The sequence below is a fragment of the Coloeus monedula genome, assembly GCF_965178545.1.
Source record: "Coloeus monedula genome assembly, chromosome: 6".
NCBI classification, from domain to species: Eukaryota; Metazoa; Chordata; class Aves; order Passeriformes; family Corvidae; genus Coloeus; species Coloeus monedula.
In genome coordinates, this window is record NC_138786.1 from 37,195,331 (window position 1) to 37,339,509 (window position 144,179).

A 144,179-nucleotide genomic window follows, 5' to 3' on the forward strand; every position below is an offset into this window, starting at 1 on the left:
TAACTACTAGGTTTTTCTCTTTGCAGTCTAACCAACATAAGTTTAGTCATGCCAGAGAAGGTATAATGCTATAATTGCCTGTATGAATCTTGGTAGACAATGTGCTGCAGAAGTGAAGGTGCACAGTACATACCCCTGCAGATCTGCTGCTGTGATTAACCTGAGAAATTTTTTATGAAAAAGAAAGTAACTAAGAGAAATGTGTTTTCTTCAGATAATTATCAACTTCTTTTGATGCTGACATCAACAGAACTGACAAGATCTCTTTGAACATCAAGATTACCTTTCTGTGCATTCTTTCTTATCAAAAGAAAAAAAATACCTACATTGACATGTTAAGCTTTTCCCAATTTTCCTCTTAAAGAAGCAAAGGAGTTGATGGAAGATCTTTTCTAGACCAAAGGGAATGATTCTTTTACAAGAGCCAGTCTAATTTTTTCCACAAAATACCTTTTTTTCTCTCAGTTATGAAAACAGCTAGCCTTTTCACTGAATAGTAGTTCCATGTGTGAACTACGCATATCCATTCTCCCCACTGTGTATTTAAGTTGTAAAAGACTTCTGGACTGGTACAAGACCAGTCAGGTTTTCCATTCAGAAAACAATCTGTGTGTTCACAGCCAATGTGATTATCTCCTTGAGAAGTCAGCACATGGGAACTGTCATTTGAAGACCTGCATTTTGCCACCATCTGGCCAAACAACATTGAATAAGTCACTTGCAGTCTTTGTTCTTTGAATTTCTCATTTATAAAGCTATTATCAACCAATATTTGCACAAATTCTTTTGTGCTTCTGTTGTACATTTAAAGTCATTTTTGTCTTTAAAGTCATTAAATGCCTTAAAACCATTTTCTGGCCTTGTTTTCTCCAAATTTACATATCTAACCCTCAGTCTAGCCCGAACTGCATCCCTTGTTTTGCAATGCGAACAGTGCAGGCATAGTACAAAAGAGAAGAGACTCCAAACAGTGAATCTGAATGCACTTTTAAACATCCTTTTCCATTGCAGATATTTACAAATGAAACCCTGTAATGCAGCATTTAATTCCCACAAGAAGTGTTATACTCATTATATCTTCTGTCCGTATACAAGCTTCTGCTGTGTTAGTTGTATTGCCATTTTCAGCAGGGACTCAGAAGAGAGAAAGGATAGGAACTCAGACAGAATTACTAAACTGAAACACAAAGATAATGAACTCTAATGCAACAGGACAGCAAATTAAAAGACTGGGAAGTTGTTAGCCCTTGCAAAAATAGGAAGAAAAAGAGCTTTATTCCATACTTTTGAAGCATTCTTCAAAGCTCAGAGAGCCTACTAAACGAAGCAGTCCAGTTAATCTGCCTAGAGCTCCTCAGTTTGGCTCTCTTTACAAAAGAAATTCAAGCAGACATTTTTAAGAGCAATTATTTTTTTATGAAAAGGAAATAACTAAGACCTAGAAAGGCACATTAGGGGCTACAAGACACACCAATCAGGAAATGGTTTAAGATGCCCATTCAGCTCAATTTGTTTTAAAGTATTTCAAACCCCCTGAATACAGCAAATTCTACAAATAACCAAGTGGCTGGGAGACATAGTGCATACTGCCAAGCAGATTTAAATGCAAAACCAAGACTCCTGTTTCCCAAAGCTGTGGAGGGTGATTATAACATTGTCTAGTCTTAAGGCAAAATTAGTCTCTCTGTTTCTCTGTATTTCCCTACCAGAGTCCTAATGTTCCCCTTCTGTGCAAATATATCTACAAAAGAACAAACTTATATAGAAAATTGGTAGTTCCAAAAATGGCATGGATTTGGCAAAATTGTGCCCTGGTTCACAACATTATCAGATAGAAATAGTCAAGCATTATAAAACAACTCCTGTCCTTTCCTTTGGGATCAAAATTAAAAATACTTAAAATTATGCGTTTAATAACATTTTCCAATTTTATTTACTTTTCATTTTGAAAACCTTATGAAAATCTTTATAACACCTTAATTTTTTTTTTTAGAAAAATGGAGTCTATGAATCTGTCTTTTATTTTAAAAAATCCTCAGATTCCCTCTCTATCCAAATAATTTTAGCAGCTGAAATATACAGAAATGCATCATGTATCACAAGGCTGTGAAAAAAAATGGAAGATGACAATATTGGATCCATTCCCTGCACTTTAGTTCCATTGTTCCAGAAGTTTATGGTACTGTAATATGAAAGGGTACAAACCTATTATAATACTGACTTTTCAAGTAACTAGTGTTCTGAAAATGTTCTGACACTTACCTGGGACTGGGGGAATTTTCTTTTTATTCTGGAAAAAATAAATTCTCTAAATCTCTTAGTCTGGATAGGAACTTAAGAACTAAAAGAAATTAAGGCAATGTTTCCAGAATTTTGTAGGGGGAAAAAAAAAGAACTATCACTCAGGAAATCAGATACTCAGCTGTGTCTGCAGGTTATGGAAAGCTACAACATAATCTTTCTGCAGAATGAGAGTCCTTTGCAAGGCTTGCAAGACAGAATAATTCAGAATATTTCTAAGAGTATTGATTTTCTTTCCTATTACCTACATTTCTGATTTTAAAAGCCTACACAAAAATGGTGAAATATATGAGGCTTAAAACCCAGTAAAAGCTGCATAAGGAATCCCTGATTTCTGATCAAAGGCAAGCTATTTGAGAAATGCCATGAGCAACTGCAACTATTTGAAAGATAAACTAAAACCGTCTATTGAGAGATAACATGTGAAATAACATCTTTTAAATAAAAAATACTAAATGGGCTTTAAAGCAGAATATGAATATAGTTAAATGACAAATATCAGATTTGTTTCTAAGACATAGGGAAACAATTCCAGCGATTTTCAGCGAAGAAGCACAGAGTGACACATAATAAAAGCAGTCAGCTTCCACATTTCAGCACAAGTTTCACCGCATAATGCAAATAGAAGGAATGTATTAATAAGCATGTAACTACAAGACAAAGCTGTTGTGATGACTGCAGTTGTGCAGAAAAAGATTCTTTATTGGATTTCATAAAAATCAAAAATAAAAAGTTGTTCTTCAGATCACATATGTGTGATATAGGAAGCAAATTAATATCAAAGATGGGTCAGGAAATATGCTGGTCTGGTGGAAAAAGGTAGAATTGTGCCTCTTTTATATGTCAGTGCATGTTGCAAATTCACAGTGGCACTTTTCTAGAATACTGTCCATCCTTTTGATTGTGAGACAAAAGTTTCTGAGGGGAAAACCCAAAGTGCGTTCTCATTATCTGAAGAAAAATGTGGGGAAGAAAAACACCTTAACTATCTTAATGACATCCAAAATTACGGTATGTAGAATATGTATAATACTGAAAACCTTGTGAAACACCTGTATTACGTGTAAGATTTCATAACCATTCACAGTGCGTAAAAGCTCACCATGACTGAATTCTCAATCATGTGACTGGAATATCAGTGTTTACCACAATAAAGTGAACTATTCAAGAAGAGCTGTAAGTGAACACTTTTCCTTACACAGAATAGCTGCTACCAAGGATAAGGGACTAAACTTTCCACGCCAACAGGTAGAACACAGTTACCAGACATGGGTGTGAAAACAGAACTACAGCAAGAATTATAATTGCGTGCAGAAGATAAGTTGTGACTTTAACCTTTCAAAGTAATGGTGAAGTGATTCATTCCATGGTCATGATAGCTATTCTTGCAGAACAGTATGGTCACACTCATTCCTGAGGATCAGTCCTGCAGAAAACACCAAAGCTAAAGAAAACTAAAGCTTACAATGTTTACAGATAAGTCAGGATATTCAAAATACTACAGCCCAAGTTCCTTCACTGAGAAATTGTTCCTTTATCACTAATAGCAAAAGTCATGGCACACACAGCAAAGAAATGCTATGATAGAAGCCTAGATGGTTTGGATTCAATATTTAAACCCTGTGAACAAATGTACAGTGGAACATAGAATCACTTTGGCTACAATTATGCCTGTCTCCCGGATAGTTATATCGAGGTGATTTTATTGGGTATTTGTTGCTATTTCTATCTGGCATTATGTTTAGGTTTCACTTGCAGTAAATGGTAAGCAGAATGAAGCCTCAACTTAAATGTTCAATTAGTTTTATTTAAGCATTAAAAGAATTTCCTGATTCATGGAATCTAGTTTCATTTGAGCCAGATTTTATATATATTTGCCATTATCTTTTCCTATCCTTCAAATAATGTTTCAAGAAAAATGTTAATAAAACCTCATTTTGTTCTGCTAACCCTGCAAACTAAATATGTTTCATTTATTTTTAAATTAAGTGAAAATTAGCCAGGTGTGATAGATAAGTTTTCTATACACAGGTCTAAATATTGACAAAAGGAGACGTGTCACTGGAAAAATCATCAGTCTAGCAATTATCACGTTATCATGTTAAGTGGAAAAAGATGTGAAACTTCCAAATGTGTCAATACAGATTATTTCATTTCTACCAGCTATCAGCTATACTGTGAACATCAGTGCCTTAGCATCTACTCAGAAGCAAGTCGGTTTCTGCAAGTAAATATCTTAACGTGACATCAGGAATTGTCAAATCTCTGGCAAAACCATGCATATGCTCTTCAGAAATGGTCTGCCAAGCAAATATTAGACATTTCTAGAAGGTCAGAGAGTACAGAGGTAGAGCCAGAGGCCCAGAACTGGAACAACCAGACTGCAAGAGCTGTCTTTCTCATGGACATGGCAATGATTTTCAGCTCCAAATGTGAGTAGAGAGGGAACAGAGGAGAAGGAGCTGTTCACCATGTCCCCATAGAGGAAGTAGCAGCAAAAATGTGCTACAACTTCTTTTAATAGCAAGTCCAAAAGCCAGTTGTGATTTTGACAGCTGGTTCTTCCAAATTAAATTACATCTCCTTCAGCACAGTTTTATATTTCCTTCCCTAAAACCTCAAATTTTGGCAGCCACAAAAGAAAGCCTTTCCTCACCTTCTTCCGATCTCTGCTCCACATTTCAGATTCCCTACACATTAATAATTTCTCCTATGAGGAATGTATTTGTCATTTTCATAATCTAGTCGAAATCACATTATTTGCAAGTCAGTTTAACCTTTTCTACCACTGCTGTCCATCAAAAAATGTTTCAAGAAGTTAAATTAAGGTGCATTGATTAAAGAGCAGCTGACAAAGCAAGGAAGGTAGAATGACGATCCTTGCAGCTGAACAGGGTGCATTTAAAACACATATTTTTCTTTACAATGTAAATAATTAATTTCAAGAGCCCTGAGTAGACTAGTGTCTAAACTAGTGTTCAAGTTTCAACTCTTTCTCTTATCAATAATAGCACTGATAATTTCATAGCAGCTTATGAGAGCCACAGCTCACAGAATTCATTATTTTGGAGGGAGGTCTTAGAGAAAGTTCTCAACCCAGTGAGAAAAAACAGCATGATAACAGGACACTTGAGACGAATAACACTTTCTTGCAAGGATCTTGCAATGTTGCAAAATGTTGGATCTTGAAAAAAACCTCTCTCAATGATTTTTGAGTGGTCTTGGAGAGGTCCCAGCTGACTGGAAGCTGGCAAATGTTACTCCCATTTTCAAGAAGGGCAAGAAGGAGGAACCTAGAAAATACAGGCCTGTCAGTCTCATTTCAGAACCTGGTAAAGTTAAGGAAACATTATTCTGGAGCCATTGAAAAACACTTGAAAGACAACACAGTCACTGGTCACAGCCAGCAGAGCTTCATGAGAAGAAGGACCTGTTTATCAAGCCTGATTTCCTTTTATGACAAGGTAACCCACCCAGTGGATCGGGGGAAGCCAGTTGATGTAATCCTTTTGGATTTCAGTAAAGCTTTCAATACTGTCTGTCACAGAATCCTTCTGGACAAAATGTCCAGCACACAGCTGGATAAACATATCCTGGGATGGGTGAGCAGCTGGCTCATGGGTTGGGCACGAAGGGTTACAGTGAATGAGGTGACATCAGACTGTCACTAGTGGGGTTCCACAGGGCTCCATCCTCAGCCCTGTGCTCTTCAACATCTTCTTAAGTGATTTGGAAACAGGACTAGAAGGGATATTGAGCAAGTCTGCACAAAGTACAACACTGGGAGGGGGTGTTGACGCCCTCAAGGAGAGGCCCTGCAGAGTGACTTTGACAAGTTAGAGGGCCCATATGAAGATCAGCAAGGGAAAGTGCTGGATTCTGCACCTGAGACGGGGTAATCCTGGATGTACAGACAGGCTGGGGAATGAGATGCTGGAGAGCAGTGCCATGGAAAGGGACCTGGGGGTCCTGGTCAATGGCAAGTTGAACATGAGTCAGCAGTGCCCTGGCAGCCAGGAGGGCCAAGCGTGTCCTGGGGGGCATCAGGCACAGCATCACCAGCCGGGCAAGGGAGGGGATTGTCCCACTCTGCTCTGCACTGGGGCAGCCTCACCTCCAGTGCTGGGGACAGTTTTGGGTCCCACAATAAAAAAAAGGCATTAAGCTATTAGAGAGCATTCAAAGAAGGGCAACAAAGGTGGTGAAGGGCCTGGAGGGGAAGCTGTATGGGGAGAGGCTGAGGTCACTTGTTCTGTTCAGCCTGGAGAAGAGGAGGCTGAGGGGAGACCTCACTGCAGTTACAGCTTCCTTGTGAGGGGAAGAGGAGGGGCAGGCACTGATCTCTTCTCTGTGGTGACCAGTGACAGGACCCAAGGGAATGGCCTGAAGCTGTGAATGGGGAAGGTTTAGGTTTGTTATTAGAAAAATGTTTTTCACCCAGAGGGTGGCTGGGCACTGGAAGAGGCTCCCCAGGGCAGTGGTCACAGCACCAGCCTAACAGAATTCAAGAATCATTTGAACAGTATTCTCAGGCACAGGGTGTGACTGTTAAGGTGTCCTGTGCAGGGATAAGAGTTGGATTTGACTATCTTTGTGGGACCCTTCCAACTCAGCATATTCTGTGATTCTGTAATCTCATATAATCTAAGAATTTTTAATACAACTTTTAAAAATTACTTTTAGAAATCCAGCGTTGCATTGATGTGTGCTGAAAACATCAGATATTCTCGGTAATAATTAATCCAATAAGTATTAATATAAAGTAAGCAGAATGGGCAGTGCTTCAAACAAAGTCTGGGGACATCTATAGAGAGAACACCACCCATTTCAGTGACACTGGGCCAGACCATTACTGCATGACTCCAAGCCACAAGTTCAATTTGTATGGGTAGTTTTGTAAAGAGCTACAGTACACCAGTATTATTTTCTGGCTGAATTATGTCCCACCTTTGCAAACTCCTTGAGGAGGCCTTCTAGAATGCATGTGGGCAAGACAGAATTTGTGACATAGTTTGATCACAGAAATCCAGTTACTGAAGTGCTGATCTTGCTTATAACAGCATTCATTATACCACGGTGTAATAGACCTTTTTAGGTGAAGAACAACAGTATCTTCTTAATTTTATTTGCACTGCTTTTTCCTTAGAAGCATCCTTATTTGATATTTAAAGCGTCTTTTGCATTAGAAGTGCATTATGCAGGCTGCTGGTGTGATAGTGCAAGCATTATTCAAAGTTTTAAACTATTTGTCCAAGGAAATAAATCTGCATTTGCTAAGTTCTAATAAGCACTAACATTTTATTAAGCTCTACTGCCTTCCCATTTATTTCCTTCAAAATTTACTATTCTTTGACTTCTAAGGAAGAATTCTCAAACACATAAAACAGTGACAGATTACTTTCATACAAATATCATAATTTTTATGTAAAATGCCTCAATGAACAAATAGGTTTTTCTTATTTTTAATGGCAAACAGTTTGCATGGTATTAAATTTAAGATATTGCAATCATCCCATTCTTCTCTTTTTCAATGTTCTCAGGAGTCCACGACTTGAAATCTCCTTTAGTATTGAATTTAAGATAAAATTTCAGTAGCCAACAAGAAAGATATTTTAGTATTTCATTTATATCATTTTTACTCTCCCTTGGTGCTCAGCATCAAGCAAGATTTGGCCCCAAGTTGTGGAGATTTTAGGCAATAGCTTCCCCATGCTTAAATTTTAAAAGTAGTTGCCATAGCAACTGCCAGACACGGCATATGGTGTGTCTGTTACCTCCAAGATAACAGAGCAAGTTCTAAAGAATTTTCTTTACAATATGTTATGAACCTTTGTACTTTTTACAATTTTTCAGAGTGCAGTATAAGGTACTGTTGTTCCCTGACATTCTCTTCAAGTTGAATGCTCATTTTGTAATTCTCTCTTTCATATTAGGGAAATATTTCCCCCTCTCACTTGTATTTTTATTCAGCAAAACAAGAAAGAATAAGGTGAGGAAATGGAGACATTTATTAAGTTTTATCTAAAGATTCTACTTAGTTTTGCTACTGTGTTCCCTTTCCTTCACAGTGACAATCCAAAAGACAAAAATACAGAAAAAGACAGAAATCTTGTTAAAAATTCTCTATTATATAGTTGCTGGGCATGCAAGCATTTTGCAGAACTCTATACAGCCTTTCAACCCTTTGACTCCCATACCCGTTCAGCTTCTCATCTCAAATGAAGAATTAATATCTGTGCAAAGTGGCCTCAAACAAGAGGAACTCAGAAACACACCTGTCACGTCCTGTTTGGTAGTAGTACATATCCCTTGTATAGCAAAGATTTATGTCCACATCCCTTTCCAAAATGTTTTTTCACTGCTGTGTGTAGCTCCTAAAAAGAAAAACCCCTAGAACAGCTTGTGGGTGGGATGACACCACCTACCTTCCCCCACACACCAAGATGCCTCTGTCCATCAGGGCTCCCAGAAGTTCAGCCTTTCAATGCTTGCCTTGCTTTGCAGAATCACATCTAGATTTGAGAAATAAGGGTAATAGGCCTTTATTCCTCCTTCTGCACCTCTGTGGTTGTATAGGCTGAAACAGGATTAAAAGAATAGTTACTAGGATACATAATAACGTTCTGCTCTATAATTTTCTGTCCCCCGAGTCCTTCATTCTGACAACTTTCTGCAATTCAGGCACCTTCTGCAAAAATCTTCTAAAAAATTAAAAAATAAAACTCCACCAAAACAGATGTAAGAGTGAACATTTAATTCTCCCCCTGAGGAGAAGCTAAGGAAGGGAATGAACTATTCATTATACACTTAGTTTAATGCACAACTACAAGATGGTGACACTACTCTGATGAAGACACAAGATAGTGTAAGAACAGAGTAAAATATTTTAAAGGGAACTTTGCATGTTTGTGCGTAGTTTTTTTCCTTTATTTACTCTTCTTTTACCATGGTTACTTCTCAAGGAAGGGGTAGTCATTCAGTAATTGGAACTGCGTGTTGTTACCTTCAAGAAATACTTGGTCAAATGTCTTGTAAATAAATGCTTGTATTTATTTAACAAGTTGCAAGGTTCATTACAGCAATTATTGGTGTAGATGTATTTTTTTTAATTCCTCTTTGCTGCCTGATCAAGGGGAGAAAGAGACTAAAGAGCATAGCAGCAGGTACTATTTCTGGACACTATCTTTCAGTGTAGCTTTCAGTAAAGGCTGAATGATTCTACTGTGGGAAAAAAAAAGAAGACATTTTTGCTGCTAAAAAGAGACTAGTGGAAGCATTTTTTTTCCTAGTAATAGCAGTTGAAATTAACTAATAACCACAGTTACAGGAAAAGCAATGGTAGAAACTTCAGGTTTTAGCTACTAAATGGCATGTAACAGAGAAGAAATATCATGCGAGTTTCACCTCATCTTGGTCATGCATTAACAGTTTATTAGTCTGGAGCATTTAGGAGAAGAAAATTACTCCTGATGTCCCAATGATAGAAGAATGGTGAGAAAATATGATAAATATGTTAATTTTTGAAAATATTGTATTTATTATATATAATATAAAAATATTATAAAAGTTACAATAGATTTTATTAAAATTATATTAAATATATAAATTATATCTTTAAAATTATATAATATAAAAATCTTTATTACATGAATATTCTATCATGTAGGAAGACATAGCTGTCACCCACCATGCCCCACTTTTATTTGAATATCAGTTTAAATCACTTCAATACCCATGAATACCATGTTTCTCCTAAATTTCAATTTCATAGATTCATATGGCTTAGTTTTCCTTGCCAGCTCATGGACAGCATTATTTTTTGCATTGGACATAAACTTGATATTAAGGTCTTCACAAGCTCCTAAGGGAAAAGCTGATGTCTCATACTTATTCACTTCCTTCTTCTGAAACCACTTTCTTCCACTTAATCCTGAATTTTTCTAGTTCTGCTCTTAGCAACCAACCATTTCCATGGGCACTGGCAGTGTGTACCAGCCAGCCACCAGGCTACACAGTGTACAAGAAGGGGCTGAAAGAGGTGGATTTGTTCCATCCTATGAAGAATAACCAAAGGGGAGATCTTAGTGATCTTCTTGCTGTTTACTGCTTACTAGGAGGGTCTGGAAGAACAGAGCCAAACTCCTTATAGGGAGCACAATTACAGCATGAGAGTTGGTGAGCACAGATTGCAACATGGGAAATTCCAGCTAGATCCTAGGAAAAATGCTTTCATCATAGTCAAACAGTGGAACAGGTTTCCCACTCAAAACTCAATCAGGCAAGGTATCGAGTAACCCAGTGAAGTTGATCCTGCTTTGAGTGAAGCCAGATGACCTCAAAAGTTCTCTTCCAACCTAAATTATGTGGTGATTCTGTGATTGTATTCAGTTCAGGAAAGCTCAGCAGGCAGTGTTTACTGCTGAAAAAACTACTTTAATTGAAAACCTGAGTATCCCTGAGAGTTTTAAGTGAAAGGGTGTGATTTATCCAAAGTAGTTTGTGCCACACAGGGAGAGGTTGTTATTGTTCTCTTTTGGATGGCTTTTTTCTTTATTACCATAGAGTATGTTGAATTTAGTAAAGTTATTCCTGGTGAAAACACAAATAGCGAGAATCTACTCCTAAATACGAATGCACCAAAAATAAAATAACTGATAAGTTTCCTTTCAGCATGGCTTATTCTATTTCAGGAAACATAGAACCCAATAAAATATATGCAAAGCCCCTCTGTAATTAAGTGTCACTGAAGTATATTGCTACAGTGTATTAGTGACTCCATATAAACATATTTCCTCCTGAATGGTTATAAACAGGCACACCATAACCTCGTTTTTAGCTTTTTTTCCACATTATAAATTCATTTTTCTCTTTGCAAAATGTCACTTTCTTTCCAGCAGGTTAATCCCAGGAGGTCTGGTAACTACAATTACTCCATTTAAATATTCCACAGATCTGTCAAGACTCAAAAGAATTCTGTAGTGTCAGTTTAAATATAAATATATATAATTCTAGTTAATAATCATCACTTCAAGTCTGTTATGAAGACTGTATTACTCATTCAGTGTGTGTGATGTTGTGTAGGTATGCAGCATTTGTTGCAGCATTGTCATTGATTTAATTGTTAAAAAACCAACCATACTAATGGCAACACATCAGTGACCTCATGCAGATAACAACATTGCTTTTAACGAGGTTAACTGGTCTATGAGCGTTTTTTTCTAATTACTTAAGGAAAAAGCACGAGAAATTTTCTAGCTTTTCATATAGAGTATGTACTATTGTAAAAGCAAATACCAGCAAAACATATTCTATGCTTTTAATTTCTATAATATTTCCATCTGAAGAAAATACTTTCATTTACCAGTTACCAGAACTCTTTTTTTTTTCTTGATGGTGGGCAGAGAGGTTTGGAGAAGTCAACAATTTTCTGCTACCTTATAAATAGCCCAGAACACTACAGTTAGAAGAAAACCTTCTTAATGGCTTCAAAACAAAAACTGTTATGTTGATCAAAAATAGAAAACAGTTTATTTTTTTTAAGTCTAATGTGCCCATTGGATCTTTATTTACTTGTCCAGCTAGAATAGCTCTTGCAATACAGGTAGAAATGTAGCTCTTTACAACAAAAGTTTCAGGGTAGCAGAACGAATATGCCCTTATGCCCAGCAAACTAATACCAACAAATAGCATTTTGAAGCTTTTAATCTCCATGACAACCCACCTCAGATTCTTCAATAAAATGTCACAAACATACTGATTTATGCACACCTACCATGTGTTCATAAATATCACCAGTGTTGTGCATCTTACAAACATATATAATGCCATTGATCTCTTACTCTTGGAAAACTCATCAATCAGCACTCCAGCTAAAACTTCATTTGTATCCTTCTATTTATATTGTGTTGAGTAAACAGTTCAGTTAAATAAAAAGACAAAGAGATACATACAAAATATGTCTCAAGCATATAAGGACATTCCTTGAGTTTGACAATCATCAGGAAAAATACCTGATATATAAATAAAGTGGAGGAATTACTTCAAATATCTACAAAACAGAATCAGAATTCATACAGCAGTGTTGGGGTCTCCTCCCCTGCCATGGAGCCCTGGGAGAGGGGCCCTGGGGGGGAGACACGGGGTTTCCCTGCCCCTGGTCAGCCTCATTCCCCATAGGTTGGTTTGTGTTCCCTGGTGTGGCCAAGGACCCTGGGGTCCCGTGACTGCGGAGTTCCTGAGCTGAGCCCCGGCCATGCGGCTGGAGAAATAAACATCTCGAAACATCTACCACAAATCTGTCCATATATACTTCGCTTTCCATGGGAGTCCTGGTTTGAAATATACTTGTTGCAGTAATCCCTGCTGCAACAATAAATAAAGTGGAGGAATTACTTCAAATATCTACAAAACAGAATCAGAATTCATACAGCAGAACTTTTCAAAGTACTCCTTCTGCCTCAAAAAGGAAATAGTTGACTTAAATATTATAAGCAGAGTATTCACTAAGCTGTGTGAGTAAGGATCTAATTATTGATATTAGTCACATTCTGATGTAAATGCTGCTTATGCTAATGCTGGAAAAATCACGACAAATGTTCAAAGAAACTGTCCCAAGACCAAAGTTCAATTCAAGCCACTCTGGGAAATGGGATATTACAGACATCTACCTATGTAAAGAAAACAGATACTCGCTGCAATTTACTCAGCACTCACAAAATTCACCAATTACAGTCCATTATCCTCCATGTTTTCAGGACTGGTTCCCTGGACCAGCCGTGCTGCCCCAGCTGTAACATACCTGCCGGGGCCATGCACGGCATCGATGCAGAATTCAGTACTGTCGCTAACCAAAGAGCAATGTATGCTCAGGCCTGCACTAAGCCTGCCACACTTGGCTATGCATGGCCTGAATGGCTCACCATAGCTGCCACCATACCTCCCTCCCAAAGCCTCTGCCCCCTGCCCCAATCCTCTGGAGCCTCTGCTCCAGCACATTTTGACAGCATTTCCACATAACCAGTTTTAACAATCTCTCATATCTAACACCTGACCCAACCACATAGACTTTATTATTCATGGTGAATTGAACATATTTCAAGTACAATTTATATCTGTTTAGTCATTCTGCAAGGTAATAACTGACAAACTGGGCAGATTTCTTTTTCCTCACTTCTCCAGGGACTGTCAAAGGGTAGCCTACCATCAGTATCAATTTTGGGAAAAGCACTTTTCTCCACACACACCAAAAAAAAAATAAAAGAACCAATAGAAAAAGTCAGACATCAGCCTTCTCTGTGGCACCCCAGGCCATCCTTCACTTTGTCATGAGTCTGCTTATCACAAGGCCTTTTATCCCAATTGGAAGCACAGCTGATAAACTCAGGTGAGAGATCTCTGAAACACCATCAGGTATCTTTTGGGATAGACATGAACAAAAATTCTCAGCATTCTCCCCTTCTCCGATCCTTTCCACCATCCCTGCACTGAGCTCTACTACAGAACAATACCATACATCCATTTATAGAGGAGCAAAGGCCACTTCAGCATACGTGTATTTCCATGGTATTTCACAAGCCCTGAAGGGCTTAGGATGGACTCAGGACATGTTGAAGACCTTCAGCATACCTGTGCATGTCTTGATCCCAAAAAGAGTCTCAGAAAGCATCATGGATGCAGGCCAGTTGGTTCCTATTTCACTAGACACATAACAGCAATGTGCTTCAGAAAACGTGAGGGGGCAGAGCAGGAGGGCTTCTTTGCAGTCTTGGAGTAACCCATTCAGCACTGTCTGGCTATTCTGCAGACATCCTCCAGCAGTAACCTATCAGATAGGTAGACTCTACCTTATTCACTTAAGATTAGCTGTGAACTCTAATAAAAGTGCCAGTTTTAATATCAGCAGAGAATTCTGCTTTTGCTCTACATGTCCATCCAAAAACAAAAGCTTCCTGCAGCCAAGTACATCCTATAATGTATCAATACTAACAACGCTGTCTGTCCCAAAAACCTCCAGTTTTGCCACCCCCCTTTGTATGACTCTATCAATAGTGAAGACATATTGTGCATTCTGAAATGGCATTGCATTATACTATAAAATAAAGGTAACTTTCTTAAGTTTCATGGATAAGTGCCAAATTATGTTTATTTTCAGATTTCAGCACAGGAAGTCTGCAGTCCATTTCACTGCAAGCCAACAAAATGAGTCTGTCAAGATGTATTCCTCAAAATTTGTTGCTCTGCTCTGTAACTGCTTCATATAATACTTTCCCTGCTTGAGAAACTGCAAAACAAGACAGAAACTCATCTGCCTTTTAATTAGCCATTTATGCTCAGCCTAAACCTGGAAAAGGGACAGAATGTCTAAAAAGCCAAAACCTAATATTTTCCCTAAGAAGACTTTAATATTTTCCCTAAAGAAGACTTCCAGTATTTTCTCATACTAAAAAGGTTCCAGGGTGACAGGGTTATATATAAGAGCATACAAGGCAAAACGAAATGTTACTACAAAAAAAGTATCTTGAAATTCTTCCTCTTCTAGCCTTTCCTCGCTTACGGCCAGTTGCATCACTTCCAAGTTTTCATTATCTCCCTGCATTAAAATGACAATGTAAGTTACCAAAAGACAATGTATAACATACATAATCAGCTTTCATGTAAGTTGAATGCCACATGCAGCATCAAAATACTAATGCTTAATTGTCTAGATTTGTCTACCTGTCTAGATTGACCATCTAAATTTCATACTTAAGAGTTCCCTTGAAATGCTTTATTTCATAAACTAGTGCTGATGGTGCCAAAAGGGCTCAACAACATTATTTAGGTACTCATTACTTAAACACAACAAAAGGTAGGAGTTATCTTTTACCTGTAGACAGCCCAAGGTTGGAGAGCTAGAGCCACCGCTAGAGCATGAATCTTTGTAGAACATAAACCCATAGAGATTAGCCTTACTATTTTCTCACTATTTCTTTAAGGCATTGTTAAATTAAAAGACAGTGAGCTGGACTTCTCATGGCACCTGAATATAGCTGAGAGTAGATTGAGAAAGTCACAAGTTCAGAGACACTAACTCTTATTAATCATAGTTATTTTTTACTTTACAACAACCTCCTGGGTAACAACTTCATTTTAGATAAAAAACTTCCACTGCTCCATGTGTTTCTAAAGGAAATCTAATACAGGGAACACAGGTTTTGTATGGCTTTAGCAGAGCTTTTGAGCTCTCAAGACTCCATGCAGGCTATTAGAAGATTTAGCCAGGCAACTCATAGAAAAAATAAGCACCTTCTTCCAACTGAATAAGTTTAAGTTTTAAACCAATACTTCACTTTTTTAAAAAATGTTTTATCTGTTCATTTTATAACTACTGCACCACACAGTTAATTCTCAAGTCCAAAATACCACTTGTCTAGAATCCTAATGACATTTACAGGGTCTACAATTAAATAAACAAAAGATATGTTACCATCTCTCAGTGTTTTGTCCCTGTAAAAATTACATACTGCACTTCTACAGAAATGTATCATTTCTTCTATTTAGTTTATTAGCTACAGAGAAGAAGTTTTAGGTATTTTTATGTCTTGTAGCAGTAGTCTCTAAACTATATGCAAGTACTTTCAATGAAAAGAGAAAAAACTATAGTGGGAATAGCTTTATTGTCGTATTTTTACTAGTGGGTGTGAAAAGTGATTTAACTTACAGGTACTGATTATTTAATTGTATTGATATAGAGCATAGAGCCTACCATGACTAGTGAATCATTCAGACTGACAAGAGGAGGTGTAAAAACTCTTCTTACTTCTATTCTGCCACATCCTTCCAGCTTTACAAAAGAAAAAGCTTTATTCACAGGTGGGGGTTAGTAAGCCATTAAAGTTCTTGATAACAGCTATGAATACATAAAACAAACAGGTCAAATCCACACAGTATAATTCTCTAATTCATTGGATAATGAAACAAATTATTCCAAGAGATGACTATAACATCAGATGCACAATATAACTGACTCTGAGCCTACATATGGTTTAAAAATAATCTTTGTAAACTTTACAAAATTAAGCTTATATAGTGTGTTCCATTTCATTTGTTAGTGTGTGACCTTTATTCAACACAGTTTTATAAACCCATATACTTGTTTAGATGTGAAAAGATACCACAAACTATTAAAGTCTTAGCTACATTGTATGAAAGTAATTGTCCTTTGTATTTTTAAGCCTATAGGCCTGCAGCAGTAGTTGATTAAAAGAACATGAATTTAGTCTGTAAATAATTGTGCTTTCAACAATAGTTAACCAAAAATTAATCTGAGTCAGCAGTGCCCTGGCAGCCAGGAAAGCCACCTGTGTCCCGGGGGCATCAGGCACAGCATCACCAGGTGGGCAAGGGAGGGGATTGTCCCACTCTGCTCTGCACTGGGGCAGCCTCACCTCCAGTGCTGGGGACAGTTTTGGGTGCTGCAAAATAAGAAGGATGCAAAGCTGTTAGAGAGCATCCAAAGAAGGGCAACAGAGATGGCGAAGGGCCTGGAGGGGAAGCAATAGGAGGAGCAGCTGAGGTCACTTGTTCTGTTCAGCCTGGAGAAGAGGAGGCTGAGGGGAGACCTCACTGCAGTTACAGCTTTAGGGGAAGAGGAGGAGCAGGGACTGATCTCTTCACTCTGGTGACCAGTGACAGGACCCAAGGGAATGGCCTGCAGCTGTGTCAGGGGAGGTTTAGGTTGGATAATAGAAAAATGTTCTTCAGTCAGAGAAGTGGTTGGGCACTGAAAGAGGTTCCCCAGGGCAGCGATAACAGCACCAGCCTAACAGAGTTCAAGAAGCATTTCAACAATGCACTCAGGAACATGGTCTTGGGGCTGTTCTGTGCAGGGCCAGGAGCTGGACTCAATGATCCTTGTAGGTCCATTTCCAACTCAGGGTATTCTATGATTCTATGCAAAATAATTAGCAGAATTTAGATGAATTCTCAGTCTGGCTTTCAGCACCATGAATAGAAAAAGCTACCTATAGATAGGTTTGAATATGACTATTTGTGTCAGATTTTAGAAGTATAACAAAGCACAGGTTTGGAATCAAAAAGTCTGTTTTTCTTTTCTTCCTCATCAGTTCTATGTTTTTCACTAAACTCAGGATGCTGAAAAGCAAGCAAGTAAGGGATTCAGATAAATCTCTTCATTTCTTCCCAATATCACTTTATGATGAGGATAATTTAAAAAAAAAAAAATGCAAGCTATCTGCTTTTCCTTAAATACTTATAATTTTAATTTTTTTTTTTTTTACAGCCAGCAGTAGATTTTAAAATTATACTTTTCTCATTGTTTTTCCTATAGTATTTAAATAACACATACCTTTCTGTTTGTGTGGGTTTTTCACTATGTCTTATACATATCCAAAATTTTTATCTTCTATTTTTGGTATCATTAATATTTCCTTTATTAGTATAAATGAATATTCTTGGAAGATGGGTAAAAGTAATACACTGAAGGCATTAACTAATTTGCCTAGTAACAGAAACATTAACTGTAAGTTGAGGTTTTTATTACTTTTTTCCTTGCTATTATCAGAAGAAACAAAATAAGGTAAGAGCTGTATTAGATAAGATTCAGTGCTAGTAAAAGAGTTCTGAATTAGTGATCATATTCACTAAAAGGTGGAAGAGTTCCTTTTAAGTACTGTCATGTATTTGTTTTGCAAGAAATTAAGTTGTTTCTTCAACAAAATACTAAAAATCTGCCTGTTACTAGTAGTGCAATACTGAAGGGAAATCTTATCTCCATTTTTCATTTTGTACAAAAGACAACTGCAATGAGTCTGAATGCAAGACAAAATCATACAAAAATGAAGTTGAGAATGGTTGTGTATCCTGCAAAATTTCAGAGACAACACATTAATAATGGCCTATTGGAAGAAAGCTGGAACATCTGGACAACTCTTTAGTGAAAACAAGTTTTATTTTACAGAATAAAAGTTAATGACATTTCTGACTGGCTAGCTATCTTCAGATAAGGAAGACAGACTTTACTAAGTAATGCAGCATGAAAAAAATATTACAGTAATCCTGGTCTGAGGTGAAGTTTGCAGGTCCTAACAGAATAATCTTTGTGCTTGTAAATTTAGCACAGCTTACTCTGAACAACTGGCATCTCATGATTGTTGATGACATCCAAGCTGCTTTTCAGAACAATGCATAACAGTATTTTTATTTAAGCATGAACTAAAAATTATGTCTGGCAATTCACCCTACTTGTCAATTTCTAATTAATAAAAAGGATGAAACCACTAGAATTGAACTTACCCTGCGAAATGACAGGATTGAAGAGAATCATAAGAACAACTTAGAGACATGAATAGCAAAAGTGAGCACTGATACAGGATGTTGTAAGTCTGATAAAGAATTCTATTAAGATATTGTTATTCAGCACCAAATTGTAAAAAATCTTTTTAGATTAACTGAAAAATCATAGAATTGTAAAGTTCAAAGAACAGATAATGCAATTATAACAGGATACAGGTGAGCTACTTAAATTATCATATTCCACTTATCTCAGTGATCATAATCATTTTGCAACTCTATTATATTGAGCTATGTAGAATAATTTAGAAAATCATTGACTCCATCTAGTGGTAATTTTCTGCAATTTTTTACTTGCAACTGCATCAATAGAGAAATCAATTCCAAATTTTCATTTTAATTTGTTACAAGTCAAGAAACATCAACAGATGACAACAATCAAGAAGATCGGCCTACACCTCTTGAAAGAACAGTGCTCAAAATATTCTGCAAAGAAAGTCAACATCATTTTTCATACATTATAATTTAGGAAGCTGAGACAGAGGGAAATGAGACAATTTTGGCCAGTGGCAGAATATGGACAAGAACCTCAGCTTCCCCAGCCACAAGGTTGTCCCCCAGGGAACCAGGATGAGGGAGGCAATCTTTGTCCTTAGATATCTTTGCCTCAGATTACCAGTAGACTACTGGTGGCTGGTATTCGGAATGGAATGGAATGGAATGGAATGGAATGGAATGGTATTTTTCCTTTTCATAACTTAGAAGAGGGAGGCATATCACTGCAGCCAGCACCTTAGCCATGACAAGCAACCACGTTTGCAGCCCGCTGAGACAAAATAAAGACTCAGACCTCAGAACATGCTCTGCTTACTCAGCACCCACAATGTACAGTTTAATCAAAGTGGCAGCATGGTATGAAGAAATTTACACTGCAACTCCCTAATGATCTAGTTTATTCCATAAAATTAAAAAACAACAACAACAACAAAAAAACCTACAACAGGTCAAGTCTCCAGGTCAATAGCTGTAATTTTTTTTTTTTTTAGTGTTTTTTTTAGTTTTTCAAAAATTTTTCAAAAGCATTTAGTCTAGATGAAGTAAATTTGGATCATCTTGTTTATGTAACCACTAAAATGTAAGTCTGCTGGAGAAGCCTGAGACATGGAAAGCCACATGTTTATTCAGGGTCATTGAAAGAAAAATTAAGTTCAAAGTGATCAGAATAAAAGGAACTATAGAGAAAAGTGATTTTAACATTGTGAAGCATTGGGGTTTTGGGGGAATGCGGATATCAAAAAAGGTCAATTTTTATTCCTGTTTTTACAAAAGTACTTCTAAATTCAAGCAATATAGTGGACCCCAGGAGGGAAACACAGTGTTCATCTCCAGAGTTTCCATGACAGGGCAACAAAAATGTCACTGTTCCAGTCTATGTAAAGTCAAACACATTACACTTCCCAATTAATAATTTGGAAAACTATCAATAAATTCTGAACTGATCGACAGATATGAGGAAAATATCAACTACTGATAGGAAAAAACATCATTCCATAAGCAGGATGAACGGAGTTCAACTCTAGCTTGAGCTGATTGACACTACCTTGTCAGCCACAGTCTGCACAGCCAAAAGAGCTATGACACTGAGTGACGGATTAACACTATAGTGACCTGGGCTTTCAGAGCTAAAATTTGAATGTTGAAAGCATTCACTGGTGAAATTATCCAAAGATTATTTTGAGGAAGTAAACTTGGCAAACACAGTGCTCTCCTAAAAGCAGTATAATTGTGCATGTCAATGAAGAAGCTTACTTCCACTCCGCTGGTTTTAATCAACCACAGTTGATTCACAGAATTTCTACCACTAAGCCCCATCCCACTCAAACCTATCTTCTCTTTGACAAGAGTACTAGTGAAAGTTCACTGGATTGAAGAAATTCTTAGCTACTAACACTTGTTCTCCCAAGCCATTATGTTCAGTGTTCAGTACAATTCTTCCAGGACAAAGTAGAAGTATTCTATATGCTGTCCTTATCAACACCTATGGACGAACAGAGCATTGTTAAATAATTCTCTAGAAAATCGAGAGTGATTCCATAGCTAGTCAGTTTAAAAATGCTGTAATTTCATAGAATAGTTATCTCTCAGACATGATTACCAAAACAAAACATGTGAGGAAAAGTTCTTTTCAAATTTTCAAGTAATGGAGATAGAAGGTGACTTCAGATCTTCATATGAGCTAATTGCAGCCTTGTAAGAGATCTGTCAGCTAGGATATATTACACCCTCCACAGCATCTGATTAATATTTTGGTATTCATAAATAAGATGTAGATCAACAAAATAAATGCAGTACTTGAAACAAATACAGTAACTGTATTTTTCGTTGTAAGCGATGCAGCGAACAGAGTTTTAACTAACACAATAATGTATTAAAAATAACAATCTCAGGTACTGGCAGTTTTCTATTTCCCTTTAAAATTATACCATAGAGATGATCCCCAGTGCATAGTTCTAATACTGTGGTCTTATAGCTGCATATTAGAACTTTCTTCTCCTATTACAATCATACCTTAGAGAAAAGAAAAATGTCTGAACAGACTTTTTAATAGGAATAATTTTCTATGCTTCTAGTTTAAAAACCATCCATTTTATAATAAAATTCTTTATTTGTAACTATTTGTACTTTTGAAAAAATAAAGGCTGTTTTCCCTTGATAGTCATTCAAGTATTCCAGGAATTAAGTTATCACCTGCTATTTTTAATCTTTTGTCTAGCCAATTTTCAGATCCTGGGCAATTTGCAAAATGTGAGAAGTCTGGATAATCACAGATTGTGGTAGTGAATTTCAGCTCTAAATTTCTGCAATGAGATAACACTTAAGAGACAACATCTCAATCTAAATTGTTTCTGTTCTCCAAAGCAGGTCTTCCTCAAGAGGAAGAATTTGTAGAGGATAGTAGTATAAACACAGAATGCCTATGTAAGCATACCACAGATAAAGTCAGGTGCAGAATATATCATAATCATTAAAACAGTCAAGATTTCAGGTTGTCTAGCCATTTTAGAGCTGAGAATTTAACCTCATCTCAGCACTTGAGAAGAAATAATAGAGACGTTTATGATAAAATTTCCTTTCTCTGTAAATACAAAAGAAATCACTGATAACAAATACAAAAAACAGGACTCAGACTCATTTGTCACCAGGAAATGATGCTTCCTTGGCTGTTTTTAGCTCATCTGGTATTTTCCTTACATCGATCTGTGAACTTTTTAAGAGCAGTGCATAAGTCTTTCCCCCCCAGACTCTTAATTGTGGCAAACAAAGTGTAGGTATTGTGACCACCCTGATACCTTCCTGCTTTTTACTTGTTGCTGGTCGGCCCTGGCTGCATGCCAGGTACTCATCTGGCTCTATCACTCTAGTCCCCTTTTCAACAGGACAGGGGAGGGAAAAAGTATAATAAAACGTGCGTGAGTTGTGATAAGGGTAGGGGAAATCACTCACCAAACACTGTCACAGGCAAAACAGACTCGACTTGGGGATATTAATTGAATTTATTACCAATCAAAAGCAGAGAAGGATAATGAGAATAAAACAAATCTTAAAAGCACCTTCCCACCACCCTCCCTCCTTCCTCAGGGTTCTATCTCCTTCCCCCCTCATACTCCCTGACATGACCCAGGGAGAGAGGGAATTGGGGTTATGGTCAGTTCCTGCCACTGCTCAGGGAGAGGAGTCCTTCCCCTGCTCCAGTATGGGGTTCCTCCCACAGGAAACAGCTCTCCACAAATTTCTCCAGTGTGAGTCCTTCCCAAAGGCTACGGTTCTTCACAAACTGCTCCAATGTGGGTACTTTCCCACGGGGTGCAGTCCTTCAAGAACAGCCTGCTCCAGTGTGGATCCTCCGAAGGGTCACAAGTCCTAACAGGAGACCTGCTCCAGCATGGGCCCCTCTTGATGCTGACATCTTCAAAAGTCACCAAAAAGGTTAACAATTTGCCCAGAGAGTTAAAGGGAATGAGAAGCGTTTATGAAAGAGAGTCCTGCCTTATTCTTGCAAAATGTGGAATATGTAAAAATTTTCTTAAGAAAGGGTGTTCGTTGATGTTTGATCTTTGTATACTTTCAAGCCTAACCAACAACAAAGATTTAATCTGTGAAACAGATAGCAGCCAACAATCAAGCTCTAAGTGATGTCCAGGTGTTAGAAAAGCAAATTACTTGTTCGCCTTGTTACAGTTTAGGGCTTGACATGCTCTAATGATCTCAGACCCTAAAGGGAGGTTAAACAAAGCTTGGGAAGAAGGGAAGACTACAAAGAATGCATAATTTATGGGCCACAAGAACATTTGGCAGAACATCCAAGATAAGGAAGAAACTAATAAAACCAACCCAGCAACTGTGCTGAATCCGCTCCAACTGTGTAAAAGGTAATTCCGGCAGAGGGAACTCTGCAGCCACCAACGCACAGACCACCAACCCAGGAAACCCACTGATTCTAAAGAAGAGATAGACTGAGCATGCAGACTAATTAGCATGAGAAGCAAAAGAATCATTAACCAATAGAAGATAGGCTATTAATTAATAAGAGAATTATGTAATTAATAGCCAATAAACATTATTGCCTTTGTTTGATGAAATATATAAATATTAAAAATTTTTGATAGTTGGTGTGCTTGATTTATGGAAACCTTGCACCCTCCACAGAATAAACAATTTCTCCTTTCTAAACTAGACTCTGTGTCTGTGTTTGGAGAGCTCCCAAAATTGGCAACACTCCCTCCACAGGTCTGCAGGTCCCTGCCAGCCCGCTGAAGTGCAGGCTTCCCAAGGATTCACAGTCCTCTCTTGGGCATCCACCTGCTCCAGTGTGGGTCTCCTCCATGGGCTGCAGGTGGATTTCTGCATTCCGGTGGTCCTCCATGGGCTGCAGGAGCACAGCCTGACTCACCATAGTCTTCACCATGGGCTACAGGGGAATCTCAGCTGTGGCAGCTGAAACATCTCCCGTCCTGCCTTCTCCATTGACCTTGGTGTCTACAGAGTTGTTCCTCTCACATTTTCTCACTCCACTCTTCTCTGGCCGCAGAGATGTGTTACATCCGCACAATAACATTTTCTTCTTAAATATGTTATCACAGAGGCACTACTGCCATCACTGATGGACTTTGCCTTGGCCAGCAGTGGGTCCATCCTGGAGTCAGCTGGCATTGGCTCTGCCAGACATGGAGAAATTTCTGGCAGCTTCTCACAACCCTGTAGCCACCCCCAGCCCCAAAATCTGGCCACACAAACCCCATAAATACTTAAGTAAAATACATCAGCAGAGCAATCACTGAGACCATCACCATTTTTCTTCTGCTTTTGTCAGACTCCAGAACTAAGCTTTTGTGGCAAAATTCCTATATTGGTATCTAAATCTTTTTAAAGAGATTAACTGTTACAAATCAACAAAGTTGCCAACAGACATTCTGGATCTTGGAGCTGAGATCTTCATTCATATGTAATTCAAAGGTATTTGTGCTGCAAAGGACAATTACACCCTCAGGGTGCACCAGTGGTTTCATGTGGGAGTGGACCTGTATTTCTGTCTTGTCTGGGTCTGATGGAAAAAAAATGTTTGCATAGTGCACTGAAGGATGATTCACCATTGCCCAAGAAGGCAAAATTAGCATCTTGATTGTCACAGTTATACACAAAAGTCTTAAAATATATATATTTTTTAAAACCCTACCACTCATTTTTGTAAGGGCAGATTCCTTTTCAGATTTGTCCTTGTATCTGTAAAAATTTGTGAATGATATTCAGGGCATTATTATGAAAGGAAAAGAAAATATGATTGACTGGATATTAGATGAAAGGAATTTAGAGTCAACTCTGAATGACGGTCAGCCCTCAATGACAATTCCGGGGTATGTTTCTAAATGCTTCCATGCTTTCCAAACCCTGGGTCTCTTTCTGACATTTTCACTGAAGAGCAGCATAAGTCCTAGACTATTAAGAAAGAAAAATTAGTACTAATCACCTCTTCAGTAGGGGGTCTCCATAAGATTTTGGCAGAAGTAACATGCTAAGGGGAGAACAGACAGAAACCTTCAAATTTAAGAAAAAAAAAATCATCATCTAACACGCACTTTTGATTGATTTCAAGGTTTGAATTTTGACTGATTTCTGTGTCCACTGACTGCTCCCCCATCTGAGTCTTCTTGGATTGCTTAAGGTAAGCTCTTTCGCTCTGCTCTTGTTTAGTTACTACTGGATGAATAAGCTGGCTACAGTCTATCCAACTGAAAAGCTTTGGTTCAGCAGATTTCAGCTAAGTTGGCTCACTTCTGCTTATTTATTAAACCTATAAGATTTCCACAATAAATTAAACAGAAAATACCAGCCCTTAAAGGAACAACCCCTGTCCACTTTTAAAATAAATATTTATTTAAATGCTCAAAGAAAATGTGTTATATTCTACTTTACCTTTATAAGATTCTTGCCTGAGGTGGATTAGGAATTTCATAAACAAGCCTACTTATCTCCCAAATTATGTTAAATATCTGTATGCTCAAACAAACATCTCAAGAAACATTAACCTATTTTAAAGGTTTAAGAAATACTGGAAGGCTTCAACATTCAGAGAACTAAGTGGCAATAGAATATCAAAACATTTTCCCAACTAACTATTTTCCCTAAAGCTACTTACCATGCAAAAATAGATATTATTTTCTTTTGGAATATTTTATAAGTGTCTGAATCAAAAGTATTTCATCAGCATCACCCACAATCGACTCTACAAAATGCTTTCTACAAGGCAAGTATTAGCTGATACTTAAATATAACTTTCAAACATAAAACAAAACATGAACTATTGAAGTAAAACAGCACATTCGCATCTACAGACTAGAGTCTGTTCATTTGGATTCGGAGAAGTGGAAGTTTTTCTGACTCTTACTTACAGGAAGAAAAAGGAAAAACTTTTAAAGTTTTTTTACTGAATCTAAAAATATCCACAAACTATCATGTAAAAAATCAGATATATATAAACTATAGCTGGTCATCACATGTAGAAGGATCATTTTAAAGTGCTTTGTCAGCTTCAGGAAGGGTAACTGATATGGTGTGTGCAATCACTTTCATTCAGTAAATGCAGTTGTTTTCCCCCACCCCGGTTCTTATAAGTGTCCAGATCGACAAAAAAAAGACCCATTTATAGTTTTAGCTTGGGGAGGGAAAATTGTAAGCAATTTTTCTTAGGTCCCATCTGAAAAGCCAAGGAGTGGAACAGTGCTGTTGCATTTGTACAGGCCCATCAGGCTGCTGACCCGGAATGAACACAGCAATGAAGGCCGCAGATGATCTCTGCGGGGTGAAGCCCCGCTGTCTCACAGCAGGAGAAATATCACCCCAACCACTGCTGTTCACACACCTGCCTGTTACCAGAGCAACCCAGGACCAGGAGATCTGAAACTGCTGTTTGTGAGGAAATTTCTGCTGCCAAGAGGTTGTATGCTTGAGTTTAACAGACCCCAAGAACAGTGAGAAGTGATTTCAGATCAAACATTCAAACAAGAATGAGAAAATATAATGGGGAGAACTAGGAAAACAAAACACTTGTGTTTTGTGGTAAATAGTAAGCTAGTACTTTTTAAAGGGTTATGTGAGAACAAAAGAATAAGACAGTCCATGATTTAAAAACACATATATATATAAATTTTACGGTAACCTGGCCACCTTTCTTTTAAAAACAATTAAAGAATAAGGACTTTGTTAGTTATTATGCTAATTTTATTATTATATAACCAGGTAAATTGATTATAACATGCTGTCATCATGATTAGGTCCTGAATACCTTTTAAGCTATGACATGACTACTGAGTGTCTCCATATGTGATTTGGAGTTTTAGACAGCTTACCGTACTTCAGTACATTTAGAGGATGTACTGCTTGTCAGAGTTTTACATAAATATAGAAATACGTTTGAGGCTGTCTCATTAAATAAAAAAAAATAATAATTTATAAAACCCAACAAAACACACAGATATATTCAAATGTTAATTCTTCCTTTAGAGCTCTTTCTCCCTTATGGGTAGGACTACCTGAGTGATTGATAAAGACTGAACAAAAACAAAAATGTTCAGGTTTTTTTCTGACTGAGAATAATAACAATAATAATAATAATTTTCATAACTAACAGAACTTAACAGCTGAACCAAAATGAAATATTCTGTATTTGGAATCATATAGCATACATAACTTTATACTGTATAGGTATACACATACTGTATTATGTAATATAGACCAGAAATAGTGCTATCTATTACAAAAGATGGAGGTAGTATAATAATAACATCCTTTATTCAGCAGACCATTACTTGGGACACATATTTCAACAATGTGGCAGACTGGGATCAGCCTCTCCAAAGACAACATTAAGGCTTATCATTTCCATTGGCAGTGTGACAATTCCTTTTATATATTTGAATAGTCAGCAAGCCGGACAGGGTACGGACAAGAATGATACTGTACACTTCTTGAAAATGTGCATTTGAATCCATGTAGGAGAATGGAAGCTCTTCTGGGTACCAGGTAGGTCATCAGTTATCGGATAAATGGGATACCCCCCATACTGAGGTACATTTAGGAAAATCAACATAATTTGTCAAAAATAATTTAACATGCAAGACTTGGGCAACACACAGAAGTAGTAGGTAAGCCCCAGATACACAAACCCAGGAGATAACAGACTAAGACAAAGACCAGGCCTCTGATAGGAGCCATTGAAGGAACCATTCCATCCTCTGGAGATTAAACTGGAACTTTCTAACTGATGAGGGGGAAAGATGATCACAAATTTGTCAGGAAAGAACGCACTCATTATGGGGTATTTTAGGTTATTTATATGATTGCGCAAAATGCGTTACGCGATGTTTAGGGGAACGGGCGTGATGAAGGTAAATGACAAGCAAACAAGCACAGGAAAATAGAGAGGTAGTAGGACAATGGGGCCAGTTGTGTGGAAACAAGCTGCCGGTCAGCACACCTGCCTAACCAACTCCAGATCCCAGATAACCTCTCTGTTCCGTCTCTGTGTGCCGCTAGAGAACTTCCAGCCAGGGCCAGTGACCGGGGATGTAGCTTGGCTCTGGGAGTTCTTCAGAGACTCCGGGCTCAACAGCAAAGTTACCAGGGGGAATAAAGGTCTGGACCAGGTGTTGGAGAGACCAGCCTGGGTAGCGCGGGGATGAGCGGCTCTGCAGTGGGTGGGTGTTGACCTGATACCCGCTCAGCATTCCCACCGCATGGACCTCGGGACTGCGGCATTCCAGCGCTACTGGACAGGGATCGAGCACTCGCCTGCATCCTAAAGCCGCTGGAATGAGCTCTCTTGTGACACAGTGCACCACCAGTGGCGTTCCAATGGAAAAACATCAGCACAAACATCAAATACAGAGCTTTATTGAGAAACTCCATTTTATTGCAGCTATGGGGGGGAAAGGGTCAGCACTACTGCCTTACACTGTGACACCTTAGGCCCCTTGAGAACAAGCTGCAGAAGATAGAAATTTAAAAAAAAAAAAAAAAAAAGTGGTTTTCCTACAAAAGCCTCAACTTCTTGTTTCCTCAGGTAAATCCCCCCAAAGGGGCTTGTAGGGAGGCTGCCCGCTGTTCCGGGGCCGCGGGGCCGCAGGGCCGCTGGGCGGGGCGGGCCGGGCCGCGCTTCCGTCAGGGGGCGGATGTTGGGGTTTGAATCGGCCGTCGGTTGGCGCGCGGCGCGGCCTGAGCGGTGAGTGCCGCCCCCGGGCTCCGCGGCGTGGGGAGGTGAGTGCCGCCCGGCCAGGGGCCGCGAGGGGCGGTGGGGCGCTCCGGGGGCTGTGTGGGCTGCCGGGGCAGGGAGGCGGGAGCCCCTTTCTGCGCCGTACCGGGAGCGACGTGCGGCAGCCTCCCAGCCCGTGCTTTGGGGAGCCGCCGCTGCTTTGCTCCCGCCGCTCGGACGGGCAGGAGCTACGGGAGTCGCTGACCAAAGCGAACGTGCTCCCTTTCACCTCCACGCGAGCGGGGGACGGGCGGCATGCCGGGGAGACGGGCGGCATGCCGGGGAGACGGGCGGCATGCCGGGGAGACGCGGCAGTGCGGCCGCGGGAGGGGAGCGGGCGGCGTCGCGCACAGGACTTGCCGTGGCCCCTTGTGCCGGGCGGGGGTGGCGGCTGAGCCCTGCGGGGCGCGGGGGGGCGCGGCCGCCTGAGCCCCATCACGGGGCTCCTCGGGACGTGCCGGGGGCTGGATGCCGAGGGACGGGTCTTTTCTCGGGACACGGAGCCGGGCAGTAACCGCGGGGTGACCTGGAGGCCCCGCCGTGTGGAAATTCAGGACACACAGCGTGCACAAATGAATCCGGGAGGGTTCCTTTGTTCCTGTGCTGGGGGAGCGTGTGCCTGATACCGTGCCTCTTGGGGCTGGCTTCGTTTTTTCTTTTTTCAAGCTGTAGTTAAAACAATCTTGAAATGCCTTACGTTCTGGAGCAGTAAAAAATTACAGAATTTTGCAAAATCTAAACACCCATTCTGAGGACTTTTCTAGCCTGTTTAGGCAAAGTAGGTACATTTTATTTACACCAGTTTTCTAGACACTGGGCGATGATGTGTTCGTTCCTGTCTTGCAAACAGACTGATGGGAATTGCTTTGTTCTGTGAAAAGCCCTATAGGACTTATGCAGGGGGCCTCAATGGTTGATCCGTATATCTTTTAACTTGTAAATTTGAACTTTGGATTCACTTCCCTGAAAGAATTTGAGAAAAGTAGAAGGAATTAGGGGTGGGGGTGGTGTAGCTGTTTGTTTTTTCCTTTCTATTTTACTAGAGCCAAGGAAAGGTGGGAAGGTGGTTTTCTTGTTTCCAGCTACATATGGGCTTTGTCGACCTGTAGGGCTTTCTACCAAAACGGCTTGTGTGGCCGTGTATAGGCAGCTTCTTTGTTGTAGTACCGCAACAGCTTGAGAATGGTGAAACTGACAGTGACCATCCTGGGGAAATCCTCAAGAAAGGGAATGTGTGTGAGCTCTGTGCTTGTCTTTTGCTCCCTTTGAATATTTATTCCTTTAGGAAAAGGGAAGTGTGTTTCTGGGAAAACAGTAATCACTTATTTCATCTGACTTTTTGGTTTGTTTTCCTTTTAGATTGTTTTCTGGCCAAGGTCTTTCATGCAGCTACTCAGGTTCTTAGTGGTATAGGCAATTGCCTTGTGCCTGAGACTTCTGCCTCTCTTTCCTTTCCTTTCTCAATACAATTCTCCTTCCCTAAATCTCCAGTAAAATTGCTACAGTGCTTTATTTGCAATAGTTTGGATTAGCCTCAAGTTTGTTCCTGAAGCTGATATCTGGCAGTCATCAAAACTGTAAATACCAGACCGCATAGCTCGCAGTCTGACAGGCATCTGGTATGGACCTTGGATTTGTTACTGGTTGCTTCCCTGTTTGTTTCAGCATGTGAGAGGGAGTTGTTTGCCTACCTGAGATATAGCCTGGAGATTCAGGCAATCACCCATGATTCTTGGCTTGCAGAACTTAGGTAATGCCTTCTTCAGCTTCCTAAGGGAAGGCAAGTCAGAGATCTACGGATGTGTTCCTAGAAGGGTTTTGAGAAAGAATAATCGTCTTGGTGCTGTGGTGAAGAAACTAGGGATTATTTGGTTTGGGTTGGGTTTTTTTTGTCCAAGGTGGGATAGGGTGCATGGCATGGCACACAGTGGAGGACAGTTAGATGATGTTTGAAAGAAATGCAAGTTAGATCAGTGTTTCTAAATAAATTACTTTGCATTTCAGAATTTAAAATACATAGTCCTACGTGGTGTAAATTCCCTTGTATGCATGTCCCAGTTTTGGATTCCTCACCCTTTTTGGGGTGGGGTTTTTTCTGTCTGGCTTTTTTGTGGATCGGGATTTCTCTGATTAGGCCAGGATCCTGCATTTTCTCCAAAGAGTGGAGACTATATTCATAGTTACATCACTGCTCTACACAGCTAGTTTTTGTTTCCAACTTCTTTGTATTAGTATAACCTTTATTTGAGAACAAGTCACAGCTACTCCATAGATTGTCTGTGGGCCGTTATTTCTGATACTTAAAATAAGTAAGAACTCTTCTGTACAGTTAAGTTTGTACATAACTAGGTGTTTCATTGGACTTTATTTTCTCTTCTGAAAATAAAATATATTGTTTGTTAGTTTGGGGAGATAGGTAAAAGTTGCTGTATCTTTCATTGGTCTAGGAATTTTTTTTCTGGACATTTGCATCCTGCTTTCTGAACCCCTATCTCTCACAATAACAGTTGAATTATAATTGAATTATAATTCAATTATAATTATAATTCAAGTCCTAATCCTGCTTTTAGTTTATTGAGTTTATGCACTTTTTTTTTTTCAGGTTTAAATAAAACATAAAAGAGGTATATAATGTTCATTAATGTACTGGATGTATTTAATACCTCATTTCTTTTGCATGACAGCCAGAAGAACTCAGGATGAGTAAACCAAATAATTTTGATGTTCAAAGTACATGTGAGTAAAGTTTTTATTAAATCATTTCAGAAATACTTAATCTGCATATATAATGCTAGTTATAACTTGTTTTATTTAGGCTCAAAGAGCAGGTGAGTTTCCAAGAATCAAATTACTGTGTCCATTTTGAGGCTCTTCAGTACAAAAAAGACAAAGACCTCCTGAGAGGGTTCAGCAGAGGCCACAGAGATGATTTGGGGTCTGAAGCATCTCAGTCTGAAGGAGAGACTGAGGGGGATTGGCCTGTTTAGTCTGGAGAGGAGAAGACTGAGAGGGAATCTCATTAACACATATAAATATCTCAGAGGCAGGTGCCAAGAGCATGGTGCCAGACTCTTCAGTGGTGCCCAGCAACAGGATGAGGAGCAATGGTCATGAACTAAAACACAAGAAGTTCCCCCTCAACATGAGGAAGAGCTTCTTTACGTTGAGGGTGGCAGAGCACTGGAAGAGGCTGCCCAGGGAGGTTGTGGACTCACCCTCTTTGGAGACATTCAAAACCCACTTGCACAAGTTCCTGTGTCACCTGCTCTAGGTGACCCTGCATTGGCAGGGGGTTGGACCAGATGATCTCCAGAGGTCCCTACCAACCCTAACCATTCTGTGAAATTGTGTTGGAACCACCACTTGTCTCAGGAAATGAAAAAGAAATAACTTACAAACTTCCTTGCATTTGTTTGCTGTGATTAGAATATTTTAAAATAGTATTTTCTGCAGATGTTTTAAGAAAGTAACCCTGTGACTTTAGCAGCGAAATAACACAGCTGTGTTTGAGAAGTACCACTAAGGACTTTCTTAGGCTGAAGCAGTTAACCCTCTTCTTGTCATTACTGTGACTGTTCTTGATCTTAGAATATTTTAAATGTATTTTATACATCTGGGAATTGAAGGGAAGCTGTTAAATGTCCATGGAACTATGTTAGTGGGCTAGAAACTTCAGTAAGTGGTAAATCCTCAAGGTTTTAGTTGAATGCAGTGTTGTCTCAAATTGTTAAGTGTTTTTGAAAACTGTGGTAGCATATGGCTTGGCACTATTCACATGCTTTTCACCAATGTTATCCCATAGGTAGACAAAGAAATGGTTAATTCATGGATTCTAATATGGGGATAACTTTATGTATTGTACTAAAAATAACTAGGTGACATTTCACATGCACCTGGACATTGTTGGCCATTTGACAATTCTCTTTGGGTGTTTTGGGAAGAATATTTCAATTGGGAGCACAGTCTGCTTTGTGAATTCAGCTTGGCTGATAGACCTCTCGTGAATCAGCAGGCTGGTTAAGTATTTTCTTTCTAGTAACTAGAAGAGGAACAAATAGTACATTTTTCTGTATCTGCTATAAAATTCAACATTAAGGAAAGGGATATCTACTGTCCTTTATCCAGTAATCTACTTGAAGATTCCATGTGATTAAAAGAGGTGAAAGCTACTGCTCTATAGCTGATCCATAGTAATTCCAGTACACTCACTGTGGTTATAAACATGATTCTGCATTTTAGTCTGTGTTCTCTGTGGACGGACAGATGACTGCCCTGAAAAGTATGGAGAAAAAAGGATCTATGTGGAATACAATCTCACTGTTCATTATTACTGTTTGGTAAGTGTGTGGTGTTGATCTTGGAGTTTTCTGTTTTACCTGGAAAAAAAAAAATGTGCAGTAAGTATTTAATAGTGATAACCTGTCCAGTTGTTGTAACGATTTTGTTGTTGTAAAGCTTGAACTGTGAGCTTTAACTCATAGCCTTGAAGGCTTGTACTTGTCAGGTGCAGCAGATAAAATAAGTAAATCCCAACAAGCCTTTATTCAAAGCTGAATTCTGTTTGTGGCCCATTTAAAGGAATTCATTAATTCTCCCAACCTATCATAGCAAATAGCAATGAAGGTACATGTTAAGACAAGGGGAACAGTTTGCACCTACTTCCATAACAACAGTGAAGTTTCAAAATTTGAAATGTGAAAATTCTACCCCTTGTGGAAAAAGTACAGAAATGTTTTCTTTTTTCCTCATTCCTTATTCTTGTTGGCTGTGAGCTGTTCTCTGACATTACATAGGACATTGTAACACTTTTAAGTCCTAATTTTCAGTTAAGTTATATGTACTCTGCTGATCATGTTAGTACAGTATCACTAATTAGTAGAAGCTTATAATTTAAAGCTGTGGATATAACCTGCAGCTTTTGTTACCAACCTTGACATTTCCAAAACTCACATTCTTAAAGGTATACTTAAACTACCTTTCAAGCTCTAAATTTTCACAGGTCTTTAGAATAATATGGCTACTTTACCAAAAAAAGGTTTTTGTTTGTTAATAAATAAAATTTGAATTTTCTCCCCAAATTTTAAACTAAGTGTCTAGTATCAGAAGAAATGTAGGGGGTATGTTTTCTTAACAAGTTCTTCAGAGAGTGTTGATTGCAAATGGTTTAATAGTTTAGATACTAGAATCCTTTAAAAACTAAGGAGAGTGGAGGTTTTCTGAAGTTGCATAAAGATAGAAATATTTGTTTTTAAAGAAATTTTAAGCAGCTGGAAGGAAATATAGGTCATTATACTATTTTAGTGGTAATTTTGTCTCCTATATAAGGCCATATCAAATTATAGGAAAAAGTCCTATCCTGATGAAAAGCTAGGAAAAGGCATGCATGCAACACTGAGCCTTATGACTTATAAGATATTTTAACTGCAGGAAGCTCATCACAATATCTTTTACATCTTGTTGTCTCTACTTTGAAAAATGAGCAAAGCCCTGTGATTTTACTTAAATATAGTATATGTTATATAAGAAGAGTTCTACAACGAAACCCATTAGTGATAGTTTAATTATCTTTGCCAAATGTCTCACAGTTGGAAAAATATATTTAATATGTTTGAGTATATAATCTTACATTTATTTGACTAAAATATTGATAAAGCTAGTTAAAATGGTGCTATGTTGAAATTAGAGATTGTAAAGAACATAGATGGCATCAAGTTGTGAAACTCTTCAGTTATTTGAAGATTGTAATGTAGCTGCCTAACTTTAAATTATCATCAGGCTCTTCTGATTTGCCTAGTTACTTGATTCTGTGTTTATTTAAATCTCCTCTAAAGTGAATTACTTTTCCTCTTAGGTGACACTTCAGTACAGTTACTTCCTACTGTGTTTCATTATCTCCACAGCACAATTGTCATTCATATTAACAAAGCTAATTTAATTTTACTTCCTCTGAAGATTTATATGCTGAAAGTAATTGTTTGACAATTATCTGAATAGTCTGTATACTTCAAAAAGGAAGGCAAAATACACTGTCTCGGACCATACAGTATTATACAATACATTGATGTTATGAAATATTTCTTTTCATGTTACTGGTTATTGTCATGTCAGACAAAAATACCTAGATGTTTTGTATCAGCTTTTTAATCATTAAAATGTTTCCATATGAGCTTTTTTAGACTAAACTTCTCTCTTGACAAGCATAGTGTATGTAACTTTAAATCTTTAGGTAGGTGAATGTTTTAAATTGAATTGTTTTCATAGTTGATGTCAAGTGGCATTTGGCAGAGAGGGGAAGAAGATGAAGGTGTGGATGGATTTTTAATCACAGATATTAGAAAAGAAGTAAACAGAGCTGCAAAACTGGTAAGAATGATGTCTTTGGTATTTACAAGGGGGAAAAAAGTTACTTTTAAGTGCTCTTAGTACTGCCCGTGGGGTTTGTTTTCTTTCTCCAATGGACAATGTGCTGAGCCCATTCTAACATCTAAATTTTATGTTTAAGTAACAAGTATATTGGATTTGTGGAAGCCACAAGGAAAAAGCTCTGCAGAAATTTTAACAATCCACCTTTAAGGGGAAGGAAGCACCTAAGATTCGTAAATGTTCATTGGGCAAAAGGAATAACAAATGTCAGATGGCTGACAAGAGATCAGAAGGTTTTATTAGTAAATTACACACTTGGCATGGAAACTAGCCTGGGGTTTTTTGAGGGGTTCCTTTTTAGGGATAGGTTTTTCCACCCCGAAGGTAGATTTCCTGCCTTCTATGTAAATTAGTTATCATGAGCAGTCTGTTCTTTCAGGCCTTTCTGAAAATGGGTTGGAGGGCTTTGGGGGTCTTAATCCCACCCTGTAGTCCATGCCCACTTCCTGCCACACATTCCTGTGCTTGCACTGTGCTGTGTTGTGGTTCTCTCTCACAAAAAAGTGAATCTCTGCCTGGCCCTCAGTTCCAGTTAAATCTTGTTCTTTCTCACAGTGTGCTAATATCGATAGTCCTTGGTTTATCACCAGCAGTTCTTGTTTGTTACTGCCAGCAGTCCCTGGCTTGCTCCAGAGCCATGTGGTTATCAGTGCTTGAGACATGCACATTAGCCCCTTGTCTTCTGGGAATCGAGAGCTCCTAAGGTCTCACTTTGGACCACTGTTTATAGGGTCACAGAGAGTGGGCTTTAGTTACAGTAATTTTCCATCCTTGTTGCGGTGAACCATGGCCAAAGCCAGGTTCAGCTGAACCACAGCCTAAAATCCCTGAAATTACAGGGAACACCCCAAAAGCTGCAATCCGTGCCTTACCTTTACCTGCAGCTTTCCCTTTCCCATATTTCTCATATCTGGCTGCTTTTCCAGAGAGATCTAGGTTCTTCCGTTGCTAATTGGTCTCTGTTACTTCTCCCCGCCTACCCCTTCCCCATTTGCTGTAATCCCTTCTCCCCGCCTCTGTAACACCCCCTGATTGATGTATCATTGGTTACTGTGCATTTTCCACACCCCTTTGGCAGGGCTACAAAGCGCCCCCGCAAACCGTGTGGCTTCAGCTTGCTCCATGGATTTTTCTCCTCCTCACCAGGAGTCCCTCCGCTTTATCCTACCTCCTTAGGGCACGCTAGACATGGGAGAGCGAGGCGAACCCGTGCAGGCGATTCGCCCACTCCCCCGCGCGCCGGGATCAGTCTCCATCTGCCCCGCTCGGGCAGGCAGAACTTTGCTCGGTGCCAGCACCTCGTGCTAGCCCGGGAAGGCACCATTAGCGCATCCTGGCTGCAGTTCGGGTTGGTAACTTTCTTTGAAGTTTCAGTAACAAAAATACTACTCCACCTGGATTGTTATTCAGGCAAGAAAAATAAGTTTCCAAGGCTGTTTGTTATAAAACAGGAGCTCATGAGATGCGTGTTAGTTCCTGGGAACATACAGTGTTTCTGATGAACCTCAAGAGAGGCTTAGTCCAGTACAGTTTGTCTAGGCTGAAGCCTACTGAGCATTTCTGAGATCACGGTGTGGCCTGTGGGGCAGGGATGCTCCATTACAATCCATCCCAGAACTGAAGTCAGCTTCCCTGGGCCTCTACAGTTTGCAACTATTTTTATTCTCTGGGTATGTTGCAGATAAATAAGAGTGAATTAAACTTTCGTAATACCTCATGACATTGTGCTGAGCTTGAAGCTGACAGTAAATAATTTATAGATGCAACTAAACTATAGGTACTGATAAAATAGCTCATATTTTAGCTTACATGTCACAAGACAATATGCATATAAACCAGTACATAAAGTCTGTGAAATAACTGCATATGTTTGCTCTTGGTAACAGAGCTAAACCACATTAGTCTTGTCACAGTTATAATCTATGAGCTTCTATTCCTTCTTACACACTTTCTGTAATTTTTCTATTGGTTTAATTCCTGTAATTTTACTTGTATTTAAGATGTTAATATTCTGTTCCCAAAAAAATTATTTCTAGAAATGTAATATCTGTAAGAAAAAGGGTGCTTCAATTGGATGTGTAGCTCCTAAATGCAAACGAAGTTACCATTTTCCTTGTGGGTTACAAAGGGAATGCATTTTCCAGTTTATGGAAGACTTCAGGTGAGTTGTTTTTCCATTTTCAATTTACTATATTTATACCGGACATAACTTGGGTTTCTTTCATGGCTTATTATTGGATAGGCTGCTAGTTACAAATGACATCAGATTATCTAGGAACAAAATACCCTAATTGTGGAAGACATGGAAGTCAAACAGTTACGTTGCATACCTAATACTTACAAACTGAATTCTCAACACTTTTAAATATGACTTTATGCTTATACAAGTAGTTGAGTTGTTTATAAAATTGAGCAGTAAATTCTGAGCTGTGGAATAAACTGCATAATGGTTGATTTGGTTTTTTTGTTTGCCTCTCTCCTGTGCCTTTGTTGAAATGGCAGAGGTTTGCCTACCTGTTTATCTCAGCAGTAAAAACACACTGTCTGCCATTTTGTTGTGTTTCCAAGTTTATTAGAGATGGACTGCAGGAGAAATGGGCTTAATATCAAATGTCTAAAAAATGTTTTCTTTTACTGTCATCTCTCTAGCATCTTGGCTGTAGTCAAAATACTCTTGAGTGCATTATCCTTATTATGAGCCGAGTTTTAGGGTGGATGAAGTCCGGCAGGCACTTAATAAAAATGGCTGACATTACCTCAAGTGCATGTAAAGATAAGGCATTTTCAGAAAAGTTTCTTCTCGAGCTGCATTTCTTGGATGTATGGTATGGAATATCCCCTAGGTCAGTTGGGGTTAACCACCCCAGCTGTCTCACCTCCCAATTCCTTGTGCACCCCTAGCCTGCTCACTGGTGGGAAGGAGTGAGAAACAGTAAAGGTCTGGTCTCTGTTCAAGATCTGCTTGGCAATAATTAGAATATCACTGTGTTTTCAACACTGATTTCATCACAAATCCAAAACACAGCACCATACAAGCTATTATTAAGAAGCTTAACTCTAGCCTAGCCAAAACCAGTATGTCTGCATTCTTAGCTTGTTGCATAGCACTTATTCATAAAAAATAGAGTAATGAATTAATTTTACTGTCTCCAAATTTTATGAAGAAGGTTCTTAAAATGTTATTTTGTTAAGGGAACCATAAATTATTATTTTTAGATCTTACTGTTGGGAACATAGACCAGTCCAAAAGTTTACGGATAAAGAACCTAGAGGAGCTTCACAGTGCACAATATGCCTGGATTTGGTTGAACATCTTCCAGTGTATACTGTATTGAAAAGTCCTTGCTGTAAAAATGCTTGGTTTCATCGAGAATGCTTGCAGGTAATACAGGTTCTCGCTTTCATTCTTTTTGCATCCATGGAGATCACATTTCTGTTTAAAAAGTAATGGAACAATTGCTTAGTGTTAAGTGTAGATAGTAGGTATGAAACATACTAGGTTTGAAGAACAGTGCTGAAATTGTGTTATGGACACAAAAGGATTTTGGGGTTTTAATGCTGTTAACTTTTTCTCCCTCAATGGCCCCTCCATGTTTCTGCATGTATGATATATACTGTATGCCTTTACTACTTTTAGGAACTGAAGTTCAGCCTATGTAGTTGCTTTCTTGCAAGTTGTTATGTGCAGAATCTGAGTGCTAAAACTGTATCCATCATCAATTCTCTTTGACTAAATCCAGGACTAGAAAAAGTTACAACATTCTTTTTGTAAACTTTGGATCTGGGGAGGTTGACTGAAAAGGATGGTGCTTTCGTTTATGAACCTTATTCTAGCGTATGAGCCCTTTCCTTTAAAGGAAGAGAAAATCCATTCCATTTGCTTTAATGTCAAATCATATCACAATTTGATACTAGCTTAAACACCCGTGTCATGACAGTATCCGTGAATGTAATGCTTCTCAATATTAAGACATAATTTATTGGCATCTTAAGGATGGTAGTAATTCAATAATTGGTCTGGTTTTTTTTGTTGTGTTTTTTTTTTTCTTGACACAGTATCAAGCTTTGAGTGCTGGGATATTTTTCTTTAGGTGCACAGTGTGTAATAACAAGGACAAATTTCAAAAAGAAATGTTGAGAATGGGCATACACATTCCAGAAAGGTAAGTAATTTTGTTAATAATCACTCTTGTATGAAAACTTTGACAGGCTGTTATAAACATTTTAATTTATTCTACAGAACTTCAGCTATTAATATGTGAAATGTTAGTTCTACCTTCAGTTGTGGGATTGTTCAGTTTGGTAAGGAGTGGCCTGTGTCCTTCTAGATATGCATAAAAATTGGCAAAGGTCAAATTAATTATCTCAAACATAAAGCAGAAAGCTCTGAAAAGTCATTTTTAATGCCATCATTCAACTTAAACTCTAAACCCAATTAAAAGATAAAAGCACTTCTTAAATACAATAATTTTTCCTTAACATAGGGATTGTTGAGAAGTGTATTTTCTGTGCCCAAGTTTAATTATCTGAATTTCTGTCAAGACAGAATTGTAATTGACTGATTACTCAGCCATACAGCTTCTATCTTCTGCCAAGGGATTGCAAAGGTTATGTTTGCTGTAATACCTGCTTCCAAAATTCCGAGCCATTTTTCCTGTTTCTATAACCTGATGAGGCTCAAAATACGATAGAAAGAGATCAGAATGATGCTTCTTTGTTAGAAGTAGTATTCCTTAATAACTATTAGTCCTTTCAGAGAGCACCATTAGTTCCCTCTTGAGGCAGAAGCTTAAGATTCTGGAGAGGAAGAGGAGTCAAAATATTTGATGAACTTTGCTGTACTGGTCTGGAACATTCTGAGTTACCATTCATGAAACCGGTTTTGGCGGTAACTTGAGTAGGCTGCCTAAACAAATATCCTTGTTTTCTGTGAGAGAAAAAAGGGAATAATATGAGACAGAGAAAATGTGCACTGAGGTCATGTGAAAAATAATAAATACTTGAAATCAAAGTAACTATCCAAGAAGAAGTCCATCTGTGTGTTTTATAGTATTATTTTAGTTACTAGACTTTTCTTCCCCCTCTCTGTTGTCTGTTACATAGAACATGACATGATTGAAATATATTCATGTGTTTATTGCATATATATTTTTCAAAATATAGAGTAACCCATTGAAATGATCATAAATCAGTTCTAATATCCAATCTTCTGCCTTGTTTATAGGGATGCGTCTTGGGAACTTGAAGAAAATGCATATCAAGACTTACTGCATTGTTATCAACACTGTGATGTTAAAAGATGTCTCTGTAAGAAAGGAAGAGACTATAATGAACCTGATAGGTATGATACTTTAGCAGGAAAGTATAATTTAGGATGGAATCATTTTTTGATGTGTTTTTCATTGTTGTTATTTATTATTATTTTTAGTTACTTATGCTTTGATGTTTTTTGGCATCAGGTTTTAATATCAAGCCAGCACACTGTCTAGATAATGTTTGTTTTACTCATTACAATCATATTTCAATACTAAATTTCTCTAACTTAATCTGGTTATGAAAGCCATGACAGCCAAAGTTAATGGATTATCAGTTACCTTGTCCTTGTCCTCATTTTATACAGGCTGAAGCAGAATTTGTGCATCAACATAGCATGTGTGTAAATGAATGTTGTATATGTATCATTTGGAGTTTAATTCAGCAATTTCAGAAGTGTTAAAATACTTAGAGCCTTTACAAGAAATTATTGTTAAAGTAGTAGACTTAGGTCAGTAGTTTGAATGTTTCTGTAGAGAGTTCTCCTTTAAAATAATTACCATTTGGAAAAGCTGACTGATGGATACCCATAGAACACAGAGGATTTTGCTGACTAGCAGCATGAGAAGAAAATAGTGACCGCAAACTATTGACTTCAGGGCAGGGGAGTACCCTAATACCCTCATTCAGTGCAAGGTGCTGGAACATAAGTAGCTTTTTTTTCTTGTTGTAGCCAGGTATGAGTACATCTTTGTGAAGAAAGTCTCCCTGATTAGAATCTGTTCTACCAGACTGATAAAGTTATGCTTTGTTGGTTTAGTGTCTGGATTGCGCTTACTTTTGAATATTCTTTGTTTTAATTAGCCTCATTCTTCTGTCTAATTCTAAATACCTAAGTTTTTAATTTTAGTAAATGGGAAATAAAGCGTTGTCAGTATTGCGGTTCTCGTGGGACTCATTTGGCCTGTTCGTCTATGAAGTCATGGGAGCAAAACTGGGAGTGCATGGAATGCAGAAGTATCTTTGCAAAATCAGGTAAAGTTATGGATGTGACAGTGATTTCTTAAATGATAACTTTAAGTTATGTAAGTATACTTTACAATGAGCAAAATCATTAAATAATATAATGTAATCATACAGGAAAGTATAGCAAACGGAAAAAGCGTGCTTTGGCTACCTCTGAAAAGACAAATGGGACGACTTGTTTGCTGGAAGAGCCACCTCCAAAGTCCCCTCGGCAATCATCCGGATCTCCGCGCAATTATCTACTCCAGTGTGTAATTTTCTGTTTTCTCGCAGAAACTGATTACTGCATAAAATAATACTTAAACATGAGGAAATGGTGGCTTATTCCGTAGCAGAAACTTACATTTAATTGCTAATCAAATTAAATTGGAATAAAGTTTAATAATTGAAGTTTTCTGAGTAAGCCATGAGCTCTGGAAATTTGCTGTAGTTATTTGGATTTGGTGGCATGTAAACAACTTTGTAGTTGGTAAGGATAGATCCTTGTTAAAGGAATTTCAACAATTTAGTGGTAACTTAGATTATACAAATGGCAAAGCATTGTTTGCTTATTGGTATTTTTTCCATTTTAAGAGTGTTCTAGAAGTCTGACTTAGAGAAGTTCATATTAATGTTTTCCTCTGCTGTAATAAAAACTTCTCAAGTTTGTAGAAACTAATACTTTTAGTTTTTGCTTACTGTATCAGTCAGGACTTTCATCTAATGTATGAGATGCAACTGAAAACAGATCCTAAGGCCACCAAGGAATAAAATACAGAATTGTTATTTTTAAAATTGTAGTTCAGGCACTGGTGGACTTCATGGAAATGAAGATACAAATGAGATTCGGTGCTGAAGTAGGAGGAACGATACTGCTACCTTGAAATAGGAAGTGTTCATGTATTCTTTAGTTGTATCTCTTCTTAAAATACTGATTTGTCTTACAGATCATCAAAGATAATGTGCCAGAACTTGTCACCTTGCTCACACCTAGAACTTCCAGCATCTGACAGAATGACAACGTCCTTATCTCCAGTGAAGTCAAACAGGAACTGGTCCCTGACACAAAAGTATTTTCTTCTATTTTTCTTATTTTGAAGACTAATCTAGCACATGGCTTTATACTATATTTCCTACAGAACATGCAGGGGGGAGGATCTCTGTGTGTGTGTTTGTGTATCTACAGTATGCATATGCATTTCTCTGTGTGAGTATATATAGTATTCCTATATATTTGTGTGTGTGTATGTTTATAGTCACTGCAAAAATGAGATCAATATACACTTACAACCTGAAGTCATAGCTTGAGAGAGACTTCTGCTGTTTCTAAATGCTAGAGGGGCATGAGGAGAAAAGAATGAAACCTAGTGAGAATTTGTAGGTTAGGTAATGAGGGGATCCAAACCCAGAAATGCATACTTGCCCTTACTGATGCATGGCTAAACGTTCTTTAGAAAATAGGGAATAAAAATAATCCTAATTGCTTTCTTCTAATTAGACATCCTAAATTTTAAATGTGTTTGTATTTGTACTGTATGAATAGTTCATGATTGTACTAAAGTCAGTGCTAAAACAACATGTTTTAATATAAAATACTCAGTTTAAGGACATAAAATTCATTATCCTCTTGTGAATAGTTAATTTATGGATTCTGCCTTATGTGCTAAAAATTCTGATGAGGGAGTAAGTTATTTCTAGTAGATACGGTATTTGAGATAGTTTTGGTTGGAAGTTAGAAAGCAAAGGAAACATCTTGGTTTTTTAAATGAGAACTTTATTCCTACTCAAATATATTTTTTATTATAGTGACAAAGATTATTCTAATTTGGTTGCAAAACATCTTTAATGTAAAATGGTAAACTCTTCAATTTCTCACTTGTTTCATTCAGATTGTTTAAATGTCGAATCATTGTATGAGAATTGTTTGGCACTGTATTAAGAAAATCACTATTTTCTTTATGCCAGGGTAATTATTTCTGCCTCCTTTTTTTGGTTCTTAAGAGATATTTAAACTTAACCACTACAGTGTTAAAATTTTTTAATTCTATACTAAATGTTTTAATAATTAATAATTTAGGCAATACCTGAATGTGCCACAGTGTTTAAAGAAGTGTTCTTATAACAGACTGTTAAAATGTTTTTTGTAGAACTGTTGCTGATTATGAATCATAGATTTCATCTGAAAATACATGCAATTTTCTTATAGGCATTTAAGAGAGCAAAGAAGGGAAGTTTGTAATATACTGAAGGAGTTAAAGGTGCAAGTTAAAACAAAAACAACAAGACTTAACATCAATGCAGAAAGTATTTGGAGTAATGCTTTAAAAGGATTTAGACAGCGCAACTTCAGTCCCACAAACACCATTGAAGTAAATTTCTCAAACTGCAAAAATAGATCAAAGACAAATACTTCTGCTGCATCAAAATACCATTTCTTCCAATTATTAATTCTTCACCTTCAGAATTCATCATTGTTTGAGGGCTCTTCTGGAAAGAACTTGGCCCTTGATTTTCAAGGTAATTGGTTGCTTTGTTGAAAAACATATTGAGAAGTATATAACTTAATTTTTAATCTTCAGCCAGTATGAGTGTCAGTTCACAAGTGTAGTCCTGAAGGATAAAAATTGGGGTTTGATTTTTTTTTTTACTTTTTCAATTCTGAAGGGGGATGGTGTGTGGATTTGTAATTAAAAATTTTGGGTTAGTTGTAGAAGTTGATGACAACCTTGGAAAAAATACAGCATATAACTAGACTTGGAACTTTTTAATTAGGGTATTTGTTCTCCTTAAGTGAATTTCTTTCTTCCGGACTCACTTTCTCTGCTAATTATTTTTCTTTCCTCAAATTTCTAGAACATTATTTCTCATAGCATGCTTCCCAAAGACCCCAAGTTAGCTTCTTTGAGTTCTTATGCTTCAGAATTAAATATGCATTGGGTGTAAAGCAGAAGAGGAAGTTACATCTTCCAAACCTTGATAGTGGGTGAAGAGTTGGTGTAAAAGAATGTGATACTCCTATGTAAAAATGTCACCTTAGAGTTGGAACTATCAGGAGACAGCAAAAGTCATTAAGAAAAAAAAGCACTATGACATTTTCTATTATGAAATGAGGATCAGAAATCATTTCTATGCATATAAAGTAAACATTTTTTTATTTGCAGCTGTAAAAGAAAATCTTTATTTTGAAGCTGGTAAAATGATTGCGGTTTCTCTGGTTCATGGTGGTCCATCTCCTGGTTTCTTTTCCAAAACACTGTTCGATTGCCTTGTCTACGGTCCAGAGAATGTGAAGCCAGCTTTGGAAGATGTTGCTGATGTTGATGTAGCACAAACAATACAAATGGTAACATGCAATAAGTTTCATTTTATTTCTTGCTCAAGACTATATTTGGAGATAAAGAAGAACTTACTGAGTATAAATTTTGTTGAAATTAAAAGGCTTATTTTTCACATATACGTATGCACACATGGTAAACAACGGCCTGACTTATCTTTTTATGCAGATAAAATATGCAAATAGTCTGTCCAGCCTACGGTCTACACTACAGGACTGCTGTGAATTCCTCACTGCTGCTGGATGTTTAAGACCTGTAACAGCTTTGTGTGATAAGAACATGCTGGTGAATGACATATTGATCTATCATGTAATCAAGAGAATTACTTTACCCTTAGAAAGGTTTGTTTTGTTTGAGTTCTCAAACTTCTTGGTTCTTTTCCTCACTGAAATACTAATTAATATGTTGCTAAAACTAACTTTCACATGTTCTCACTTATTCTCAATGAAGTGTACTGTAATTTTCAGTTGATTAAGTAGCAACTGTTAACTAGGTAGTTAAACTGAAAGACTGAAATTATTTCTCTGCATATCTGCTCTGTTCCACTTCTCCTTGGTCACATTCCGTTTTCAACCTTACGAAGAAGGCAGATTCACAGTTTTTAAACTACAGCATCACAAAGACCTTTGCACTATAAAATTTCTCTAGCTTATGTTCATTTCTAATTCAGAATTGCTCAAATTTAGAATCTTTACATTTTAGAAATGTTTAACATATGTTTAGAATTCAAATGAGTTTTCTAGAGTTCTAATTAGGGAGTTTGTCTGTGCCATTAGGAGTGCAATACCGTCAACAAGTGTAAGTTGGCCTGCTTAGAACATAGGCATTGCATTGATGTTTCTGTGAGGTAGTGATGACCTCATTAGCTGGAAAAGTTGCAGCTCTTGACTGTTCTTTGATTGGTCTCTGCCCTTACTTCCAATTCGCATTCTTCATCTGCTTGGTAAAATGTATTGGATGCTAATTCTTCCAGCAAGCATAGCTTGATTTAAACTTCAAATATAGTGTTATCTTTGACAAATTTGAATCAACTCAATCTCCAAGAGCTATGAAAACTAATTGTTAATGTGAGGATTTTTTTTTTAATGAAGGTCAGAGCAATTAGTCTTTCCGCCAAGGTCCTCTGTCATGATTGAACAATCTATATCTTATTTTAAAACTAGTGAGTTAAAAAGTAAAACTTAATAATTAGCCCATTTGTTTATGCGGTAATGTGGTTTTGTGCATTTTGGGAGATGGACATAAAATATGCATAAGTGAGTAGAACAAGAAATCACTTGTCACTATCAAGGACTGAGAGTAACTAGAGTGTTGGTTATTTTAGCTGTTAAATGTTCTAGGCCACTGGGCACCACTGAAAAGAGCTTGTCTCTGACTTCCTTGCACATTCCCTTCAGGTACCTCTACATGTTGAGATTCCACCTGAACCTTCTCCAGGCTGAAGAGTTCCAGCTCTCTCAGCCTCTCCTCTTAGGATTATGCTGTAGTCCCTTAATCATCCTAGTCATCCTTTGCCAGGCTTTCTCCAGTATGTCCATATCTCTCTTGTACTGGGCAGTCTGGCACTGAACACAGCACTCAAGTGTGGCCTTACTGCTGCTAAGCAGAGGAAAAAGATCACCTCCCTTGAACTGCTGGCAACACAATTCCTAGTACAGCCCAGGATGTTGCTTATCTGCATTCGGCACAGGGAGAAATAATAGCATGTAAGCACAAGCAGACTGCAAAAGCCAAGCAAAGGCTATCTTTTAAGACAACTCATTTTGTCTATGGACAAGAAATTTAAACTGTTTTCCAAAGAGCTATTTGTAAGAAAGAGATTTGCTATGTTCCCATATAAAAGTAAACCTTGCACAATCAAGTACCAGGAAATAAGGTTAATTTCTACATATCACTGGTATTTCTTTCATCTCCACAAAAACCTCCACAGAAACATTTAGATTGTTAAAATGAAAGTTAAATGCATTTTCCGAGATAAAATGGGAGTACTGTGTAACTTTACTGAGAAGGTACAGAGACTGCAGATGGGGAAGATTTATTATATCCCATCTTGCAGCTTTATAAAATGCAGAGTTCTGATGCATGGTCTTTTTTTTTCCTCCCCTCCTAGTTTTAGGCAGGGTTTGAAAACTCTTGGCGTTCTAGAGAAAATGCAAATGCACCCAGATGCATTCTCTAGCATATTGTGCCACAAACCCGAAAGACTTTCAGCGGAAACTATTTATGATCTCTTTACAATCCATTCCTCATCAGATGTAAATAAACTCAAAGGTGCTGGTTTTTGGATGGGCTATTTGCGAGATGTGGAAAGTAAGTAATTTTTAATTTTTTTTTTAATTTCAAAATCCTCCCCTTTCATGTGCAGGCTATTTAGTTGCTGGTGTACATACAGAAATTGATTTTTTTTTTTTTAGAGTTCAGTAGGGTAAATAAATCAAGGTTTTGTAGTCACTATCAGTTCCTAATTGTTCCTTCTTCCCCTTCTTTCTTACTAGTTAGAATTTCTGAAACTGTTGCCCAAAACTTTAGAGAGGTAAATACCTGAAAGATTGGATCTAGGACTCCTGTGAATTAAAAAAATAATCCAACACACAACCTAAGTGATACAGAAAAATCCTTTATTAAATAGTTTGTGTAAAGTCTTAAAGACCACTGTTTTCTATCTTTTTCTTGCAGAAGAGGATTTTATATTCACTTAAGATTTTTCAGAATTAACTGAAGTGGGTTTTTCTTGCTAAACTTTTTCTTAGGTGGCCATATAACTGCATATTGATTTGATTTCATGTGGGGTTTTTTTTCTCTTAGCACTTAACATGCAGGCTAATGGTTTATGTGTAATAGACAATCAATGATAAAAACTTATTCCGTTTTTTTAGGTGGTGAGTCTGTAGTGACATTGGAGGATATTCTGCTCTTCGTAACAGGCTCCTGTTACATACCATCCATTGGTTTTGATCCTGAACCTACTATTAAATTTTTGCATATAAGGTATCCCGTTGGAAAGAGACTTCTTAATTGCTTAGAGCTTCCTATAACAAAGACATATCAGCAGTTCAAAAATAAAATGGAGCTCACCATCAGAAACACACTAAGAGTTGAAGGGGAATAAGTATTTTTGCTGTTAAACTGAATGTTGGAAACTTGGGTTTTCTGCAGGAACATCTGCTTTCAGTTCGCTACTGTATTTTTGGACAACATACTTTTAGTATTTTCTGACCCTTCCCCCAGAATTATGCTAAAAGTTGTAATGTTATGAGATAGAATACAATTTCCAAATTAAAAAAACTTTAATTTTTTCAATAATTTTCCTTTTGAAGTCAACTTTAAGAGTCAGCCATCTCTTGCAGAAGTAGTTTAAATGTCAGCTTTTGCTGTAGACAGGTATGAAATGTTACCAAACTCTGTAACAGGTAAGTATATGGATTGTATCAAATACTTAGGTAACTTATTTATCAAAAACAAATCAGGTACATTTTGAAGATAATTGCTACAGAGCATTGTCTTGCATAAAGCTGTGATGCAGTTCTTTAATTCCGTGTATATTTTTTCAGTAATTGTTTTGTATTGATTCATTTACATTCCAATGGTTCATAGAAACCTAGGAAATTCAAAGTACTTGTAGTTTTACAGTCGTTTTGGCTAGTGCTTTAAAGGTCTGGAGAAAACATAGGCAAAATAATGCAGCGCAAGAACACAATCAGATTGAACTTGTCTCTGTTCAACAAAATCTTTGACATTCGCACATTTCTGCATTCTACTTCCATACATTTTTAATTACTCATAGAGTCAAAATAGTAAAAATCAGAATAAAATCTTGAACATGCAACAATAACTGGTCTTTCAAGGCGAAATATAGGAGTTAATGTTGTTGAGTATGAAAAGAAGGTTGTCACTCATTAGAATATGTAAACTCGTCTTCCATTAAAGTCAGTATTTTCCTACGACCATGCTCTAAAGCTCTTAGTTAAACTAAAGGCAGTCTACCATCAATCTTGTCTGGGCCTGATACTTTTCTAGCTTCTGTTCTAAACTCTTCCTGTTCAATCTTAGATGAATTCTGAGCACTGTATAAAATATATGTTAGTGCTGTAGTAATTTGTATAAATGGCCGGGCCATTAAGCTGTAAAAGTTAAGTAGTGAAGTTCCTACGCAGCAACACTTTAATGTTACTAATGCTAAAACTATGAAATTAAAAGGACACTTAAGTATGTTCTTTTTAAATGTATGCTGCTCTCTGTTTTGAAATTACTATTTCCCTCTGTCAGTTTTGACCACCTGTACTATGTGTCCTGAACATCAGTTGTGCTATAGATGTAATATAGATACATATGTATCTATATATATCTGTATGTATCCACATTCTTCAAAATACTGAAAAGTAATCATATACTTTCTTATTTAATATAGCTTGGTTTGAATTGAAAATATAAGCAGGATTGCTTTGTATTTGAATACCTTCGCAAGAAAGTACATCCACAGTAATTACAAATGGATAGGTGCTTCTGAAAAAATAATAGAAAGTCTAAGGAAATGTTTGATTTAATACTTGCAATAATTTCTCACTACTTCTAATGGCTAGAACAATCTAATCTCATCAGTCTTGTCATTAAAAATTTAAGACTATGAGAAATTAAGACAGCATTAGCAGTGGGTTTTGCTTATTGGCCAAAAGCATATTCAAGTCTCCTTTAAAATAAATGCATGATCTCTTGGAGAATGTAATTTGACTGTTTATATACTAAGCATTTTCTCAGTGTCTTCTCTCCAATAATATTCTGTGTTTCTGATCTTTGCATAATTTTTGACTCATTCTGCCAATAAATGCTTTGTATTCTTAGCCTTCAGAATGGTTTATTACCATTATAGGGAGTGGTTTGGCACAAATTTGTTTACATAATAAGGATTTATATTGTATGTTTGTATTTTTAAAATGTAATGAGTTTCCTGCAGATATAATATTATACTTTAAAAATGAGTAGTTTACTCAGTGCAGTATTTGTTTTTCTTGCATAGTTAGAGATAAATGTGTTCTGTAATGTTATTCTTCCATGTGAAAAATACAGAAATTACAAAAGTAGCAAGCAGAATGTGAGTAATTTTAAAGGACAGTTCTTGGACTTTTGCTACCTGCAGTGACAAGAGAAATTGTTCAGAACCTGGAACTAAATAAACTGCATTTTAAGACCTTCAATGGAAAAAGAAATAATAAAATAATGTGAATATAAGCCTTCAAAACATACCTGAGATTACAAAAATCGAGTTCACACCTTTTTTGCTTATTACTTTTGAACTCAACAGTTGAAAGGTTTTTATATAAAGGCAGAATTAACCTATATGTTGGGTGTAAAAAATGTTAACTTTTAAAACTATCTGCTATACAACGCTATATCCAAACACTGAATTTGTAAAATCACATCATGTGTAATATTGCTTGAAAGAGTTTTTCTTCCACAGAATTTGTTCCCATTTTCTAATACTGACATGTACCCATTCAGGACAAGTTGTCTTTCCTTTTCTGTTGTTTGATCAGCTCTATCTAGACACTCCAGTATAATACTTAATATATTCAAGTTGTATTCCTGGAATATGGAAAGGAACTTTCCTCATTTTCAGCATTAATTTATATAGACCAATCATAAATTTATTTGAACTGTTCATTAGAATTCCTCTGAATAAGCTAACTTCCAAATACAGAATGGTCTCCCTTGTCTTGAAATTGTAAGAGCAATTTATGTAGCTATAAGGGCCATAGGTTTTTTTTATAGCAGATCACTGAAGTGCAATATTATGGGGTAGTTTTCATTTTACATAAACATAACCTGAGGCACACCTGGCAACTAGGGAGATTGCTTTCAGTATTTCTGTAACACAGGGAGAATAATTGATATGCATCAGTTGTGTATTAAATATATTCTTACAGAAGGTGCATCTTTTACAAGATTTGTCAGCGCCACTAAAGAACTATTGCAGTCTTTTTTGTGTTTGGCCAAAGAACTTCACCCCACAGTTTGTGCATCAAACCCTTAGCTTCCATCTGGAACTAGCACATCAAATAAGCTATTTATTTTCTAGAGTGATAATTTTCTACTAAACAATAATATATTAGTGGGTTTAGTACGGTCTCTTTAACAATGCACATATAATTAAAAAAACACCCTGAAGTATTTTAGCTCTATGTTTGAAAAGCCAAGGAATAAGAAATTTCTGTGACTTGCTTTTTTACTCATTCAGAGGATGCTTACAGAAAAGCTGTTAGCCTTTTAAACTGGTTTAAGAGTGAAATATATTCCAAAGGAGAAAAACATTTGTTCATAGTAAAAGTCTAAACCATTGCATGCTGCAGCTTTGATTTTTTTTCATTAAGATGTTAAGTCCTGGGATTTGAAAACAGAGGATTTTGAGAGTATTAGTTAATTATTCACACTCACATTCTGCATATGCATTTTGAAAATAGTATCCAAAAAAATCTGATTTTAATTGAAGGAATTGCAACTTTGAAGCCTGCAAAATAAATTTGAAAATTGTATCTTGAATCTGTATTCTATAGTAAAACGTGTTTAAAGCTCAAACTTTACCGTTTCTTACCTAAGGGAATTTCTAGTTGGACAAAAGAAAAATTAGCATGCAAAAACTACTGAAGTATCGAATCATATGTATACAGAAGATCATTTTCAAAATGGTGATATTTGTTAAAAAGCTACAATGTAACCCTCTGATTTTTGTATTACATAAACAATGTTCTTTTTTAAAGTTACGGTATGTAGAATGTTATGCAAGAAAATGTAATTTTGTAAATATTTTTAGCTCTAACTTGAACTGCAGGATCAGTGCCTGAACTGTTGCATCTTCAAGCAACATTTTACATGGCAGGTGTAGCATCAGTGTTCAAATAATTTGTAATTGTGAGAAATACTATGTATATATTCCAAGTGCAATAAAAGGTTAAATATGTAGCTTCGGTGGTTTTATTTTGTTGATTTAATAGGGTTTAGCCCTACAAGTGTTATCACTATTTTCTGCAGTTTAATTTGTGTACCTATAGATTTATATAAAGGTGTATATGGCATGTTTACCCAGGTACCTTTGTATCGAAAGCTGAGTTAGGGCGAGTGGGGCTCTTCCCCGGCAGGATTGCTGTAAGGGCATGAAGGGAAGCGGGCCTGTGTGCTTGTGCGTCCTGAGGCAGAGGAAAGCGAACTCTTGACTATATTCCGTTGTGATAACTCACTAAAATTTCACTACTTTTTTTTGTAGCTAGATGCCTGGTTTTGAAACATCACTCCTTTCAGTTAGTTAGGAGGTGGTCGTATTAAAGGTGTTTCTTGAAACTTCAGTCCAAGAGCATAAACTACCACCAAAAGATGGAAAAGGCTGTCCCCGCCCTGTTCTCAGCCAGGACAAAGCACAGGCCCGTGTTTTCAATCGTAGGCGGGCATTCCCGGCTCGCCGCTGCCGAGGAGCCGGGCCGGGCCCGCCCCCGGCCTCAGGGTCCGCCACGTGTCGCGGCGGCTGCGCAGGCGGCGGGCGGGGCGGCCGGGCCGGCGGCGCGGGAAGATGGCGGCCGGGATCCGGGAGAAGCAGACAGGTGAGCGCCTGCCCGCGGTCCCGCCGCGCGGGAGGCACCGGTCCCTCCCGGCGCTCGGGCGGGGAGCGGAGCCGGCCGAACGCTGCCGCTGCGGCGGCTGCCTCTGTCCCCCGGGGCGGGCTGCGGGCGCCGCCGCGCCTCCGCCGGGGGTTCGCGCCCTCTCACCCGGCTTGGGTCTCCCGGCAACGGGGTGGCGGCCCCTCTACCGCCTTCTCTTCGCCTCTGCAGCGGCGGGCCCGGGACGGCGGGGCTCCGGAGCCTCGGGCCGCAGTTCTCGCACAGGGACCCCGGCCCCGCTTGGGCCCCAGGCCCCGGGGACGTGGCCATAGGTGCCGCCGAGGTGTGGAAGGCGCCCCCGGGGCGGGACTTGGCCGGGCCCGGGCCGTGAGCGGTGCCTTCTCCCGCGGCCGTGGGAGCGCACCCTCCGTTTCGGCTTCCTTCTGCCGGTGGGAAGGATCGACGGAAAACAGCGTTTAATGGTGCAAAAATAAAGCTGCTGTTATTATGCCCTTGTTAAGACAATACAGCAGCATGCGAGCGTGTGCTGACCCTCAAGAAACTGAGAATACGATATTAACAACTAAACTGATTGTGCATTAGGATTTCTGCGAGTAAAGGATTTGTTATTCCATCCCTTCTTACACATGGGTGAGAGTCCTTAATTGATTCTTCTCTACCTTGATGCTGTTTTTGTAAAGCCTTGAACATACTCCTAAAGCACAGGGGATGTCAACTCTGTAGTCCTCTACTTCCCTTGCTTGCAAAAGTTGTAGTCAGTAGTTGAGCTGTAATCATGTCACTTTCTCCTTGACAACTGTCACAGTCTCTGTGGACCTTAAATATTTACTAGTATGCTTCACTTTTTGGTACCAGTCTATTTTGTAATCTCATTCCTGTGCCATCTACCATTGATAGTGCTATTTGATGTTACTCTGGCAGTCCTTTGCTTATCTTCTCTTTGCTGTCTTCTGATAAAGCCCATTTTCTTTGAGCTCATATTCTGTACAGCTTTATTCTTTTCTATTCTCTTTCACCACGTTCATGGAGTGGTTTGGGTTGAAAGGGACCTTGAAGATCATCTCATTCTAATTCACTGCCTGCTATGGGCAGGAACGCCTTTCACTAGATCAGGTCGTGTAAAGCGCCATCCAGCCTGTCCTTGAACACTTCCAGGTATGGGGTATCCACAGGTCTCTGTACAACCAGTTCCAGAGCCTCACCAACCTCATAGGGAAGAATTTTTACCTTGTATCTAACCTAAAGCTACTCTCTTAGCTTAAGGCCATTCCCCCTTGTGCTGTCCCTACATGCTCTTGTGAAAAGTCCCTCTCCAGGATTCTTCTTAACTCCATTTAGGTACTGGCAGATGCTGTAAGGTCTCCCTGGAGCCTTCTCTTCTGCAGGCTGAACAAACCTACCTCTCTCAGCCTTTCCTCACAGAAGAGGTACTCCAGCCCTCTGACCATCTTAGTGGTCCTCATCTGGACTTAATCCAACAAGTTCAAGTTCTTCTTATACTGGGCCCAAATGTGGACACGGCACTCCAAGTAGGATCTCACCAGAGGAAAACAGAGGGGGAGAATCCCCTCCCTCACCCTGCTGGCCACACTGCTTTGGATGCAGCCCAGAGTACAGTTGGCTCTCTGGGCTGTAAGTGCACGTTGCCAGGTCATGTCATGCCTCTCCTCCACCAACACCCCCAAGTCCTCCCCAGGGTTGCTGTAAATCCATTCTCTGCCCAGCCTGTATTTGTGCTTGCGATTGCCCTGCCCTAGCTGCAGGAACTTGGAGTTGGCCTTGCTGAACTTCCTGAGGTTTGCACAGGCCCACTTTTCAAGCCTGTCAGGGTGCCTCTGGATGGCTTCTCTTCTCTCCAGCTTATTGAGGAGGAATTTCTTCATGGAAGGGGTTAAACATTGGAATGGACTGCCCCATGGAGGTGGTAGAGTCACCATCCCTGGAGGTGTTCAGCTGGACATATCACCTGGTGCTGTGATCTGGTTGACAAGGTGGTGATCAGTCAAAGGTTGGACTCACTGATCTTGGAGGTCTTTTCCAACCTAAATGATTCTTTGATTTTGTGACCACACACAGCTTGATGTCATTGGCAAACTTGCTGCAGGGGCACTCAGTCCCACTGTCGATGTCACCAACAGTTGTTACTTGATTATTTCAGTCAGCCTTTACACATGAATCCATGTTGTCTTCTGTTGGGAGCTAGATTCAACAACTAAAAGATACTCAGAAAAATGTTTCTTATCATTTAGTGATGGTATTACCATGCATGTGCACCATCTGTTGTGACCTTTATGCTGGTTCGTAACCAGGATTGGTTTCATAACCAAAGCATATCATTGTGCAAGCACAGTAAAAACCTGATCCTTGCCCCGGAGAACATTTAGCATTAATGTAAATGAAATGGCAGTGTGAATACAAAAAAAGAAACTTGGACACTTGCTGAATGTTAACATGATTGTCACAGCACATTACTAGTCTGATTACTCTTTCTTAGCAGAGAGCTTATGCCAAGTTTTACTTTAGATGATAAACTCTGCAATGTAGCTGCTTCAGCTCCAGTAGTTCCAAAGTACATAACTATACAGCTTTATATAAAATTGTTCATATGACCGAAGATGTCACCAGCAGTGAGGTGCCAAAGAATCCAGGAGCAGCCTATAATCAACTTTCAGGGCTGCTCCATGGTCTTTAAAAAACAAGAAAAAAGTATGAAGCAAGTGGAAGGCTGGAGTGCAGCAAGACTCAGAACTCAGTGCTAGCTTGGATTTTCCTACATTCGTGTTTCCCTGCTAGTAATGTCATTTGAAAGGGCAGTACACAGGAGGAAGCAGGACATCAGAAACACTGCCTGGCCATGGATAGAGGTGGTGTTAGGAAAGCCAAAGTTCTACTGAGGTTGAGCTGTGCAGCATGTATCTAAAGAAAGGAGAAGTGCTTCTGATGTAACATTAGTAGCAGAAATGTGAGTAAGAAAAAATGTTGGATCATTGCTAAATGGAGCTGGTCTTTTAGTGGTGATAGACACAGATAGGGCTGAGGTAACCAGTGCTGCTTTTGCCTCAGTCTTCACCTACAAATGCTTCCAGGCCTTAGTGTCGCTTTGGAGTCAATCATTGAGTGAATCCTATTGGAAAATACTTCTCATCACATGAAGGAAAAGACATGCATGAATTTATGTATGGTAAATCATGCCTGACCAGCCTAATTACCTTCAGTGATAGAATGACTGGATTTGTAGGCAACAGGACAGTAGAGTATGTAATTTACCTTGACTTCAGCGAAGCTTTTGACACTGTGGTGTTACAGCCAAGTTAGGGTATCATGGACTACATGAACGAACAACCAGCTACATTAAAAAAACTGGTTGGATGGTCAGGCTCAGAGAGTTGTAATTAATCAGACATAATTACCTAGAGGCTGGTAACAACTGGAGCACTGCATGAGTGTATTCTGTGACCTCTCCTATTTAAAATGTCTATCAGTCACCTGGAGGACAAGTCAGAGTGTAGTCTGATTAAGTGTCCAGGTGACAGCAAACTAGGGAAATCTCTTCTACTTGAGGGCAGAGCTGCCATTTAGAGGCACCTAGATTGGCAAGAGGAATGGGCAAGCAGAGATCTTACGAAATTTAACAACGACAAATGTAAATTCCTGCACTTGTAAAGGAAGAACCCCTTGCACGTACAGGCAGCAGTGTAGGGGGTTGCCAGACCAGAGAGCATCTCTGTCGAAAAGGCTTGTGAGGGGTCCCAGTGGACCATTAGCTGGAGGGAGTCAGCAGGACTACCAAGATGGTCAGGGTCTCTGGTGAGGCTGTAGCACTAAGGCTTGTTCTGCCTGGAGTTTTGTCCAGGTGGCTTCAGGGTGGACCCTACAGCAGCTCCCCAAGACCTATGGGCAGCACTGAGAAGATGGAACCACGCCCCGTTGTAGTGGTGTATGGCAGTAGGGTGAAGCACAACAGCATAAATGGCATAACATAAACAAGGTGTTCAAACTGGATGTCCGGAAAAGCTTTTTCTCCTCAAGGACAATCAGTGCCACAGATTGCATAGTGTGGCTGTGGCATCTCCATCCCTGGAGACTTGACTGGATAAAGCCCTGAGCAGCCTGGCCTAGCCTCAGAGCTGAGCTTCCTTGGGCAGGAGGTTAGACTGGAGGTCTTCCAAGGTCCTCTCCAGCCTGACATGACCTGTGATGCTGTAGATCCCAGGAACTGCACTGAGTATGTTCGTTCAGCCAGAGCCAAAAGTTAATAGTTTCTGCACTCTCCATTTATGAGCTAAGTGGTATACATCACTCTAATCTCTGCAGGTTTTTCCTCTTTGCAAAACTCTGTGATGATTTTGTTACGAGTTTTAAGAGAATAGCGACTATAGCACATATAGTCTGCTGCTGCTAGTCAAAAGTTGGGAGATCGGCACATACTGCGTTGTTTAATCAGATAAATGAGGAAGGATTCATTATATAATAGATTTATAAATTAGTGGTAGGTGAAGCAATCTGCTTTGGTCTGTATGGTGAATGGAAAGTTTAATTAAAAGTTCGTTCCTGTTTCAAAGAGTTTTCCTGCTGCAAACTAAGGCTATTTTTGTACCCCTTAAACTAGCAATTTCTTCATATGAGTTCTCAAAATCTTTCAAACTGTGTACTGATTTTAGTCAGGCATGAAGGTATTTTTTGTTTGGTGTGTACAGTGTTGTTCCTGTGGGGTAGGAAAAGCAGATCGGGGAATAAAGCAAACTAGTTCCCACTGGACAGAATGCACCTTCAGGAAGATACTGGAATTATTTTCAAGGCAAACCATGTTAGAATGTAGCTTGTATAACTAAGAAGAGTTAGTGTTTTAGAACTTGCTTATTTTCTTTTTGCAGTGTCTTCTGGAGCCCATAAATTCTAGCTGATGTGAGCCACTTGTCAGTCAAAGCTGCATAAAAATAATGAAAATGTGATTTCTTGCATTTGTATTTTGTGATGGTTTTCCTCTCAAATGAAATGTATAATAAAATCCTGCTAAAGTGTTTAATCGCTGTTGGTCAAGTGTAAAGAGATTAAAGCATTATTTGGCTTTATTTTCCAGTGGCTTTGAAACGTATGCTGAACTTCAATGTTCCTCCTGTTAAAAACAGCACAGGAGAACCAGTGTGGAAGGTAAGAACTTTTGGAACCAGAGTAAGAGAATTTTATAGTGTTCAGAAAAGTTCCAATTTGCAGATTTTAGCTAAATCAAGTTCATCTGTCTTACGTTATTAACTTGTGCAAAATTTTTTTTCCTGTATTGTAAATAGACAAAATTGAATATCAGAACTGCTGAAAAAATACCTGAGTCAGAAAGAAGCCCAATGGAAGAACTATTGATAGCTTGAAAAAGCTGAGCTCAAGCTAGCTTTATTACCTTTAAAATTACTTGTAGTTCATGAGGAGTTGACATTCTGTCTCTTCATCTGTTTTCTTTTGTCACTAATTCCTTTTTTCTCTTACCTGATTTTCCTGTTGTTCTCTCCCAAATGCAATCAGAAAAACTGCACATACAATAACAAATTTCTGACAGCAAACTCTTGTTTGACAAGACATTTTTCAGGAGATGGAAGTGATGATTCTTTTTCCCCCTTTATCACTGAGGGTTTTTTTGGGTTTTTTCATATTTTATTTATTTGTAAGCACAAATGGAAGTCCTTGACAAATGAATGATTTATTATAAATTGGTAGATGTTTATTTCTTGAAGCACTTTTCAGGTTAGGATAGTAGTTCCCTAAACCTGAATTCCTGTATCTACTATATTCTACAGCATCCACTTTTTACAGCACTTTATAAGATGATGTGTATCTGTTCAGGTTCTCATTTATGACAGATTTGGCCAAGATATCATCTCACCTTTGCTGTCAGTGAAAGAGTTAAGAGATATGGGGATCACTTTGCATCTGTAAGTACTTTTAAAAAATTGGGAATACTTTTCTAAAAAGAACATTTTTTAATGTTCCCTAAAATAATGAACAAATCAGTAAAAAATCATTTACTAAATAACTGCTAAAATAAAGATTATACTCTGACTTGTTCCTAAAATCAGATGGCATTATTCAGAATCAGGGAGTGAAGATATAATTCCAAACACTGTTCAGTAGGATTTCTTGCTTGGTTCAGGAGGCCCTTGTTCAAAAATAAAAATTATCCAGTAGGTGTTCTTTTGGAATTTGTCTATACAAATCCTTCTCTAATAATACATGTTAAAATTATATTGGCACAAACTGTTTCATGAGACTGTGTATGTTCTTTGTGTATCTTTTTACACATAGATTTTACTTGTCTGCTGTCAAACATATGAAATCTATAAGTATTATTTTAAGAGATTTCTCATTTCTTTTTCACCAGATTACATTTACCTAATCCACTGGCATTCCTTAACTGTGGTAATAGTAGTGAAGAAACTTTGAACATACATTTATTTTTTTACAAGTTTATTAACTTTTGCTAAGTGAAGGCTAGAAATGGAAGCACAGTTTAATATGCTGACACATCAGCAGAAACGCGAGAAAAACATCTAAGCACCTTGCCTTTGAGCAGGAAAGGCAAGTTTAATAGAATGAAATTACAGTGATTTTTTACCATGTCAACAGTTCACATATGAACTTTGTGGATGCAGTATTTTAGCTTCCTCTTGAAGATTTTTAAAGCCTTTTTTCAAGCTTTGAATAAACTTTGAAAACATCTATTAATATATTCAGCCAAAACATATACAAATGTGATTTTCTTTCTTGCTAAAAGTCTGGCTAAATATAGAAAGAAATTGTAGGAAATTATATTTGTCTGTACAAATAAATAGTTACTTTAACTTGTATAATTTTACACATATCAGAGAAACAGCACGTTAGAGATGTCTTTTTTCTTACTGTCAGGCTTTTGCATTCAGATCGGGATGCTATTCCAGATGTTCCAGCTGTTTACTTTGTAATGCCAACAGAAGAAAATATTGACCGAATGTGCCAGGTAACTTGCATGTGTAATGTTTCAAAGGAGTCCACACAACAGGGTGTGTGAAGGAATCATGCACTCACCAGAGTGTGGCTGTTATTAGCACATACTTTTCAGAAAAATATTACCCAAAATATTATGCAAAACTTCAGTTTCCCAGCAAGTAGAAGGGTGAATATATCTTGTGTGTTTCAGAGAGAGTTTTGGGTGTGAAAAGACAGGAGGCAGTGGGTACAAATACTCCATTTAACATTAGAAAAAGTTATTTTAATGAGGGTGGCTGGTGCCTGAACACTGGAACAGATTGCCTGGACAGTTTGTGGAGTCTCTGTCCTTGGAGAGGTTCACAACCTGACTGGACACAATCCTAAATCACCTGCACAGTTTGATACTGCTTTGAGTGGGAAGACCGGATTAGGCTAGTCTCAAATTTTCACGTTCCTGGGAAGGAGATGGAAGGTTGACATCTTTGCCAAAGGAAGGAGAATAGCAAAGGATACTTTTTGGTCAGCAGTAAGGTGTGGAATAGTAATTGCTGTCTTTCAGCTTAAATGTCATTTCCTGTTGTTTTGCAGTTCTGTGTTAGGTGGTTTATATCTGGACATGTAATCAAAACACTGTGTAAAGAGCTGTATGAAGAGACAGCTAAGCACTTCTGAAGATTTAGTTTGACTGTGGATAACTTTAACATCACATAGTAAAAGTATGATTTCTTCTTTTAATTAGTCAGGAATGTATTAGTACTTACTCAGGAAAAGTTTTGATTTTTCTTTCTTTTAGGATCTTCGAAACCAGCTTTATGAATCTTACTATTTAAACTTTATTTCTGCCATTTCGAGAAGTAAACTGGAAGATATTGCAAATGCTGCTATAGGTGCTAATGCGGTAACTCAAGTGGCTAAGGTAAGAAAGTCCCCCAGTCCCTAATGTTAATACCATTACAGGTGTTACTGCATTCTTATCTTCAGGCATGCTGGGGAAAAAACAGAACCTACAGTCATCCCAGTAATGCAGCTTGGTACCATACTTCAGCTGTCATAACTCCAAATGCTGCAGGACTTTTGTGCTGAATGATAAGAGGAGAAATAACAGTGCTTTCAGAGTATTCATGATCTCATCAGCTGAATGAGTGCTTTCAGTGCATATATCTTGGGGTGGGGTTTTATCTCCTAAATACACAAAAAAAGCAGTGTGAGTGCAGTTCTCATTTGAAATAATATTTCATATATACACACTTTTTTACACTCCTATGCCTCTGTGATTTAAAGGCATGTTTTAGGGATTTACTTTTATTTTTGTTGAATGGCTGTACCAAAACCTGTAAATTATTAAGTAATAAATACATTCACTTTTACTCACTCTGATTAGTACTACTGTCACGAGAGAAAGAACCCATTGTGAAATAAAATGAACACTACTAGTTTTGTTTAAGCCTTAGGTCGTCAGCAGCAGGAAATTGCTGTAGCACTGAAAATTAACTTTCCTAAATCTGTTTTTTGGCTGTGATGTCTCATTAATAGTTGGTGCTATAGAGAAGTTTAACTTTTTCCCCAATGTACAGGTGTGTTACAGAAAAGTTAGAAGTCATGAGTTGTAATATCTTATTGTTCAAATATTGCCCTCTTTCCTCTCTCTTGCCTGAGAGCTCAGTGCTGATTATGTTGTAGTGCTTCATATTCATAAAAAGTGAACCTACAATAATGAAATGTCCTCCATATGCGTTTTTTCAGTCATAGTTGGCTACTAGAACTTTGTCCACGGAAACAGTTGGACAGTTCTGGCACTTTTCAATCCTCTTAATATTTTGTGTTAATCATTGAATCCTTACACAGGCTTTTTAATTCATAAATTATATCTTGCATTTATTTCTTTGAATAGGTATTACTGTAAAATGTTCAAAATTAAGTAGCAGTTAATCGCATATTTTTTTGTTATGCTTCACTCTGGACTATTCTGACCATTATTCCTTGATTTCTAGGTGTTTGATCAATATCTTAATTTTATTACTTTAGAAGATGATATGTTTGTATTGTGTAACCAAAACAAAGAACTTGTTTCATATCGTGGTAAGTAAATTTATATAGAAATTATACCAGAATGTCTGAAGTTGAAATTTACTTTTGAATTTGTAGCTAATAACCAGCAATTACTTCATTTTGCTTTGATCTGCTCAGAATTCAGGATAACCTGTTAGATGTATAAAGTCATGAAAGAAGCAGTTCTTAGATACTCATTTCAGCATCTTTATCACATGGTGATTGTGATACTGAAAAATAAATACGTATTTTTAAATAACAAAGGAAAACTGTGGTATAGACATTTATGGATAATAACACTTTTTATACAAGGAATAATGTTGGAAAAATTACATATTGTTTTCACATTAGATAGTCACTATGGATGGGAAAGGGCATTCTAGACAATAAGCAATGCTGGTTGCTTCTGCAAGCATGTGAGCCAAGCATGTCAGCTTCTTCACAAAGTTTCAGAGCTGCAAGTGAAGTCAGCCTCCTGGAACTCTTTTTTCCTTCTCAAGACTTCTGTTCAACTTGATTTGGAACCTAGCGGGAAAAGCAAGTGGCTGCCTTAGGTCAGTTGCTTTGGTGCTATGGCAGCTCAAGTCAACATACATACTAGTTGTCATTATTATCCACATGATCTTCCTCCCTCCATTGTGCTGATTTTATGTACTCCTCTGACCCATTAATTGTGATAAATGTACAGGGAACTACCACTCCACCACTCCTGCCCCTTACTCTGGATGTTACAGGATATGTTGTCTTGCTGCCTCTGCTGTAGTTTTGCTCTTCCTCTCCTCCAGAGAACCAGTAATTTCAGAACTGCAGTGTGTGTTTAATTGACTCTTTCCTTAGAAAATACCAACTCCTTTGTGTGATGTACAAATGCAATGCAACGGAAGAAGCAAAAGTTAAGATAGTCCTATTTTTGCAGCAGCTCCTCATTACTTTAGTATAGTCACAATGTCACACAGCTAATTCTTGGTGCGTGGAATACTCTCTAGTGACCAGGTAGAGATGAGAAGTCTCTGTATGTATAATATTTGGCAGTGAGATTTTTCTCCTCTCTTGCCCAATATCCAAAGTCAGTACCTTTCTTTAAAACCGGATCAATAATACTGAGTTGTGTCTCACACTGGGGATTGATTCCATTGGCAGAGTGAAGGGCATTTTTGTTTGAAAAGCAGACTTTATTTTTTTCACTAAAACCTGATGTTAAGAGTTTTAATAATAATTGTTTTGTGATGCGTTCCTGTGTATATAAAGATACTTAATTGACTGTCATAAGATTGCTTGTGCTAACAAGGAATTTGAATTTAAATGACTGAAAATGTTTTGCACCCTTCAGTTTCTATCTGGCTTGTTTTCCTCTCTGGGGCTGCTGAAATTTGCCACCATGTTTAAACCAATGTAGAAGTGGGCTGTTTCCAAAAACTCATGGAAGAGAAACCTGATCTCCCACAGAGAGTGACGAGTTTTCCATTAGAGCTCAGTAGCTGATCTGTCTTATTGTGTGAGTTCTAGATCTGACACAGACAGTCAGTAGGAGTGCAGAGGTGAGGAAGAAGTGGGCTTTTTTGCCTGTGGAGAGTATAGCAGGAGACTGCCAGTTTCATCATCTACAAAAGTCAGTGTAAATCTGAGGGTACTGAGTGATGGCTGCTGTTCTTGCAGCAGCACTGCCGCGTGCCCGCGAATGTATCTGAATGGGTGAACCAAGAGCAGATATAACAAAACAGGTTAAATTTCAGTTCTGTGATTTCTTGGCTATATGACTGCTTTTACAGAGAGGTAATGTCAGGACAAATAAGCATGATAAAATCCTTCAATTATGTGAAAGACTTTCGTAGACAGAAGGGGCATAATACATGCTCTTTGTTTAGTAAGGGACAAGAAGTGATGAGTTTAAATGCAACGAGAAAGTTTCTGACCAGATATTAGGGGCACTTTCTAATTTTAAAAATAGTGAAATATTAGATTACCTGTAAATGTTATGGTATTTTTATGTCTGGGAAGCTATTTGAATTGGTTTAGATGCAGAAATTAAATGGGTTTAACTCATCTTTGGAAAGGAGGACCAACTAGATAGTCCCTCAGGCTCTCTCTGGTTCTGTTTCTCTAAGACTGTGTAGAAGAAAGAATAAATGAGTAATATTGGTATAAAGTTGATATTTGAGATATGCTGTTTCATGCTATTTGAATGTTTCTTTACCATTCTTTACAATTTGATTGAATTTTGCAGTACAACAGAAAAATGTAGGAGACCTATGCTTTCTTTTCTGTAATAGATGCATTCCCCATAACCTTCTTAGAGTGGAGAGAGAGAAATGTATAGAAAACATGGTAGAACATTTTACCAAAAGATTCTTAATGAAGTTTCTCAAAGGTTGATCTAAGGAGCAGTAATACTGAGTATCTGTGTTGGTTGCTATGGTACAAGAAAAGGAATGTGCTCATAAAATGTGCATGTTAGACAAAATTAGAAGGCACTGACAGTATGCAGATTACAGGAACATCAGAAATGAGTACTTTAAACATAATAACATGATGGGAATTAAATTTTAGAATTGGAAAAGGCAAGAGAGTAAAAGTAAGGTTTTTTCACCCCTATGAACTGGGAGACCATTAGTTGGAGGTAAGTACAGAATTATAGCCCCAGTGAATTTCAAAGCTTTGTCATTACAGAAAAATACAGATTTTGGGAATGGTCTGCCTTTCTTGGTGCTGGTATTTCAGAAACTTGAAACTTCTATTGCTGCTGTCAGCCTAGTCAAAACTTTGGCTTGCTAAGTATAGTTGCTGAAATATAATCCACATCTCTAAAGATCTTAGAGGAGAAAAGATGAGGGGGAAAAAAAAGCACCTTTAAAGTTAGAGAATGGTTATGGCTGGCCATGCATAAATTTAGAATGGAAGGCTTATTAACATTTAGAGCTTTGAAATTAATTTTTGAAGAAAGAGGATATGACAGATAATTATGAGAGAAATTTTTAAAGGTAAAGTAAAACAAACAAGGATAGAATTTATGACATGAATCCTGAGATAGTGCTTGACTTGAGGTCTGTGATAAGATTTGGTTTGATGTTGCCTGTTGGCTCTTATATTCTTGTCAAGGTTAGTTACTTAAGAGAAATGCTGCTGCATGTCTTCTGTTCTGACCTCAATGTGGAAGGGAAATCTCTCTTTCCTGTCAAGTAAAATGTTTTATAACTTGGGAATTACCCCTAATCTAGAGACTGACAGTAAATTTATGAGAAAAAAAAGGAATCTCGACACAAGAGGTGGGATTTAGAAATTCTGAATATAGATAACTACATACTATAATTAAACTACACAGGTAATTTTTGAGGATTTTTTTCCTGAAAAATGTTTGTCAAGTGGATGGCCATTTCTCTTCTAGAACATGTTTCTTAGTAGGTTTTTTGTTAATGCAATACTAACACAATCCAAAAGATAACATATGCAGCCAGAGAGACTTGGAAATGACTGTGTAGTGTTTGACCTTATACAGCAAGCATTAATTAAGTTCTCCCAACTTTTTTCTCAAAAAAAAAAAAAAAGGTGGAAACTAATAGATGTGCTAAGAGGGGCATTTCAGGATGTAATCTCTTCTGCACCAAAATCTGTTGACTACTAACAGCCATCAGATTAGAAGAGGTTTGCCTTCTCAGTATTAAAGTGGCATGAACTTATTTAACCCTATTTTTTTTTCCACGCTGTTTTAGCCATTAACCGACCAGATATAACAGACACAGAAATGGAAACTATAATGGACACTATTGTTGATAGTCTCTTCTGTTTTTTTGTTACACTTGGTAAGTTTCCAAATTCTAGCATATTTTCCATATTCAGTGAGATAACTAGAAGTCTAGTGATTTCATATAGAAAATTAAATGCAGAATTCAATCTGTGACCAAAATCTCAATAATTCACAGGGTGGGATAATGATCTTGCTCAAATTATTGCTTTATATCACTGTAAAGTACAATAAGGACTGTCTTTCATGGGATTTGAGTCTTAGTCTTCAGTATGAATGGGAGAAGAATACTGAAATGCAAAGGTTTGGGTTCACTGTTTTAACAAAATCCTAGTTTGCAGTGAAGATAATAGTGCTTTGAGTTTGGATTTGTCATTCTTAAAAAAAAAAAAAACAAAACCAAAGTTTTTTAAAAAACCCACTGCAGAATTAGAAGAAAAAAACCTCCTCTCACACCTGCAAAGATCTAACTGAAATAACTCCAGGAATAGGAAGATATATTAAGTTTGCTTATTTTATTGTGAGTTTCCTTGATGCTTAGCTGATACATTTTTCATGTGATGGCATTTAACTTAAGCTCTAACGGAAACTGGTCTGTCTGAGATAGCTGGCCTACAAGGGGAGTTGGGGATTGCTGTGGGGCAGTCTGTTCAAGAGAGATTCCCTTGGACCTATTCAGTTCTTTTAAGTGTTCGTTGATACAAATTGAATGTTTTTCCTCAGTCACTTAAACTGTATGGTTTTGGAATTTTCCTATTTGTATAGATAAGTGAGAAACAGTAGCTAAATATTTCAAAACCTGAAAGCCAATGGAAAATGTGCTTTTGAAAATAGCATTACCATGCAGTGAGTTGTAACAGATATATTGTGCTGGTGGTGGTGGCATAATACTTAGTACTGTGTTCAAGGGACTTCTAACCTTTTGAAAAATAACTTTTAATGCATCTGTACAAGATAGTTTGTCCCCTCCACAGTACATTAGCTTTCTTTCTAGTATACACTGTATTTCTCATAAACTGATGTATGGGGTATTCACTTATTTTTGTAAAACTCTATTTAATATTTGTATATAGCATTTTTTGTTTCATAGATAAAGACTGCAAGAGAAAAGTTTGTATTTAATCTCAGAATGTTAGTAAAAATTATTTATAAAAAGTAAAGTAATATAGAATCTGAAAATTACAATGCATGTAGAAGTCAATGTATCTTTTATTAGGCGCTATTCCTATAATCAGATGCTCAAGAGGAACTGCAGCTGAAATGGTGGCAGTGGTAAGAACTGTTTTTCTAAACACCTGTCATTGCTTTAAAACTTTCCAAACATTACTTTGACTTTTCTCAGTACTAGGCAGAGATCTAGTGTCATTGTATCCTTTTCCTTGTAGAGGAAATAAAACTGGAAAAGAGATACATCCATTTTCCTTTCTCGGATTTCAGTTCCATGGAACTTCTGTAGAAACTGTAATGTTAGGGAATCAAATTATGAAAAACTTAAATAATAATTCCTAAGCTAGAGTTTATCAAGATTTTCTGACAGACATTATAATTAAGATGCATCTACACAGTTTAAAAAGTGGCTGTCAAGCCTGTGTTACTCTCTGTGTATCAGTAAGACATTTTTACCTATCTTGCTGGGAAACCCTGTAAGTACAAGAGGTTTTTAGTATATCAAATTAAACTGACATTGAATTTGATCATCAAATAGGGATAAAATGACTAAAAGAAATCACAATTAGCAATCTCTACAGAACTGTCTTCATTAGGAGTCACTGTGGTTCATTTCTTCCATCTTCTTTGCATCTTCTTTGTCAGTGAAATGATAATACTGATTAAACCTAAGCATACAGTGTGCATACACTCATATTGAGGATAATCTCATTTTTATAAAACAATTGTGGGGCAGTGTCTGACAGCCCAATTTACTGCTTCTGCTGTGGTTCCCTCTTGATGCCTCCTACTGGTGTTTTCTACTTGCATGTTTAGGGAAAAGGTGCTAATTGTCTGGCAGGAGATTAGTAGGCATAAAGGAAACATCTTCAATGTAGTCCTGGACATCGATATAAATACTGGAGGGAGAAAAATAGACGTAAGATTTCATTCTTTCCCATGTGCACTGGACCTGATCTTCCTGCAGTGAAGACATTTATAAACTACAAAAACAGCACAATAAATCTTTTAATGTTGATCATGTAGAGAGGTTAGGAAGCCATTGGTTTGTTAAAAGTGGTTCTGTTTTTCCCCTCCTTAGAAATTGGATAAGAAGCTCAGAGAGAATCTAAGAGATGCCAGAAACAGTCTTTTTACAGGTGACACACTTGGAGCTGGCCAGTTCAGGTATTGTGTTAGTAATTTTATTTTTCATATTTCAGTTGTCTTGGTAAGTCACCACTGTATTGAAAACTGTGTTGACATGGATGTGGTTCAAATTCTATATTAAAGGAATTTACATACTTTTAAGGGAGTTCTCCCGTCTCACAGCATAACCCTTTTTAAAACTTTTATAACTAATAAGAGTATGGTCCTAGGACAGTAAGTCAAAAATCATGTTATGAACCAGTTAATTTTGTTCAGCCTCTAAACCCAGCAAGAGCCAAACTTCTGCAAATACACTCTGTTTACAGGACTATGAAATGCCGTTGCGTGCCTGAACATATCTCTTAGCAAAAGAGCATATCTCCTTTGAAAGAAAGAAGGACCCATTTTCTTGCCTGTGAACAGTGTTAACAGTTTAGTTATGTCAAAAGCAAGTGTTTCTCAGCTGATCCCCCTCTTGACCAGAGGAGGACTGCTTGAGGACTACCACTTGGATAATTAAGGTCTGTTAAAGTCATGACCATTTGAATCCTTTAAAGATGCTTGTGTGCATCTGATAATGTGTTCTCAGTAGCATCCCTGTATACTGTTGCCCCCAGATAGCTGAATACTCCACAGGCTGCCTTAGGAAGGTGTATTATAGGAGTTTATACTGTACATGGAAAAGAGGACATGTATTGACAAGACTCTAGCTGAAGGAAGTTTATAATCTCCTAACTGGGTATAAAACAGTCATCATGCTTTTATCTCAGATTAAAATCAGAACTTGGATAAAAGGCACAAAAACATCAAAGCTGGCAAAAGGAATGAGCTTGAAAGGAGAGAGAATAGTTGTGAAATACCAGTTTCTTCATTTTCATGGGAACTGAATTGTAAGCACTGCTTTTCCTTCAGAGGCATGGCTTGTTTTCCTGGTAGTGTAGCATCATTGCCCTCAAAATTAAAATGCAAGGTAAAGGAAGCATAGGAAAGTTTAAGCAGTTGAATGGCTTCAGGTCTCTAGTTTGGTTTTTCAGAATCAGGTGACTAAGGTTCTTGAGATTATATATTTAAGTGAATATACTTTAAGGAAATCCAGAGCATGGAATTTAAATGCTTTTACTCTGTTCAAAGGCACTTTAACTGGCATGTTTGCAGAAATAATGTACTTAAGAGAAATATATGTAATAATGTTCTGTCAGCTCACAGTCTTGCTATCTTCACTATAAATTTTTCATGTAGCTGTAACTCAAGACCTTTAGGCATGAATGCATTCTTTTACCACAAAATTGGGTACTGATGGAATTACCACAGTGCGTCTCAGAAGTTCATAATTTATTTTTTTATGGACTTTATATACAAGCAAAGAGAAAAATTAACTTAAAAACCCTTGGAAGTGAGATTTTATGTTTGAGGATTGTAATGGGAATTAAATATTACCACTGAAATGGTTGTTTGGAACTCAAATGTGTATCCACACAAAGGTGTATTGGTTAATACCTAAAAAGCTAGTTGCTGTTCAGTGTTTTGACTTCTGCTCAGTATTTATATAGTGGTAATTTCACTTATAAAATAAAATAATATTTTTATCATTACTAAGATTTGATTTGTGTAATTTATCATAGTGATCAGACCCAGTGACTTTGGGGCAGGCTCAGCAGTAGGCGGTTTTGCTTTTATCTTGAAATATGATAGAGAAGGTGGCTGATATCACTCAGGATGTTACTGGGATGTTTTAACCATGTTTAAAGAAGTACTAACAAAGTGTCATCTTTTCAGCTTCCAAAGGCCCCTATTAGTCCTTGTTGACAGAAACATAGATTTAGCAACTCCTCTACATCATACTTGGACATACCAAGCTTTAGTGCATGATGTTCTGGTAAGGATAAATCTGATTTTGTTACCAAAACTACTTTTTCACTCAGTTTGTTGTTAAACTTATTACCAGATTCTCTCTTAATCCAAAATCTGTTTTGTCTTTTTTATTTGGAAGTTGTTTTAGTAAAGAACAACTTGGAAGATTTTCTCTAGAAGTTTTATTTAGCAATAATTTCTAAAATATTTAAGAAGTTGAAATCTTGATATCATCTACAGATAGCTTAATCAGCAATCCTGCCTTTTTCTTTAGTAGCTCATGATCTGTATGTTATGTAATATCCAAGCTCCATTAAGTGCAATTCAACTTTGAAAAAGAAGTGCTTTTAATGTGTTTTAAAACCAATTTTGGTTTTAGTTTGAACTTCTAAAAATACTTTTTCCGGTTTTTCTCCACAAGGTGGTGTAGGTGTTCAGTGCAGAGTGGTATATGATCCTACTGTAAGGAGTCTAAAACAGATGTTTTAAAAAACTTTTTTTAAGCATTTAGATAGCCTTAAGTTGCCTTTATTTCCTCAAGTTTATTTTATAAAACCAATACTAGAAATGTACTTGAATGATAGCTCATTCTGTTTACCTCAGATTTGTGCATTTTGTCTATAGGTGTGGAGTAAATGATAATTAAAAAAAAAAGTAAGAGTAATTAGTATCTGGAGGCTTTTTTTGTACTGAGACCTATTTTTGAGAATAATTTCAAAATCTATCTTTGAGAATTATTTTGGATTTATTATTGAGACTGTTAGAGGCATACATGAAATATGCATGTGCATGTATGCGCTCATCTGCAAAGTTGATGGTGAACTGTATAGTCACACACAGAGTGCATTGCTATGATGAAAATATTTCATCACTAATGGAGTGCTTTAGGGCACTTGTAAATTTTATTTTATGTAATTAATTCCTTATCACAAGTCCTTTCCTCTTAAACTTAAGGGTGCTTTATACAAATAAACAATTTTTGGCCTAGTTTCTTCAGGAAAGGCATATCTGAAAAAAACACAGTTTGCACCAAGTTTTCTCCAGTAAGTGTTGAACTGGCTAGAGACTTGCAGGTAGAAGTATTGAATTTCTACAGGTTTCTTTCTGAAGTAGTGTTGGGTGGCCTCAGGCGTGAGTTGGGATAGGACTTCAGTTCATCAGGATGCAGATCAAAGGTACTGGAGGGTGAGGACAACTAGTGCTACAAATAGGGTGGGGTATTAAAACGACACTAGAAGACTTGCTCAAAGATCATTGGATATTTATCTCTACTGCATCAGGTTTCAATAGTTCTCTGGACCAACTTGTTAAATGCTGCATCTTAAAACTGAACAGGATTATGTTTTTTTTAGTGAAATTGTAACCAAGTGGTCTGTGGTTCCATGAAAAGGGCAAAAGTTTAATTTCAAAACCAGTCAAGTTATTCATCTTAAAGGCAAGCCTGCAAAACTCTTCACATGCTGAGCATAATATTTCATGAAATACCTGCAGTAGTCTTTTAAGAAGCCATAAATTGTAACCATGAAAGTGTTACCAAGATGTTGATTATGTCAAGTATACGTTCAAGCAAATTGGTTTTTGTTTAAGGTCTCAGTTACAATAGTCCAGGAATACTGTGCGGTGTTGAACTACCTAGGCACAAAGTTGAGTGCTGCGTCCATTGAGATTATTAACTGTGCTGTTTCTACACTTAAACAGGCTTACATAAAGAGATTCCTATTTCTAAATAAAAAACCTTTCATCAGTGGATGCAGAAAAATGGGAGGCATGGATAGAAAGCCTTAAAAGGACAAAATGAGGAGTTGAAAGGAGGAACACTAATTAATAAGAATTATTTTAGGAAAACTTGTAAATGCCAAAACTAACTTGAAAACCCAGGTCACTGGTGAGTTAAACTGAGCCAAAACATAGATCTCCATTAAAAATTACGGCTAAATTTCCAATCACATTAATTCTTTTGAAGTTTTTATCGAATATGTGTACTTGAAAAATACTATTTTTTTGCTAAAACATTAAACATCTCTTGTAAGATGAGGTTTGTGCTCATCAACTGCATGTGTTTCCTTTGAGTAGCTACTTGGTTTTGTTTGTATTCTGGCCTGGGTCATTTGTAGCGCTTAAGTCCCTGCCAAGGCATAACTAGAAACATTTTAAAACTTTATTTGACAGTTTCACTCACAGTGATCCATTTCTGTATGCTTTAATGAAAATAATAAAGTGAAGTTTTATTTCTGGAAAAAATACCTATTCTAAAAGGTTCTAACAGATTCTGTGTAGTCGAAGATTTGACTCTATCATTATTTGCCAAGCAAAGAGCACCTCTGAAATTTTAAATGTTCTTGAAAAGGGCTAGGACAAAGTCAGCAAGTGGAATACTTGTTAATACTCTGTTGAAAACCAGAGAGGTAAGCTGCAGAAAATACAGAGCAGTCTTTGGCAGTGGGGGAAAGAACTAGAAGACCCACAGGGAGCTGTGTGGTGACATGTGAGCATAACTGTGTCTTCTGGCAAAGTGATGTAGTTTCTATGTTCATACATCTGTGGAAGAAGAAAATCTATATGGAAAAATAGCAGCTTTGTTGCAAAGTTTTGCTTTATCATGCATTCACTATTTTACTAGTGCTTAAAAAATTAGGGAAAGAGCTGTGAAGGTGTAGCTAAATAGTCCTCACAGTGAATAATCCTGTTGCTGATGTCATCAGCTTCTTGGCAGCTTTGACATATATGTTGTAGTTATGTGAGTGAACTTAAGCCTTAGAAACACTTTTTCTGCAATATAGAAGCTTTTCTATTTCAAAGATTTGGAGCGTTTTAGAGCACAGTCTTTGCTAAGCAATTTATCTTCTATGCAGAAAACAGTGTTCAAAGTTCAGTGTAAAAAGACTGCTTGTGTATGAGATAATCAAAAGTCTTTGCTTAACATTTGTTGCCTTGTTTGGTGTTGGACTGGTCACAGTTCAGTAATTGTGAGTTCTTATATTACTGTTTGTATTATCTAGTGAACTAGTAAACTGTTTCCTGCCTACTTATGAAGCTCTAATAAATAGCTGTGTTAATATTTTTTTAGAAAATATTCTCAAAGGTATTTCGTTGAGTATAAAAGACTGAATAAACAAACCGTCAAATATTTACATAAGACTCTTCTTTACTTTAGGATTTCCATTTGAATAGAGTTAACTTGGAAGAATCAACAGGAATGGAAAGTACTCCAGCAGGTGCTAGACCTAAGAAAAAAAATAAGAAGTCCTATGATTTAACTGCATCTGATAAATTTTGGCAAAAGCATAAGGGCAGGTAAGCTGTAAAGATACACAGTTTATATTAATTTAGTCAATATAAATTCTAAGTATTCTTCATATATGGTAGTTCTGCTTTTAATCGTATTTGAAAATATCTTCTAGTTTGGGGGCTTTTTTTTAAGGTGTACTGGGTCTGTCTGAAATGGTGTTCATTTCCCCACAGCAGCCCTCCCAGTGCTGTGCTTTGCATTGGTAGCTAGAAGAGTGTTGATAGCACACCAGTGTTTTGGCTACTGCTGAGCAGTGCTCACACAGCATCAGCGCTGTCTCCCCAACATTCCCCCTCACCAGTGGGCTGAGGGTGGGCAAGATCTTGGGAGGGGGCATTGCCAGGACAGTTCACCCAAACTGACCAAAAATATACTCCATACGACACCAAACCACACCACACCAATAGCATTCCATACCACTGTTCAGCAATAAAATCTTAACAGAAAGGAGGAGGAAGGATGCAGCCTTCAATGGGTTTTTTTAAATGTTTGTCTTCTGGAGCAACCACTCTGCCTACTGAAGCCCTGTTTCCTGAGAAATGGCCAGACATCGTCTGCTGGTGGGAAGTAGAGAATAAAACCTTTTGTTTTCCTTTGCTTTCACACATAAGCTTTCCTTTTTTCAACTGCCTGTGTCTTGACCCATGACTTTGGGAGTTTTTCTACCTTGCTTTCTCCCTGCCCAGTCTTGCTGAGGAGAGAAGTGATAGAGTCACCTGGTGAGCACATAGCATCCAGCCAGGGTCAACCCACCACATAAGGAATAATCATGGCCAGTATTCATTGTCCATTATTTTTGTCTGTTAGCTCTTTGTTACAGAGCTCAAAATTGTTCTTACCAAAATTACATAAAATTATTGAAAGCAGTGAATATATCTTAGAAAGTTTAAGTAAACCTACAGTAAGATGTCATTATTTTCAGTGATTTGATACTGCCGCATGATTTGCGTGTTGTTATTTCCAAAAAAGGTTTTCATTGTCTGGTTCTAGTATTTCAGTTTATTGATTTAACTGAGCCTAACGCAGACTATTGCATTAGTCCTTTTCCAGAGGTGGCTGAGTCTGTTCAGGAAGAACTGGAATCTTACAGAGCCCAAGAAGATGAAGTCAAAAGACTTAAAAGTATCATGGTAAGTTTTATCACCTGTATGTGTTTTATGTAAAGCATAACAGGGCTTGTAGAGATGCTCAGCCCACCCTGTCATCCCACGGACAAAAATTTTCAGTGCATGCTGAATTTTAGGCATAATACGATCTTAAAAGTAGGACTAGAAACACCATATTTCATGAGAAGTTTCAATTTCTTGTTCATTGGTGTTGCAGTTATAGAGCTTCCATACTAACTGAAAAATGAAATACAGATGTTAACACCACTATGAGAAAATAGTTTCTAAATGTATTGACTATCTGCACGTGTGGTATTTGTATTTATTATGACTATTTTTATTCCTCTTTTCAAACCCTTCCTCAAAACCCAGGGTATAGAAGGGGAGGATGAAGGAGCAATAAGTATGCTTTCAGATAATACAGCTAAGCTAACTTCAGCTGTCAGGTAAGTAGTCAGTAATGCATTATAGTTTATTACCTGTGAACCATTTCTAGTTTTTTCTGTCATTGTACTTTCTGTATTCTTTGAAATCAACATCTTTAAATGTAGGCTATTCAGCTTTATAATATAGCTTAAATGCTTTATAATTCTGGTAAAGTTTTATGTGATGTCCTAAACCAGTGCTTGCATATGTGACTTCCACAATGTGTGTGACTTTGGAGTGTTTCCTCAGCAAAGACAAGAGTAATCTAAGTGCATCATAGATTTGCTTGCACTCTTCCACCAAAACCCCCAAACTCTGCAATCTTCCGTAAAAAAAAATAACTGAAATTCCCCTTCTTCAGGTCTCTGCTTGCTTTGCACAGTGTGTAATCAATTACATTTTGATTCATGTATTTTCTGTAACATCTGTTTGCGAGATTATAGTCATTCAGATCTCTGAGAAATTTACCCCCCCACTTTTGAAGACCAAACCACCAGTGACAGTGGTTTCATGACAGTGAAAGTCTTAGATTTAGGCTTCTTTCTCATTGTAAATTTGTTTTTCATTCCACTGATGCCTTCAAGAAGGGAGATACATAGTTTGCTGCCTTAATCACTAAGACCCAGTCAGAAGGAAGAAGAAACATTCATTATCCACAGGATAAATGGGGTGATATGCCCAGTATCCTGTAAAATCCAGCATGCCTGTATTAGTTAGTTATCTCCTAGTGAGTTTGAAAAGTTGCTTTGTATGCTATGCCCTGGTTAGAATTTCATTGGAATTACAAAGGACGTGTGATCAGACAGTTTCCAAAAAGTAAGCAGGTATTTTCAAGCTCACCCTATAAAGTTTTCAAGTTTTGTACTTCTCAAGATGCTGGTTTTCAGGTCAAGGCATTGGTTTTTGGCTTTAATCTGTAGAATTTTGCTGAGAAGTCCTGATACCATTAAGATCGTCCATTTAGGCAGGTTTCTGCTGTAAGAATTGAACTAGGTTCACTTGCTGTTCTGTTGCCCATTTTCTGAAGGTTATCTTTTTCCTGGCTTTACAGCTGCTAGAAAACTTTGAAATATCTTAGAAATTAGAAATCAGAGGTTCTAACATTGAGGATCTCCTGTTGTTTGCTTTTTCTGGGTTTTTTTTGGTTTGTTTCTGGTTTGTTTTTTTTTTTTTAAAACACAGTCCTTTACAAAGGCACTGCTAGTCACCTTCTCACATTCCAGCTGTCATTAATGGTCAATCATCATAGGTAACATTGATTTTATAGTTGCTTAAAGGAGGAAATAAAGTATGGCTACTTAACTTCCTGGTTCTTCAGGGCATGCGGTCAGTTGTCATTAAATGCCTGATCATCTGCCTACTGTTAAGCTGAGTAAGACATTGGTTGTCCAGGGTGCTTTTGGTTCTGAATGTATATAGATGCTGAGAAGTCTTTTGTAAATGTGATTTTCACTGCCAGCAGTGAAAATCATGTAGATCATAACACCTTAAGTAACAATTTTTCCATAAAGTAAACTTAACCATTCAGGTTCCCATTTCACAAAAGAAAGTTTTTCAATTGTGAATCCCGAATAGAGAATTGTGTTCTATGCAGAAGCACCTGACAAATTCCAGGACATCCAGAAGTTCCGTATTTATTTGACAGATACTGTTATTTACTGTAATTTTGTAATTGTTTGATATTCTTTGACAGGTATTATTATTTGGCAGATATTGACACTTTTGTATATATCAGAATAAACTAAATGTAGTAGATCATTTGTTCAGGTTAGCAGGGCACATATCTGTTGTTGATCACAAGCTTTCAGTGGGAATATTGAATTACCCACATAATGTACGTTTTTTGCTAGTCAAGGTAGAAACCTGGTTTACTACATTACATGTGACTAATGTTCTTCTCTAATGTATTCTGTTACAGTTATGAGAATCATTACATCTATACTTGTCATTTTTTAGTTCCAGTCCTATTCTTTAATTTTAGATTTTAATAGCCTTTAAAGGTCATTTCCAACCCAGACTGTTCTATAATTCTATAAATGTTTTAGTATCTATAATATGCAGTACACAATTCAACTAAGAGTGCAAATCAGCAGGTTAGTTTGTATTTAATCTCTTCAGCTCTCTTCCAGAACTTCTGGAAAAGAAGAGACTCATTGATCTTCATACCAATGTTGCAACAGCCGTTTTGGAGCACATAAAGGTACAATTGCTCTCTAATTTGAGTTTTGTGTCAGTAGTACTCTTTAACTGAAGGAATATATTTGAGGCACTGAAGATAAGAAAGTGAGCCTTCTCAATGGTGCTACTTTTTCAGAATTCACTCTGTAGCATTACTTAGTGTTGAAGGGTGAGAGAGAATGAATTTTGAATGCCTCTGCATGGAAAACAAGGAAGACCAGGTTTTTTCTTATCGGAATTTACTACTATACTCTCATTTTTTTAATGGTGGCCACAAATGTTATTGTGGGTTGAACTCTTTCTAAAAATAAGTTTATGATGGAAGTGTTTTGTTTCTTTTAGAGATGTGTCATGGCAATTCATGACTTCAGTCTAAGCAATCTTCTGTTCATATGTGTTTATCAGAAGGGCACTGTTGACTGCTCACCAATGAAAGTGATACCCAGAGATGTCGTAATAATGATGCAAGTTACTGAAGTGGTGTTTCCAGCAGGGTCTGTGTTAGATGTCTTGTGCATAATTTGAGCACTTCAGAAGGGTGTTCGTCCCCTTTTCTGTTTTACATCTCCTGCTCTTGTGTCATAGACCTTGCAGAGGGTTTAGTGTCAAGTGAAGGCCATGGTTACTGCTAGGATAACTTGGAAAATGGATTTGTTTTCACAGTATGAAAACAGAAATTGTAGATGAGGCTTTCAGAAACACTGAAATTCTTTTAAGTTTTGGAAAGTGGTTCAAGCACCACATCTCACTGAAAATCAATAATTAGAAAGTTTTACCCCAAGCTACTTATAATTCATGGAAGGCAATGTATTTTGAAGCTAACTTTAACATTTGTAAAGCATGTAAGATCTGTCCTCAGGTATTATTGCTACTGAATTTTTTTAAAGTACTATATATGTACAAAGGATTAGTTCTGCAATTTAATGGATAAATTAAATTTACATATTTAAGTTGGAGAAGAGATAGTAAGTGTCTCTCTGTGCTTAGCTCATTAGTGTAGGGGCTAGTTTATGGGCTTTTGCACTATTAGGTACGTCAATTTTCATATCTGACAATTTAAAAGCAGTACATTAATACCACTGAAAAAAATTTAACTCAACAATATTGATATTTTGATGCCTTGTCTGCAAATTCACTTTTCTAAGAAAGATACTGGCTTGATAATGGCAGGCCTAGACCAGTAGTATTCTGTATAAGATTTATTGGTTGGAAAACAAGTTTCAGAGTAAGATGTAGAATGGCAGTAACATCAGTTTTGCTTTCCAGTGTCCTGTTGGCACTGGGCTGGAGTCAGATTCATCAGATGATAGCAACACACTTAGTTACCTAGAGGTGGAAGGAATTGCCTTATATAGGCACTCAACCAGCCCTTGCCTTGCTGCTCTGACAGGGAGCCTGCTATTAGGGAGTTCCCTAGGCGTGGTGATCCCTTCCTCCATGATTCATAATTCTGGTACTGCAGAGTGCTCAGGCTCTTTACCTTCTTACTGTATAGCTGAGACAAATGGCCATGCAGTTTCTTCAATATATTGGTATGTGCATCTCTGTCATCTTTTCTCTTGATATAGAAAGCATCACTTCATCTCCAGATATTTAGAAAACTGTCCTAAACTAATGCAGATGCATGTGGTTTTTTCTGTTGAAATTTGCCTATGGTAAAGCCTTTTAACTGAATGAATGTAAAGTTTATTCCAACTGCTTTCTCTTGACCATTTTCTCCTCTCTTTCCACCCTCCAGTGTTAGAAAAAGTGGAATTCTAGTATGCAGGACGTTATGCTACCTAATGGATTCCTCAAAAATACTCTCAAAAAGAGCCATGTCTCAGCCAGTACTTTTAAAAGAAATTCTGATGACACCTTGACTCTGTGGTTAATAGGTTTCATATACAGTAAATAATGAAACCAGATTAGGATAAGACAGAATTTTTTTTACAAGTGCTGAGATGATGAGGAGCTAGTGAGGCACCATGCTCTTCTTCAGGTTACTATATTTTCCCTTCTAAAATAATCAGGAAGTGCATTCATACTTTAAAATAGACTATTTGCATGATCCATTATGGTTTTTTTACTATATTAATTATTTGAGCGTTTTTCTTCACTACATATATAAGCATCTATGCAAAGAATGCAATGAGACCTGCTTTAGATATACTAAGTGAATTTAATTTTTCTTGCAGTCATATTTTAATGTTCAGATTACAGCTGCTTTCCACATTCTCTTGGATCGTTTTCTAAGACACAGCAAGAGGAAACCAGAAATTAATCACATACTTAGGGGTCCTGGCAGTTTTTTGGCTTAAGTGTTTAGTTAAATAATGGAAAGTATGCATCACTTTTTCATGAAGCAAACCATCAAGTATTTATTGTCAGTGCTTAGAACAAACGCATCCTTGTTTTGCATTTATTGGTTTTTCTTCTGCTGAAGCTGGTGATTGAAGGTCTGGACCCAACAGATAACAGATATAGAGCTAGAATTACCTATCTAGCTGCTTTAGAGTTTCAAGTAATGCTTATCTTTGCATGTGATTGTAATATGAATAGGATTACTGACGTATGTTGAATCAGGAATATAAAAAGATGTGCACATATACTTTTCTAAAATGACAGTTGGGGGGGTAGATTACATAACCTCTTGCTAGAATTCTACACAGATGAATTTAAGTGGCAGATTTTTATGTGAATTGTTTTCTGTCTTAAATTATATTTGTTTACTTTAGGGTTTTGTTTAATTCCTACATAATTTTATTATGTGTCTCTACTTTTGCTTGATCTCAAGGTCTAATACTTTGAATGATCCCTTAATTGGGATCCCCTTAATTGGGACTGACAATAGCCTTTCAAATTTTCAAATTCATATTTTGTAAAGGAATTCCGCTATTTTAACTACTCTGTTTTAAATAAGGTTACATTTTTGTCTTACACTGTGTGAAGAGAAATGGTATGTGTTTGTGAAGTATATATGTCACAGTGGGCCAGGCTGGTTTTCTGTAGTCCAGAACTGATAATTCAGTAACCTTCTAGTAAAAACAGCTTTTTCTGAGTTCAGTTACAGTGACCTTGCTATCATCATTCTGTACAGTTCAGTGAAAGGGAATTGGATATGGCTGCCACTTCCAGCCTTCTTCCAGAGTTTCTCTTCCTCTTGATTGGAGCACACTATAATTACCTGACCAACCTCCCTTGTTCTGGAGGCAGTTATTTCTGCTTGTTTTCTGTCAGCATCTTTGAGAAAGACCTCAAATAGTTTCTTAGAAAACATCTCATCTGCGTATTCTCTCTCTCTAAAATTAAGAACTTTTGTAGTGTAAAGAGGATAGAAGAGTTCCCAGCAAGTCTTTACAAAAATAACCCTCGAAGAGATTTTAATGGGTCCTGCTTCCACTACTTGCTTGAAGAAGAAGGAACTTTGTGTTCATTTTGGAGTACAGTGCTCAATAGACTTTCCCATGCACTTCAGTAATTTTCCCTAAAATAAGTTTTGGCTTACAAACAGCCTGTTTCTAAAGATGATAAGTTGAAAGCTTTCACAAATACATTTTTTTTAAAAAGCAAGCTGAAGTGTGGCACTTTAACTGCATTACAGAATCCTGTCCCTGAAGTGGCAGCCAGAAAGGTCTCTTGAATGAGATTGGTGTGGAACAAGATGTCATAGTAGAATAGCAAGAGCAGGAGGCAGAAAAGGAAAAACTGTAAATGTAAATGCATCTTTATTGTATTATTTTTTATTATTATTGATTTTCTTCACATTGCTTGCCAGTTTGGCACCCATAAGAACCTCTTCTTTGCTGTGTTTTTTATTGAATCTACAGGACTGTTTAGCTCCTATTCCCCAGCTTTTCCTCTTGGCATGTCTGTGAGTTTGCCATTGAGTGAACAAAATTGCACTTACTTAAATTAAATGGGACATCTGCTTCTTATCAGCACCTCTTAGACAAGTTGACTCTTCAAGAAGTAACTGTCTCATTGATGTGGCATATCTGGGATATCTATCAAAAGGTAACTAGTAGTGTTTAAGGCTATTCAGTAACCCATATGAAATTTGATTAGGTGTCCACCTAATTCCAAGCAAACCAGTGTAAGAAAAATATTGCCCTAATTAGCATCTTTGCTAGTAACTTTCATTAGTTATCTAGTGAAGAAGCTGCTGAATAGACTTACTATATTGATCCATCTCTTTGGTTTGTTGCATCAGAAACAGTCTCAAAAGTTTTATATTGCTGCTTACTTCTGATGTCCCTATTATGGATAGGAAAAAAACAGACAAAATGGATAGAAAAAAAATGTGGACCTGAAGTTTCAGGATTTTCAGTTTGGGGTTTTTTTCCCAAAGAATGCTAAGTTCACACTTCAGAATTAATTGTGCAAAGTTTTTGAAGAGAGTGAGTGTACTTGTATCATTAATGTTTCAGTTTAGGCTCAAAGTATAGCACATACATGCAACCAGTGAATTTTCTTTGCTGCTGTTGATCTGTTTTGTTCAGCAGTCACAGTCAAACAGTCATAAAGTTGCACATGGCTGAGAAGAATTTTACCTAACCTGTGCTCCAAGTAAGTCAACAATTGTGAATCTGTTCTTAAAATTGAAAGTAATTGATGTTTGAATTACATAATTTTATTTAGCAGTTGATCTGTAAACAAATACAAGGAATTAGGGAATCTTTTTATGTTGTACATTTTTACATGCCATCTGAATAAATTTCTTGTAAACAGATCACCAGCTAAGATAATACTGGCTTTGCCAAATTCAACAGTATTGTATTTGACTTTATAAGATCAAGTGTCCACATTTCAAGACAATCCCTTTTTTCCTGGATGCCTGTTGTCTGGGAAAAATATTTTAAACTCAAAAACATTGAATTTAGTTTCACATAACAAGATACAAATGTACTTAAAACAGAAAAAGCAAGTGTATGTAATGGAAAGACTAAAAAAATTGTAGTCATTTCTTTGCAGTTGCTTTATGTCTCTAGAAAGATCTAAGGAAACTATAACACAGAAGATCTCCAAGATGCTGTAGAATTGAGGTCTCAGATGGTTTACCAGATACCAAATTGCATCTGAAGTAAGGACTTGGGAAAAGGCTGGTAGTTCAGTTCTATTCAGGCTTTAAACTACTCTTCTAACATAAGCTCAAGGTAAATACAGCTTGAAAGAAGCTCGAGCTTTTTTTTTTTTCATTCATGCACTTTCTATGTAGTCATAGTCACTATGACAATCAACAGAAGACATTCTTCTGCCCCTAAAAGTAGCAGGGGGTCATTTTTGAGCACTCTCGATGGTAATTTACTTTTTAAGCTGTAATTACAAGCATCCGCAAAAGCTTTAAATTAAGTTGTTGCTCTGCAAGTAACTGATCTTCTCGAGGAGTTCTGTAAGTGGTGACTGAGAAATGGAAGCATTGTATAGCTGCCTGCATCATGAGCTGATCGCCAAATGCTTTCAATACAAAAATATCCATGTAATTCATACCATTTTACTTTGTTTTCTCCTCTCTAGCTCTTTTTTTGAGGAATTCACAGTACTCAGAAGGTGAAATATCCTAATATCCCTAGGCTAGAGAAGTACTTTGGGGGGGTTGAGGGGCAGGTAAACTAACTTTTATAAAATTAATTTTCTTATTTGTGATCTCAGGAATAATTTTAGTAGAATTCAAAAATATGTGAAAACCAGACTTCTTAAGTTTTTATGTACTGTCATTGCAAGGACTACTTCACTGGATAAAAGGTGCCATTGCAGTTTTAAATGCTTTGGCATTATCAGGCAAAATTTCTCAAATTGTTTAACCCAAGAAAAGCAAGGTAACTCTTGCCTCACTGGCAATATCATTTCAGTCTCACAGGGGGTACGATGTGGAGCTGACACACTTCCAAAGCAGCAAGATGGAGGTCCACTCTGCCAGTCTCCTTTTTGAGCCAATACATAGCTGAATGTGTTCAAACATAAGGATTTAATTAGTTACCAGATACTAAAACTTACAGGTTTTGTAAGCTGAGTAGCTGTAACATTTGTTGTGATGCTGCATTTTAATGTTCAAACACGCATAATGATCTGCATTGTAATGGAACATTTTAAAATAAGTTCTGGACTGCATTTTTCTGGTTTTAGCTTGTAAGATCTTGATCAATAAGTGCAAAATTTGTCTGTTTGTGCAGATGTGCTGCAATGCAGTCATTACTTGCATGGCCATGTGATGTCTTCCATAAAGCTGTTGCCTCAACAATTTTCTATAGTCCCTGTGCCATCCTCCCTAAAAAGGATTTTCACAGCATCTAGATGTGTCATTGTATAATGAGAGACTTCTTTATCTTGTGTTAACAAGATAATCTGATTATAAACTTCTCCATCTTTGATGTGAGTGAACTACTGCAAGCCTTTGATCTTAGTATTTCAGTACCAGCCCAAGTTGGCAGTTGCCAGTGTTTCCTTGGGATGATGCCTTAATGTATAAAGGAATTTCCCACATTTATCTGCATTGAATAATTGTCTTGTGGTCTGAGAGCCTGGAGGTTCAGAACAAATTTGACATAATATTCACTTGACCATTACTTTTTCCTTTTACAGCATAGCAATGTATATGATGGCATGTAGTTTTCAGCTGTGTCAAAGCCATAGTTGAAAACAAAGCTTCTCTTCCAGTTCAATATTCACATCAGACACCCCTTGCTTAACTTGCATTTTCATTTTTAGTATGATAATTAAATAACCATCAACTTTCTGAGAGCTAATTATAATGCAAGCATTAATCACTTTTACTGATAATTTATTTTAAAATCAAGTTTTTAAAACGGTCTTTGTAACTAAAACTTCGTACCTTTTAAAAGAGGAAATAAATATTCTTTCACAGTTTTAAGATGTTAACCCTAACGCTTACTCTTAAACAGAGTCGAAAGCTGGATGTGTATTTTGAATATGAGGAAAAAATAATGAGCAAATCCACTCTGGATAAGTCTCTTCTGGACATGATTTCTGACCCAGATGGTGAGTACTTTAAATTTGAACTTGGTATAAAATTTATTAAGATACACAATAAATCTATACCTGCTTAGATTTCAGGGTTGGTAAAGAACAACCTGTGCAAGACTTGTAAAGAAAACAGCTTTTGATTGATCTTCAGCAATCAACTGAAGAACTAAACTCTAGAGAGTTTAGTACTTCAGTTGAGTAATATCCAAAATATTAGCAACTTCTGCTGCTCCACTAAAATCCTTTCCTAACTCCTTATTTTTTAGGGTCAAAATATTTTTTGTGCTTTTCCAGTATTTAGGAGTATAGCATGGCATTCTGTGGTCTGAACAATACTAATTTTAAATCCTACTGCACGTTTTATAACATACACATACCTCACGAACACGATGAAAATTTCATAGAGTTTGATGAGATCAAAGGGCTGTAATGTAGGGAGCTCCTGCTTGTGTGAGGAAGAAGATGAATGGGACAAGGTGGAGAGAAGGGACGCAAGATGTAAATTGGCCAATTCACTGGGACTCACCTGAAGCTTTGCATGTGTTGATTCAGCTGTGGCATGTCTGTTTTCATCATCTAAGGGCATGAGCAATGCATCCCAGCTTCTGTGTCACATATGGGTCATGCATATCAGTGCATTGCACAGCAGGAGTACTCAGGTTCTCTATTAGCAGGAGTCACTGAGGGTCTTTCTGTGAAAGGCTAAGACCCAAATGACTTCCCAGCTTTTTGTAGTATTGTAACATCAGCTCTCCTTTCAATCTGTTACAGCCTGACATGTCATAACCCTCTGACAGATTTCAGTATGATCTGATACCAGTTGGCTGGAGCAAAATAACGTGCAGAGCAAAAGTGTAAAACTTAAATTATCTCTGACTTGTCAGCATACTGGCAATTATATTGGCAAACCTCAAACATTTAGAGACTCAGGGTTCCTGCTCTTTTTCCAGTGTGCTCTTTAGTTTTGTTACTGCATGATTATGTGTGTAGTCTTACAGCTACATACTGGGTTTAATGCCTGCTTGGAGTTTGTATAATGATTCATATTTATAGAAAGAGTATCTATACATCCTGCTGACTTTCTACAGAAATCTTTTAATAGTGTCCATGCTATATAATCAAAAGGCAATAGAAGAAATAGTGCACAGTTGGTAGAAATTTGAGCTAAAATTTTAAACATCTCATAATGGGTCATGTCTAGAAATTAATAAACTTTCAGAAAATCTAATGTCAGGCATCAATCTGTATATCAGTACATACATTCATTTTTTTATATGAAGCTAATAAGAATATGTATAATCTGTACTTTCTTTAAGCATCAATACAAACTAGTCCTTTTCCACGTTCAGAATTAATGTTTCGTGTACTATTTTGATTTCAGCTTTTATGTTTGCATAAAATTAGATATGAAAACAAATTTTATGCTTGCTTGTATATCCTACTGGATCAATTACTTTTTACCTGAATCCACATTTCTATGCCTTTTTAGATTGCAGTGTAAAGCAAATTGTTTTCCAAGCCTGATGTATCGTATCAACATTCCTATTAGCAAGGTTCCTGGTTTTTACACAAGATTAGATTTACAAGCTAGAGTTTTTCTTCATAAGCCAAGTATTCAGGTTTTCACACTAGTATGTTAGCATTTTATATGCATTGCCTAGGTTTAAGTTTATATAAGAAGAAGATTTAAGTTAAATCAGTGATTATTTCCAGGCATGCTGTCTTGTAAAACTGTCCAGCCTCATATTGTGATTCACTGAGAAGCACCAGCAGAAAACATTTTGAAGGAATAATACATCAAGTCTTCCAGCGCTTCCACTGGTGAACTATTTATTGGCATTATGTGTGGGGATATTTGTCATGTGGACGATGAGATCTGCAGAGCTCTTCATGAAAGCACTTAGATGTGTCCACTTAACAGCTTCAGGATTCAACCTCCCATTTGTTACCATATTGTACTAATCTACCACTCAGGACTATTAGCTGCCTCCCAGTTTCATGGATATTATTGTATCCTGGAGTGGTGATAAAATGGGAACTAAAGGCTGCCTGCTGGTTTTTCAATTGAAAATAAAATAGGTATGTTCTAGGTTTGCCAAGTTTTCTTCAGAATGTTTAGCAGTTTGCTTCAGACTGTAGTCTAGAAAAAAGTAGTGAATATTTGACAGGCACTTGGCCTGAGTTTTGCAGCTGTTTATCACAGGTTTTTTTGCCTAAGTGAATTCCAGGTGGATCTCTACCTTGAAAGTTGGCTTTTGATTTAGATAATACAAAGTGTCTTCAGTTCTTGATCTTCTGGTTTACTGGTATTTGGTAAGGGTTAGTAAAACCTACTTTCCAGAGAAGATTGTACCAAGTCATAAATGTTCGTTATGACAGCGCTTACTCTTAACTTCTGCCAGACTAAATATATGCTGACTTTTAAATAACAGTTGCAGATTAGATCAGATGGTCTCCTGCTGACATGATCCACATTCCATAGTAGAGGAAAAAAACCCAAAACAAACAAAACAGAAAAACAGGAAAAAAAGTCATTTTCTTACCCCCAAGTGCAAGAAAGTTCATTCTTGTACAACATTGCACTAAAATTATCAGGCTTTTGTAATTAATTTTAAGTGTTTGTTTTGAGATGTTGTACTTCTGAAAACTTCATTTGAAACTATTGTCTTTACTAACAGTGATTCTCTTCTAGAAAAAAAAAGATGGTGTTCAAAATCTGGTGTAGTAGTTTGTAGTCTAAGTAATGGCTACATCAACCTTTTGATCTGGAGAGATGAATTTTGATTGCATATCAATAGTGCTTCCCAAGAACGGGAAGTGTTTTTCTTCAACAAAAGAGGATTTAGGAAGTAAAATCCTTTCTGAAAGCAAGTTGGAAGATCGGGGCTTTTTCCCTGACCAGCGGTTCATATAAGTGCTTTTGCAGTCCTCAAGTGTTTCAGTACAGTGAACCATAGAACTGTGTAAGCAAGTTGTAGAGCTAAAAAATAATGTGCTATGGCTTTTACTTCTATGATTTTTCTTTAGTCTGCTTTTTCATGGACCCACTTCCAGATAATGCTTGCAATCTCCACATAAAATAAGTCATAATTTCTCTACATAACTTATTGAGGATGTTATATCAATAATAATATTTACTACAAACAAAAGGAGAAAGTGTAAAACTTTCAGAAAGAATGACACATCTAACGCAACTCTTCATAAAATTGCTGTATGTCTTTCTTTTTTATATTGAAGAAGGCCATGGTTATAGGTAACATTTGCTGTCATAACTAAAGGTCTGCATGTACATATATGTGGCTGCTGAAGAGCAATTAATGTGGCAGCATAGTTACAATTGTAGTTTTTAATTTTTCTATTTTTTTATTGCAGCGGGAACTCCAGAAGACAAAATGCGATTATTTCTCATCTATTACATAAGCTCATCTCAGGCACCTTCAGAGGTACCTATGTTCTTTACAGCTTCCAACACCAGAATGTACCACAAGGGATTTTTCTGTGGCATTTCAGCACTAAGTAGATACTTCTGTTTCTTTGCAAAAGGAAGTACGAAATGCCAGGAAATACTAAAACTTCAAATAAATTTTGTCGTATCGCCAGGAAATCTGCTCACAAAGCTTTAGCCACCATTTCAAAGGATACGATTGACTAGTAAGAAGGAATATTATATTGTGACATATTTAGATCAGAGTTACTGCAAGACACATCTTAGCATGCTTTCTATTATTCTGCTCCACTGCTCAATTGAAGTAGATAAAGCAGAATGAAAATACGACTCATTTCACTCTATCTTCATATATTCAAGAATGATTGAGTCAGTTGACTAGCAGATGAACAAAGGAGAAGTGCATCTGCCAGTATCTGAATAATTCAGGAAACAATTTCTTCATATTTCTTTTGAACTTAGGATGATTAATTTCAAGGAAAATTCTTACATTGTAGAAACATTATTTGATGGAAAAAATGTTTGATTAGATGAATAGAAATTATCTGTGTAAATGTATACTAGCTCCTTTGTTTATTGTTTACTCTTTTGACATTGTACAGAAACCAGCATTCTGTTGGTGCTAGTATGAAAGACTGTTCCCGTATCTGAAAGTCCACAGGATTTAATTCCACAAACACTGTTCAGTTTAATGAGATCTACTCATGGCAAATTTTATTTCAAGTTATATTTCCGTACTTGGTAGGCAATGAGATTAAGACTCATAATTACTTTTTAACTTGGGTCAATGCTGTAACTTTGCACTGGTTATTTAATATTTAGATAAGAATATCTTGTCTTTCCACATGGATTTAAGAGTAGCTTCAACCTTTTGTAATTTTCCACTTTATGATTTCAGATTGATTTGGAGCAGTACAAAAAAGCATTGATGGATGCAGGTTGTAATCTCGCTCCTTTGAGCTACATAAAACAATGGAAGTAAGTAATTTCTTTTTTGTCCTTTATGAGGCTAATTGGGTAATTTCACAGAATCTAGCATTGTATTCAGGACTTACGTGTTACTTCTCTTACATTTTAAATTATCCTTAGACATTCATTTGATAGAAGTTTTTCCTTTCATTGTTATGGTAATACATGCAAATCTTATTTTGAAACTAAACTCCAGTAGTGCCAGAACTCTATAGAATATGACATTTAGTAGTGCCCTTAATGAGCCAGGACAGAAACAACTTACTGAATTAAATGAAAAGTTGTGCTAGCTCAGACTCCAACATTTTTTTTTGCTCATACCAAAGAGTTGTATATCAGTTATTCTAGTTTTACATGGTATCTGAATGAAATTTTTGTCTTTTAACTATAAAATCTAATTCCTATTGTATTTGTAGGCAAAAGGGATGCATTTAATAAATAGTTCCTGCAAGAGTTTGAAATGCAGAGGTTTTTTCACTTTCAGATGACTAGAGTGGAACGTTCTACAGCAGTGTGTGCCATGAGATAAATTCTTGATTTCTATCCCTGCTTTCACAGGGCTTTCACTAAGATGGCTTCAGCTCCAACCAGCTACGGAAACACTACACCTAAACCTTTGGGGTAGGCTTTTGATTAATCTTCTGTTAGCCTTTGGGTTCTTCTATCTTATTTTAGTAGTGCCGAAAGTGTGTTTAGTGCTATACATGGCCCAGAGCAAAACATCTCCCTATTTGTAAAATTTTTAAGTTACAGACGATTACAAGCACTTACCTTCCCTTAAAAGTGTGTAGTACACACAGAGAGGAAAATAAAAGGATTGGGACTAAATTCACAAACTATCTTAATACAGTGCTCTCTGCACCTGCATATTAAATGCACTCTCACAGGAGAAGAATTCAGCACCAGGAACTGGATCTATGACAGCCATCACTTTGAGCCTTAAGCAGTCAATGGCAGAAGATAAGCACAGCCCTGTATATTGAAAATGAGTTCTCTCCTGGATTTGGAGACTGTCAGGGATGCAAGAAGACAGTGCTATTTCCTTGGAGACTCCTGGACTGAGTGTCTGCCTGCTTTTTGAAAGGTGTAGTTATTTATTTCAAGACACAAGAACTGTGCTACAGTTACATATATCCCATACAGGATATCGGACTTGGGTCTTTCCATTCTTCGGAGGATTTCAGTCCTCATTACCAGCTCTCCTTTCAGGAATGCACCATCACTGTCATAAGGAATCTGTGGTGTGGTATGGTTACAGAGAATTCCAGTGCTGTTTCACTTGGAAAAATTGCTGCTTGGTTTGTTGGAGACGCTCAGCATCTCTGTTAACTCTGGTGATTAGACCCACTTGAAAGGAGCACTCCAATCCTTACATTACTGAAGTATTGAAATAAACTGTTCAGTGGATTAAAGACTAGAATCCAAGACTCCCATTGATAGGTGAGGATCCATCTGGTAGATTACAGGTGTATTCCCATACACTTGCTTGCCATGTGATGTGAGGAATATATTTTATGACAAACTGAGTTACTTAGTACTTAGGTCCTATTGACTTTATTGGGAATTGGATGTCAGTATAAAGCTTAAGAATACAAATTTTTTTAAAAAGGTCCTACACATCATCTTTATTTTGGTTTTTCAGTCTGTTTTCACGTGTTATGAATACAGGATCACAGTTTGTAATGGAAGGAGTGAAGAACTTGGTACTGAAGCAACAAGTAAGTTTAAAAAAATTAAAAAGTCTATCATGAGTATTGTGAAGATTTGGAAATTTCAGTACCTTTGTTATATTAATAAAATTCATTGTACAGTAAACAAGTAAACATAAATCTCTGCTTATGGATAGATCTATCACTTTGTAACTTCCAGTTTTCAGATAAGTGACAAATAATGTTCACATTTTCTTTGAAGACCTCTTTGTAGCAATTAAGACTCATTCCAGCATTATAAAAAGAACAGCTTTGGAATACTCAAAGTAGACTAGACCTTCATAAACAAAAAAATATTAACTATCTGTATCTTTACTTAGAACTACATGTATTAAGTTAATCTATTCTGGAGTGATTAAGAGGCTGAAAGTGTTAGTTCTCTGTTTAGTTACAATTCAAACATTTCTTGTTTTCCCATATAAGTGTAATGTACAGCAACCATAATCTTGTAATGTGCAGGAAAATACAAGTATGTTTATAATGACATGACCACCTTCAAATATTCACCTAAGTTTTTAAAATATTTTTGAGCATAACTTGCATGTAAATGTACACCCCCCAAAGAAAACAAACAACAACAACAAAAAAGAAACTGGTTGTGTAACTTGTAGCTGGAATTTTGAGTTGTGCTTCCCAGAAACCTGCTTCTCTGTAGAGGACACATCATTTTTCCAATATGTACTTTCATCAGATGGCAATAAATAAATGTCTATTTACAGTTTAAAATCTTAATTCTGTAATATTTTGACAGCAAGATTTCTAAGAAAAAGATCATTCATCATATTGTAATTCCTAGTTGAAGAGTCAGAATTTAAATTAGAAATACAACATATCAGAACTAGATAAAATGAAATCTTAACTAAAGGTTTGTCTTTTTGACCTACTTAATCTTATCATTGTCACTGTTTGTTTATTCAGCCTGTTATAGACATAATTTATACATGAAAGGTATCAGCTATCACATAAAAGTTTAAAAATGGGGTCTCACTTTTGTAGGGTAGTTAATGAAGTTAATTCTGCAGGAATTTCATTATGAGTAGATATGATAAGCTAGGTGCATTGCAGAGTTACAACTCAGTGGTATATCATGAAATATGATTGAGGAAAATTTAAATATGCAGCTTGCCTGTGTGTTATATATTATGAGAGCTCTTCAGATAAACTGTTCCTTGTAATAATAGAAAATAATTATATTCTCGAGGAGACTTTCTCCTCTTCTGTGTTAAACATTTTGTCATTTCTTTAAATGTGTGGCTTTAAAGAGTTAATATTATTCTGTACAAAATGGCTTGCATTGTTTTCCATTCTGAGTGAGCAAGAAGTCGATTTGCCAATGTTTCCAGGATATGCCTTTTCTGGCTTTTAATTTCTTCTCCAGGTATTTTAGGATAGCCAGATGAAAAGCCATTCTTCCTCATATTTGTAAGCCTAGTGTAGGTCTGTGGTATTTCTATTAAAGCTAACTTTTTCTTTTTCCTTCATTAATTCAGGGATTCACATGGGTTTTTCAGTGTAATATGTGGATCATCCTTTGGAATGTCCTCTTTTGATACATTCTGTCAAGACCCATTTCCAATCCTGTTGCTATGTAAACTCACCCTCAGTTTATTATAACTGAAGAAGTTTAACTCTTTAATATTCAGATATTTCGTGCAAGGTGACATTTTTCGTGTTAAATAAGAACAGTAATCTTGAATTTCACCAGTTCATTCCTTTGCAGTTTATCCAAGCATTTGTTGCCAGGGTTGTTTTATTTAGCCATTTCTTTGATAACATTAGTTCTATTTTAGAATTACACCCTTAATTATCAGCATCAGCTTTAAAATTCTTTCCTTAACTGCAAAGTATTTTTTTTAATAAGAATTCATATTTGATCGTGTCTGCATATGTTGGTAATAGCTAAATACGGCTCTGTTCTTATCTTCACACTTTTTTTGCACTTTATGTCTTATCTTTGTCCCCTAGCTATATGCTCCTTAAATGTTTGCATTTTTTTACAGAAAAGTAATTTAGGTGATAATAAATAAGCTTAACCTTTACAGAACATAAGAGGAAAACTGTTTAAAATAATATTTCAAATGCTCTGTAAACTCTTCCGTAAGTAATAATGTGACTGGGAATAGTTCTTAGTAAGCATTTCAGCATTCCATTAATTACACATTATGTTTTACAGAATCTGCCAGTCACACGTATTTTGGACAACCTTATGGAGATGAAGTCAAACCCTGTGAGTACAATTGCCTTCACACAGAGAGAGGTGGGGCAAACGAAATCTTAAAGCTGATACGTAATATGCTATGGCTAATTTTTTTCATGGTAGTGCAGTTGAATCCAATCATGCTGTACTTCAAGAATAGAACCATTTTCATAACTATTTAATAAGACTTTTTTCACTAGTCTCTAAACAATGGCAATTTATGGTGTCTCATTTGAACTAATATTTTTTAGCTTTTTCCTATTCTGTGCTTCTATTAGACTTCTGTTGTACTGAGCTTCTGTTGCTCCTAAATTTCTGCATTAGCCTGTGGACTGAAATTTTCTTTGTGTCAAGGTGTTTGGTTTTTTTTTAAAGAGCACAATTTCAGAAGTGAAGTATTTACAGAGAGGTGTGTTAGGGAAAATTACATTTCCCGCATCTTTAAACTTTGCTATGCAGAAGAAAATATTTTACTACTGATTCAGTCATTCTGTTTGCAAGCAGAGGTGGTTTTTGTCAGAAAAGTCCTCTTCTTGCCTTGTTTCTGTGAAAATTTACCCAGACTATTTTAAATTCATATGTTACAAATTTTTGAAATGCTTACATGTTACTGACACAATCAAGGCATTTGCTAGAACTTACAACTAAAAGTAGGCCTGAGTGTTTATGCATGAAGGCATTCTTCCTGCCATGTATTTTGTTCCTTATATACAACCAACCTGTGCACATACTTGTCCTGAAAAAGTCACCTCTTAGAAAAAATCTCCTCATTTAGAAAGCTTTAATGTTTGCCACATCGTATCAATCTTCCTATTTTAATGCCATCAGCATCAGTCAGAGACATACAATTGTAATATCTCACACTGGTTAGTAGATTTAAAACATTCTTCTTAGTCCACTTTCACCTTCAGGTATTAACTGTATGTACAGAGAGAAAAATAATGGTAAAATATGAAAATTATCAACATGCAAGTAATCCTTTATTTTCTTAAACTGTACTTCATAGATGATATACGTCATGATTCTTAGCAGATAATTTACTTCCTCATAACAAACAAAGGCATTTACACTGTTTCCAGTGTTAGTGGATTGTTTTTGCTGTTTGAAAGACTTGGAGAATGTACAGGGCTTGCTTTATTTAGTCAGCCAGCAGAGGTCACCCACAACACTTACCATAGAAAGCTGAAATAAAACTATAGATAACTTACAAGAAGGTGAAAAATTAAACAGTTTTTTAAAAAGTAAACATTAGCTTCCTCAGGCTACAAGTTTAGGAGTTGAATTAGAAAAGTTTACAAGTCATATGAGGTTTTTTTCTGACTTGATTTTTTCACATTTTGCTTAGTAGAAAACAGCTACCAGCACTTTGATAATTTGGAGGGAACACTGATCTTCTCGCTTAAAAAAGCAGTGATTGGGCCATCTGTCAGTCAGCAGCTTCCTGTTCCACTGCCATGGCAGAGACTGATACTCATGGCAAAAAGCAGGGAGTCCCACTTTTCAAGTCGTAGGAGACCAGGCAATCCCTAAAGACTGATTCTCCTAACCTGCAGGAAAACTGACAGCAAGTTTGGGAGTAAGTTTCAGCTAAAAGAAGCAAGCCAGAGAATCATTGTGGAATGTGTTTAGACTTGCTGTACCATCAACAGAAGTGAAATTGTATCTGGAAAAGGTCAATGTGTGGAAATACACCATTGTGGCTTCTGTTCATCTTCTGATGTGTGGGATTCTTTTCTATTCCCCAGAATAGAAAACTACTGCACTGCAGGCAAAACACAAAGAGAGAGTAAAAAAGTTCAAGATTTTATTTTTTTACAACACAGAAAAAAATCTCCTTTGTAGTTCTAGGAATCTTATTAACCACGGTAATCAGTGTGTGAAATGTACATACAGATAAAAGGCCTAATGCAAAATTAGAGCAGATTATTGAGAAGTCAAACAATTATTACAATGAATGTAAGTAATGTAAATTATTTTCTAAATATTAACTGCAACAGTAAAGGAAATAGATGAAATGTAAATACAACTTGTACCACAAACATTCACATATATTATTGTTAGTTGAAATCTTAAACCTATTTAGAATGGTATCCTGTGCAAAACTCTGTGGGGCTGTCTGTAAATTACTTTGTGTGTTGCTTGTCTCTGCCGTTTCTTTTGTCTCCCCAGCAAGGACAAATAAGTCTACACCCTTGCCACCCATGCTTTTCAAGTTTTTCAGAAGCAGGAAATGCTAGAACAGTTCTTAGGGGCCATAATGCCATCTTGCAATTTTTTTAATTTTTCTAGATTAACTATAGTTAACCTTTTCTTGAAAAATGTATTCAGAAACATTCCTTGCTGACCATAAAAGTAATCAGTTACTTGTGGATATTTTAAATAATAATATTTATTGTTAAAAGCACGATTTTAAGCAATTGCTTTTAAGGTTGTATTTTAATAATATGTTCATAATTGATGAAAAATAATATGTTCAAATGTTCATAAAACTAATAACATACTTGCTTTGTTCTGGTGTCATTAAATAGAGCTTGATTAAAACCTTAAATCTTCCTAAACAAACAAAAAAAATTTTATTGTCAAGTATACACAAATTTTAATCCATAGTTATGAAATTGACCATCATTTGCTATAGACTTACGGAGATTATTCTAAGGATCTTCTAGAAAATGGTTTGATTACTGAGTGAGGACAGTCTTTGAAAAGTAAACCTTTACAAAGTGGTTTAGCCTCTGTCACTACAGTGTGTACATTTGTATTGACTTAAGAAGTAGATAGATCTTATTTGTGATGTATATTAATGAATCTGTATTTTGGTTAATACTGTCCCTTTCAGTGTATATGGGACCTTTCAAACTTAGGTAGGATTTATTGTAGGATTACCTTTCATGCATTACAAAGAAAAATTCTGAAAGCAGGTTTCCTTAATCCAAACTAGTCCTGTTAGGTTCTGCAGAAAAACAAATACAGACTGAAAGTCAATGACATTTCCATGGGTCTTTTCCTATTATAATTTGAAATACTGAAAACTAAGTTTATATTCTCAGAAGTATTCATTTTCTTCTGGAATTGCTTAGGGAAGTCACCAATTCAGTTGTGTGTGAGGAAAGCGCCATACAGTTGTTTTTACTGGCAGAGTAGGTATCTTAAAGAAAATAAAATTTAGTGGGGCTTCTTTTCCCTGCCCCCTCAGCACTGATTTCAGCAGGAATAGTGTAGTGTGTTTAAACAAAAACAACAAAAAATCCCTAGGTTATCACATTTCTATTGCTTTACCACATGCCGTGTGTCTACTTATACAAGCCCACAGTGAAAAAACACAGCAGTAATACGTTCAGGAGTAAATGTTTGTCATGTGTTTATTAACTCTGATTTTTAGTTCTGTTATTAATCTGTAATTCATTCTAATAAGCAGAAAAAGTGCATCTCTTTATCCCAGGTAAAGGTTTCTCAAATACCTCTCAATTTTAGTCAATCAATATCTGTCCATTCCCAGCTCTCTCATTACCCCAGAGTCGCTATACCACCTTTAGGTATGAAGCTGCAAAATCATGAATGCTGGCAGACTCCAGTAGTTGAAATTCCCAGTGGAGCAAATAAAAGCTTTTTACGGAGATGCAGTCTGAAATTAGATCTAAATTATTTTTTTAAAAAAGCCAAACTTCAAGATAAGAGAGTTATTTTCTGTAATTACATAAAAGTTTGTAATATCAAATAGATTTATTTTCTGTGTAACCACCACATGTATGTTAAATACTTTTTAGTATTAGAGGTAGTCATGCTTTGTGAGCTCTAGTAAATTCCCCAGACAATATGTCTACTACTCAAGAAGTATTATTTCTGCTCTACAGAATCATCAAAACTCAGAGGTCTTTGCATGTAAGCACACAGATGAAATCAACTTAGTTCTGCATGCAGTTTACTGACAAACTGAACTTCACAGTACCTGGATAAAAATGTAGTTTAGAAACAGGAGAAAGCCAAGAAGTTGTCAGAAGGAGTTACTAAGGAGTTTGTTTTTCATCCATACTGATTGGCAAAAATCCTGCTTGTTGCCAGTAAAAATATTGGAAGTGCCTCTCTGTTTTGTGTGAAGAAATTTTTTGCGTAGTTTAGACAGTAAAACTTTTCAAATTCTTGTGGAAGTCATTTCTTCTTCAAGAGCTTAATTTTGGTTTAATAGTAGTCATAAATCATGAAATGAGAAGGATAAGTTACATAACAGTAGCAGATTTTGATCTGTCTTGTCTTTAGCACTCATTGCCACAGAAGTGTTTTATTTTATAATGGTAAATCAGTAGCAGATCTCCATAACCTGGAAAATTATAGTGTTTATAACTAACCATCGGTGTTCCTCTAAAGCTGGTAACAACTTAATTTTTCTTTCTGCATACTGTCTTTCTGTTGGGATTTATTATGTAACCAGTGTATTTTTTGGAAAGCATGTGATAGTCAATTTTAGATGAACCAGAAATAAAAAGCTCAATAGCACCCTTCATAGCTTCTCACTGTTGTTTATTCTGTACTGGTTCAGTTGTGTACAAACTTTATAAATACTAGTGGATACCACAATTAACGTAGAATGATGTGATGGAAAATGATACTGGTTTGAACAATTAATGTAATGTTTAATGTAATATATACAAGCAAAAATTCATAAGCCAAAATTCCAATCTTTTGAGATAAAATCATACTTTTTAATAGGAGACAGATGACTACCGATATTTTGACCCCAAGATGCTTCGAGGCAGTGACAGGTGAGTTTTGCTTCTTTCCTTTTACTCCGTGAAAAGACTAACTTAACAAAATCTATTTTTATTTTACTTGCTGACTGCTAGTAATTAATTTTAGTCATTAATTCCAAGTCAAGACAGTTGGTGTTGAAGAAATTCACAATTGGGAACTTGGATCAACCAGATAAATTTTTATAACACTGAAAAAAAAAATCTAAAAAAACAAATGCTAACATGTACGTCAGTTTAGTCACAGGAATGTGCTTTAATATTTAGCAATAATAGATGTTAGAGTTCTTCATAGTTGTACTTCTTGGTTTCTTTGAAACTCTGTGAGTTCTCACTGTTAAGTTAAATAGTCATTGGATAGTGCATAGAAATTTCTTTGTCACTTTTTAAACAGTTACTATTTTGATTTGAATACAACCCTTCTTTAATAATTTGTTAATATGTTTAAAAAAAATGATTAAAAGTTGACTTCATTTACTTTTGTATAGGATGGGGCGCATTTTATGTTCATGTGCATGTGAAGGGAGACTTGGATATAATTTATTTTGCCAGTATACGAGAGGAAGAGGAATTACACCAGTAATCTTTAATTTTGCTTTGTATCTTTAAACAATAACTGTCTGATAGTCTCACCTAATTTAATATCCTAGAAACAGAGAAGATACTTAATTTTAATATACCTTCTAAAAATAACTGTCATCGAACCTGTGGGAAAACAATCATCTCATTTAGTTGCACCGGTTTATTACAGGATCAATGTGGATAAAGTAGGTTCAGGCTTGGTTTTAGTTATTTGCATGAAAATTCTGTCTCTGCTTTGTTCTTGAAACATGGAAAGTAAGTGGACATGTATGTTTTATTGAAAAGTATTACAGATTATATCATTTCAAAGATAAGCAAATTTTGAAATGATCAGAAAAGTGCTAGTATTTTATGTTTCATTTTGATTTCAACTGTCACTGTTTTGTTATGCTTTTATAGCATTTTTGGTGGATGTTTTGCAGAGATTTATTTCACTCAAGCCAAAGGGTTTTCTCACTTTTTTTCTCCACTCTGTATAGTTCTTACATTGCTTTAAACAATGTAGAAATATTCATTTACAGCAGTTTATAAATGTGGCATTCTGTGTAGCTATAATAATCGTCATAGGGAAGAGCTTTTAATTTCTTGTTTTGGATTTTTATGTAAACTCAAGTTATGTTCCTTAAATCATATTTGAGCATGATAGCAAAACTCATAGTGGTCTGTCTAATTCTCCCTTCAAATATTACATAGACAATAAAAACATAGGTTAGTTGTCTTGACAAGGTGCTATCAAATAGTATAATTAATGGATTTAATTTAAAAGTGACTAATTTTATTTTCTAATCTACTCCCATTTTAAGAAATACTGGCATTTCCACTTACTGTGTTTTAAATAGAGTAGGAACTGCATTGCTGTAATTCAGTCTTAGCAAAACAGTATCTTTCTAGCCTGTGTAAAGCCTATCTCAAGTATTAACAGGCCTTGTCCTCTGAGAGGATGACCCAAAATGTATTTGGATTTGTCATATCATACTCAAAAGATGCAAGAATTGGGGTAACAGTTCTACTTACGGGAAGTCTGAAGTATTCCTGACAGACTTGTGGAGAGAGCCATTCCCTTTTGAAACCTATTTTTCTGATACACTGGAATCTGTGTTGAGTCAGTCGATCGTGGTCACTCAGAGAAAATGTCTTGAAATAGGGGAAAAGGTAAATTGAAGGGGAGAATGCAGTTTTTAATCTATGTTAGAACATAAGATGTATTTGACTACCTGGGGCTGCAGGCCAGTACAGGGCAGGAGGGCAGTGGTATTGTGAGAGCAAAGGGCAGGAGAGCAGACTGACCCTTCACAGCTTTTTCTTCACTTTCCCCTTCCCTCTGAAGCTGCAAGGTGATGCAGGAAGGGAGGTTTCTCCCACTCTCCCTTCTACCTGCCTGTGTACTCAGATAGAGAAGTCTGTACCACACAAACTTGTGATTTTCTTCTTCCTCCCTTAATCAATCTAATCCTTACATAACTGCTGCCTATAGTAGTTTTTGAGATTGGGAAGCATTAGTAAGTGTGTCTGCAGGCACTGCAAACTGACTGGCTTACCTAGCTAGGACTCCAGGAGGCAGGATTTCTAAGTGCCATGAATTGTGCTAATGCTGGTGACATTTTTTACTCATTGTCTTTGCTCCTAACAGCACTGTAGTTAGAGCTTTTAAACTATGGAAGATTGTTGTCATTTAAATCAAATACCTGGAGGATGAATGCAGAAAGGCAGTTACTGTTCTATTTTGTATTTTTGTCCAATATTACATAGTAGTCCGTAAACATGATGGGTACATGATGCGTATTTTGCATATTTCTATTAATGTGTAATGAAATTTATGTTGGGGTTTTTTTATGTTTCTTTTAATAGCTCAGTTCCAAGAAATAAAAATCCATTCCAGGAGGTAAGTCATGTAGAAATTATTTTTCAATGTTCATGTGTTAAAAATAAATAAATCCTGAAGTACAGTCATTTTTGATGATCATGATTAAGAAAATGAGAGGTCTTATTTGCAAAAAAGAACTTAGACTAATTATATCTGGTATAAATTATCATTAGCTGTTATTCTGAAGCTTTTCATCTTCAAAGGACTATGTAAGCATGAATTAATACTGGAGAAAAAAATATAGAAAATTCTTCTGAAGGTAATTAACAGGGATTTACTAATATTGTAATTGAGTGAGCAATTTAAACCCCCCATCTTTAGACCAGGTTTTCAGAATGCTGATTTAATGTAGATTTAATCCTTTGTCCAGCCTTAAACTACAGTGTTGACCACTAAGTGACTAAGTGACTATTTTAAAGAGTCTCTGCAATTAAACAAAAAAAGCAAAATAATGAATGTTACCATTTCATATAAATGCTTGTAACTTTCAGTATTTTTCTACATAAGTATTTACAAATAGTAAAAGTCATATCTGATCTTACTACCAAGTTTCATAAGCAAAATATTTGCCTTGGCAATATAAAATGTCTCGGATTTCTCATGAAATGTCCTAATTATCTTCCATAACTAAAGAAATACCATGTGGTATCATAAATATATGTATGGCTACAGATGGTCGTACCAAAAATGTCAGTAGTAACATAAAGTCTATACAAAAGTCATATAGTATGGTCAAACAACTTTGGATAATGTATGCTAACAACAATAATACAACTATTAAGTCCCCTTTTTCTAGTAATGAATTGTTCTCTTTTAGACACAGCCCAGAAAATAATGGTGGTCTTTACCTGTAATACTATAAATTATTTCTGGTAGTAGGTGGGAAGGGAAAAAATAATGAAAAAGTGTATTTCTTTATGACAGAACTATTTTATTTACGGCCCAAATGGTTTCTTAAGCATCCATGGAAATATTTTAACTCTTCCTGTGGTCAGTGGAGACATCTCCAGACAAAAAAAGGAACATGTTGAAACTGTATATGTATCAAGTATGTCTTAATAGAGGAGAGTAACATGCTAAAAGCTCTCAGCTTGTTATTCTGCATCCTACCAAAACTTCAAATATCTTCTTTCAGATAGGAAGCAGTGGTTCTCTATCCAGTTCTTATGAGACTGCAGTGTGATAGTGATGATTTTTGTTGTAGGTTTAGCAATCTGGTGTATCGCTACTGAAATTGAAGAACTTGAATGCGTACTCTAATAATGTGTCTGTTGTCTTTTAGGCCATAGTATTTGTAGTTGGAGGAGGCAACTATATTGAATATCAAAATCTTATTGACTACATAAAGGTATGTGTACTTCTCTCAGTTGTAGTCCTTAACTTACTGATAGAAACCAGATAGAGCATGTTTTCTGTAAAATTTAGTATTTAGAAGACAAAGTCTATGAAATTAGCCTTAACATCCTTATTCTATACAGAGTCTGGGAAAAAAAGAATGTAAGTAGAAATTGTGGATTACTAGTTCAGACCAACAAAAACTTACTGTTTCTGGTATTTTGTTCATGTTGCTCTTTGGAGTTGAGTAAACAAACTGCATTCTCTTTTATTTTGTGTTCATACACACCAACATTGTTGAAAACTGTCAGCAGATGTAGCAAACTGAATTAACCTGTTTTAGAGTCCTGTCAGTAGTTTTCCTGTGCTGGTGTTAAATAAAGCAACTGTAGCGATTCATAACCTTGAAAGTAAGGAACTAGAATTCTGTAGTTTTCATAAATCTTGCAAAGAAATACCCCAGTGTTTTTTCATATGCAACTTGGCAATATGGAGTCAGTTCAAACTCAGACCTGCAGATAACAGCATTTGATTGTATGACAGTCTTACTTGAGCATAAAGTATGTTGTTTCAGAAGCCAACATAATGCAAATACTATGCTATCTGTTACAGCAAATATCAGATTGGCATCAATATCTAAGCATTTATTACTTAACCACATTTAGAAGTTTTTAGTACTGAGTTAATAGAAGCTCATTCTTGTTAAACTGCATCATTTGATTCTGTGTAGAAATCATACAAGGTGTCATATACACAAGGAAGAAAATATGTAACCAACTGTGTAATGCTGATGTAACAATTTAATTTTTCTGGTTCCAACTGGCCGGACTAGCAGAACACATGTATACCAAAAATCTGTGGATGGAGACAAATACCTAAATCATTACAGTTCCTGGGAGGCAGGAGTGGAATTTAAGCACTTTCCAGTAATTAAATTATTTAAGCACTTTTCCAGGAGTAACCTTAGTAAAATTCTGAAGAAGGTAATAAATTATTTACCAGCAGCAGCCTACTATTCTTTCTTCCTGATCTTAACCTTGTTCATAGTACAGTTGTCCTGTCCTCTGGTAGACAGGATTGAGGCTTTTCACACAAAAGAATAAATATGGAGCATTAATCATTGGAAAACATTTATTCTACAAAGCACATGAGAGTTTTATGTCCAGGTAAATCTTGAAGAATGCAAAGTCAGAACATGTGTGCTGAGTTTCTCCCTGTAACAGGCAGCCATTTTGGAACAGAGCTGGTCTGGAGAGGGGAAAGGATAGGAAGAGGAATGTAAATTAAAGAAATCATTTAGATTTGGCTTAGCACTCATCACTATCCTTGATAATTAATTCAGTGAGGCATCTGCCTGTGGCAGAGTGCTTTGTCAAATGTTTAGCTTGCTCCTTAGTCTACCCAAAGCCACTTTAGGTACTGTATCAATCCAAAAGATGCCCAGTAGCATGAGTATTTGTTACTTCCTACTGAAAAAGTCTCTGAATTCCCTAGAGGTTAGTTCGCTTCTCTGGTTCTAGCTGCATGCTGACAGAGCTGAGGTTTGCTGTGTATGTGTATATACAGGGCACTTGAGCGATGACAAGTTAAACACTCAGCAATTCATAAAAAGTGGCAGGAAGCTGAAGTTTCAGAGGAGTAAGAGGGCAAACAGGAGGTCATTTCATAGATGGAGAGGACAGAAGGAACTGAAAACTGTGGAAATGGTAATGTTAGATCTTATGGAGAGTGAGAAGTTGAACATACTCTTTCTTCTTCTGGAACCTGTGAACAGAGGTTTTTCATCACAGTTGTCACAGCTGAGGGGTGCTGTATGTTTCTCCACTCAGACTGTGTACTTGAGCAATGGGAGATGACCTGCCAAGGGGGAAGACTCCTTTATTCCACTTAGCCCTTTGCTCTTCAGAAAACAAGGAAGGTTAATGAAACCTGTGTGCCTCTCCCAGGTGACACAGTCTTATCCAACAAAATTTGCTTTTCCATGTGGTGGACTTCCAGCATCTCTTGTTTCCACAGATGTAGCTTATTAATTATTCTCAAATCCAATCAGTCTTCCTCCAGAATAAAAAAGAGAAAAATCAACAGCTCTGTTCTTGCAAGCAGATACCACAGAGATTTTATTCACTGCTTTGTTTTTCTAAGCACTGTCCGTTTTGCCAGTTTGCCTCTGAAACCACAGAGAAAGTATTTTAAAACTTTCTAAAACAGGAAGCAATGTTCATTCAGCTTTGACATTCGGGGGATTTTTTGTAGAAGAATTAAGAGGAGCCCTCAAATCCAATTATTTGTAGTTCTGTGCTAGAATGGACTACCTCACAATGTCAAAAAGCAAATATTTATATTGTCATTAAGGTAGATTGTGCCTTAAAATAAATGTATTGTCCAAGTTCAATTCAACATGCTGAAAATGTGTCATCAAAATTGCAAGCCATAGGGAGCCTCCAAGAGGAGACTAGCATACTGCTTTGTGCAAAAGAATTTAGTATATCCCTTAATTTCCTTCTGTAGATGCTTAAAAAAGTACCACTTGTTAATTTTCTGCTACTCTGTTAAATAATTGATTTCTTACGGACTTCTCTTTTGTAGAGTAAACAAGGCAAACATGTCCTGTATGGCTGCAGTGAACTTTTTAATGCTACACAGTTTATAAAACAGGTAGGTAACTTTGATAATCTCTACAATATTTATTACTTCTTTATCTGTAAATCAATTTATATAACTCTATGTCTCCATGGATTTTTACCAAAAAACCCCCAGATTAATCTGTGAGAGGTTAATACATGTTCTTGTTACCTATTTTCATTTGCTTGAAGTGGGGTTTTCAAGTCATTATTTATAATTCGCTCTTAAAGGCCTGTTATCAATGTGAGTTCACAGGTAATGCAGGTGAACAAGTTCATAATAATTGCCTTTACATAAATTCTACTGAAAAAAAAATTAGTCAGTTCTTGGAACTTTCACAAACAGCATGTCTTTCCAGGGTATTCTTGCAACTTTTTCAAGTTACAAGATCTTTAAACCTTTGTGCTGGTGTATAAATATCTATAGATATACAGATATAAAAGTACTGGCCTAGTGGGAGGTTGATGTCCATACCTATACTAAAATCTGTCTTTTAGTACTGTTAAAAACATCATTACTTCTCTATGCCTCATTGCAATACAGATACAAAATAAAAATTACTCATGGTGGTCAGCAAATAGCAGCCCTTCAGTAGCTGTCACCACCTATGGTTTTATGTCCTAGTAAGATGAGAATAAGTGATTATTCAAAACTACATTTTAAAGAACTAAATTAATTGTTGTTGCACTTTGAGGACACGAATGGTACTTGCTAGCTTTTAACTCCTCATTCAGCTTAATTAACTTTTTTTTTGTCTTGACTGTGTACACTGTACCTTTACTTCATGAGATGCATTCAAATCTGAAGATTTGAAGCTCAGGTCTTCTCCTCTGAGGGTATGCATTAAATATTCTATTACCAGCAGACTTTTGATTCTCAGAGACAAACAAAGCTTATAAGACAGAAATATTTGCTGTATGAACTGGATATTAGTTTGTCTGAAAGAATAAGATTAGCAATCTAATGACTTTTTGTCTCTTCATGTTTAGCTATCCCAGCTTGGCCAGAAATAAGACTGAAACACCATTACCTGGATGTTAGCGTGACAACTGAGAATTGTTACAACATTCAGATTATCTTCCTACCTTTAATTTTGTCATTATATTAAAACTTAAACCCATTTCATTAATATGATAACTTTAAAAAAAAAACTGTAATTAATACGGTGTATATCAGCATTTCAGAAATAAAACGTAAAACCTGCTGTGTTTTTGGTGGGGGTCAGTTTCACTATTATTCTATTTTAATTGCAGTATTAGCTGTGGTATATGACAGAACTGGCTGAAAAGTATGGCATTTTCAAGTTCTTATATGTAAGTTTCTGATACAGTAAACAGCTTTAAGAAAAGGTCAAGTCTGTCTTTAGGAGTTATGTTCTTCTTGAAAGCCAGAGTATCTTTATTTAACAAAATTCAAAAGAACAGAACTGCCTTTCAGGGCCACAGACAAACAGCCTTAGTGCAAGAGAACTCCTTCTAGTTCTTACCTTTTTATTTTACCTAAGTCATTATTTGATTTGTCCAGTCTTTGCATTATGGTCAAAAGATGTACTGGAAGATACCTTCAGTACAAGTTTCAGGTACAGTAATTTAGCTTTTCTATTAAGCTTAAGAGAAAATTGCTTGCCAACACAGTCAGTTTCAAACTGTAAAATTGAAATCTTTAATAATTTTCTTCTGCACTTTTTATTGTAACTGCTTTGACTGTTATGTTTGGGAAGAACCCAAGTCATACTCACAAAACAGCTCTTAACTGTTTTATAAGCACATATTTAAAATACAGTTTTTAACAATTCCATTAGGTAGGAGCAGGTTAGTAGTTTAAAGAATCCAGTAATGATATCTCTGGAGAAGGCATACAGGAATTAAGAGAGCATTACAAAATTCTTCTTTATAGATGGAGGTCTCTGCCTTTCTAACTTCTCTGGAAACAGCACTGCTACTGGTGAAGCAATAATATGACTTCAAAACAAGGCCTAACACACTCAAAAAGTGAAAAAAAATTTTGTGGGTTTATTAGCAAACTGTGAGAATTACTGGCTTACTGTAAATTTTTCAGTAGTGCTTTTTGCACTGTTTTTCAATGTTGAATGTTAGTTTTGCACTAAATGCCCTTTCCCCAACTAGATTGTTTTTCAGAACATCTGTACAAGATATGCAGTTGATCTGTTCTGTAAAAGTATCACAAGAAAAATGTGTAATCTAGACCATGTTATCAAAAAGTAATAATGTTATTTAATTATCTAAGTGTTGTAAGCTACTCTACAGTACTGCTATAAATTTCTAATTTTACCAAGTCAATAAATATATTTACTATGGTGTTCATTGTAGTTGTTGCATGTGAGCACTGTCCCAGATTTCAATAAGCAAGGGCTCACTGTCAAATGCAGTTTGTTATTCTAATTCCCCATATATATATATATATATATGCTATATTTGTTAGCAAAAAAAAGGTCAAAGTGTGTCAGGAAAAGAAAATTATATTTAAAGTGTTTATTGCTTCTTGTGGGAGTTTGTTCCAGGCTCTTGAAATAATCCCTCCTCAACTGTGCTTCCTGTGCAAAGAGTTTTAACCTTGCAGCTGACAACCAGCTTATGAAAAATCTGCCGATTGGTTTTTGTCCAGATCTTGGCACTGCGCACTTGAACGAGAAGCACTCCTAAATCATAGCTTACAGAATTTGCTTTTGCAGTAAACTGTGTAAAGATAGAAGAATTTACTTTGGTGGCTACATTCAAAAATCTGTTTTCCGTCTTTACAGTGCCTCTGGAGGCAGGCTGCTTTTGTGCCCAGCTTTATAGCTGGATCTTCAGGTCTGCTGTGTAAGCAGGCACTGGTCAGTTTGGGATTTGGGATTTTTAAAAAAAATTAATAAATACAGTTTTTGTACTTCAAGCATTCTTCTCCTTCATCTCCAAAATAGTTTTCTGGGTTTGTTGTAGTAGTAGTCCTGAAGCTCTCTGTTACCTCTAAGTTAGGCATGTACTGCTCTGTACCTTTAACAGTGTGCCTACCTCGTGCTTCCTCCTTGCTAATGCAACCTGAATTGTGGCATGCTGGTTTTTGTTACATGGCCCTTTTCCCACGTACTGCTGTGGATTTAGGAATGTGGAAGGTTGTATAAGAAGTCTCTGGTTAATCTAGAGGCAAACAGTGTTAAAAATAAGCTCTCTCTTTGGTAAACTTGTTCAGTTTATGGTTGTCACGGTGCCTTTTGTATCTTCAAAGGTCCCTCAAAGGCCTGTGCTTAAAGGAGAGATTATGCCTGGCTCAGTGAGTCTTTTAAGTAAAGTTGCAGCATTCATGTTGCATGGAAGACCAGTGAGGTTTGGAACTTTTCTAGCCCCTTCTCTGTTCATAAAGCTCTGACAGGGCCAGCTGGTGAGGCAGCATCAACGGCCGTGCTGGCTTCTGGCACAGCAGCTTCAGCTTCCACATCTCAGGACAGGCAATTCTTCATTGGGATCTACCGTCCTATTTAGGTAAGTAAAGACAGCACAAGGCTGAGTGTCAAGTGCTGTAGCTGTTCTCAGGAAGAAAATTAGCAAATTAGCAGTCTAGTCTTCATCTGTGGAAAATTGACAATCGATCTTCCAGGAAGTATACACAGACCTTATAAATAGTTGCACATACTTCAGAATACATTCACATTTTGACATTTTAATTTGAAGGTTTTAGAATATTTAGGTGGATATTTTGTGACTTAATGGTGAATTTCGTGAAAATTCTGGTTTTTTCAGAATTAGACACTCTAAAAAAGTAACAATAAAAAAAATGTAACAATCAGAATAAAGGAAAAAAGCTTCTGGAGACCAGCACTTCATTTATATGCTCTTTATTTGTATGATGCTCTCTGATGCAAATCAGATCGAAATCTTTCTTAAGCTAGAAGTAAATTTTGCTGTTGATTGATGGTGTTTACATCAATCTGAATGGAATGTAAAATAGCAGGTTTTTCCCTAAATCCACAGGTTCTACAGAGAATGGGAACAATGCTATCAGTCACAGTTACAGAGCCAACACAGCTGTGCATGCATGGCTCCAGGACTGGAGCTGAACAAAGGGCAGCATTTCTCTTTCCACTTAAATTATATACTCCAAAATGGAATTGCTTAATGATTAGTTCAGTGTGTTGACTAGAGCAATCCTATGACATTTAGGAGGTAAAAGGTTTATAAGTGGGTACATGGGAACTTCCTTCAAAACTACCACGGCTGCATTCTTCATATCTGAAGTAAAAGGTGTTGGGCTGGAACTATGTCATATCCTGTATTTACTGACAGTGGAGACACCCGCTCCCTCTCTTTGTTTGGATCATTCATTAGTTGTGACTCGTTGCTGACAGATGGCTCTGGCTCAGAGAAAGCCAAGCCTGGCCAGTGTTCTAGTGGTACAGAAAAGTTAGCTGCAGTGTCAGTGAATTCTATGTAGCTTCAGAGATCAGAGAAGATGTTAATATTTCTTTACTGCAGATCAGTAGATGAATTGACCCACTTCTGTTTTATTTGGAAGTGCTTAGTAACCCTGTTGTGTGCAGCAGTCACAGTTGTTTTCAACAATATTCAGATACATTCTGCTCCTTAATATGGTTACATGTCATTGCAACATGTACCATCCTTCAATGGCATACAAAAATCTGCATATTGAATCCACCAGTGCATCATTTTTTTTTCTACAATTATAAACCATTAAAAACCAGGTAGTTCAATTGCTACTAGAATTTTAAATTCTGATTATAAACTTTGTATCTTTCCCTTTATCTGCTCATGTCTTTCCCCTTAAGCAAACCAAGTAGGACTAAGTTTTACATTCCTAAAACGTTATATTATTCCAGCTCCTCCTCATAATTGCAGACTGGTTTGATTTGGTAATGGAGGAGTGATCTTTATCCTGTGAAACCAGACTCATATGCCCAAAAGCCTCTATCTGTCTCTTCCAGATCCTCCTTCAGTCTCCCCATCTCATGTGTACATTCCTATTTCTGGCAATGTAAAAGGGGTAGATCACAGACGTAATGCTTTAACAGAAAACTGATTTTAGCACCTCACCATAGACACGTAATACAACTTTCATTTACTGCTCTGAATTCTTACCTGTATTATGCATGTATCATGAAAATCAATGGATGAAAATCAATGGATGAAAATGAAGTCCCAGAAGGGGTATATAGCTTTCCTTAACAATAATTGGTGTGGATTATTTCAGTACTTTCTGGGAGGTTTTGATTTGGTTCTAATAGCAGTGGCCTGTTAGGAATACAGTTCTCCATAGTGTTTCCTACAGCTAAAACCATTCCCCTACCTTTTTCTCCCTGCCCAAATAAATTTGTATCTTCTTTCTGCATATAGACCTTCAAAGGCTTTCAAATCATACTGAAGATAAAGTTTTAACAAATAATAGGATTGTTCCTATTTCACTTTGGAGAGTAAAACTACACAGGTCAGCTCAAATAATTTTTTGTGTTAGACTTAATTGAGCTGTTTAATTTACTCCCTGAAATGACCTAGGACCATTTGTACATTCAGCTACAATGGCAAGTCTTCCTATGTTCTTTCTGCATCTCTAAACCAAGACAATAATTGTTACACCTTGTATAAGTTTCCAAATGACAATGGGAACTCTTGTTCTGAAATATTTTTGATATTCAATCTGATACATGCTCTCAAAAGACCTTTTAAACCATAAATCAACACATATGTATTTTATCTGTTTCAAGTGCAAGTATCTTTGTACACTTTTTCTAGAGCACAATACTCATCATATGAAATAGATTGAATAAGATCAACATTTTCTTCCATCAACAAATCCCTTGTGATCAGTGTCTTCCTGCTTGGTTTGTTCATCTTTCATGTAGCGTGTTCTCTGTTATGTGTCCATAACAAAGACTCTCAGATCGGGTGACAAAACCAAAAGAAATGAGGGAGAGATGATGGATTATGACACAAAATGTTTCACAGGCAAGCACACTTTTCTTGTGTAGAGCTTGTGTAATAGCAAAGCTAATTGTATTGCCACTTTTGCTAGCACTGAAATAAACCCTCTCTTTTTAGATATCAATGAAGTGAAACACAGTTGGTGCAATTTTTTTCTTCAGATTCCCTTACCAGTATGTTCCAGTTGTCTTGGAGGATGTCTATTGCTTCATTTTCTTGGGATTGTTGACAGCTAAACTGCTGAGCTTCAGCTGGGATGTAAATTCACTTTTAAACTGGAACATGAGGCTGTTCCCATAGATAACTAACCAGCCATGGGCCCCATTCAGATACAGTTTGAATTGGTAACTCACAAGGAAGTAGGATGTCATTTAGGATGACCTACTCCTAAATGTCATAGTCTGTCCAGCTGCAGTACTGAGGATATTTTTTGTCTTCCCAGGGAAAAAAGCTTTGGCTAGCCAGCCTTCCCTCACTGTAACCATGCTTTGATGAGCTCTTTGAAAGCAAACAGTGTGAAGATAAACACTACAACACAGGGAAGGGAACTATATAAGTCTCCTTTCTGTGAGTTTTGTATCTCTGTCAGGCTGGAAATCACCTTTATCATATGAGAGATAAGTGATAGTTTGAAGGAGAATGGGGAGGAAAAACCCCCACATTATGCTGTGGGACTGTTCTGAAATTCTTACAGGAAAATTGTACAAGTCTTTGCTGACCACATCACCAGCTTTCTGATGTTTCTGCAGACCACACTTCTTCCCAGGGGAGGCATCTGTCTGTCAGCCTTGCCTTGCATAGGACAAGGAGCCGCACTGAGGTTACCAGCCCAGGGCTCTCAGGTAGGAGAATGGTACCATACTCACTCCTCACTGGAAAGGTTGAATTTGTGCCTGCTCAGGGCCCAGTGTGAAAACAGGTGAACCTAAAAGAGGTCACTCTTCTGCAGAGCCACTTTAGGGGGGATTTTAATGATAATACCTCTCACTTATTAGTTAGAATTAATTTTCTTTTTCTTATCTCTCCCTCTCAATTAACTTTAATATCAATAATCAAAAGCACAGTCCCCATACTGTAGGATAGGACACTGCTTAGTCAAACAGTCAGTGAAAACTTCATGAAGACTGGTGTTTTATAATCGTGGCAGTCAAATCATGAACAGCAAATCAAACAGTGATGTTTTCCAAATTGTTTTTCCTCCTTTAGGTGTCATTAGTAATTTGTTCTGCTACTCTCCTGGCCGGCCTCCCTATGTGCAGTCTCTGTCTGGTCAGGATCTGGGCTTCAAGTGCCAAGCTCACCTGTATCCAAGCCAGGCTCCAGTGTCCCAGCAGAGACAAGGATTTAGCCCCAGAATACTTGTAGTGATACCTCAAAGGAAATAACTAGTTCCCTTCCCAAACCCACAGAAATATTTGTACAGCTAAAGTTCCTGAAGCAAAAACACATCACATTTAGAAGAATCCTTTGGCACAAGATGACCTTGCTTTCTGTTACCTATTTCTAATAAACACGCATTTTGGGAACAAAAACAGTGCTAAGAAAATAAGTGCAACTCTGGCTACAGAAAGGATGAGATCTGGACGGCATTCTTTGGAAATTTTCACAGTAAGATATTAAGGACAAATATCTCTATAATTTAGTTAATATGCCACATTTCAATGCTGTTCATATAATATATATTTACTTTTTCTACAATGACAATAGAAAAGCTAGGAGAGCTTTAAGTGTATTCACTGAAAGGCAATTTTCTTTGTTCAGTGTGATGAGGATTGGTAACTGAAGCGATTTCAGCTTATCTTACAGAAGGAAAATGGAGAGCAAGGCCATTCCCAAGGCATCAAGGTGTAGCAATCACTGAGGCAGCAGTGTGTGAAGGGGGAGGGATCATAAAAAGACTCCACCACAAGTCCAAGGGGATTTGGATTCTCCCCTAAAATGGAAGTAAAGGAGAGAAAGTAATCCTACCAGTCAGCAAACCTACAGCGACACTACACAGGCTCCCATGCCCTTCCCACAGCTGTCATGAGTAGAGGACCAAGAATAACAGTGGGGTCCATCCCAGGGATGGTCCCAGGATACAGAACTTCTCTCTCCCTTCCTTCTCTCTCCTTCACAGGAGGATGGCCGGGGAAAGAGCAAAGCACTAAGTCATGAACCTCAAGTGACCACGTATGGTTGGTAACATCTGTCACCAAACAGAGCCAGGAGGGAAACCCCAGCATCTAAAAATGACACCCTGCTGGGCCAGGTGTGAGACCAGGTCTATGCTGGCATTCTACATGAGAAGAATTGTCTACCAAGGAACTGGTGAAAAAGTTCACATATTTAGGCACAGTACCGAATACCAGGAAAAGATGAATGCTGCCTATACAAAGAGTATTTGTTGTCAGCAGAAGATGTAAGCACAAAGAAAATGCAGTTCGAGTGACTGCAGGTGCCTCTGAAATCTGGCATGCTGTTTGGTGCCACAGCTCCAGTTCCACTCTACAAAACTTTGTGGGTATACAAAATAAAGGTGGAGACAAAACACCTTAAGTTGATCCTACCGTTATTTTATTGGAAAGCCTGGATTGGAAAGGAAACAGAATCTCAGCCAGGTCAACATATCAGGCAAAAGCTGGATATAAACTAAAGTCATCTTTTGCTACAAATACTACTGCAGCTATTTTGAAAGAAAGCACAAGAAAACATCGGTTTATGCCAGTGGACTGCCTTGCAATGCACACAATCAGGTTCCCAAGTCTTTTGGAGCGACTGGTACTCCTACAAGGATATGCAACTCTGTGAGGATCCAATTCTTGAAAAATAATGGAATACCTAACTGCAGCATCTTATGCTGTTTTGTGTGTTCTTTTGTTCATCCCCAAATTCATCAAAACTCATAAGAAACATCAGTATTTTATGTACTACAATGGCAGACCTGCAATGTATATTTCCACACACAAATTTCATTATTAAATACAAAACATGGTTTTAAGAATCTTAACATTTTCCATACCACAGTTATACTTAGATTAATGTGTTGTCTTCCTTATGAAGTGCTTTTATTTCATTACATGTTTGAAAGATTCCCCACATCTAAATTTAAGAAGTTGGTAGTCAGTTGTTTTGAAATGGGAAGAGTTGACATGATGATATGAATTAAAATAAAATTATTACTCATCAAATTACATCAAGTTCTTTTGCTGGCTATTTAATTTAAACCTGACTGGTAGGTCGATATAAGCTATACTTTAAATGGAATGCAATTAACTTGAAATAGATTTTTTTGTTATTATTTTGATAGAAGTGTTTTTCATAACTCAGTGTTCCTTTTTCCTTTCCCCACTGTGATCAAAATGTAACTGTCTGAAAGTTCATCTGGCAGCGGAAATGTTGTTTCCAGTTTGCCTACAGATACAGTCGTTTCTCAGGGGCTGGCTCATAGCAGACGCTTTTGTAGACAGTCTTTAAACTTTGCCATTTCAGGGGCAAGCACTCTTGATCAAAGGATGAATAAAAAGAAAGGCCTCAGGAGATTTCTTCTCAGCTGACTACCTCCAAAGGGTCTTCTTGGGTTATGAGCTCTCTGAAACCCAAAGCTACCTTTAGTTGCTATTTTTATCTTCTAAATTTCTAGACCTGTAGACCTAAAAGCAACTACAAATCTTCCTTGTAGATTAAGCATACTCTATCTCATTTCACACACTGCTTTTGAGGAAAGAGGGAAGGGGAATCATGGAGGGAAGCCAATGCTGTAGCGTAAATATCCAGCTGATCCGGACATCTCCTCCACAGGACAGTGTTGTCCCATGGACCACAGAAGAGGTTACGTTTGTAGAAAAACGCACATTACTTGTTTTGAGGGCTGTGGATGTGGCACAGAACCCAGAGAGCAGCAGATATTTAGCAAAGAGCAAAGGGAAAATGCACCACAGCCACCCGTGTGAACACTGCCCTTTTTTAGGAAGTGAGGCAACAGCAGTGGTTCAACGGGGGAATGGGAATGAAGGAGAGAGACATATGCACGGTAGGAAAGAAGCAGCTAAGAGGAGTAAACAGCCACTGTTTGAGTTAGAAAAGCTCTTAACTGGAAACTGTAAAAGAAAAGATGTAAAAGAAAGAACTGGCACGCACGCATACAGAATTATCCTTGTAGAAGGAAAATTTTTCCTACTTCAAGAGAAAAGGGCCCTATTCTACTGAAATGAAATACTGGCTACTTAATAGGACTTAACAAAAAAAAAGAAAAAAGGGTCTGAGAACAATGTATCTATTATAGCCTTGTTTTCCAGCAGATGTTTTGAGGTGACACAGAACATTTAGTGGCTGGGTGTTCTGTTTTAAAGACCATGCTGTGAGTCGTTCCGGAACAGAGCAATTTTGGCTATACAGGGCTCTGAAATTACCATTTTTAAAGTGTACTTAAGCTAGTAAGCTATGTGTAGCTAAAGACTTTTGTTTGAGGAATAGGGGCAGGAGGCCAAGAAAGGTACCTCCAAAAGGAAAATGGGCTTTATCAATAAATCAAAGTATACAAAAAATACTAATCTTATCTGTTTTTTAACACATCACTCTGCAGCCTTAGTAAAATAGCTATTTTACTTGAATTCAAAACTAACATTTCTAGCACGTAGAAAAAGAGCTTTTGCCTTGCAAAAATATTTTTGCAACAATCAGGTGTCTGAATGCCCTTCCCAAAGAATGAGCACATGAAGAGAATAATGATGCTATAAACTATGTTTGACCTTTAAACAGCTTTCATTTTGAAACCAGGCTTCACTGAAGCAATGGCACTATTCACAATGAAAAAAATTAAGCAAGGTCACTCAGCATGAACTTACCTTCCAGAAATTTGAGTAAATGAACTGTTATTTAAGTAGAAAAATTTGAGAAATGCTCCAACTTCATTAGTTCTTCCTATGTGACAGAGGCCTGGGAGAAGTTGCACTCAGTTTATCTGAAGCCCTGAGTTAATGCCGTGAGCTTTTGAATGCATCACGTTTCTAGTAAGAAGTCCAAACATTTGAGAAAAATCAGCTGAGCTAAATCAGCTGAGTTAAATTACTGCACCTATTAAAACCTATGATGCTCAGCTTAATTATTTCCACCAATATCGAAGAAATTACAGTTGCCACCACTACGAAACAAAATTCCAAACTATTGATATCTTTGCAAATAGTTCACTAAGAAAATTTTAACAACCTTAAATGCTTAGTAATAACAAAGAGCGCTTAAAACTCAGCCAAGTCTGTTGCAGGTTTGTGTTCATTGTCACCAGGTATCATGTATTCTAAAGGCTTGTAAGTTGAGAGGCATTTGGAAATTACTTCGATTTTACTAAAACATGCACAGGCTTTAAATAAAAACAGATTTTTCAAAAGGGCTCGTTATTATCTTAATTCTACTGCAAGTGAAGTCAGAAAAACACAGGAAACAGCAACAGCTATATTATAAAGATCAGGCATCCATCCAGTCTGGCACCTCCAGCCAGGTCAGTACCAGCAGTTTCAGAGATAAAACATTTCTGCAGCCCAGAACTTGGTTCTAATGCAGGTTCACATCCACTGTTGACTGGTGGCAACAAATTAGTCCAAGCTACCTGTATTTCATACAACATACTCTATAATCTTAGGGTCTTTTCCAGCCTTAGCGATTCTATGCTTTATAGCCAAAAAACCTTGTCATTATGATTACTCTGTTTGAACATTTGATCTCACTGACATTTTGCAGAGAGGACAGCTGTGTCCTAGCTTGCTTGAAATTTTTTTTAATCACAGGTTTAATGGTAACAGTCAAACTGCAGTCCAACTTAAGTCCTTCTTGGAAATTTGTAATATACATGCATAAAACACACAGTCATTTTCTCCAAGGAAAATTACAACACCAACTGCGAGTTCAGAGCTATGCATTTGCAAACACTGAGGGCAGCAAAAATCCCTGCCCATGAGACAAGGTAGTGGGAGATCAACACTACAATATCGCAATCACCTCTCTCACTTCCTCACAGTTGAATAAAAGAACAGAAATAATATTAGTCTTCTAAAAGTCAAATGCATTGGCAGCTGTGGGAAACAAACCCAAAATTTAAAAGGATGCTGCCTCTGATAATGGGTCACTCAGGTATTGTTCACAAAAACAACAGAAAAAATATGCAATTTAAATGCAAGGAAATTCTTAGTGCCTTTATTTCCTGGAAAGTGCAAGTTGCATATGTGTAGTAATCCTAAATGTGACTTTTATAATTTCAGCTTTTATTATGCTGCTTCTAGGAAACTAAATCATAGAATTTTTTGGACTGGAAGGGATCTTAAAGATCATCTAGTTCCAACCCCCCTGCCATGGGCAGAAATGTCTTTCACTAGACCAGATTGCTCAGAGCCTTGAACACTTCCAGGAATGGGACATTCACAGCTTCTCTGGGCAACCCATTTCAGTGCCTCACCACCCTCATATTAGAGAAGTTTTTCCTAATCTAATCTAAGCCTACCCTCTTTCAGTTAGTCCTTGTCCTGTCTCCTGTCACTACCTGCTCTTGTAAAAAGTCCCTCTCCACACTTCTTGTAGGCTCCTTCAGGTACTGGAAGGCTGCAATTAGGTCACCCCAAAGCCTCCTCTGAGGCTGAACAGCCCCAGCCCTTTAGCATTTCCTTACAGGAGAGTTGCTCCCTCCCTCTAATCATCTTGTGGCCCTCTGAACTCCCCCCAGCAGGCCCATGACCTAAGAACTAAAATTATTTCCCTATCAATGCTAATGGTATCACCCATTGCTGACTTGCTAATTTTCTCCAGACAAATGACTCTATCAATTTCTCTTCTCTCTGCTCACTCACCAGACATTTTTCACACACATATTTTCTTTCTCACTCAGTTGTGACAATGAATGCCACTTGGCACTCACTAAAATAGTACAGGGCATAGTCAAAAGCCAAAGGATTAAAATCTATTTAAATCAATTTGATAGAAAAGCAAGAACCAGAAGGGGTGGGGAAGATAATGAACTGTTTACTACTGATCTGATGGCAAGTGTCTCCCCCTGAGATTTCAGGGTAGAAAATCCTCCCCAACCCCCCACACCTTCAAAAATCAGCATCCATGTAAGGGAACATTTTTATTTAGATCTCTACTAGTGTCTTAATTCAATCACATGAAATAAGAACCATCAGATATGGCAATCTTAAAATACATCCTCTGCCTTCAAACACCTCTCTCAGGCAAGCAAGGGTAACGATGCATTTTTCTGCCCCTCTTCTTTGCACAGCCATCCATAGAGATACCCACCTACTCTCAGGCAAGGGGACCAGTCCATGCCACACCAACCCAATTTGTTTCAATGAAATTTTCACTACAGTTAAAGCACAAATGGTTTGAGACTCTTAAGCTTGAAGAGTGCCAGGAGAGTAAGAATTTTTTTAATTTCTAAAGCCTGAAAATCAGTAACATAATGAGACCATAAAGATGGAAAGGCCAAGGGAGCACTTTGAATTTTGTTTTCTTCCCCAAACCACTTAAATATTGAAACGGCCAAGTGATTCTCTTTGAAGTCACACTTGAAAACATTAAACATAAGAAGGTAAAATTCTAGTGGTAAAAACTGTTTTGTTTCTTCCTGACCCTCAAGTAATCCTGCCCTTAATTTAAAGTTAGGATAATATTCACAAGTTCTAATCAGACGATAAAGGTTCACAATCTAGACTGAAACTAATAATAATAACAAAAAACCACATGGATTTATTTGACATTTCTACAGAATTTCCAGAATTTCTAAATAGCGCTGCAAAACTGAGAGTCCGATCGCTGTACTACCCACAGCTTTGTTCATGAGCCTTTCTGAGCCTTTTACATATGTGGAAACTGTTCTATCAACAAAGTCCTTTTAACCACAACTGCTTAACCATTATCAGTGAAAAGAGAATCTCGTCAACACTACTAATAGTTGCCAAAGCTAACAGATTATGCCAATGTACTCATCTGGAAGTCCTATGTCAAGCTATTTTGGAGATACGATGAGCCAAAACAGAAAGTGTTCAAGCAGTGAGTAAATCTTATTTTTCTGAAGTAGGAAAATTTCCCAAATGCCTTTTCTAATTTGTATCAATATTCATAAAATAAAATGACCCTTAGTGAAAGTTTACAGATGTACCAGATTAATTATTTTGGTAACAGTGAATACGACAAATGAAAAGATATTTTTAAACATGGAAGTAAAGCCAGTCTTTGAAAAGTGAATGTGGAATAAAAACAAAAGAAAATTTATTTATAAGCATGAAACACTCTCCACAGAAATTTTCCATACCTACTACCCCAAACCACAGGACAGAGAAAATAAGATTAATTTCTTAGCAGGTAAGCAAGTAGAAATATTACAAGAATCAGGTACTCTCTTCCTCTAATCAGCCAAGACCTTTACAGAAGGTCCAAGACCTTCTGGTCTTTACAGACCAAGAGTTTACAGAAAATTCAGGCTGGGAAAAGGGGAGAGATGAAAGGACTTGAAGTTTCAGGAGAGGAAATTGATCTCTTCCAGAGGCCTATGGCCTCTGACTTTTTTGGCCATTCCTTTGGCAAGAAAGACTAAGTCCAAAGTATAAAACAAATAATCAAAGAGGTGACAAAAAAGGAAAGGTAAAAGGTGGACAAAATAAATCTTTCTGAGAAGACATTCATATGGAGAACAAAAGATCTGCACACTAAAGGAAAAAGGGAATTGTTTAACTAATGGGTATCAGGAAATATCCTCTCCAGAACACCTGACAAAGAGGTGTTAAATATAAATCATGCTTAAAATAAAGCAAAAGTTGTTTGGGGACTAAGTCTGGGGAAAAACCTAGTTACTAGATATTGTGCAAACTGGGTAGCATTCCTAAATTTCATTGGAAAATACCGAGTAGTATTTATTACAGTAAAGGAAGGAATCTTGCTCAGTGCTTGCTGGAGGACCAGTTACTATTGTCAAGTGAGAAGTATTCTTCACAACTTGCTTGAAAATGATCAAGTATATTAATAATGTAATAATAATAATAATCCTGGATCAATGTAATTTTTAAAAAATCAGTCACTGAGAAATAAGACAGAAATCAAATAAATAAACAGCTCATTGAAATAAGGGTAGAGGGCTACCTATATTTTTCCTGAAAGGTGATGGTTTTAAAATGTCCATTTTTTTCTGGCTGCTAATGAATTATCTACATCTGTGTGAATCAACACATACAAGTAACCACGGGCAACCATTAAACCACAGCTGAAATTTAATGAGTAGATTTATTCCATTACCTCCCTAAAAACACTGGGAGGCAGAGACAGGGGACAGCAGCTCCATTAGCCTCAGTTCATCCTCGCACCTGCCTGTGAGAATGTGTTCTCTCTCCACAGGAATTCTACTTCTCAAAACAGCCAGAGGATGATCAACACTAGGCATAAGAAATAGAATTTTCCCACATTGACATTTTTAGCATTCCCAGCTTCAAGGTCACTTAGACAGAAACTACACTCTCGTCCTCTTATGGTTTTAATGCTTTCATCCCAACAACATCCTAAAAATGCTCTGTTTTCTGTTAAAATTAGTTAGGATAACAATGGCAGTGAATTTTTAATAACACAGTGGCCATTGCAGTCACAGTCGGAGAAGCTACTTGACATTACCAGAGATATTAAAGACAGAATATGAAAAAAAACCCTTTATTTACACAAATTTATTTTCTTCAGTCCTAAATTTCTTCTATGAGCTAGTTATGAGGTTGATAAACATATTGGGGAAAATTTGAGAAGAAAAGGGGATTTACATGACAACTCTTCCAGTGCTGTCAGGGGGTAGTATTGGTGTATATACATGTTAATACGCAGGAAAACCCAGTGTTTCCACACTGCTTCTGTTTCCAGATAAACCCTACTGCTGATGTTATTCAACACACTCTGCAAAGCACTGTCCTTTTTCCTCTAGTTTGTTTGTAGTTTTTCTTCTGTCTGATTTAACACCAAAACCATCAGTCACATGCACGTCAAGGCACTCCAAAGGATTTGTCCTTTGCTACATTCTACATTGATTCCTCTTCTACAGCTGCCAGCCACACAGAAGATGGCTGGTGGCAACCAGGACTTAGACCGTGCAAATCAATCTTTCTGGAAAAAAAGGGAGAGCTGAGCTGATTTATGCAGGGCAAGAATGTCTGTGCTCAGTGTCTAGGGTTAAGGAGAGACCAATGGTCCTGCACTCCAGACCATCTATCCCTTAGAGCCCTTTGCTCTCTAGGGTGTTAGCAGCTCTGAGGGATGTGATTCACACTATAGTAACCAGCTGCAACAATATCAGAATGCAACAAATACAAAGGAGGGTCTGGAAAACTGTGAGTCCCTTATGCCTCACTGCTGTGGTCACAGGGCACAAAAGAGGCCGGAAGGGCAATGTCAAAACAGGTTTTGTTGCTAAAATACTGAGATGTGGGACTGCTTGTGCACTGTTGAGTGCTTCCATCAGCACTAAAAGGCTTTCCAAGAAGGGTATAACCCAATCCAAATCACTTTCCTCAAAAACTGGCACATTCTTCAGAGCACATACCCAAACCCAACAGACTTCAGGGCTACCTCTACACTGACTAGAGTAGATCTGGTGACAGAGCCCTCTGGAGATCCCGCCAGAAGAAAATCTCAGAGCTGAAGATCAGAAAGGACTTTGGCTTGGGTTTAGCCCCTGGAACACTGAAATCTGTGATTTTAGTTTTTCCTCTCTCTCAGTCACACTGGTCTTAGACTAATATTACATTCTTATCTTTCTTACTCAAAGAGAATAATTAACTCTATTAAATACATTATGTAAATAGTTTGATGAAGGATGTAATTGCAGTAAAATGCAACATATAACTAATGTATCTCAGCATATCTCAGACTAATCTCATGAAAACTCAAACGAACATGCCTTTGATTGACTTGCACAAACAATGAAACATGTTAAAATATAGTCTTTGTAATGTTTTTATTTTTATTTCAATATAACCACTTTCAAATAGGAAGCTCTTTGGAAGAGTGTGGCTGAACAGTATTTTGGCCGACACCATGAAATCTGGTGAGGATGACACCAGTTGAAAAGCAGCTGGTAGGTCACAGGTAAAGCTGATTAATCACAGCTGGATTGTGTATTTGTCATCTTTCTACTTAGTAAAGATTAACTCCTGCATCCCTCTCCTCTTCATCTCTAATCCATCCAGCAAACTCTGCTATGCCAGCTCTGCAGATACCCAACTAGCTCCCAGCAGAGCTCTCATTCAGGTAGAGATCACCAGAGGTGCATTGCATTTGGTGGAGCAGTCACCCCGAGAAGACAGAAATGTGGTTTTTATGGGTTTAGAGCAAGCCTTTTGCAAGAATCTGAAGAGCAATGGACCTTTTCTCACACTAGGACATATAGCATAGAGTGGTCATTTTTCCTTGTTCATGATGACACACCTTTGCCACACAGAGAATGCCTTTATTCTACAGCAAATTCCCTTTACCAACACTCACTCCTGTCTCTAGCTGGTTTAAAGAGAACCCACCCAACACACTCACTACTTCTTATTCTTTACTAGCACTTCTCTCACACTTGTAAATGTGCTGGTGAAATTCTTCATTTACTTCACCAGCCTGGGAAACATAATAAAAAAAGAGTTGAAGATTATGTGCTAGGTAAATGTTCCAAAACTCTTTTAATCCTTTAATCTTCAAAATAATCCAAAATGTTTCTTGAATCCTAACCCAAACTTCTAAAAAAAAAAAAAAAAAAAAAGCTGCCCAGTTACACTCTGTCCTTATTTACAAGCACTTATATCTCCAGTTTTATTTATTCCTGTCTTCCCAGGTATCACAGCCCAAGATGTTTTCCTTTCCTCACATAGAAGACCGTAGTCAATAAATCCAGCTACTATTTAGCTGACATGCTCAATTCTCACTAGAAACAAAGCTTTATATAAGAGAATATTTCCCAGAAAACTACACTAGCAATTTGCTAAGTGAAACCACCAAAATAAGTGACTAAAACAAAGTTAAGCTTTGATCTCATAACTTTTCCCACCACTCTTTTCTTCCAGTCCTCCTTATTATCCTGCCACGTTGCTTCTTCTCAACCTTTTTTCTAAAAGAGTTCAGTGTGGTTTTTTAAGCATATAATTTCTAGCCTCCATGGACTGAAACCTTTTGAAGGAATCAGATTAGCTGTGGAAATTTTTAAGCACCAGAGGACCTGAAAACTCAGATAAACAGTTCTGTCAGTCATGAATATCAGTTTCCCAAGTTGTAATATTTGTTTTTTACCCAAGATTATGAATGCTGTAAAACTACCATTAAAAAAAAGAAAGAAAAAAAAAGTAGTATTTTTTTCCTACAATATCTACCAAAATTAGCTGCCAATTTCCCTAGGAATGTTACATAATTAAAATAGAAATGGCATGAAGGAATAATAAAGCTTTTCATTCCATGGCTCAATAGGAAAAAAAAACAAATCCCAAGCATCACTTATATTTATTTTTTCTAGGTATACTGTTTCACTGAAATACAACAAAATATACAAGATGTTCTGGTACTTTACTACATGTTTTACACCTTCGGCTTGCATAAAAAAGTGCATTTAGAATGACTAAATGTCAACAGATGTAGTGCAACGTGATGCAACACAAGTAAAACAGACATCAACTTACTGTGGGTGTTTTTATCCAAATCCTTAGAGTGTCCTTAGATACAGCAACTGTTTCAACAGAGATTCAGAGGGGAAAAAAATAAATCATTTGAGACACAAAGCTTTAGTTTAAGCCTAGAGATTTTCACTTCTTTGAAAAGAAAAAATAACTAATTAGCCAAACTACAGAAGGGGTTATGGGACAAACTAGCAGACAAATGAAATCCTCAGCTGGAGTAAATTGATTCATTTATCTCAGCCTCAATGAGCTGTGTGCCCTGAAATCAAGCACTCTGCGGCCCACTAGGGCTGCTGGGCAAGGAGCAGCTGTGGTGTTGGTACACTGGTGTGCTTGGGCTGAAGAAGGAAAAAAGGCCGCTCTCAAGCTCCAGAGATGCAAAGAGGTGAGGTAGGGCATCACCATGATGCAGTTTGTGCTGGCTGTACCTGCAAGGTAAGGCAGTTGTGCCTTAGGGCACTTCTTAGTCGTTGTCTTGGGTGCACAGCCCAGCATTAGAGCAGGTAGGTTTCCACAGTCCTGGTCCAGTGACTATCCAGAGGAAGTATTTAGGGAGAATTTTATCTTCCTCCACGCTGATGTGCTTCTGATTCCTTCTGCAGGAAAACAGACCGTGTGATGGGACAGTGCACACCCTCACAATTTGCCAGTGACACAGACAGAACACACCAGAGATGAAACATGCAGAGTTCAACCCCTCTGCAGTACCAATGCAGCCATTTGTCCCCACACAAAGTATGAAGTATTTCTGCTAGTACTCAAAAAGGCAGCAGTGACATAGCTCTGCATGTCAAGCAGTTTCAAGCACTACTGAATTTTCATTTTCTAGTGGATTTTGAAACTAAGTGTTCTATATCCCCAATCATAATGTTGTATTCTTACTTTGCCACACTAATGTTTTGCATTTCTAGAGTGCTTGTATCAGATGATCTAAATGTAGCATGAAAGTCCATTTGGACTTTATTTCTGTTTTTCTCATATCCAGACTTACTATGACTTACAATTATGATGTAGAGTAGGAAGCAAAGTATACCTTTTGTTTGGCCTAAGTGCATAAAAACTGTGACAATTAAGTTAACAGTACCCAGTCCACAGCTATGAAAGGAATCAGAGAACTGGACACCACTCAACAGGTAGCACTGCTCTGAACAAGCTGGAATAGGCTGACACACCAGCGGCGGCATCCAGCTGATAACACATGCCTTGACAAGCCAGAACAGAGGCTGATCCTTGACAGGAGAAAACAATCCTTTGGACCGGGCAGATCCTGACCCACACATCTGTGATATGCTGTGCAGCTTGAGAAAGTTTAAAGCTTTCCTTGGAGGAAAGCTCTTGAGCCTAGCAATCTCAGTCTCAGAGGGAAGAATCACCAAAACCCTCAGAGCGACTGATGTCACATCAGGCTTGCATCATCGTATACTTAAGGACTGACTAATAAATGGATTCGTGTCTGGGGTTTAGTAGAGAATAGAAAAATATGCCTTTTATCTGAGGATAAGTGAATGTCTGAAGATTTGTGGTTTTGCCTGGTTTGTGGGTCTCTCTGAGTACTCCCATCATGCTGGTCCCAAATTCACAAATAATAACAGCAGCAACACGTACATGCACTGCTGTCTTACAGCAACCTCACCAAAAAAAGACCTAATATCCCTATTTTAGATATGAGAAAATGGGATATAGGGACGTAGTAGCTGACTTTTTCCCAAAACTACCAAAGCCGGTAGCCCGTCCTTGATCTCCTCAGAGCAGACTGAGTGGTTCAGCAGAGACAACTGATGCAAGCTTTGCAAGAGATCAAGGCCAACAAGAGTAGAGGCTTCTACAGTGCCAATGAGGATCTACACTGCCAGTCCAGACCCCAGATCCATCTGGCCCTCTCAGAAATCTTAGTTTGTCCTAAGGATCATAAAAACCACAGAAACTAGTAATTTTCAGTATCGTGCAAATAAATTGTTTCATCTCTTACTTTGTACCTCTCACCAATGCATGCGAAGTAAACTGTTGACCTATCATGCTCTAAAATTCTGTGAAAGATTTCTAATTTCTGTGGTGGCATCTGTCTACATTGTAAGTCAAGACTTTCTTAGTAAAATATCATAAACTTCCAAGTACCAATTTTTTCCAGGCCACAGAGTAACATGATGGCAGAATGTTCTGTAAACCTATATGTATCTGTGTACATATGTCTTTTCTGCCAAGCCTTGTAGCTGTTGGACAAAATTCTGGCAGTTTGGCAGACATGAGGCTCTAGGATTAGTTACAAGAGGACATTTGCATATAAATCTGTCTCTATTTATGAAGAGAAATGTCACTGGATTTTACTTTTGAAAATGAACCATGAAAATCTTCATATAAGTTGAGAAAATTGAACCTCTTTCTCTTACGTTTAAAGTCTCTATACAGTTTGAGTTATGTCTCTAGGTATATAGACTATTTCCATATTTTTAATGACTTCGCATCGTTGTTCAGATTGTTTCTATGGACAGGAGGACAGCCATGTGTGTGAACAGTGTGCAGTTTGAACTAGACCCATTCTGTTCCCCTTCTTCCTTTGCCCCTGATGGATTTTCACTGCTTACTGATCCAGCTGGCTTGCTATGGGCTGCAAGTCAGCTTGCATGTAGTGGGTAGTTTGGATTTGGCTACAAGCATCTAGATACACTTATAGTCATCTATTTTTACACTTAGTCACCACTTTACAGGCAGGAAACTGGAGCAAGAGAGGCACATGCAACTAATGAAGATGGGCCACAAGTTTTAGCAAAGCAAGGTGAAATGTAATGTTGACATTTGGAGTATAATTACTCATGGTGATACTATACCTGTGCTGCATTAAAGTCAGTTTTCCTTATGTGAACAGAAAGTCCACAACTCTGCTGAATCACCCCTACATTACATGCTCTCGGACATCAGGAGTGTAATTTTTTATAAAAAACCCAATATGTTTTAAACTTATATTCAGTATCATCTCCTACCCTTTCAGGAAATTGCCTCAGAACTCAATATTTCTGATTTCTAGCATTCCATTGGTGAAGTTTTCTTAATTTTAGAAGCTAAATTCAAAGCTTCTTCCAAGTAATTCTCAATATCAGAAAATATCTCAGATGGGCTTAGCATCTTCTGCTGGTTTGGATGAACAGAGCAGTGTTAAATGTGGTTTTAGAAGCAGTATTTTATAACTGATTATTGGCTTCTTTCTGTTCATTTTTGTGAGTGTCTGTTGACAGATTATTTTTGCAGGGATTACTGGCACTGTCACGGCCTCATTAAAATGGCAACACCATAGATCTCTTGCTTCAACAGTATTTTTAAGACAGTTAACTTTCCACTGTTGGCCCGCTATCCTCCCTTAAAAAACATACAATCCTTCTATTAACATATACTTAAAAGTCTATGGAAATGCAGCTTCCTGTAACTATGTTCCCTCCATGAAGTAGCATTTGCACTAAGACAAGTAGCAAGCTGTCCCACTGCTGAAGCTGTATGTATCCTAGCACCAATAATGACAAAACAGCAAAATGAACCCCATTTTCACTGGATTCTGTAGTTATTTTTCCAGGTATAATAAAACACATCAACTACACCTTTAAATATTTATCAGCAATTTTTTGTTTGAATTTGCCTTTAGTATAGCCTTAATTTTTAATGTTCTCATTAAATATTGCTGAAGTGCAATGGAAGCACCACAGAAATTATTTTAATACCCACTCAGATGCCCACTCAGTTTTGTAGCATAAGGATCAGTTCTCTATCATCATCTCAACTTCTCTGCACACAATAGACTTTACAGACCAGTCTCTGTATGCATGGGGAATTCGCATCTGACAACTCATTTTACAAATTGCTCTTCTTATTCCTGGGCCAAATCCCATAAAGTTTGTTAACGCCCATGGCACTTGATGGGAGAGACAGGTGGTCAGAGGACTGGAAACTCATCCCTGTGTAGGCTGACACCTATTAAACACAAAACCCACTGGTTTTAATCCCCAGGATCAGTTTCTGACTGCTCTATACATATCGTCAGGATACGGCTGTTGCAGATCTGAAAGAGCAGACAGGATCAACCTGATGCCAATAAAGGGATACAATGGAATTTGTCTTTCCATGGAGAAGAGGCTGCTGTGCAAAAAAGATGAAACAAGTCAATATGGAGGAGACAGCTGATGCAGCCACAAGGAGGTAATTTTATCTCCTTGGATGCAAGTTCTGGATGTGCCTGTGAATGACCAGTCTCCTCCACCACAGCAGATAAAGGGCAGAGGGCAGAGGAAGGGGTTTGATGATTCCAAATTATTCAGAAGGGTCTTATGAATTGAAGCTCATGAATTAATACAGTTGAGGTTCAGAAGAGAAAGTGTAACCAGATCTTGTAACCACAATACTATGAGACTGGGAAGACTTGGAAATTATGGTAGTTCTTAATTTGTAATAAGATTCATTCAAGCAGTATTTTCATTCTAATAACGAATTCTAATTCTAAATAATTGAGAAGGGAAGAATTAAAAGACTACATCTTTTTTACTGCTCATAATGACATGAAATGCATCTTCCTCTGCTGTTTTTCCTGTGGGCCCAAAAATTTTGATTTGTGCAGCAGCTTCTAAGTGTGCCCTGCTGGTCAGGCTGGAGAGCAGTCATTGCTCACCAAGGGCCCACTCAAACTGGGTGAATTCATGTTTCTTGGTCTTGCATATCTTCACAAGCCTTCTATTCCCAGCCAAGTGGACTATCTATAAATATTCCCAAATTTAATATTATAAAAATAAACTGTCTTGTGGCACTTAAGCAACATGCAAGCCACAAGACACAGTTTAAGTGAAAAAACTTTAAGAGAATATACCAGATCCAGTTAATTTAATAGTGACCAAGTGAATATGCCCAAAAGCTCTATTTTTAAAATTTGAAATTTAAAAATTTTATATTAAAACTATTTTTAAAAATCATTTTATAAATTATTTTATCTAGTCAATTTTATGATTCAGAAACAGGAAAAAAATTTTGACATAGAAAACCCATCCAGCTGTTTCAAATATCTTGAAGACATCCAAAACCATTTTGACCACATATCCTTTAGATATGTACCCAAATCAGAAGTGAATTTTGTGTTGGTTTATGGAATATTAAATATTGGTGTTGGAATATTCTCAGTTGCTAATTTTTGACTTCAGATTTCTAGTTTTACGTGCAGATATGCAATTGACAGAACAATCCAATACACAAACACAGAAAGGAATGGTCCATGTAAGACAGTTGTAGAACTATTAATAATTATTAATTAACTAGTTGTAGAACTATTAATACAGCAAAGGATTCTCAGAGAGTAAAAGCAACCAACAAACAACCTTGCAGTTCTAGGGACTTGAGATGAGAAGAGCACCTCCTTCATGCCCCCGGTTAACCCTATTGTTTTCAGCATGAGCAGGATCACACCCATAGCTCCAAAGGTGTTAATGGCAGCAGAGCCCATCCTGCCACAGGAGGTTGGCATCTGCTTCTCCTCCCACCTCCGGCTGCGTGGTCCTGCTCTTCCGCTGCAGCTTCCCCTCTCCAGATATGCCACAGCAACTGCTTGCAGGAGCACAGGGTAAAATGGATTGCTGAAAATAACCCTTTAGCAGAGTTATTTTTAACCTGGATCCCTTCAGATTTTGTCAGGGTGGCATCACGAGGCATTGTGCACATGGGCAGTTGTAGAAGTGCAGGATAATGAGTGGCCGAGAGCATGGCCGGGGATGGAAGATAGAGAGGACCCTTCAATCTGGCTTTCCACCTGAAGGCAGCAAACTGTGAAACTACATCCAGGGTTAACAATTGCATATACAATATACACTGCAGAAAAAATACTGGTCTTTGTGTCATAGCCATGAGAGAACAATGACTTTCCAAAATGCTCAAAAATCATCAGAATATTTTTCCTTTCTTTTTCTGTCCCCAGAGCTAAATCTACACACAGAGATGTCTTGCAGTATTAAATAACCATTTCCTCACTTTTTTTTATCCTCTTAGTGTAATTAACTAACTGCCTCTTCTAAAGGACTCCATCAAATCTGAGTCCAGGGATGTCAGAGACATTCACAAGCAAAATCTCTGCTAATAAACTGCATGGCCACGATTCACAGCAGAAGCACTTAATTCCAGTGATAGTGACACAGCACCTTCTAGACCACTTTCCTAATTATGGTGTCACAGAGAGGAAGTAGTAGTACCTTTCTGATAAAAGCAAAAATTTGTGCACACTGATAAAAATATTACATTTTCAATCAGGAATGAAGAGGGACGCTGCACTGAAAAAATGGAAGAGTAGAGCTGTACTTGAGATTTGTCAGTGCTTTCTTGTCCACGGAGACCAAGAAGGTGGTCATGTACTTACATTACTTACAAGCACTGAGAAAACACCAGAAGGAAGAAGATAAATCTTTTTCCTAAGAAGTTCTCTCTCCTTTGTTTGTTGTTTGATGAGTCCTACCCTTCGTTCTCAGTAGCAACTCTCTCATCCAGGTTTCTGGGAACTAGCTGCTAGGAGGAATTTTTTTTAATAAGGAGGACATTTCCCAGCTCAGAGAGCAGCAGCAAATGAAAAACTCACTCCCTGGACTCAGCACTTTCATGTGTTCTTTAATAGTCATTTGGCTCCTAGTTGCCTATTGGAAGGACTGGCTGCATAAACAAACTGTTTTTCAGTTGATTCAATTGGTGCTTCTGTACCCAAACAGGACACCAATATTAGCTATTTTAGTCTTTACTTTAGGTTATTTTTTATACTTTCACAACTCTTGCACTCTGAGACTGATCTGGGATTGATATTGCAGCCAAAAAGGATTTGGGGTTTTATTTAATCCTGTTTCTTTGCCATGTAGCTAAAAAGGTATTTCCTTTGTTATCAATATTATACTCCAGTTAAGTCAATAAATATTCACTATGTCTGCTTACTTCTTGTAACTCCTGGTTGGACAAAAGCCTCAAAACATTTGAGGAGAGTACAATAAAATCAGTGCTTCAAATGGTAAGCAGGGAAAAAGAACAAGAAATACAGCTATCCAGTCAGATCTCTTTTTCCTGTCTTTTATCATCTTCTGTATCCCACCTGTCATCTTTTTTCAACACCTCATTCCCTGTCTCTTCCTTTTTCTGGGCTTTTCTCACTTGGTATCACCCTCATTTTCAACAGTTTGTTGCTTCTTTTTCTGAACTCCAGCTGACATCTTGCTGCCACAGCAATATCAGATAAATAAAAAATCACTTCTGCAACCAACTGCTGTTCCAGCAGAAGATTGTAGCAATACAACTCATTTACAATGCTCATACTTGTAAATTTGCCCCTAAAATTTTCAGTGCTAACATTTTCACTGCATGCTATTTTCTGTTATCCTTAACATGCTAAACCCTTCTGCTAACCCATCATGTTTACCCTTGCAGTTTCAGACTTTATAAATACGTCTATATATGATATGTAGATACATATATTTGTATAAGTACAAATATCAGGTTTTTAACACCCCCCAAAAGAGCCCATCCATGTATATATACTGACATGTACAGACTACTTCCTCCAGTCCACTGTTACCGTGCAACACCTGTAGATTCATCTCGAATTTTCCTGACTGCTCCTCTACCCACTAATATCCAATCTACCCCTAGCATATGAAAACTATCATCTGGCTGCTGCTACACCACCACCCTGATTTCATCTTTCAACGCAAAAGTATGTCTCACATTCAACAGCCTTTTCCATAACTTTCATCAGCACTGATTTGTCTCCCTTCAGGCAGTTGTAGAGAAGGATAAGGTCACCCCTGCAGCTCTTCTCCAGGCTAAACACTCCCAGTTCCCTCAGCTGCTCCTTGTATAACTTGTGCTCCAGACCCTTCACCAACTTCATTGCCCTTCTCTTGACAAGCTCCAGCACCTCAACATCTTGGTTGTAATGAAGGACCCAGAGCAGAGGATTTGAGGTGTGACCTCACCAATGTCCACTACAGGAGGGCAATCACTGCCCTGATCCTGCTGGCCACACTATTGCTGGTACAGGCCGGGATGCCATTGACTTTCTTGGCCACCTGGGCACATGCTGGCTGGTGTTCAGCAGCTGTTGGCCAGCACTCCTAGATCCTTTTCCACCAGGCAGCTTTCCAGCCGCTTTGGCCCCAGCCTGTATTGCTGCCTGGGGTTGCTGTGACCCAAGGGCAGGACCCGGCACTGGGCCTTGTTGGACCTCATGTTATTCGTACTATACATCCCTCTGTCAGACATCAGTCACACTAGGGAGGGGTCCCCACATTAAAAGAAAAGTAGGCTCTATTTTTTCCCTCTGTTTTCAGTGAAGCACATCTGAATGAAATTACTCTTGTCTTTTGTAGTATCTGCAGAGAAAGTCAAAGGCAATTAACTTCCAAATTATCAGATGAGCTTGGAGTCCAAAATAAGGGGGTAATGAATATTTCCCAGAGAGTAATACCCAACATTCCCATTACAATTTCTACTTGTCAACAGCATGCATGTGCATCCCATTTAACACGGCTGGACGTCATTAGGGCATCATCTTGTATTTGAAGTATGTGACAAAATTTATACTATGAATGTATACTCTATACATTCTATTTTATTCAAAATTTTATTCAAAAACCTGAAGAAGTGTGTTTTATGTGTTTCCCAATGAGAAAATTAACATATCTAATTCAGTACTATGTATTGTCCCCATGAAATTATACCGTTTGAATTTTGAATTTTTACCGATGGTTGAATCGCAAAGTTAAAAATTAAAAACTTTAATGTCATTAAACTTGTAGATATTTTCAAATAAACTAATAGATTTGCATTATAAAAATGCATAAAATGTGTATCTAATAATTGTTCACAATGAAAAGACAGCATTATCTCCAACAACAAAGGACAGAATGGGGAAACTCAGGAAGAGAGGGAGGAGCTGCAGCACAATACATTTTTTGTAGCTGGGGTTGTGAGGGGAGGTGGTTTGTTTGGGTTTTTCTGCATTTGGTCTTTTTTCTCCTGGAAGTAAAGGAAAAAACCAAAACAGTTAGATGTGGCTTTGCATATGCCAGATGTGATAATGAGTTCAAATCCCTTTCTGGGGAAAGAATTGCTTCATGGAGTGTTTGATTTTGAAAGAGCAAGGATTCATTGTCTCTAAATTTTGCTGGATACCAATAAATGCTGGCATTAGTGTGACATTTCCCTTTGAAAGTTAAGAGTACAGAATTAATCCTAATAAACAGTGCAAATCTGCAGCCCTCGCTAAGACAGAACAGTGCTCACTGTCACAGACTTCAGAATGACTCATGTGAACACGACTATGGGCTGCATCCCCTGGGTCTTTTACCAACCACAGTTTCATTTGCTACCTAGCAGATGGAATTGGGTTTTTCTCATATTTGAATTATCTTTCAAGCACCTAATGCATTATTAAAATCTTCTGACGAAGTACAACATTCATAGTGGTAACTTGCACATATTTAATCAGTTCAGCTTAGCATTCGTGTGTAGCATTTGCTAAATGATTAAACATTTCTTCAGACACATATTGCAAAGTAACATCATAAATTTAGACATTTATTTCTTCCATTCTATCAACAGCTTCACTTACAAAACTTCTTTAAAAATTAATATCTTTCTCTACAATGTGGCATAATAGGTTATTTTTTACATCGCTTGGATTGGACATATTTGTAAAACACCATTTTCTCTCCAGCTCTATGGTAAATTAAAATCCACAGATAAAACTGTCTAAACATATTTGCAATGACTCTCAGGCACATGAAAGAAATGTTCATGTGTGATCTATTTGTTGGTGGTCTTCTTCAAACTGTTTTCCCTGGATTTTTCATACACACTCATTTCATAGATGCATTTATATTGGCCTCAAGTCCTGCACATGTATCAGCCAACTTGTATTTGGTCTACATTGGCCTTATCCCAGGTCTTGTGGGCCTTAGTGAGGCACAGAAATGTTTATAAAACTGAAGAATGGACCTCCTACTAGTGTTCTTTTAAGAAATTGTCTGTATTTGGATCAGAAACATTTAAAAGTGTATTTAAGCATTCCTGTAGCATAATTTCATTCTTAATTTTAATGCAACTAATTAATGTTAATTAAATGTCTCCAGTACAAGCAAACAAAAAAAATTGAGAATTTTATCTTCCCCTGTAAATATTAAAAATAGGTATACTACCAAAAAATAAAAACAATCTTTCCCAGCAAGAAGCACTTGCAATAAATCAACTTCTGAGGGTTGCAGCAGCCCTTTTTGTGACACTGTGTGACATAAACAAAGAATCTGAACATGGAGTACCATTCTTGGGAAGGAATTTAACAAAGCTGTAATGTGGTCACCTCATTAGAAAGAGATCAAATGCTACTAGTAAAAGCAGATATCTTGGAGAGACAAATCCATGGGAAGAAAAAAAGTGAGACTGCCTTATCTGCCTCTGGCAAGAAGTACCAAAAAGGACTTGGCGTTGAGGACACTTGAGTCCCACGAGTGTTAACTATGGATTAACCTATTTGTACTGACCATTAATTTAGCTTCCAAATAAGGATCCAGCATTACTCAAAGGTCCCCAGACCCACTTTCCAGTGGAGAAGCAGAGTTTGGTTTCTCCAGCACAGGTGTAGAGACAGCCTTCCTGGCAGACTGAGCACACTGAGAGAGTCCCAGCTCTCCCGGCAGCCTGAGCTGTCCGGCAGGACAGGGCTGTAGGTGTCCAGGGAGGGACCACCCTCTGCAGGCTGTACAGGTACCCCAGCAAATGTCCACCCACTGCATGGGGCTGGAGATGGCTTGGAAAGGCAAAGTGAAGGGGCACCTGCCAAGGAACCTTAAGTCTAAGTGACTGCCCCTTTCCGTTTATTGTTTTATCCCTATGCCTTTCATATTTTTGTTGATTTTTCTTGTCTTCCCCCTTTATCTTCACATCTGTGAGACCCTTAATATATAAATACAGTTTGTGATAGTTTTTACGTTCCTGTTAATTACTTCTCCAGTTTTGAAAAATGAAATTTTCCTTAGTGATATAAATTTTCCATCTTTACAGATACTGACTGCTTCACACACAATGAGTTTGAAAATTCAGCATGTCTGTTTTATTTTGTGCATTAAAACCACCTACTCTATCAAGTGATATATGTAAATATTTCTTACAGAATTGTTTCATAGACACAAGCAAATGCATAAAACTGAAAAAAACCCTGAAGAACTATATTTTTTATGAATAGTGAATTATTCAGAAAATGGAACTGCAGAGAGACGTTCTGCAAAATAAGATTAAATGTGGTGAAAAAAAATCTGATTTTTTTATCTTTAACTAGTTGTAATATTAGAATATTCTAATACATCAAAATCAGATGTGTCATTTCAAAAAAGTGGGGGTTTTACAATGTTTTTAAAATAAAACTGCTCACATTTTCAATCAAAATTCCATTATTTTAAATTGAAACCCTGATGTGAAAAAAAACCCCCAATAATTATTTTGTGATTAAATTGAAATAAAATGCTTTAATTTTTGGTTCAGATATAAATTTTAAAATCCATTTTTTACTCTTCTAACAACAAACAAATTGTGTCACAATTGTTACTACAAAAAGAAATTACTTACATCACAGTAGCAAAAGTCATGTTATGTACAAATAAATGTGCAATTCAGAGACAGTGAATAGTGATGATACTTGAGGTAACAAATTAAGAACTTCAAATCCTATGCCACACTCCCATTTTAAGAATTAACCAATCCCCCTGCCAAGCTGGACAATACAAGAACACACTTCCTCTCTTTTGATATCATGATCTGAGTAAGATTTTAAGAGCCAGCACAGACAGCGGTGTCAAAATAAAGGAAATAAATATCAGTAAAACTAGAAGGAATTAAAACAAAAATCTGAGAACAAAGCGTACGAGTTTATGGCCTTTAAATCCTTTACCGGGTGTGAGTCTCAGAGACATCAAAGTAAACATTGTCATCCTGAACAGTTCCAGCAATTCTATCATAACCCATCTTACTCTTAATATTTTTCCAAGCAGTTCTGAGCTGAGGGGCTCAGAGAGATCCTAGTCCTACAAAACTACACTAGCTATATGTGAATAAAGTATCTTGAATTTCTATTGCGAAGGGTTACAGCAATGCCTGTTTTTAAAAATTCTTTCCATGGGAAAAAAAAAAGGAATGGCCACTGATTTCTGTACCACTTCTTTATTTCAAAATATTTTATATCTCTTTCAAACTGGCAATAGTTGACAGGGGGAAAAAATAGTTTTGCACCAAAGTGAAAATCTGCATTCATCATTCAGCGTGACTTTTCAAAATAAAAGAAGCATTGTTTTTTTCTATCTTTTAGTCTCTGCTGTTCTTGAGGGGAAAATATTTCCTCTCTTTGATTTCATGATCTGAATAAGTTTTTAAGACCCATTTAACAAGACGGAATACAGTGCTAAAAGACAGGAATAAAAAATCAATAAAACCCAAAGGAATTAATCCAGAAACCTCTGGTAGCTCAAAACTACCATTCACTTGAACAAGTTTTAAAGAAATTAATTATTCACTCCAACACTGTGCTGAATAGTCTTTGCACAATGAATCATCTCTCTGAATTGACTGGAACTGGCAGAGCTAAAGGCCAATATACTGTTTGCTTTCTCCTCTCAAACTTGTGCTCTTTCAAAAGAAACTAGGCTTTTCTCTTCCAATACCAATGCTTACACTGAAATGGCTTGAAGAACAGCCTCACAAAAGGCCAAACATACATGCTCATAGAGCTTAAAATATAAAAAGCCTTCAGCACATCCTTAGAGGACCTTAAAACCATCTACCCTGAGTATTAGGCATTCCTCTGAAAAGTAAGGTTTCACCACCAAAGGTATTTCACCGCCAGAGGCAGGCTGTGGCTGTGATACTCAGCCAGCCAGAATTAAGACTACTGCACTTCAAGGAAGCCATCACTCTGCACATCCCTGTGTGGGTGGCATCTTTGCTCTCTTATCCATGGCTGCCCTCTAATTATATGCCCAAGCAGAGATGAATGATGAACCTGGCTAAGGATGTGTTTCAGAATACTTCTAGTTTTAAAATATCATTTTTGTTGCAAAGGAAACGCACAAGGTGAAGTCTTCTTTTTGCCTGATTCAAGAAGAGTTAAACAATATTACCAAGCACCCCTTCACCCTTACACAAAACCAGCCACTGGACAAACAAAGGCATCCTCAGCCACCATCCTCTGATGACACAAACTGTCTACAGCTCCTTACTTCCGCAGGAAGGAAAAGGTTGACACTTGCCATTGCCTTCAGAGGAAGAAAAATGCAAGCCATTTGCTCTCACCCTTTCCATACCTTGGATGCAGATACTTTAGAAGTTGTGTTTTTAGAAGTACATAACTTGGAGTTAGGGGTAAATTCGTGTTGTGGTAAATAATTCCCATTTAAAGAAAATATATTCAAATTACTACTGAAGGGGTGAAAAAAGAACAATGAAGGACTAAGAGAGAGAAAAATACCTACAGCTCCATCTGTTGCTGGAGATGGGTAGTAATTCAACCACAAAATAGTCAAAAGCCAAGTCTATGATTTCTGGCTAAAGGAGCTGAGTTCTGGAGAATAAATCAAGCTCCAAGTGTAAAAACTAGTGATTTAACAACAACTGTCAGATTTTTTTTTTAATCATCAAAATAGAAACTCTAAAAATACTTTAAAACCCACATAAATGCTTACAATACATGCCAAAGTGAAATCTGAACTGCAGTTTCATCCCTCTAAGAGACAGATGATAGTGTCCTTGATTTTAAAAAAGAGACATTTAATCTCTAGAGACTATAAGCAGCCTTGGATCAACAATTATTCTCCTACAAACCTATATTGCATTGAACACGACAGAAACACAATTATTTCTGAAAGCTGAGTGTTATCAGAATCTCAGTATTAAATAAAGATACAATGGTATCTTAATAGATGTCATAAATCTGTTTACTTTGCTGTCATTAGAATGCTGAAAAAAATATTTTAAACAGGTGATTATAATAATGCAGAGGTATAGGCATCATAATGTCTGTTCTTTCTAGAAACTGAAAAGTGGCTCTTTTCAACCGTCTCTGTAGATGATTAAATCATGCTCAGAAAAACCATGGGTTTTCTCATTCAGTTAATGAAATACATCTAGGTTTCACTTCCATTAGTTCATGATACTTAAAAGTCCAGTGAAATAAAAGAGTTACAAATGGGTTTGCACAATTCTGATTTTGGGCAATCCACCAGTGACATTATTTCTGCTTGTCAAAATGGCCAAGTGCTGGCTAGTTTTGGCAATATGTACTTTTCTGGACTAGCACTAAAAGCACGTTACAGAGGGTCTTTACGTGTTATGGACATTTACAAATATTTCTCAATTATCTCTTTTTCCTGGATGTTTCACAGCAATCAAGAGAGAAGGTACCAATTCAAATTCCATCCCACAGATACTGCTTGTCCCAGTCCACTCCAACTATTAAGGGGTTAAAGTGGGTAAGCTGAGTTCACCGTATCTTCACTTTACAAGGTTAGACAGAAAATGTCTTTTTCGTTTATGGTGATTTGCAAACACTGTGTGCAAATGTAAGTGTACATGAAGGAAAGACGAAGAATTCATCATTTTAAGAATGGCTACAGTGTGTGTGTGTGTGTGTGTGGTGCCCTGGATTACCCTCAAAATGTGCAGATGACTGTTACCGAAGGAAGTGGAAGGAACAGCATGTTCACCAACTACAGAGCCAGGAATAACAGAAGCCACACATTCAACAACAGCCATATGACTACAGGCAGGCTCTGATCGGGCACTTCCATTCAGGATTAACATAATGTTTATATGAAGCAGAAAAATGCACCTCACTTACAGAAAGAGACCTATCTCCAAGAAATGTGTGCCCATGGAACAGGAAGCAGCCTGTTTGACTGAACAGGTGGATGAACCCTCAGACTACAGGTGCTGGCTGCAGAAACAGGAACTGAAATTATGTTTCCAGAAAGCACGCACCTTGGCTTTCACCACAGAGATCAGTGTCCCCAGTTCTCAGTGTACAAAAGAGATTTTCTGACTGGCAGTTTACTCCTATACATGATGGCATTGCTGCATCAAGTAAAACAGAAGAGTGGATGGGCAGCAAATGAAAGCAGGGCCCCATCCTTGTATTTATTAATTATTTAAGCGTCCTCAATGTTTTAACACAAAAAAATTTCAAAATGGTAATAAAAATACACCTCCAGGCTAAAAAAGCTCTTCATAATATCCCAAGCTAAGTATCCAAGGATGAATCCAGAGCCATTAACTACTTTTGAAATAATCATTACAATTTTACTTGTGTTTTTAAAATTCATATGTGAAGTAAATTTAATCTGTTTACCCTTACCTATGTTATTTTGTCCCCAGGCTTCATTTTTATCCTCATGGCAATGAAACGTATAAAATAATTATTTGAACTAATACAGTAATGGAACCCACAGAATCAAACATAGTTAAAATTTTATCTTGAAAAATAAAATTTTTTCAGACATCATGGTAAGGACCAACCTTCATGTTACTCTGGAGAGTACACAACAGGACAGGACAGAGGTGAGATCACTACTGATCATGGGTGAGAGATGGGTGGTCTTCTTCCTTTTCATGGGGAAAGCCCTGATAGGAGAGGAGGCAGATTCACACCTAGTCCCTCCTAACAGAGCTCTGCAGTTACTGTATAAAAAAAAATTCTAATTTAAAAGGTATAAACTGCAGGTAGATGAGGGTTTGCTGCCCATCAGGAACTTTTTGCTAGCAGTCATGCTTGAATTCTTGAAAGGGGAGGCCTGCATGCAGCCACCTGTCCTCCTCAGTGCTCAGGCTGCCAGGCCGGTGTGTTGGAGGGTGGTTCCACACTGCTCCTGGCCATGGTAAAGAGCCCACCCCAGAAGAGCCATCCTGGAGAGGACTCCAGGCTGTGCAATGCCAGGCACGGTGTCTTCTGTCTCTGTAGCCCCTGCTGAGGTGTCCCCATGGGCCTTGGCCACCTGCCATGGCCTGGTGCCTGTCCGTGCATATGAGCCTCCTAAAGAAGGAGGCAATGTTAGATTCCTGGAGGGAGTAACCACTGTGCTGGGAGCCCAGACGGTGCCAGGGAGCAAAGGCTGCCAAGGAGCATTTCAGCAGTGGGACAGGAAGAGTGGCAGAGCTCCAATGCTCCAGCCTCCACCCTGGTGCTGCTTAATACTAAATATCTGTATGCATGCACTTACATTTACATAAACTAGTGCTTCCCCTGCCACCCAGCACAGAGGGTATCAAAAAATCCCGTGTTACAGTCTTTGCTTTAAGTGCTTCTTCCACAGTCATTTGCTTCCTTCTTCTGGCTTGAATGTTTATATTTATTCAATGTGTTTTTCCTAAGGGATATGATTCTGTTTGTTTTACTATCAAGACAGTTATTTGGGAACAAAACAAAACTAATGTTTCATAAAGGAGCCTAACCAAGGTGATGGTGTGAATTAACAAATTGAGCCCCAAAATGTAAGGAAAAGGGCTCTGTCCACAGGCAGTGTAACATCTGCCATCTGAAGTCCCTTCAAATCACCAGTCTATAAGGCATCAAACAGCCTTGCTACAGATGGATGCCCAGCAGCAGGCACGTGTGTGCTCCATCAGCCTGGCATCAGTTTGCCTGTCTCATACCAGCATTCCTGGCAATTCCTTAATGCCCTTTCCAGGACAGCATGGTTTCAAACCAAAAAATTCAAGCACAGCTCAGAACCTCTTGAACATAAAATTGAATGTGACACGCACAAGTCAATGCCAAACAATTTGGAGGATAATTTAAGCAGCTTTTGGGAAGAAGGTGTCAAGGAAAGCACTGTAGGTCTGAAAGGAATGCGGGGACAAGCCAGAAACACAATCCCCCAGAAAACAAAGGGAATCAGAGGAAAGAAAATGTAGAAAGGAGGTAACGGAGTGCTGCAATGAGGATGAGCGAATGTATTTTCCCAGCGAGTGAACTGCAAGGCACAGGAAGGGTCCTTCCTACCCAAGTGGAATATAGGGCTTAAAATTTAATTAGTGCTTTCTTCTGTACTTTTTGATCTTTGCACAAAGCCTTTCTTCACACAAAGGACAGAGAGGTTTCTGTGGGGCTGTGTGGCAGGGCAGCCAATCTCCCTCGGTTCAGGCATTTCCCGTATTTCCCGGCATAAATGGGATGTCTCTCCCTGTTCTTCCTGCCTGTCCCTCGACCTCCGGAGGAAGGTATTCCCGGGACATTTCACTGTGGCAAACACCCCAGCGAATCAGAGGGAGGAGGGGAAAGCAGAGGTTAAATGATTTGCTAAGAAGCTGTTTGTTAAAAACAATGCATACAGCTTGCTCAACACTTATTGTGCCTACCAAAGCAGAATGAGAAGATATAAGACTATTGATAAAGGGAAGGAATCTTGACCAAAGATCCTGTTTTCGAACCTAAAACTAACTTAAACCAGCCTTGAAGTTTGGACTTGGGCCAGGGACATAAAGAGCATGTGGGGGAAAGCAAAGCGAAAAGTTCAGAATGAGGAAGACTCTACTTCATCTGAGGAGGACTCTTACTTCATCCCGGAGACCCCTGCCCATGACCACCAGATGACACTGCGCAAGCGCAACGTGGATGTAAATGATTTGGGGTTCATTGTAATACGAGGCGAGGCTAGGCGGGGCTAGGCAATGAATATGTATAGGCGTACTGGGAAACTTAATGAATATGGAACTTGTAACCCGATATATACCAAGCTGAATGCAGCTGTCGGCACCCATGACTTCGGAGGAATTATCCCCCATGCATCCCAGCGCTGGAATAAATATACCTACTTTACTAGTTATTCCAGTAGTGGAGTCTTTTCCGCATATCATCAGCCCGTGTGACAAAACTTTCTGCGGAGCAATTTGCTCTCTCCACCGGAAAAGTTGAAACATAAGCCCAGGACCAGCCAACACAGTCTCCCCCACCCCGGCCGGGCTTGAGCTTCGCTTTTGTGCCGCCTCCGTGAGCCCGGCTGGAGCGGGGCTGGCGGCGGAGCCGGCGGCGGGAGCTGCGGGGCGGGAGCTGCAGGGCGGGCGCCGGCACCGGGAAGGGAGCGGGGATTGCCCCGTTGGCTTGCAGGGAGGCGGGACGCCAGAGCTGCCAGCCCCACGGCTGCCATAGCCCCCTGCGCGCCCTTTGCCTGCCCAGACTTTTTCGTTAAAAATAAAAATTGAGCAAGTATCCCTTCTCTCTTAAATACCTCAGCTCTAAGGAAATGGGACCGAGGGTTGTCACAAAAAATTGTGCCGAGTAGACTGCACCTGCGGGAGACCCCGCACGGGAGGAAAGCTCAGGGACGCACCTTTTGGCGGCTATTGTCAGGGAGCGAAAGGTGACCGACTCACTCGAGGGCACCTCTAGCTGAGGAGACATCTTGCTGACGAGCAGGAATTTCTTTACAAGATCTCGGGATCCTGAAAAGCTGAAAGAAATGTCAGCAGAAGTTCCTGACATCTGCATCATCCGCTTTGCATAATTTTGCATTTGAGATGCTCCCGCAGGAGAAGACCATATCATGAGGAGAGCACCGCACCTTTATCCTGTGTGGGAAGCATAAAAATGTGCTTCTGGGATGATCAAAGCTGTGGGGGAAAGGGGTATCGTGTTCTCACCAGTTCTGTGCTTTGCTTGAATTAAACTCCTGAAAAAGCAATCAATTACGAATAACTTACACGGTCATGCTTCCTATCTTGCTTTTACGGGCGACATATTCCTGAACGGATCGCAGAGTTCTCAAATATATTTCTTTTCAATCATATGAAGAGATATTTCACAAAGGGCATTTTTATGCCACCTTAAAAAAAAACCAAAACAAAACAAAACAAAAACAGCAACAACAAATCAACACAACTAAAGCGAGTTGCCCTGAGCAGCTGTCTCCTAAAGCCGGTCTCTCTCAGGGCTGGCTGCAACACCCGCCCGCACTTAATTTTCTGCCCCGGCAAATCCTAATTCCTATGAAGTCTGAAAGCTTATTTGTATTTAAAAGTTCATTTCGGGAACAGCTGTCTCAGCAGAAGTCAAACAGCGTAAGCCGATGGCCACCATAGAACGCGATTTTAAGGCATTCGTTAAAATACACGCACCTCTGCCCACGATTCCCAAATGACCTGTCCAGTGCACATCAGCGCCAGCCGGTCCTTCACAGCACACGTGCGTGTGTGCATTGAGTTGCGGAAACGGATTAGGCTGTGGAGGGTTTGGTTTGGTTAGTTTGGTTTGGTTTTCGTTTGGTTGGTTGGTTTTTAGGGGGGTGATCGTTTTGGTTTTGCTGCATTTTTTTCTTTAATTTAATTTAAGCAAAGTTTTACTTAAATGAAAGGTAGGCACCTGTAGTATTTGCGCTAGTATTTTAGACCAGACAGAAACGATACCCGAAACGTCGGTTCGGGTATTTCCATCTCTTCGAATGATTCAGTTAGGCTTAAATCCCCCGCTTCTCCCCGCTGCAGCGCCCAGCGGGACCAGGTAAGGCTCCCGCACGGCGGCGGCTGCGGCCGGCGGGCCCGGGGCGGGCGGGGCGGGCTTGGCAGCCCCTCGCGGCGCCTCGCAGTGCTCATGACAGCTTTGTCCCTCCGCTCAGCTTAGAGGAAGGGGTAGATGTTGCGGGGAAGTAGCTAACACCTCGCTCGCATTTCCCAAGATATCTGGAGTAAAGACACCTGACATGAGCCGTGAGTGGGGGGGATATCGAGGGATGCGCGGGCAGGGCCGGGAAGGCAAACCGCAGAGGTGCTTCGCCGGGCACTGGAACGTTCTCGCACCTCCACTGCCCGTCCGGAGCGGGCGAGTTAGCGGGCAGGGAGGAGAACTTCTGCACCCGAATGCTCAGGGAGGAGTTGGGCCGCCGGTGCCGGCGGAAGAAGCCGGCGGGGGGCGCGGCGGGGGAGGGACGGCAGCACCTGCCGGGCCAGCGGCGGGGCTGCCCAGCCCCGTGCCCGCGCCCTCCTTCGCTCCCGCCCGCCCCAGCGCTCATGCGCCCGCCCGAGGTTTAAAGCGGGAGCGGCGGCCGCCGGCGGCCGTACCACTCGGCGGAGGTGCGGGCAGCGCGCAGGGACGGTGCAGTGACCCGGCCGGCACGCCGCTCTCCGCCGCTCTCCTGGGCTCAGCTCTGCGCTGCCCCGCGGTGCGGCCGCACCCCGCCGCCATGTGGCTCTCGGCCCTGCTCCTCGGTGGGTACCGCGGGGAGCGGCGGGGGCCGGCGGGGCGGGCGCGGAGCAGCGCCCCGACCCGCTCCCTCTCTGTTCGCAGGCGCCTTCCTGCTCTCCGGCCCGGTGCGCGGCAGCGACGGCTCGGGTGAGTTGGCCGCTGTCCCCCCGTCGCACCCCGTAGGGGTTTCCCCCTCGCAGCGTCTCTGCCCGGCCTGTCCCGCCCCGCCGGGAGGTGGCGGCGCCCGGGGGGCGCTTGGCCGCGGATACCGGCTCGGCCCTTCCCGGCGCGCCCGGCTGCGGCCGCCTCTCGCCGGGATGCGCGGGGAGCCCCCGCCGAGCCCCGCCGGGGAGGGTTGCGCGAAGCCGGCCGGTGGGAAGCTGCAGAGGGGCACGGAGGATGTCTGGGAACGCTTCCAGCCGGGGGTGAAAACTCCTTCCTGGCGCAGGCTGAAGTAGCGCCGTGGTAACAAGTGCCCCCATCGAGGGGTGTGCCGGGAGCAGCAGTGAGTGGGGTTGTGTTTGTGTGTTATAAAGGCACTCGTACAGTGCTTGGCAATTTGAGGATCTCTGGCATATTTTAGACCATTAAAAACATTTTAAACCTGCCCTGCCATTGTTTTGACCTGGAAACTAAAAGAACATACTTAGGATACCTAGCAGGGTATGGCAGGGGCTGCCTGTTGTACCATCCTTTGTTGGACTGCATCCTTGCTGCTGGAGAGCAGGCTCTCCTGGAACCAGAATAAATCCATGGGAAGGAGTTGGAGAAATATTGTGACAGGAGGACGCAAGCCGTTTGTCTGCCCCTTTCAGTGGAACCTTTCTCCAAGGGAGGATAGGAGCCTCTAGAAGAACATGCTTCCAGATGCAGGCCTGGCCTGCAGAAGGTGAGTGACCCCAAGCTTTTCTGAATGGTTGTTAACGATTTCACAGTTATTAGGAAGCAGAATTTGCTGCTCACTTTGTGTTGAATCAAAGATTTGGAAAATTCTTTTGTGCTAAACTGATAAAAGCTATCTGTGACAGGAGTGCTATGGTTAAAAAAGGAAAAAATGCACAGAAATAGAAAAGCTACTCTAACCGCAGTTCTTTTCCCTTTTTTATTTTACAGGTGCATTATAGATGAAGTGATGGCAGTCTGGCAGGAAACAAATGAAAAGTTTTCTGGGATACTTCCTTCAGGGCTGGAGAAGCCGCTGTAACCTGAAGGTACCTGGAACCAGCTCAAATAACATTAATGTGAACAGTTTCTGTAAGGTATTGCCTCTTACCTTTAGTCTTAACCTAAATTCAGCAGCATTTGGTTATTGAACTAGAAACTTGCAGGAGCATTTATAAAAACGCCTAAGTTCTGTTGTTGAAAAGTAATCAAAGAACATTAGTTTCCTCAAAAATCTACTGTATTTAGGCTCATAATGTTTGGGAAGATCTCAGAGGATCTTAAAACTTTCTTTATACTCCCACTGGAATGGACACAAGTGCTGCCAAGCTCAACAGTTCTGGTTGCCAGACACGAGGGTGTGCAGGCGGGTGAACGCTGCCATGTGATGGCAAGTGGCCTTAAGTTGATGAGAAAAGGGCAGGTCTGAGACTGAAATGAACGACATAGCCCTGACCGGATTTCTTTAAATCCCGTTGCCCTTGTCCAGACTGGGATATGTACTAAAGATTTACATGAATTAGTATGCAATCTGTGAACATGTTTTCCAAAATATGAATAAGTGTAGGTTTACTAGTATGTCTTTTTTGGGACACTCCTTGCATGAGATAGAAAAAGCAGGCTTGTTTGAAGCCTCGAGATAAAAAAGGACCTAAAATGTTTCTATTTTGAAAAAAAAAATACTAATAGGAAGCATAATAGGGATATACTTCTCTATGTTACAACCCATAAAGTTATCTTTCTTTAAAAAAATAAATTTAAAAAAAAGTTTTTTAATTCTTTAAAACAAAATAGGAACCCCTATTTTTTTTTTTTTTTTGCCATGATGTACATAGGATTTTTTTTCCTTTGTATAAACAAACTGTTTTCCAAAAGCAACATATGGAAACGTCAAGATTAGAAAGTATCAGATTTTGCATGCGGATTTTATTTCCCTAGAATAACTTAAAGCAGTGGCTCCTGCTAAAAATTAAGTGTGAACTTGTATAGATTGATATAAGAGCCAGCTGTTCACAGCAAAATCAGAGTACATGGGAAGCAGTACCAAAAAGATGGAAATTGATGGAATGATTGAAAACATGGTTGTTTTAAGAGAGAAATGAGTCTTTGCTTTTCTTTTTTTTTTTTTTTAGGTCAACAATGATGGAAGACATTCATCCCTACCCTTTAAATATGGCTTAAATGAGGAAGAATTACAGTTTCTTTTCTTTGTACTTTGTTTTGTAGGATACTCTGATGTAGTGTGTTTCTGTGAAGCTTGAAGGGTGTGTGTGTCTTGACAGGACAGGATGATAGTCATTTTATTGTGGTTCTAAAGGCCTGATTTAATGTAACAAAAAACAGCTCTCATGCCTTCGACAGAGTCCAGAATGGGTAGGAGTCTAGAACTGAATCCTTCCCTGTAAATTGTAAGCTTATATTTATTTCTTCCAAAAATACTTGGATTTAGAATATTGCATCACATAAGTATTGAAAGAAATGCCTCTACTGCTACTGTTCTTGCATTCTTCAATTACAGTGATTAAAACATATGGGTTTTATCCCAGTTACTTTATACATAGATATAGCTCTTCGTCACTTTTTGCCATGTTGGAGTATCATGGATAGACTAACAAAAACAAGCACTTCTTCAATTTCAATAGTAACATCATATGTAAAATTTGTGAGAATGATGAGTATGTAAGCTGTCAAAGAACAATTGTATATATTCTAGTATTCAGACCTCATTAATACATTTTCATGTGTGCAATGAAATTGTTGAAGTTTTATGGGTTGGATGGCCAATGATGCATTAACAAATAGGGAAGAACAAAAAACACTGCAGAGCTGATATTGTAAGCCTTAATTTTGGTAGTCAGCAAAAAAACTGGCTTTCATTTTGATACTTCACCAAATATTTCTGA

The 144,179-nt window shown here is 37.8% G+C and overlaps 3 protein-coding genes across 3 annotated transcripts in view; all 3 read left to right on the forward strand.

The window, feature by feature from the left end:
* Positions 1–31,020: 31,020 nt before the first annotated feature.
* Positions 31,021–47,861, forward strand: G2E3 (G2/M-phase specific E3 ubiquitin protein ligase). The gene is made up of 15 exons (XM_082284333.1): positions 31,021–31,132; positions 32,636–32,733; positions 34,658–34,759; positions 36,856–36,980; positions 38,036–38,201; positions 38,876–38,982; positions 40,044–40,160; positions 40,983–41,107; positions 41,213–41,345; positions 42,025–42,147; positions 43,284–43,594; positions 44,239–44,420; positions 44,581–44,753; positions 46,523–46,722; positions 47,289–47,861. The coding sequence occupies exons 1-15, from the start codon at positions 31,096–31,098 to the stop codon at positions 47,519–47,521; spliced, it is 2,232 nt and encodes a 743-aa protein (XP_082140459.1). The 5' UTR covers positions 31,021–31,095; the 3' UTR covers positions 47,522–47,861.
* Positions 47,862–51,886: 4,025 nt separating this feature from the next.
* SCFD1 (sec1 family domain containing 1) lies at positions 51,887–104,441 on the forward strand. Its single transcript, XM_082284516.1, has 25 exons — positions 51,887–51,998; positions 57,097–57,167; positions 57,852–57,940; positions 58,911–59,001; positions 59,767–59,889; positions 60,965–61,052; positions 64,730–64,819; positions 65,978–66,033; positions 67,010–67,095; positions 68,833–68,932; positions 72,062–72,201; positions 73,236–73,326; positions 73,675–73,748; positions 75,847–75,928; positions 82,788–82,884; positions 86,242–86,312; positions 87,213–87,292; positions 87,842–87,904; positions 88,926–89,001; positions 91,166–91,219; positions 95,894–95,946; positions 98,362–98,395; positions 99,660–99,725; positions 102,299–102,367; positions 103,324–104,441. Exons 1-25 carry the CDS (start codon positions 51,968–51,970, stop codon positions 103,345–103,347), a joined length of 1,899 nt encoding a protein of 632 aa, XP_082140642.1. The 5' UTR covers positions 51,887–51,967; the 3' UTR covers positions 103,348–104,441.
* Positions 104,442–141,112: 36,671 nt separating this feature from the next.
* The window catches only part of COCH (cochlin), a gene marked incomplete at both ends in the record, with an annotated part of 20,546 nt that continues 17,479 nt past the window's right edge, over positions 141,113–144,179 (forward strand). Inside the window, 2 exons of the mRNA XM_082284547.1 lie at positions 141,113–141,137; positions 141,217–141,261. Coding sequence (XP_082140673.1) covers positions 141,113–141,137; positions 141,217–141,261 — 70 coding nt within the window. The remainder of the gene's footprint in view (positions 141,138–141,216; positions 141,262–144,179) is intronic.

Bases quoted from the DNA above. Each gene is read 5' to 3' on its own strand.
- G2E3 (XM_082284333.1), top strand. From the start codon at position 31,096: ATGAGTAAACCAAATAATTTTGATGTTCAAAGTACAT. The intron at 31,133-32,635 runs GTGAGTAAAGTT...TCTGCATTTTAG, and splicing joins TTTTGATGTTCAAAGTACAT to TCTGTGTTCTCTGTGGACGG. The intron at 41,346-42,024 runs GTGTGTAATTTT...TTTGTCTTACAG, and splicing joins CCGCGCAATTATCTACTCCA to ATCATCAAAGATAATGTGCC.
- SCFD1 (XM_082284516.1), top strand. From the start codon at position 51,968: ATGGCGGCCGGGATCCGGGAGAAGCAGACAG. The intron at 59,002-59,766 runs GTAACTTGCATG...TCTTTCTTTTAG, and splicing joins ATATTGACCGAATGTGCCAG to GATCTTCGAAACCAGCTTTA. The intron at 87,293-87,841 runs GTAAGTAATTTC...CTGCTTTCACAG, and splicing joins AGCTACATAAAACAATGGAA to GGCTTTCACTAAGATGGCTT.